Source organism: Hippichthys cyanospilos, chromosome 4, assembly GCF_059441005.1.
Source record: "Hippichthys cyanospilos isolate Australia breed blue-spotted pipefish chromosome 4, RoL_Hcya_1.0, whole genome shotgun sequence".
NCBI lineage: Eukaryota > Metazoa > Chordata > Actinopteri > Syngnathiformes > Syngnathidae > Hippichthys > Hippichthys cyanospilos.
In genome coordinates, this window is record NC_142372.1 from 21,334,528 (window position 1) to 21,452,027 (window position 117,500).

The following is a 117,500-nucleotide window of genomic DNA, read 5'->3' on the forward strand; positions in this document are numbered from 1 at the left end:
CCGCTAGTCAACCTCCGAAATCATTCAAAGATTTGTCGCAGCATTTTGTATTTTATTTTATTGACACCAAGAGCTTTTGACAATGAGCTATAGTGAGCGAGAGAGGGAGTCGTGGATCTAAAATTTGGGAGTTCAGAAAGCAATATCGCTGGTCTCTTATTTAGTCATTTTCTCCCAACGCGCAAATGAGTAGGAAGTGGGATTAAAGTGGCGTCTTCAAATTGTTTAAGTCTGTAATTGTAACAGAAAGTGAACATGCACGGTTATCATGTATATAATACACTGGTCACACCATACCAGAAACGATTGTCACAAATCACACAAAGGCTCGTAAGGCGTAGGAATAAGAGGGCTAGTTTGTTGAACTTGAGAGCCTGCTGACTGAATTGGTTTAACACCTAAAACTTTGAAATGTTTCTCTTTTTAGTTGAAAAATTGTTTACGCAAGATCCTGCTGTGCACTGTGGCAGAAGGTAAAATCTGGAGGACACCTTTCGGTGCGGTAAATAAAAAATCCTCACCTTATCTGCACCCCTAGCTAAGATGGCGAGAAAGTCAAACGAGTTCTGTTTGTTGCCTTGCGCGAGAGAGTGGGAGAGAGACTGGTTGAAAACTAACGACAGATGTGTTGATACACTGACGAGACGAGATGGCAGAAATTGGATTTAAAGCTAATTTATTGGCTAACTAAAATCGAGGGCCCTATTTTCGTACTCAAGCCCGGGTCTCGGGATCGGTGAGGCATAGACGTGGTCGGGTGTGGCCAGACCGAGATTTGGCAATTTAGTAGACAGGCGCAGCTTGGCGCGGATAGACGGAGGGGGTGCACGGCATGGGTGTGTCAAAGCAGCCTTCTCCTATCGTGCAATCAGAGCGGCCCCTCCCTGTCCCTTCAAATGTGTTCCACTTGACGAAAATCCCAAATATGGCGGAGAATGAGAGGATACCCAATTTCACCCGAAAAGAGTCTGCAAGTAGACCTCATTGGATGGACGATGTCAAATTAGCTTGGAGGACCTCACAGCTGTTGCGGATGAGTCCTGCTATGGCATACTTGAGAACCGCAGGCCCGGTTTAAGCCGTTCAATGCTCGTTAAACGCCGGACCACATGCAAACTAGCGCAGCTCCCTTCGTGCTGAGCAGCGGGCAACATTATTTCCTGTGATCACATATTATAAACAGTTCAAAGTTATTATGGAAAAAGGCCAGTGCAATAATGTTCAATCAAAAGCGTGTCATTGAATTTACTAAGTTAAAGCAAACATACACACACACACACACACACACACCTTTTGAAAGTGTATGTTAACAAAATAAATCAGATCTAATAAATTGTTTTGTTGTATTAATAAGTTGTTCAATTTCTTTTGTACAGCACATAATTTATATTCTTAAAAAATAAGATGTACTGAATATTTATTGTTCTATTATATATTAATTTCTACATGGAAGTTCCTAATTTATTTTTATTAATATGACAAAAATAAGGTGTAAAGATTATGCTTGTTGTGTATCTAGTAATTATTGCATATTTTTTAAACATTGTTTCCTTTTGGTCACGAAATGAAAAGATGTACTGATATTTTATTTTGATTTTGATGATATGTCTTTTGCGTAAAAGTTTTTATGATCAATAAATCAATCAAGTGTGTCATAAATCTTCCATTGGTTGGGTGGATGTGTATTAATTCAACTAGTCAACTACGTTTATTAATGGGCATTTGCTGAGACTCTACTTTAAATTTCAATCCTGGAAACAACTTTACTGATCACCAGCGGATTGCATCAACACCTTTTTTCCAGGCGACATTGAACACAACATCGTGTAGGTCTTGGAAACGTCCAAATTCTTTAACATGGCTGCCAGTGAATATGTTCAGTATGTTATGGCACTAGACACAATTCCGTAACGTGCGAACCGTGGAGCCACATTTCTAGCCGAGCTGAAAAATTCTGAAAAACCTTGCTACATACTTAAAACATTTGGCATCCCACTTATGTAACATGACACCGCAGGACATAGATATCTGGTCCCAAAACCCCATAAAACCAGCAAGCTATGCAGAGGGAGGTCTCAATGACTCGAGGATCCGTAACGACCCAGCAACAGGCGGCCGCCTACACTCATGACAACAAGGCCAGACAGTGACATCAGCTGTACATTGGACATGTCTGAGATGCCGTGACGACGCTACACGGACTTCACGGAACCCCTCCTCTTTCAGCAAACTTTCGCAAATCAGGCAAACGTGATCGAGTCGGTTCGTGGTTTGTTTGTTTTTTTTCCTAATACTACAACGGACCTCTCTGGCCAACCTTAGCACTTATACAAATAAAGCTCCGGTGTCATCATCTAGAGGGGGCTGTTTCCTGGCCAAGCGCAACCCTGAGCTGCCCCTTTCCACATATATACACACACAAATTCTACACCTAAGCCAGATCACAACCGCCAGGCTCCCCCGCCCCCAAAATACAAGTCTCTTTCCACTGCTCAATTGCAGAGAGGAATGGAGGGATTTGAGGGAAGAAAGAGGGGGATGGGCGCTTGGAAAAGCAAAAGGGATTGGGTGTATGCGTGGGGATCTTATTGCAACTTCATCCCAGTAAAATATTTGGCTGTGGTTAAGAGAGGAAAAGGGAGATGGGGAAAGGGGGTGTGGAAGGCTACTTTTGCAGCATCAGTGTAGTGAGAGACCCCAGACCCCACAAAGTCGCCCATGCCTCGCTGACAATAGACGCTTTATGCCGCAGGCTTTGGGTTATCTTAACAGCCTCCGAAAATAGGAAAGGAGGCACAACATTGCAACGTCGCCATAACTTATCACTCCACGCAGATGGGGGAGGAGGAGAACTCACACAAATCACACAGGCATATTTTCCGGCGGATGCTTTCAAATTCATTTACGTGACAGACACACACAAACAAATGCAAGTTCACAGCCATGACATAGTGGACAAACGTGAATAAATTCAATTAAAATTACTCTACCTGTGTAGTCGGTCCGTGTGATGAGAGGGGGCGGAGTTTCAGTGTAAGACAGTAGAGAGTCTGGAAAAGGTCAAAAAGGGAAAACAAATTACAAATGATTGTGTAGGAATACATTTAGAAACATTTTCCCATCAAGTTCATATAATTTTAAAAAAAAGTGCGGCGACATCTTCGGATCAATACAGTGCAATATAGTGAATCTTTAAACACAAATGATGTTGCGTATTTAGGATCGCCTTGATGCTTGAGGCAAAAAACTTTTCTCAAGCCGCACACAGCTTTGCATCACCGTTCTACAATTTGACACAAGTGGCAAAATCAATCCAAATGACATCACGTGTGCTCATGGCTCATTCTTAAAACGAGCCATTTTCTATAGCCGATGGGTCACTGGTTAAAGTTACTTTGTAACTAGAATATAGTTTTGTAGCCTTTCTAAAGACTGAGTGGAAAGATGTGATTATGCATCAGATTCATCTTGAGTCAAAGGTTATTTTTCAACCTGTAATTTCACTTCCAAGCCATGATGTCAACCACAGAAGGGAATGTGTCAGGCTGCTCTGGCTGAAAGATGACGACACCTGTCATTTACTGCTTTGACGTGTGACTGCTGCCAAACTCACCCAGTGGCTTGCGTTCATCTGTATGGGACACTGAGTATGGGGGAGGAGGTGACTCTGGAACAAAACACACCAACATTTAGAAGGTTAAAATGATCACATGATAACAGCGTTTTGCTTCATGGAGCAGTCCGTGTTTATCATAATCATTATTGAAATCAAATAGGAATATTGCCTCAGAGAAAACAGCACAACTCTTGCATATTTCAGGCTCGATCCCTTCAACACGCAACTGACAGAGAGTGTGTGGCCCCTTTAAGAGAACAGGCAGTAATTGCCGAGTCGTCTGTCAGATACCCAGCGAGTCAGTCTGGCGCCAGCTCTATGCAAACTGTATATTATCGGCACTCCTCACCTAAATAACGAGAAGACCTCCTTGTCAGAGGGAGGCAGAAAGGGAGAAAAAAACAGAACCTCTTTGCGACTGGAGACCGACCTTCAATCGGATCAAATTGCCAGCAAGTTTTTTTTAAGAGCCAAGTATAACAGTCTGAAACAGTTGTGTTTGCATGTTAGGAAGTAAAGTTCCTTTAGAAAAATAGAGACGTGGTTGTGTCTGGTAGTTTTGCAACAACATGCATTAATGAAAAAAACGCTTGTGTATGATAAGGGTTGAGCATTTATTCAATACTTTTTAGTTCCAATACAAAGTCCATCTATAAGTATGCATTTTGGTTTCACCAGTAAAACAATTTAGTGCACTAACAAAGCAACTGAGACTTACTAGTAATGTTTTCAACACTACTGCACTGTTAAAAAAAAATAGGTGACCTAAAAAAAATTTAAAGCAACAAATTCCCATAAATTTTGCTGTAAATTGGCTTTCCCGCATTTAACCTCGAATGAATAAGTTTCCAGAAGTCATTGTCCTTTACATTGTCCCCCAACATAAAGGTAAAAGTAAAAACAACTCAGAAAATTGCTTTGGAGCAAACTACTTGCTTGCTTTGTTGTACTGACTAAAATTGTGACCATAATCGTCAATCATGTTTTAAAGTTGGTTCAACATAAAGAATAGCATTTTTTTTCCAGTGCTTTTTTTTCCTGCACAAAGTAGAACAACTGCAATTTATAGAGATACGATGTGCATTTTGGTGCAACTAGTTGAATCTTGTGCATCATATTGATGTTTTCTTGAATACTAGTAATTCCAGTGTGACACTAGTATATGGACATTAAATACCAGGTAAATGATCAAGCGGCTTTCCAGAAGTGTGATGTCTTTCGCTAAACTCTACTGCTCCGGCATGTGTCATTGAAATTAGCTGTGGGGCTGACTACAAGGTTCACCAAATGGGGTCCCAAAAGGCCCGCTGGGACGTAGCCCGCATCAGACCCCCCTCTCCCTACCACCAAGATATGGTTTGACGTCAGATGGATGGATGGATGGATGGATGGATGGATAGATAGATAGATAGATAGATAGATAGATAGATAGATAGATAGATAGATAGATAGATAGATGGATGGATGGATGGATGGATGGATGGATGGATGGATGGATGGATGGATGGATGGATGGATGGATGGATGGATGGATGGATGGATGGATGGATGGATGGATGGATGGATGGATGGATGGATGGATGGATGGATGGACGGACGGACGGACGGACAGGCATTTACCTGGCCCACACAACCGGCTGTAGTGGTAAGGGTTGCAGCACACCGTTGCAGCGTCCCCCCCTTCAAAACTTTGGCAGTCTAGTAATACTTTGAGCCGGGCGGACGGCGGCAAGTCGCTCCAACGGTACATCCGAGCCAGGAGGTACTGAGGCGATACGTGATGGTCCCCGAAGCGCAGCTCAGTGCCGGGCACCATGACACACTCGCTCGGCAGCCCTCCTTTGGACTCCACAGCCTTGAGTAAAGAATCCAGACTTCGCTCCGGCAGTCTTTTGAGAAAAGCGTAGGCAATTTTCACGAGGTCACACTGACAGGGCGCCCTGTTGTGTTTTTGGGGGACCGCCTGGGCGCTCCGAGGTCTGAGATCCCACTCCCCAAACAAACAACACGTCACCGTCCTGTCCGCCTCCTGTCCGCGGCCAGAGCCCGCGGCACCCTGGTCGTCGTCTGACTGATGACTTTCCTCCCTGTCACCAGAGTCCGCCGCGGGGTCCCCCCCGGCGCGTGTCACCGGTCCCCGTTCCTTTCCGGGCTGCCCGGAGCCACACCGGCATCCTCCCTCAGATCGGCCGCTTCCATCGCCCTGGGTGAGCGCACGGCTTCTCCACAGTCGCCGTACGAGCCCGGAGCGTCTCGACCTGAACATACGACAACCTAGACCGCTCCGAATGCGTCGCGTCGGTCCCGTCCGGCACTCGGAGGGTGCCACATGGGCTTTTTATACTCGGCGCCCGAGACGTGCGGATGGAGCGCGGTGCGCCCAAACTGCGCATCTGGGGGTGGCCGTCCTCGGTCTCTCAAGCAACATTTGGGACTCTGGAGGGGAAGCGTTCACTTCGACATCTCAGAGCCACGTGAAACACTCACACTTTGAACGTTTAACAACTACACTCAATCAAGCCTGAACTCGTGGAGTTCCACGCACACTTCACCAACCATAGTTCCAGGTGCACTATCAATTCAATTGACGGCATATAACAGCATGAGTGCAGGATTACGTTCAAAAGGCTGTCAGGAGTTTGCCTCCCGCTTTGGAAACTCCGCCATCCGTAGAAAAGAAAACTTGCACTCCGACGTAAATCCCCAGTAGACCTGAATCACGTAATAATTCCGCTGCAAAATCCGCGGTCTTTTTGATAGATTCCTTTCTTTGAATACTGATTTGAAGTCGTTCCTCTAAAGCTCTTTGCATGCAAGTCCTCCCCGGGCACACGCGCACTCAAAACACCAGCATGCGTTGGAGACACGCAGCGTCAAGTCTACCATAGGAACAAGAGTCTAGATCCGCAGGTATTTTCAGAATAAAGGAAATTCCTTCCAACGAGCGAAATTTGATTTGGTGCGCAGTTTTATTGATTATGAATAACTTTAAATTAACAATGGCCTAAGTGTTATTAACCAATTGTATGACTTTTTGATTATGGAATGGATTACGTAGTAAAGCAGGAAAAGAGGGGAAAAAACTGCAAGTCGAGTTTTATTCAATCATTCGAACATTCTAAACATCCAAAAGCACAAAAAAACTCTTTGACCCGAAATTGTTTTCGACGCATAAAAAATTTGAGAATTACGTCCAAAACAATGCAAAATTGTTCAAAATACCTTGACTTTATGTGTGTTACTCTGTTCTTCGTCAGTACAACAATAAATAAACAAACAAACAAACAAATAAATAAGTACAATAATAAATATTACCCCAGGAAATACTGATGGTGGCTGCAGCACCCTAAGTAGTTGTTTAGTTCACTTTCCTGTATGACTTGGTTTACATTGGCGTTCCCTTCATTCTGCAGCAATGTGACCCAAACTCATCTAGAAATTAAAACACACCAGGTACAGCTCCAGGATTCTTCTCACCCAGAGCTAGAGGGAGCTTGACTGATACATTGGGGAAGCTGAGAAATTATTTTTTCAAATATATTTTCAAACAACAAGTTAAATGCTGGAGAGGATTAACTAGGACTGGTTTCTGGCAGGGCTATAGCACCCTCTGGCACCGGTATTGCCCAAACCCGGAATGCAGTGTATTACCAGCTACATCAAATGCAATGGCAAAGTAATTCATATTATACATATTTGTATGAAAAACAAGGACATTATAAAGGTGGTTAGCACCTCTGTCTTAAAGTTGAGAGAGAAGTTCAATTCCAGCCTGCTCTGGCCTTCCTGTGTGGAGTTTGCTTCTTCTCCCCATGCCCGGATGGGTTCTCTTTGAATACGCTGGTTTCTTCCCGCACTCCAAAAGCATGCATGGCAGGTGTATTGGACGCTCTAAATTGTTCTTAGGCGTGACCGAGTGCATGACTGGTTGTTCGCCCCTGTGTGCCCTGTGATTTTCTTGCAACCAGTTCAGGTTTGTGGTTAGGGTTCCCCGTCGACTAGGCGGCTCGGACTGCTAGGACAGGCACCAGCAAGCCTGAAATCCTTGCGAGGATAAGTGGCTATAGAAAATGGATGTGGATTAAAAAAATTAAAAAAAAAAAAAAAAATGCTCTGAGCATTCTGTTGCAATGGCACATGTTTTGTTGGTATGGAAATGTCGTAGGCCTACTTACATTTGTAGGACTCATTTATCTCTGCGGTAACTTGTTCCGACAAGACCTGCAGCATTGTTTACACGTAAGTAATGCTTTTATTTTGAAATCTTCTCGATTTCACTCGCTGCATGCTCTCATTTCTTATCGCTCTGTCTCTGTGTCTCTCTTTGTGTGTGTGTCTCTCTCTCCCTCTCTCTCTCTCTCTCTCTCGCTCTCTCTCTCTCTCTCTCTCTCTCTCTCTCTCTCTCTCTCTCTCTCCCTCCCTTGCTCTCTCCCTCCCTCCCTCTCGCTGCGTGGAGCCATTGGCTGATTCCCGTCATCATCTGCCAGTCTGGAGGCTTTGGCGGCGGGGAGACGGACTGACTAGTGGCGCCAAGGGTTTCAAGTTTCTCAACTCTTAAAAAGTCTTAACATCCTGCTTTGCTTCAAGGGGAAATAACATCACGGTAATCGCTGGAACCAAATCAACTAAAAGAAAAGAGAAAATACTTCCACAACGTGGCCATCTCATAAAGCGACCAAAGTATTAGAAACAACTTAAAATATCTATGTTATGTACAGCACATTACATTGCATTATATTACATTACATTGCATAGGATACCGACACTGTCCTGTATATTATGTAAGCTATATATTTTTACTTGACTCATAAATCTGATTCAGTTCATCATTCGCCTTGATCTTTCAATTTTTCGTGTCAATTAAAGATTTCGTGCTGTACCAAATACACATTCATATGGCCTATCCAATGCTGCAAATAGTACAACTGTTCTAATTTTGTGCATGAGTTAAAAAATGAACATTTACATGAAGAATTAAAGTTGCATAAAACATGTGAGCTACATTGTGACAAAATAGGATCTGTAGCACCATGAGCGGTACTCAAAACTCAAAGCTAAAAATATTATAATAATAATCCTCATCATATTACACAATTTAATAGCACATAACATAAAAACATGGGCAATAATACGAAAAGAATATCACAACATAAAACTGTGACATTCTGTATAAAACATACCTACATACATACATACATACATACATACATACATACATACATACATACATACATAAATACATACATACTTGTGCCTCTTTGTTTAAAGCAGATAAAGTTAAAAATGAGATTTAAAGTCTTCTTTCACTGGTAGATGAGAGATTTTCAAGATCGCTATGCATGGTGTCACATGTCTGCTACAATTGAGGTTTGAAAGTAAACAAGCAGCTGTCACGTTGGCCAACAAGTGACATACATACATGAAAAAGCAGTTTGATTCTCTGGTCCCAGAATGTCCAGAGAGTTAGATTCACTTCATTTTCAAGTGCCGATTCGAATTTTCAAATCTGAATCCACACTCCGTGCCAACGGTCCTCCTTTCTCATCCTCAGGTATCTATCCGTATCAATGCAGGCCGTTCAATAGCATCAACATCTCTGATGAACAAAGTGTAAGGCTGTAAAAAAAAAACAAAAAAACACTGCCCATTACAGACGCAAAAAAACACAAGCGTACCATGGCCATCAAGTGGAGACAGTCGAACAGCCTCCTTCCTGTGTGGAGTTTGTATGTTCTCCCCGTAGCTGTGTAGGTTTTCTCCGAGTACTCCAATTTCCTCCAACAATCCAAAATCAAGCATGGAATTCATTGATCTCTCTAAATTGTCCTTTGGTGTAATTGTGAGTGTGATTGGTTGTTTGTTTGTTTGTGCCCTGTGATTGGCTGGCAACCAGTTCAGAGTGTACCGCTCCTACTGCATGAAGACACCTGGGATAGGCTCCAGCATCCCCGCAACCCTCATGAGGATAAGCAGCATGGAGGAATGGATAATTAATTCATAACCTTGTCTGATGCACGCTGTTCTATTTATGAATTGAATTTGAAGATGACACCACCACACAGGTCTATCTACCCAATCTGTCTCATCAAATTCACCAAAAATCCATATACAATACTACTTGCACCAACAGTCGGCCATGATTCCAGCAGGTGTTGAGTTTAGTCTACTTTCAGCCACGAAAATGTCCAAGGCTTTTGGTATTCCATAATGCCTTGCGTCAGCACGAAAATCAAGATATGCTGGATTTTACACCCAAGTGCAATTTCTCTGTCTATGAATATAGAGCTCTTAATGTTACTGTCAGCAGCCTCATCATATGGCAGTGGCATGTTGGGTAGTGTGTGTGCGTCCTGTCGCCAGTGGACTCCGAATCTGCCTGAAGCCATGGGAGTCATGTTGCAGTGACTGACAGACCGGATCATTGAAGGAGCAAGCTTGGGGAGTAGCTGGCTTTTCTGGGCATCTATCCAAAATGTGTTTCCTTCTGTAAGTCAATCATAAGTAGATGTAGAGAGTGGTAAAGTAAGCACTGTCTGGTAGAAACACTTGCATCATACTCCAAGTCTAGTATCTTAAGGTTTTTGGACAGCCATGTATGTATCATGTATAACTGCCTATTTAGGCTATGAAAATGAACATGAAATAAAACAATAAAGATGTGATGTAAATGATATGGAGCATCCGTCTGAAAACATCTTGTCTACTCATTTAGTTGAGGGACATCAACGCTAATGTTGTCTTGTTAAAGACAAAACAATGATATTCTTTAATGGTCAACTCAGTGGCTTGACACCGACGAATGTGAGCAGAAAGACCCTTTAAAACACCCACAGTGGTGTCTGAATATAAACGTTGCCTTGCAGCAGTTTTTCTAAAATGCTCCACGTACTAATGCACTTCTTTTAAACCCGTTATTGCCATTAGCAAGGCATCTCCTCTGCATATGTTACGGCCGATCTGCGTGTTTTGCGTCCACTTTGAGTGAACTGACCCTTTAACAGAATCTTTGTCAGTCCAGTCGCCCAACGATAACATTGTTGCGTGAGTGGTAGTGATAAGGTGGTGTGTGTGTGTGTGTGTGTTTTGAGTGTGGGAAAAGATGGGTGGGGTGTATAGAGGCTAGCGGGAGTGTAGACAGTGAGTCCAGCACCAAACCGCCTCCCAAAATAAACGCCGTCCTTGCGTCTCCATGTCTGTCCGGGGGCAGACCCGCAGGCTCCCCAGTGCCCCTGCGGCAGCAGCGAGGAGTCTGGGGCCACAGGAACATCATGTCATCACCTTTATCACTACCCTAATGGCCCTCCTCAAGACCAGAGGCATGGCGGACTGTGTGTTGACCCACCAATGCGGCAGTTGACCCACACACATACGCACACCCTCACACGCCTGCATGCATATATAAACATGCACACACAAATACTCCCAGGCTCTTATAGGCTGGACTGGAAAGACTCAGGGGCCCTCTTATGAAAACATGGAGGGGTGCTAGCCAGAATGTCTTGCTAGACCTTTGGACCCATGCCAGCCTCCCGTCTACAAAGGTCGGTAACAATGGGAAGATAAAATATTAATGTTAAGAACTACTGTATGTATAGATCTCTAAAATAGTTATCTGGACACAGCCTGTCAGTGTCAGCAGTGCGAGCTCCTCTAACCTATCAAAAGCACAGAACTATATTTTGTCATTTCCTTTAAAAAAAAAATGGCCAAAGTAATATGTGGACCGAAAACAACAACGAAATCATTTAACATATCACAAAGATTGCATTCCATCTATGCATCCATTTTCTGTAGCTGCTTATCCTCTGTAGGGCTGCTGGCGTGCTGGTGCCTATCCCAGAACACCCTGAACCCTGAACTGGTTGCCAGCCAATCGCAGAGCATAAATAGACAAACCATTTATACTCACAATCACATTTAATGACAATTTAGAGTGGCCAATATATTTTCCATGCAAGTTTTTTTGGAAAGCCGGGGCGCCAAAAATATGATTTACACCATTTTAGTTCCATGGAGTCTCCCCAACAATGGTATCTTCATTTTGTGCCATTCCTTAATTTTCTTCAATTGTTGGTAGGAGTGCATCTATGTAGAATTATTTATGCAAATCCTGGAAAAATGTTCCAAAATATCAAATGGAACCAAACTGCATTTGAGTTTTTCTCAGTCACTGGTAAATCTTTCAGATGAAAACTGAAATTTACAGGAAGTAAAAAAGCTTATTACTTTCAAAGGTAAGCTCATATTTCAAATCATTCTGCACAAACAGCAGAACATCCTGTTTGCCCTGCATAAATGATCTTACTCAGAATTCACAGTACATATCTCAAAAGTAACTATTTGTGTCACAGAACATGTTGGTGTCATCCGAAGCGTTTGTGTCGTTGCATATGAATAACAAAGTCAATTTGCTTTCCCGATATAAAAGTGTATGCTGAATGGATGTTGTGATGTGCAGCTAAAGTTTTGCTGCCCGTTATTCTAAACTGAAAGTTGCACTTATATATATATATATATATGTGCATGTGTGTATACGCAAGCGTGACTGCAGGGTGTGTTGAAAAAGTCCAAAAATACTGCATTGCTTATTGTATTTTGCAGATGTCCTTGATGTAAGGCAAGTGTACCGTACTTCATTCATATACATTGCCACCTAATACAGTACATGCAGCAAAAACGTAATCTATTGTGCACATTTTTTTTTTTTTATTCCTCTCCTGGAAAGTTAGTTTGGAGGTAGACTTGTCCCGTATTTGTCTTTAGTGCACTGTGGACACCATTCTGAAAATGAACAATTCTAAATACCAGCTTCTAAACGTAAAGGTCATCATATTTGTATATTTAGTGTGTTGCTTTCACAGTATTGTTTTGTGTTTGGACTTCCACATGGGGGCATAGTATCTAAGAAAACGAGGAAGGAAACAGGATGAAAACAAAGGAAGAGGAAGGGAACCACAGTGTGATGGAGCCGGTCACTCTCACAAATCTCGGACAGGCGGGAGTCATGTGGACAGCGGCGCCACTGCAACGACTAATGGCTGTGGTTGCACATGCGTGACCTTTTATTTATTTGACTGAAAAAAAACCCCCAGCAAAAATCAGTAACGTTTAGGAGGGGGTGATGAAGCATAACTGAGTTGCTATGCTAACTAAACATCAGCATGTCAACATCCCAAATGTGTTGAACAGGTGCAAGTTCCAAGTAGCAAATCAAAGTCACCGAGCATAATGCCGATCAAAGTACAATTCAAAAAGACATAGAAAAGCCTATGTAACCATTCGCACCGAAAAAACTGTGAAGGGCGGAACGGAGCCAAAAGGAGAACATTGACTAAAACTGAAAGTAGCAACCAAAGCAGTTCACAAGCAAGATACGGGAATGCAAACTAACAACATAATAACGCACAGACTGAAAACTTAAGCATGCGAGAACTACAAATGTAGGCAAATTCACAGACATGGCGGTAGAATCCGGCAACCGCCTCCTGCTCCAGCTGCGCTTAAGTAGTCCGGTGATAGCAGATGGACTTCAGGTGTGCGGCTGGTGGCTCCGCCTCCCGTCAAGGAAACGTCTGCCTCTGGAATGACAGAAAGTGTGAGGGAGGCAGAGACAGAGTAGGAATGCGAGAGGTTTGAACAGTTGGATACCTTCGGTTATGAATATGGTTTGCGGTCTCTGCAAACGAGCCGTTTTACTACCTGGTTAGAAATATCAGTACCATAAAACACATACTTAATAAAAATGAAATCGCAAATGTGCCACACATAATTTACATGTGCATATTACTCTGTGGAAAGTATTTCAATATCATGTTACAACCCCTTTAAGGTTTCATGAATTGATTTCATACAATAACAAGGAAAATTGATTTACCGTAAATCCATTCATTATTATTTTTAAATCAGCCCTGTTGAATATGTACTGTTGACGACCATTCCCGTGCACATTAACACTTAAGGACAATTTAGAGGCTTCAATTAACCAAACATGCACGTGTCCGAATGGAATGAAAGCTGTACTATATGTCATTTCTTCCGTCTTTTACATCAGAAGCAAGATTCATATTTAACTGAGAAGTAAACTTAAGTTTGATGGCGTATTTTATTTTTATTTATTTTTGTCCCCCAAAGTATAGTTCTCATTGCGTTTTGCAGCAACTGATTATTCTGTAAAGAGTTTGGGTCCATGTGTTTCAAAGGAGTCGAGCCTGATGAAATTTTGAGCCAACACCCACATATTGCCAAACATGCTCTCAGCTCTGATTCTGTTTACATAGAGGGGGCGAAACGTTGAAGAGAACACACTCTGCACAGCTTGTAATTGCTTGTGATTCTCCCCCCTGACTTCAAAGACAAGGATCGCTGCAGTTCAAAGGTCAAAGGCTCCAGCGGTGCCCAAATGCACCCCAATTTCCTGTTATGTCTGGTGTGCCCATTCTAAAGGGCTCTCAAATGTGAAGGTCACTTTCTTTTGGGTTCTATTGAAGAAATAGCTCAACTTGTTCAACTCCTGCTTTATTTCACATTATACAGTACAGCTAGGCCCAAACGATAATAGTCATAATGTGTTTTTTATTAATTGTGTATCGACAGCAACAGTTGAGGCCACCTTGAGAAGGTTGCTTGCGAAAAATCTGTGGCAGGCTTTGTACTGTAAATGGAATGCATGTTCAACTCCCTTATTTCATCTTGTCAGGAGAAACTTTTTTACTGCCATCCACGGTGAATGAGGCTCTCCCTTTGCTCTTCTTTCCAGCTTCAAGCAGCAGCCAAGAAGGACTTCCAAAAGCTGTATATTATAACAGAATCTGTCTTAGTATTGCAGTACAACAGTACAAAATGAAAAACGGTTGGTTCGCCTGCATCTCTGCATCCTAGACACGTCATTCTGACGGCGACGCATACTTTCAAATCAACATGCGTCCATCGGACACCGCTTTTTGACATCAAAATAATAATCATCAATCTACTCATTTATTCAGCAAACTTGACCACTAACTTTTTGACAACTTTGTCCACCTTGTTTCGATCTCGCGGGTAAAGAATGTTGAGAAACACAATTTTGTTTACATTGAATGCTGGTGACGCCGTGTGAGGTAACGATGATCAAATAGATGACAACCCGATTGCTGTCGGGTCCTTGCTTCCGGAAGTAACTTCAGAATAAAATGCCATGCCTATGGCGTTCGTGTCATTTGTTTCATGCATTACTTTATAATACCACATTTTATTTTGAAGCATTGTCTGGCTTCCTTTACAACCAGCCACCTCGACAAACACATTTCACTGAGGCACATGCTACAATACTAATTTGCAGAGCCCCAGTAAAAACTTCAGCAATTAAAAACAAATTCCCTTCAGAGCGCACATGTGTACTACTTCATTGCTATTTGATTGCTACTGTATTAATTCCACAAAAAAACAATGCATGCATGGCTAATTAATATGATAATTTATTCACATGTAGTGGCTGATATTACTTCAGTGAGTAAATGAAGTCCTTGCTAGCTAAGCAACATAAATCCATCTTAAGTTCATGCTAAGTTAGCTAACGTTATTCCTTGTGTCAAGACAACCACATTAATTTGCTGTACGAGCTGTCAGGGGAATTTCTAGTGCTTTTCATCAGCATGAAATCTAATGCTGCTTATGGTCTGATGGCTTTGCGTTGATAATTTTGAGTAAGTTTGTGTTAGTCAAAACATAAAGCCTATGGATGCTGCAATGGTTCTCAAATGTTCCCCCTTAGAAAAATATTTTTCCCTTTCAAATTGCGGGCCAAATTTTTTAATCATTCAAATTTATCTCACAGAAAAATGCAGTGGACTTGTCCTTTTTTTTTTTTTACCTCCCTTTTAAAATGCCTTGTAAAAAAACGTGCCATCTTTAGGACCGAATCAAAGTAAAAGTCTTTTTTTTTCCTTTAGTAACAATGACGAGTCAAATAATACTCAATCGGGTAACAATGAGCCAGAAAGTAAAGTGGCAAAATCTAAACGCTTCGAAAGCTTGAGATGAGGAACAAAACATGTTAAAACTAAACAAAGAAGCAAAGTAATTTAGAAGTGGACTTTTTTACCAAAAAGGTTTTATCAGTGGTTGTGATATTAAGAAGATGATGATGGATGCTACAGGTATGCTCTGAAATGTATTAATATGCATTGTGTGTGTGTGTGTGTGTGTGTGTGTATATACATTATATAAATCTAAATCTATATATATATATATATATATATATATATATATATATATAGTGAGAAGGGTGTTCGGATAACCCATGTTAAATTACATTGAAACCTGGTCCCTCTCACAGGCCACATGAGGTATTGGCCCTGACAACTGGATGCAGTGCTGCCCTGATTTTGGTTACTTTGTTTACAACGCAATAGTAAAGGTGGTATAGGACCACACACTCGGACACAGACAAGGCAAAAGCAGCTAACCTAGAAAAGTCTCCAGAGAAGAATAACCTTCGCTAAAATTAGCTTGTTTGGATGACTGTATGGAATGGATTAACTTGAATTTTTTTTTCAATGCTATTTTTACTTTTTTGAAGTAACCGGCTTTCCAAACCAAGTGGAAGGACTGCAACTGGACGTAGTAGTTTGTTAAGTGGCTACATATGTAATTACAGAAGGAATCTAATTATATTTGCAGATAGATCCACATTTCTCCATCTTACTCCATGTATTTACATTAAGAGAGCAATCATAGACACAGTGTGTTTACACTTTTATACATTTGATAGGCTGACAGTTTAAAAGTGTGGTCATCACCTCATGCAAATACACCCATTATGCACAAGTGAGCAGGTGCACAGCCAGTGTTACACCTTGAGTTGTTGGGAATTTAATGTCCTTGTTCCAAGACCAATAAATTAATGGATTAAGTCATTGTTTAAAGCAAAAACCACATTATGAAGCTGGCTGAGAAAAGGTCAGGATGTCCAAAGCAGTCATCTCGGCAAACGTTTGCCAACGTTACAGTATCTAAATATATACACACACACACACGCACACACACACACACACACACACACACACACACACACACACACACAGTGGACCCCCGTTTTACAGCGTCCCCGGCTTACGTTATTTTCATGTTGCAATGTGGAATACTGAGTTTTTTCATACCCTTTTTACAGTATTTTCCCGGCTTTGCTACAAAAACAACTGTCATGACCCTTGAGGGGTGGCTGCATTTGTGTTGTTTCGTCTCATCTGCAGGCGTTTTTAGGTAATTGGACTTACATTCTGTTGCCTGTCATACTGGATCATGTCACTACAATTCTGGTCTGCTATTGGTCGGAGTCTGCTCACGGAGATCCTGGTCTGCTATTGGTCGGCCTCACTCATTTCAAAATGACAGAATGGTAAAGCTTTGTTCTATTGCGAGTGGTTATAAAACCGTATTTATAGTGCATTTTACTGCTTAACTCAAACTTGAATGGGTTAGCCATGGGTCCCAAGATTGCTAGTGATGTTAAAGAGAGAAGTAAGAAGATAATTTATATGGAAACGAAGCTGGAGATAATCAAAAAATACAAAACTAGCCTAGCCTAAGCTAGGCTACCCTTACTTAGGAATCTGGGCACAACAAGCACCACTCAAAAGGAAAATAAATCTTCTAGATTTTTTAATTATGTTTGTTATGCATGTCGATGCGCATTGTAGATGGCTTCGGTATCCATTTTAAAACCAGGGAAAATAAACATTTAACTGGAAGGTGGTTGTAGTACTGATATCTAGCATCTAAAAACATTTTCTTTAATGGTATGCCATGATTTTCATATTTACAATCCCGCTCTATAATTTAAGTGGAAGCACTCATTATAGAGGAAGCAGTCATTATTTTCCAAAGTCACCAAGAGCAGCAACAAACAAATGAAATAAGAGTCACGTGCGGCTCTGGAGTCAGTTGCAGACCCCTGCCTCATGTTAATAATAGAAACACCCAAAGTGGTCATAAGGATAACACGAAGCCGACAAAAGTGGTAGTAAATGAAAAATGTAATGACTTTTAACCAATCTTCGTCAGACATCATTCTTAAACCCCGGTCACAAAACAGGCTTTGTCAAAAATGATTTCACCCCGAGAATAGAAATAATTTGATCAATTTGGCGATGTTTAACCAAGGAGTGTCCATAGAGGCATCTTCAAATTTGTAATCAGTAAGTCACGCTATTTACAGTGACTGAGATCCACTGTGCGGTTTGGTGTGATGCTGTGTACTATATTGAATATAGACAAGAGGAAGCAAATGGGAAACTTGTCTGAAATTTGAAACACACTTTCAATACGGTAAGAATGTTTAACATAAAAATATATTTTTTAATTCGTTTTTACAGTTTGACTCAAGTTTTTTCCGTGACTGTTTTTCTTCCGTGAACAGAGATGAACTAACAATTATGTAAGCATGTGTAAATTGAATGTTACCCATTTTTGTATTCTACAAGAATAGTCCAGATCAGGGGTGCCCCAAGTCAAGTCCTTGAGAGGCCTTGTCCAGTCTGTTTTCCATGTAATCGTCCTCCAAAAGACCTGATTCAAATGATCGGGGTCAATATCGGGCTTCTGCTAAGCTGATAATTTGAATCAGGCGTGTGGTTGAGGGGTATGGAAAACAGGCAGGACAAGGGCTCTTGAGGATCAGACTTGAGTACCTCTGCCATGCTGTAAGTTACAAGGATTCTTTGGAATGGAGCAAACAATTGGCTTTCTTTTAAATTGTCAGATAACTTCAGATGTTTTGTTTGTGATCTTTTGAAACGTGTGCCCTTTTCAGCAGGTTTGCTCAAAACTTTCAGAGAACAAGACGACTCGAATCCAGAAATGAACTATGTGGTTGATGTGCTGACCACACATGCACTCCACTCTGCCACGTGGCCTTTGCAGGACATCAAACTAACAAAACAACATCAAACTATCTTCACTTACATTACCAACAGCACTTGAGTATTGCAACATTTTTTTTTTTTATTTAAAAAAAAAAAAAAAAAACAATCAAGGCAAAAACATCCCTGAAGCACTACAGATTGTTGAACTCAGTTCCCTGTGTAATGGGTTGGACATAAGACACGTAGTAAAAATAAGTGCAGAAAGGACGAACAATTAAACGAGGTCATAAACGGCAAGTCTCATTGAGAAAGTAAACTAGACTGCATGCGGGAAGAAAAACACGGAAGTAGGACTGGGTGATCAAGCGATATCAATATGCATCGTGGCGACACGTTATCATCGACGTCAGTCCAAAATGCCTTTCATGTAATGTTCGACTGTGTAATACATGCTATCATGAGTGTTTTTGCATATCTTAAAAAACTTGAAACTAAATATATCTTCAAAATATGGTTATCTAACTTTAATTTTAAACAGTTGGACTTTTTCATAGTTGCTTTGACCCCTTATTAACGCTTATATATAATTAATTACTTAAATTCAGGCTTTTAAAGGATTAAAAAAAAAAAAGGAATTTAATAATGATCAACAAATTTGGATTATTGATATTTTGATCCATTTTTTCAGGCATATCTCCCAGCCCTACATGGAACTAACATGATGTTAAGATCTGATTTGCGTTTAATTTAACAATATAACATCTTCTTTGTAATAATTTAGGACTGCTATAAATCCTGTGTGTGAAAAAATACTGTTTTGTTGGCTCTGCAGCATTAGAATCTTTTCATCTGTCGACGCTCTTGTCTTCTCTGCCTTTTCTCATTCACTTCTTCCGGTGCTGACTGGCTCTCGGCAGAAAACCAGGGGCCCAGAATGTTCACCCAAAGCAGTTGAGCGGCACGTGCTGGAGCCTGGCAAACAAACAACACACCACTATGTCTCGCTAAAAGAAAAAAAAAGAAATGAATCCTTGCACCTCAGCTCAGAGCCAATATAAAAGTCAAATAAAAAAATAAACATGTATGCGAAGCAGGCATGAACCGATAACCAGATTGGCAATATATAACGATTTTAAAAGTCTAAACTGCGCAAAAAGCGTTTTATGTAATATTAATTGGGGAAGGATGCGAGCAGTGTATGGAGCTGGAGTGTGGATAACAAGGCAAACAAATCGATCTCCCATCTACCAAACTACCATCACTCAATGGTAGTTTATCTCAAAATCAAAATATATTTTCTGTTAATATTGTTGCGCTGTACATATATACTTATATTTTTCAGATCAAATTGGATGTGTTCAACCAGAAAGAATTCATGTATACATTTATTGCGGAGACAAACGGGTTTTTCTCACTGAAGGCTTGTTTTGATTTAATCACTGTGATTTGCCATGGTAAATGTTTGTTATTGTGACAAATCAAATATTTTAGCGCTATAATTTCAATGCTGAGACACCACAATACAGTGATAATTTTGCTCAAGGTTATCATACCATCAGATTCCGATATCATCTCATGCCTAATCTGAAGCAAATTTTAGAACGGAAATTCTTACCAGCAACCAAAGATACCAAAAATACGAAGAGATGCAGCTGAGGACTTGGACGAACACTGTGAGCAGGATGACATCCTTCAGGTGTCTGGCAATAAGAGAATGCTTCTCAATGAAAATCTGCTAATATATTGCTTACACTTGTCTGATTACTCAAAAATGAGGCACATTTGCTTGTGCTATTAACTTTATCATTAGACACAATTGAATGTCAATTACGAGGTGGTTGCGTAATGTAATGCGAAAACTTACTCTGCCATTCCTTGCTCCATGTTTAAGTCTATTCCACCGTCAAGGAGACTCCCGTCATCAGAAAACACTGGTTTGGCCATGGTGGACATGGAGCGATAACTTCCAAAATACACAGCTAGGGCCAACGCTAATAACAACTGCATGAAGATGTAAATATCAAAACATTGACTCAAGAGAATGGTTTGCCCACAAATCCAACCAATTTTTGAATATAATACTCACCCATGTCCAAAAGGTAGATGAATTGTAGAAGATCAAAAGATTTACAGCAACATATATGGCCTGCATAACATTAATATTTCCGATTAGATAAGTGAGTGCACTATAGGGCACTTCAAAAAGGCCATCATTATGCATAAACCTGACATTCAATAAGTATAATATTCCTATTCACTGGCAGACAAATGCAGTATTCATGCTTACGTTAGCTCCCAGAATGACTCTGGTATAGAACTTGAGCGTTGCTTCATTCTCCTCGAAAATCTGCTTCTTTCCCTTGGTTCCAACTTTACCTTTGGGCTGCAAGAAAGGAAGGGGTTGTTTGAATGAATTCATATTACTCCAAACACTCTTTGCAGCAGTTGTGTAGTTTTAAGTAACTAATGTCCTAGTTTTGTCAAGAATGTTATTTAGTTAGTTTAGTTATAACGCATTGCATTCTGCGACTGGATTTGTTTAAATTATACATTAGATAGACAAGTGAATATCAATTGTGGAGTGAATGCCAAGCAACATAATAAAAACATCTTATCAACTATGCACAGCTAATGCTACAGTGATTACAGTTGATTTAGTCATAGAACGCCCCCCAAAAAGTGCATGCGTTTGAAATCTCACCGCCATTAGCTCTCAGTGGTCACTTCCACTATGTCCTTTATAAAACGATGTCCTCGAACCCACGGTCGCTACGTTTATGATACCGCATGGAAAACTTAAATCGCTCCAGTGTTAATTCTAGTAACACATCAGCGTTCAATGCCTCGTAGATCAGAATATCCGGCGCTTGAAATAAACGTCACAACCGGCCGGGTACCCTAAAATTGGTGTTAGTCCACCTCCTAGTGGTCATTTTTATCAACTACGTACTGCAATGTGACGCGATGCCAAAAGTAAAAAATAACACCACTTTAAAATTTAATTTGATCTGATGACTGAATTAGCTAGAATTAGCTATTTTTCGAAAGTGATGGGAATGCTTTAGTTCCCACCACTTACGAAAAATAGCTCATTGACATAAAGTTACCACCACATTGGAAGTGGCAATGTAGGGCATGAGGATGCCATCCATCCATCCATCCATCCATCCATCCATCCATCCATCCATCCATCCATCCATCCATCCATCCAACCAACCAACCAACCAACCAACCAACCAAACCAACCATCGGAAAATAAATATGGAGACACCAGTCTCAGAGAATATTTAGTCAGTTGTTGTTTCAGTCAAATCAGTCCCTTACTAAAAGCAATGGCAGAACAGAACAACTATTTAATACATTGAACGGCAAAATCGCAAGGTGAGTGAGTGAGTCTACAGTATGTGTGTCTAAAATCCCGACTAAAAACACATTTATACTCAAAAGCATTTCGTTAATTGAGCCTGTCTGCAGCTCTCTTCTTTTTTTCCTTTTTCCTGCCCCCTTCTTCCGGCTCGGAGAGGGGGCTAGCTAGATGGCGAAGGTTGACTTGACCGCCCCCATTTGGCCCTGCGCTGATCGACCATCGTAGGTTAGGAGATCGACCGTCTGCGGTCCAATTGGTTGGACCGTGGGAAGGTTCCTGCCCAATGGCTTAGCCTGCTGTCAAGTCATCATTGCACTATAAAGCACAATATGTTTTCTGTAATCTATATTGTTTACCTGTACTTGTCTGTAGTGTGTATCTATTTGTCTGTATTTGGTATATGCAGCATCCACTTCAACCTGTGGGCCTGGAAGGGGGCTCCTCCCACCTGTGGTCCCTTCTGGAAGTTTCTGATTTCCCCCTAATTGGGGTTTTTGAGTTTTTCCTTTCCCTTCTGGGAGCTTTGACAGGGGATGCTGTTGTGTACCTTACACTGAAAAGATGTCTCTGTACGACTTCTTTTTTTCGAAAGAGGTCTCCACATGACCTCTTTTCATCTGTGAAGCCCTTTGAGACTTCCGTGATTTAGGGCTATACAAATAAAATTTGATTGATTGATACTAGCAAATGTGTCTTGTTATGACTCTCTCAAAACATTTTCCCAAAATGGAAAATAAGAGCAATGGGCCTGAAGTCTTTTATTGAGTCTTTTTTTAAAGTGGCGCAATAAAAGACATTTTTCCAAAACTTTGGCATTGTTTAACTATTGAACAGGCACTGGAATATAATTATACCATTACTTGGTGTACAGGGCCACTAAACAAACTGGAGTAAGCACTTGATATCATCAAATTTAATGATAAAGCATGCTGCTAAGTTATGCATGTTAGTTTTCCCTACTTGCGTTATTATGTGGGTGTGGGGCGGGGGCGGGGGGTTGTGGGCAGGGAACAAATTTGAAGTAATAACTTTGTAGAGATCAAAAAAAAAAAAAGCTGCTTTACTATGTTCACTCCCTTAGCTCAGCGGGCCCCGACCCCCGGCCCGCGGACCGTATTATAAATTTAAAGCGTTGACCGGTCCGTGGTGAGAAAAAGGTTGGGAACAGATAGTTTAGCTCGCTTCTTCTTCGCTACTTTCGTTTAGAAGTAGAGCGAACACATTCAAAATGGCGGCGGCATGGTCGTATCTCAACACAGGACCAAACTCCCACGGCGTCATCTATGCAAACTTTGTGCTTGTCACATGATTTGCTCTATTGCCCTCTTTCTTGTAAGTCTTTTTCGACCTTTGTCGGCCACCGTAGAAAGAGCGAGTTTTTTTTTTCTCTCTGTGTTTGTGTTGTCGAGCAATACATATGTAGGTTCACAACTTGTTACTACCAGGTTCCGTAGGCCTTTCTCGGGCACTTGGTCACATTATGGATTTTTTGCTTCAAGTAAAAATCGGCGCCCTGGTGGGTTTGTTGCTTCTAACACTTTTTTTTGGCTTCATCCCTGCTCGACTGAAATGGTTCAGAAACACCAACGGCACAGGTAAGGCGACGTTTTAATTTGCTCTTACATGTTTGTAATTTTATCTTTATTTTTTAAATGGTTTTATGAAAACAAATAATCAATCTGTAATTATAACGGTTTTAGTAAGGAGGATTGATAACTCGTATGATTATTTTTCCCCACCCAGTCGAGAGTCACGTGTTCAGGTTAGATTAAGCGTCAGTGATTTTATCAACTGCGTGCGAATATAGCATCTGTTTTTATTTTGATGAGATCAAATAAAACATGGATTAAAAGCGGGAAATATACAAATCAAATATTCATTTTGGTCTATTTGAACTTAAATGGAATTATTACTACGGTGATATTTAATTTTATGAGTACGTCCTCATGCACTTCCCAACCAGATTTAAAAAATGGACAAAATACGTGCAAAATAAAGTTGTTAACACATTTTGCTGTACAATTTACAATGGTCAGTGTGTGCTCAAAAGATACACTATTTAACAACAGGGCTTGAAGCAAACAGGGGATGCTGTTGTGTACCTTACATTGAAAAGATGTCTCTGTATGACCTCTTTTCATTCTGTGAAGCCCTTTGAGACTTCGGTGATTTAGGGCTATATAAATAAAATTTGATTGATTGATTGATTGAAACAACTAAAAAAAAAAAACTGAAACATAGATATGCCCCCCTCCATGCAAATGGTAATTTCTTAACCATATATGCCATCTAGTTGTGAAAGGTCCTTTTACAATTTAAAACTATACAGCTGACCCAGTCCCTTCATCCCACACACACACACACACACAAACAGGCTTACTAACTGTTGACTCATATGTTCGATTGCACTGTTTTTTAGATACCAGTACACCAACTTATCTCCTAGGTAGTCACTGATATGCCGAACACGTTTGCAACATCCCCCCCAAAAGAAAAACAAGGACATATTTTTAAAGAACGTGAGTGCAGGTGGCCCTAACAGTCCACCACTAACATTTTTGGGACCTATGGCCAGTTTTACGTGGTCATTGTCAAATAAACGACAAAACTTACTTATCATCATCAATCTTCGGCGTCAGGTATAATCCTTGGACCTCCAAGATCATTCAATTTTGATGACAACCTCAATCATCGACATTTCATCGTCATAGAGAGCCCTTCGTTTTCAACATTCAATATTGATGAATAATTTGTAAAAATAACACTCATACATGGGGTCTGACAAATACTAGATTTAAAAAATATAGACTTAAAAAATATATAGTTGTGACGACGTCAGCGATGGTAAGTGCTGGTTCTGAAAGGGCCACCAAAATTAGGCGTAACATAGACACTTCTATATATTCCAATAAATCATGTTTCTTAAAAAAAAATCATGAATTTCTACTTGATAATTGTCAAATTGATCGTATTCAACTCTTGAGTGTACGTGATTATAAAATTGCTCCAAAGAAAAAAGCCATTTTTAGAATCGGCTGCTATCGCTAGTAGCGATACCTTTTCAATACCAGGTATCGTCCTGATTCGATTCCTGGTGTTGGTGCTTGCCCATCCTTATTTAATTCATAATAACTCAAGGTGGTACTCAAAGTAAACTTGTGCGAAAGTGGATCTAGACTAGTCAGTGTGGAAGTGAAAGTCTTCTCTCAGCAATAAAGAACTTTCTGTTTGGTTATCGAGCTTCCGATCCTCAAACCTTTTGTTTTACTCATAAAGCACATGTTTACCATCTGTTATTGGGATATGAATATAATTTAACATATACAGTATACTCCCATCTTTGCGTCAAGTTATGAAGTGTTGATCTAGTTGTTAAACTGCACGCAAACACATACAAACATTGCGCAAACAGTTGAAATCCCCACACGGTGTATAATTTCTTTCTCTTTTTATTATCTTTGCTTGTCCAGAGACTCACCGCACAGTCTTGAGTCTGATCAGCTGCTTTGCCGGTGGAGTCTTTCTGTCAGCATGTTTGCTGGATATCATCCCCGATTACCTGGCCGACATAAATGCTGTCTTGGAATCCAACATGATGGAGGTAAACCCACCTGGTGCGGGGATTCCTCCCTACCTCTCACCAGTTGATCAATTCTCATAATTAATTTGCTTGAAAACGACGTTTTTGGAGATACTACTTTAGTGATTCATTGAATTGCTTATGCTACGTAGACCGACTTCCCGCTTCCTGAGTTTATTATGGCTACTGGCTTCTTCATGGTCCTCACGTTGGAAAGGATTGTTCTGAACTGTCGGGAGGTGCGTGGGGCTGTGGATGAGAGGGCGCCGCTTATACAAGACAACAGGAATGGCCACGGGCACGGCCACGTCCACGGCTCCACCGTGAGTCCAGATCTGGAAAGCAGTGGCCACCATGTCCACGTCGACTTTCAGGCCCACTCACCTTTTCGCTCATTCATGCTCTTCCTGTCGTTGTCCCTGCACTCAGTTTTTGAGGGGCTTGCAATCGGCCTCCAGAATACTGACTCCAAGGTAAGAAAATTTTATCTGTTATCTAACACTGCATTATCCTAAGGTTACAGGCAATACTTTATATCAAGCGGCGTTTTCCTGATTTTGTTTTGTTACACTTTTGCATGATCTCAGAGGTGGCCAAGTCCTATCCTCAAGAGCCACAATCCAGCCTGTTTTCGATCTCTCCCTACAACCAAAACACCCGTTCAAATAACGACCTCATCGGCCTGCTTCACGGAATTCTGATAACGACCCTGATATGAGGCGTGTGTGTTGGTCGAAGGAAAACGTTGAAAACAGGCTGGATTGTGGCTCTTGAGGACCACCCCTGCATTATCTGAACTTACATCTATTGTTTATGAATTGTACTGCACACTACATTATGAGAAGTGCCAGTGCTGTATTACAATCTATTCATATTGAGAGCAAAGCAGTAATATAATCACAGCATGCAAATTTGCTCCAGCTTTTGTATCATACATTTGGACTAGTGAGTACATATATATTGAAAAGGGAGGATCCAGCCACATGGAACAGAATCATGCAGTCATGAGACCTAAATCTTGTCATGTGGTCTAAGGACCCTCAGTACAGCCTCAACATTCTTTGGGTGTTAGCTTCAGAACGTTTTACCTTCCAGGCTTCACTGTTAGTATCATAGGCTCATTCACAGACATGCATGTTTAGAGGCTATAGCTTGATTTCTTCACTATGTAGAACAGTTCCAAAGGGTCATGATAACTTGTCTGTGACCTGCCCAAAGATCAAGAATTTGAGTACACCCTATTGCTTGTTTTGCCTTCAGCCCACGCAAATGAGTAACTATATATTCATGTATACGGCTGGAATTTTTTACATTACATTTTTTGCGCCGACATCATTCTGTGTATTCAATTATTGAGTAATCGCTGATATTAAGTATCCAGTTGCACCAGTACATTTTGCTTATTCATATTCTTTCACATGAATTCCTCAGCGATTTTGACGATGCAGATTGTTTTTTTGTTTTTAAACAAAAATCAGACATGCAGCTATGATGCAATCCGCATGTTCCTTTGAGGGGCAGGCAAAATATCTATGTATTGATATCTATAAGGTCAACCGCTTGTTGGAAAACATAAATGAAAATGAAACAGCCGCGTAGTATTTCAAAATGTCTTGTTCAGCTTGGCTTCATATGTTGCTCTATTGACATTTAAAGTAACAACCAGGAAGAAAATGCTCATTAGTGTTTGCTTGTCTTCTTTATCTTCTCTGTAGGTGAATAAGGATGCGTTCTGAAATAGGTTTCGAGCGCGCATTGCTACACTGCGACCATGCTAAAACTCAAGTGTGTTACTGTCCAAAAATTCACAAGAAAGGAGTGTGCGTTGACACACTAAGAGACTCAGGGAGATTTAGCGGCTGCTTGCCATACTCTGGCGCACTGTATGTTGATGTTGTAAAAGAAAATAAAGTTTGTGCCTAAACAGGGACATATCCTTGTTCAGCCTCCATATTCCGGTTCGAACATCACTAGGCATGGGGAAGAAAGCTGGGCAAGGTTTTATTCAACACATTTCATGCACTTTACTTATGTACATACAACGTCCTTCAGGGGGCAAATCCAACTTTGCGGTATTACCTTATCGTAGAGGTTTTCCAGTCTGCATTAAGCGCAAAATGAAGGGAACACTGTATTATGAACAATTGTGCATATTCAAATGGATTCTCTCAAAATTTCCCCGTAACAATTAGGACTAATTACAAACACAATACAATCACAGCAGAAACGCAAACTTTACTCCCTTCACATCTCATTGGAAAAGGGGCTTAGCAAAAATACGCTATAAACACAAAATATCCATCCATCCATGTACTTATCTGCTCATCCACACTAGTTTTTCGGGCCTGCTGTTGTCTATCCCCACTGTGTCCAAAGTGATAGAGGGTGTGAAAAGTGTGATCATGTGAAATGAATCAAAAACAAATATTTTCCCTCCCAGGTGTTGGAAATCTGCATCGCCATACTGGTCCACAAGAGCATCATTGTGTTCAGCCTCTCAGTGAAGTTGGTCCAGAGCGCAGTCCGTCCCGTGTGGGTGGCCGCTTACATCGGGGTTTTCGCCGTCATGTCGCCTTTGGGCATCGCCGTCGGCATCAGCGTGATTGAGGCTCAGCTGCCGGCCGGCGCGCTCATTCAAGCCATCCTGGAGGGCCTGGCGGCGGGTACCTTCATATACATCACCTTCCTGGAAATCCTCCCGCATGAGCTTAACTCCCCGGGGAAGCAGATGCTCAAGGTGCTCTTTATCTTGCTGGGCTTCGCCGTCATGGCCGCACTCACGCTTATCGGCTGAGAAGACAACGCATTGTCAGGATGCTGGCTTTGCGTTTGGCGTCGTTTTTTGTTCCAAGCTATACTGATGACATTTTCTCCATCTACTTGTAACAGTGTCATCACCGCAGATCCTTGATGTTTCATATTCACCACTGGCACATTTTTAAAAAAAACATGGTAGCAATCATTGAATGTTTATCATTTTAAAGATGTTTCATGAATGATTTGTAAACATAACTTATTTTAATATTTACAAGTTTTACGTCACCCTGTTTAATGGCAATGGTTTAATGCATTTTGAACCTGACTGAAGAAACAGCTGGAGATGTCTACCTCGTGTACCATTATATGGTATTTTATCCAATCACGTCACATGATTAACAGCTCTGTTTGTTTTCATTTACATTTGATTCAAATGAGAAGTTTGTTTCCCTTACATGTGCTTCCATGTTTGTTTAAGTGTTTGTTTTTACAGTAAGGTATTTTTTGTTTGTCTTTGCTTCTATGTAGTCTATCACTGACCCCTCATCACATTTGATATGTTTTGATGTTTTATTGCACAACCTTTAGCTCATGTGTTGTCTCTTTTTTGTTTTTGCTCAAATGTTTCATAGTGAGATTTATTTGTGAGCTTTTATAAATGTAAACTCTTCCTGATGCCTTAAGTATTATGACCAAAAAAGAAAGCAATGAAGAAAAAAACATTATTTTTTGCACTTTTTAAAATAAAGCATCTGAAAAAGACTGTAACATGATGTACTATACTAAATTGAACACATATTCTTTAGAATTTAACAGAATTAATCACTTTAAGCAATATAGAAATTGTAACAGAAACTGTGAGCATGCCGTATGTCCAATCACTCATTTCAACATATATATATATATATATATATATATATATATATATATATATATATGATAAAGTGGAACAAATTGCTTATATGAAAAGTATAACAAATTATTTGCCTTTTGTGATAGAAAATGTTGCATTTATTCAACCAAAGAGCATTTTCATGTTAGTCATGTCAGTCATGTGACTGAGAACTGTGTCTGAGACTGCTACACAACAAATGCATGGTCCTGCGGTGAGTTCGCCATAGTCAAAAAGGTTTACGCCTATTATAACTGAACTGAAATGTTGTACTGTATTGCTCAAATTTTTTTTTTTTTAATGGGAGCTACATTTCTTTCACTTTTACTTCATAGATAAGATAAAATACAGTACTGCACATTAATATTTACTCTGCAAGCAACAGTGTGCTTTATTTGTATGATATAAATTGATAAATATATAATATATAATAATATAATTGGCAAATATATATTATAACAATATTTGCGATTCTGTCTTCATCCTGACAGAAGTTGGCATTCGGTCCTAGACAAATGCTGGTTAATGATCAAAAAATAAAATCGTTAGAAAATCTATGTAACGACAAATACGTGGGTCAGGGATGGCCATGGTGTACTGCCATCTTCTGGGTATTTTTATGTATTACAAGGCAAGTGGGCGAATGCATATTCACGTGTGTTTTGTTGACAGACATCACGAAATACAGTTACTAAAGTATGACGAGTAACGTTTTTGCTGACTTTCAATCAAATAATGTCCGGTTTTGTGGACACTTGCTCGTATGTTCTGCTATGTATCCTTTCATTTTAATATGCGCCAATCGGAGCAGCGCTCCCAAATTTCTTGTACTGTATACCTTACCTATGTAAAATAACAATAAAGACATTATATGCTAACAATTGTGTATATTAGGTGGCCAAAGGTAAACCGATGTAACATACACTCCAAATAATGAATCTTCATTTTCAGTATAAAACATACAGTAAGAACTACCTCTTCATCAAGCTCTCAGTCAGTCATTGTTTACATTCGCATTACCTTTGTCCAAACTGTGGAGCTTTAAGATTCACAAATGGTGCCAATTCCAATAAAGTTGAGATTTTATGTCAAATGAAAACAGAACACAACGATGCAAACGCAAATTGTAGTTCACTACAAGGGCAATTAAGATCATGTTCAAGATGATGAATGTTACTGGTTTTGTTTCCGTTTTTTTTTTTTAATTCCCAAATAATCTAGACATAATGACACTCACTTGTTTCCAATTAATCTCTTTGCCCCTGTAATTTTCCAAAACAGGTGCTTTTTGAAGAGTACAGGCATCAAACTCAAAATGAGAGGGGAAAAAAAAAATCAGTGAACGTTGACTAGTGTGTGTAATCCATTGAATATGGGCTGAGAAGTATTTGCAAATCTTTCTGTTTTTGTTTACGTACACGTACAATATCCCAAATTTATTGGAACTAGGATATGTCCTGCATACTCAGGAATGCTTTGTAATTGCTTGCAAAATGACATAACATCAACACTCTTGCCTGATGTTCTAAAGACAATGTTAACCCATTTTTTTCCTTCGCTGGAAAAGGGGCACATTCATCAAGCTCTGCTAATGAGAGATTCTGTTGAAGAACAATAGCAGAGAGTACAGTAAGTCTGCCAGCATAGAGGCCTCAGTGTGTATGGAGGAATTAGTGGCGCATTGAGCTGCGGTGCAAGATGAACTCTTCCAAGCGCTCATTACGTTTCTCTCTCATCTCAGGACAGTCACGTTTTTTGTTTTTGTTTTTTTTAATGAAAGTAGCACTCACAAATACTAAGCTTATCACAAGCATGCCCACATCATGACCTTTGTATTATTCTCCAAGTGCTCAGTGTTCAAAATGTGTTATTGTGATGAATTATTAAATAGTCATATTTCTGTATGTCGTTCGGTCATTTGTGGTGAGCGAAAAAACAAGCGGTCGCCTCCAAAGGAATGTACAGAGGAATGTGAGAGATGAAGTCAAGTGTGGTCGTTTTGCTCGGATGGCACTTCCATAGTCACGAGAATATGAGAGCAAACCCTACATTTCTTGTTGCATGCTATGCACATTTGGAACAAACTTTAATATGAGCTTGATTGTATGGGTCAATTCAGAATGTACATCATGTTTTAAGGGCAGGCTCAAGTTAATTGGAGAAAATGTCCCTTGTATATTTTGTTTTGCATTATACCATCATTTTTACCATATATTTTTTTTCATAAAAGGCAAGTTTTCTTGATCCTCGCAACTTGAAGGGCATCTGTTTAATCTCATGCCAGAAGGTGAAATTGATTGTATGGTATATACTTTAGAAGTGTTCCAATATATTTGAAAATTGTTGCGTTCAATGTATTGAAAAAGAGAAATGTTAAGAATATAATTTAGTATGGATGTATTAAATACGTCGAAAAAATACTCAACAGACAACCACTTTTGCAAATTCATTGACTTCACGCTTAAAAACATAGTTTTTATGTAATTTTACAATTTTTTTTAGTTGGTTGATTTGACCATAATTGTTCCGATTTGACCGAAATTGTTCACATGTAGTTGAAGTACAGTCACGCTAATGTAAGGGGAATGGAATTTGTTGGCAGGTACTTTTTGCTCTATACAAAATCATCCAACAATTTTGAATCAATATTCTTAACTGTGTTGACATGTATAAGATACTGAAAATAATCTTATTGTAATACTGTGCCATATACGTATATGACAAGCTGCTGTATGTTAAAATGTTAATTTAATTGTTTTCCTTCCTCACAGTCATACAAGCTCCACCTACATTTTGCAGTATGCAAATGAGCCAATTGGTGCCAAGTGAGTGATGCCTCCTCCCCTTCTGGTCTATTTTCCATCTGTGGTCTTCTCTTCCTCCTCCAGACTTCATTTAAACTCACCACACTGCACCTGCTGAAGGTAAGACTGACTATTTTAGCACTATGAGAGCCTTAAACAGAACACAGCTACAAAAATGTCCTTCAGGACACCATTTGTGTTGTCTCTTTGAAATCAGTGGTAAGAACAAACATGTATTTTGTTTGTATGTATATGGAACAATGTAATGTACAGTTGTACTCTAATGAAAACTATAATTACCATTTTAAGCATACAAAAGAAATAACTTCATCAAAGATAGCATCCAGGCATGGAAAAAGTGTAGAATTCACTCTTATGTACTTTTAGTGCATCTCTTTTCATCTTTTGCCCACAGTGTTGCTTCTGTGAGATACTACAAGCAAACATGGCCACTGTAAGTTAAATAAAAATATTGTGAGCTGTTTAAATTGTTGGGTCTGGGATGGATGCTTAAACTCTTTTCAAGACATGGCTTTACAGGTCCTTTTTTTTGAAGTCATGTGAAGTAGCTTAACCAGTGGCGGTGTAGCTACATTGGCTGGCTCACAAGCATGAGTGACATTCAAAGAAATCAAGTCATTTTTTTTTTCACAGTAATGTGCTCCATGCACGCCCACCGGTCACAACATTGTGAACAATATTGGGTTTGTGAGGCAGCTCCACTGCTATTTTAACCATCACAGCAGGTGACCATTTTGCCACTAGCTGTCAGGTAAAAATGACATCACAGTATTTTAGGGTTCGCCTTCCGAACGTCATGTGACCAAACCCAGTAAATGGTATTCGGATTGTCATTTTTAGTCGATAGCAAGTGGTAAAAGGGCCGTCCCCGGGATACGAAAAGTTCATGTTTAACTTGACTGGCGAAACCGAAAAGCGAATTTAGTTTTAGTTTACAGGTCTCATCTTTCAAGTACATTTACAGCTCATATCTTGTACTATACCTGTTGTTATGTCTCTATTCGTTTTTTCCAGTTTTTTTTTCTTTCCCCAAAACAAGTTCCTTGAATCTAAATTTAATGATAAAGTCTGTCAAGGGATTTAAGATGGATCTAATCAGCATACAGAAAGCATAAAGTTGGATATTAAAAACCCCTCAGCTTCACAGGTGTCAAACTTAAGGCCCGGGGGCCAGATCCAGCCCGCCACATCATTTTATTTGGCCCGTGAAATACTGATTGGACTTCAAGTTTCTGGCTAAATTGCCAAACTTGTCTTCAACTTTTAAAAACTTGGGAGGAAAAGAACAAACAAGTTTTTGTCCCCAATTTCTCTTTCGAAGTCTTTTTACCGACCTCTGATCTCACAACGTAGGGAAGTGTGTGATGAAAACACTTAAAATTTATTTGACTTTGCAGTCCTTTCAGGCCTCTGACAGAAACTAAGACTAGAATGTGGCCCACCCTAAAAATGAGTTTGACACCCCTGCTAAGGCAATATCTGCGCACATCATAACATACTTGTGGTTTGCCATATTTGTTGGCAAAATGGTCAATAAAAAAATCGTTTCCAAAACAAAACAAACATCACATCACAGATGTTCAAACATAAACTGACAATTTGATGATGTAGTAAGTCATTATTTATCTGCATAGCTGTCTGGTCTGTCACACAGACTGGATCTTTTCGCGTGGTGTCGGAGGACGAGCAGGCCATGAGATCCAAGCTGGAGCATTTGACAGTGAAGGATCACGGGCCCGTGTTTGGGCCGTGTCACAAAATGCCAGGCCACACCGCGCAAAAGGTAATACGGCTACAGTCGGGGATGGCCGACCGCCCGCCCGCCCGCGTGACTTGAAAAATTGCGGCGGCGCTGTCGCAGGCAAAAGACGAGCTGAACGAGACAGAGGAGAGAAGAGTGTCGTCTATCAAGGACCTGCGGGCAGTGATGAAGGAGAGGGCAGCCGATGGAGACGACCTGGCCAAACTGGTGCTGGAGCGTTTCGGAGACAAACCCGATGCCCTGCTGCTGCGCTTCCTCCGAGCCCGCAAGTTTGATGTTGTCAGGGCCCATGACCTCATGAAGGGTAACTGTCTTCAGCGTTGTCACGTATCATTATTTTAGCAGTTGTTCACATTCCCTTGATATTTACTGGGAGTTTGGGTAATTGAGGGGGAGGCCTCTTTTGTTCTCCGGTTTAGCATGAATATTGTCCATCACAGAGAAGGGGAGCCATGTGTTAATTGGAGGCTCTGATGAGCTTCTGACAAAGACCTCCTTTGTGTCCAACTGGGACAGGAAGGTTATTTTACTTCCGAACGGTGGGAAATTCACAACAGAGAACGGTGATTTACCCCGGTTGTACTGTTATCGTATCCAAACTTCTTTATTGATTTGTTGTCGTGAGCGAGACTGTGTCTGCAACCCTGCTACATTCTCTTTTCGGATGAGAACAAGATAAATCATTTTAAAACTTTAAAAGCTTTTCCCATTCATGTAAAGTATAACCTTATTGGGGGGAAAACGGGTTGAAACCATTTCCGCCTCCCCTCTAGTCCTTGATAATGCGGTGTTCAGTTGCTTTATTTGTTTGTTTGTTTTTAATTGAAAGCTATTCGAAAATGTTTTACTTTAGTTTTGACTCACTTCGTTATTAGTTTTAGTTTTCTTTTCACAGTCGGAGCAGAAAATTGTATGTAATGATAACGTTAACAAAGGTCGATATCAGGATTTGCAGAATCCTGAAAGCGAGGGTCGTTATCAGGATTCTGCAAAGCATGCTGACGAGCTAATCATTTGAATCAGGTGAAGGCTGAAGGCTTTGAAACAGGCTGGATTGTGGTTCTGGAAGACTGGACTTATAGTGTGCCTGCACTCATACAAATCACAATATCTCTAACTTGTTTTGAACTCGATATAAATATATCCTATATATTTGAGATGCATGCTGTATTCTTAGAATGTTGAGACTTATTGAGATGTTGTCAAAGTGACCATATTAAAATTATGTAAGACATTTATTATTTATTTCATGAACACTGGCTGCACATGTCAAGAATGATGCAGGCACACACGCATGTATGACCATTCTTTACTGAGATGTTGTGTCAATAGCCACCCTACAAAAAATCGTCCCAGTTTCAGTTTTTTGTTTTGTTATTACTATAATTCTTTTGTGGCAAAATATATAACATTTTATTTTTTCATTAGTTTGTTATCTCTATTAACCTCGTTGTAGACAATGGGAGTACAAAGAATGAGATGTGTGTTAAGAATTATTGTTACATAAAAAATACTAGTGAATTTTTTAAAAAGAAAAAACAAGCAGGAATTTCCCCTTTGGGCACGACCATAACTCACTGCACATACACGTTCAAATTAATTTCAATTTATTTTATACTTATGATGATGCAAAGTGTTTTGTGTGTGAATGAAATGTGGACTTTCCCCGTGAGTGAAAAATGAGCACATGCACACTCATGTGCCTGCATGTGCAACCCTAATTGGAGTCTGAGTACAAAAAGGGCATATATGTACATACAATGAAACAGTGGTGTCATTGTGTGTGATGCGCCATAAGCTTCCCTCTCTCACATGCACCCCCCCCCCCCCCCCCCACCCACTTGCACGCGCACATATGCGACGGGGGTTCTATCAGAGTGGGGACATCCCATTGACGTAATGCATTTCGTAGTCACTAAGCCTAACCATCTCAACAGTTACCTAAACCTAACCCTTTCACTAACCTTAACCAAAATCCAATTGAAACCTATGCTCTTAAAGCTAGTCTTGATGCTCAAACAAACAAACAAAAAAAGGTCTGAACTTGTCGGGTCCACCAAAATGGTCCCAGTGAGTGCAAGAGGTCCCCACAAAGACAGTGAAAACCTGGAATTTGGTCCCCAAGCTGCAGCAAAAACTAAGGACGCACACACACACCATCGCTTGTGACCCACAATGAAGTTTGTATAATGTCGCGGGTGTTTGTAGGTTACGTGCGCTTCAGGAAGGAGTATCCTGAGTTGTTTGAGAACCTGACGCCCGAGGCTGTCCGCAGCACCATTGAGGCGGGCTACCCGGTGGTTCTGCCCAGCAGGGACAAATACGGCCATGTAGTCCTGCTCTTCAATATTGAGAACTGGGATCTGGAGGAAATCACCTTTGATGAGGTTGGCAAAACATCTTTGATATGCCTTGCTGTACCACAAATAAAACAAAAAAAACGGCATTGCTTGTTACCTGTGGTCTTCATGAAACAAATCCACTGCGTGTTTGTTAGATTCTAAGAGCGTACTGTGTGATCCTGGAGAAGCTGCTTGAGAATGAAGAGACCCAGATCAATGGCTTTGTCCTGATTGAGAATTTTAAAGGCTTCACCATGCAGCATGCCTCAGGGATCAAGCCGGCTGAGCTCAAGAAGATGGTGGACATGCTTCAGGTCGGTCACACATGCAATCAACAGCTGACGGGTCAACACGGCAACGAACATTTTTCTATTGTAGCTTTGCTGTCTGTGCAGGATTCGTTCCCGGCCCGGTTCAAGGCGGTCCACGTCACCCACCAGCCATGGTACTTCACCACCACATACAATGTGGTCAAGCCTTTCATGAAGAGCAAGCTGCTGGAGAGGGTATCGGACAAAAAAAAGGGGGTGGGGGGTCATGCGCTTCTCTTCCTGGTCTGATTGACATGGAAACCTTTCCCCTTCAGGTGTTTATTCACGGGGAAGAGCTGGACAACTACTTGAAAGAATTTGACGCCGATATCCTGCCTGCAGATTTTGATGGGAAAGCTTGTGTGGCGGACTGCCAGGCCATCGCCACCAGGCTCTTTGGCTCTGAGGACACGGCTCTCTGAACCAAGACGTCCTACATCCCAGAAGATGATCATAGGCACTCGATTTTGAAGCTGTAGCGCAAACGTATCATTGTTGTTTTTGTTTGTAAGGCAGTGCTGAGCAGGAAAGTAATTAGATTTAGCAGAAGGTGCTAAAAAGGTAACAGTAGAAATGTTTTTTTGATATTGCATTAAGAATCATTAAGGATGTGCAGCTGATATTTGTATTACTGTTCAAACAGAGGTGGTATGTTTGCCGTTTGCCTTTAGAACTCACAGTCTGTGCCTACAAACCTGTCAAGTGGCTGTAACAGAAAATGGAGTTGTTAAAATGCAGAATTAATTCAGAGTGACGTGAGAACTGTTAGAAAGTGATTACAAGTATGCTTCAATACAGGTATAAAACGACACATTCTGTCCCCATGGACTTGTTACTCTTCAGATTATTAAATTGTATCAATTTCCTGAAGCACATCTGTAGTGGATTCATTTTTTTGGAAAATGCTTTTCTGGTTGTATTATTTCTTGGCAGGGAATTGCAAACACATGATTGTTGGTTTTAGGTACCCATCAGTCTTTGGCAGTTTATTAACGTTTTTGAGGAGGGGGGGGTGAAAACGTTTTCCTTTGACCAGTTTTATTTTTGAAATATAATAACCACAATTCCTTCAATGACTCTTGAAAAACAAAACAAGGAAATAAAAAAAAACAGTGTCCAAAATAAGAACATTATATGTACACCTTTCTTGTCATTCTGACATCCTTTTTATTTCAGCATCCATCTATTATTAACCTCTTAACCTCACGAGTGTCACGGAGGTGAAAATAAAAAAAACAAAAAAAAAACAAAAGTAAAGCTGTATATTTCCTGTGGCTTAATGGTACTGTGGCTTTCAATCACATTCCAAAAGAAGTTGCGCTCAACCAGATGAATGTTTTTGGAATACAGTATTGAATTCACTTTTCCCTCAAAAATAAAAAAAAATCCAGATTATAGATGCACTGGGCACAGATAAATACATTTCAAATCTCAACATAGTACATAACATTTCAGACCTCTCACCATGGTGTCATAATTACTGTACATTACACTGATCTTTAATCTCTTCTGATTGCTTATTGCCTTTATTCTCTTTTACCCCCCATCCCTGGGTTTTTAAATAGTTGAAGATAAATACATTTTTAAAACATTTCTTAAACTCTTTCATTTGCTAAAGTCCCTTGTTTTGGTTGTCGGATGTGACAACATGGCAAAGTACGTATGTCTCACTCACCAACACACAAAGGCGTACAGGTATTTAGAAATCAAAAATTGTACACAAAAAAAATGTCACAAAATAAAATGAATCAATTGCATCCCGTTAGGTAAGATGATGATTGGTGTTTCTGACAGAAGGTGGTAGCAGTGATTTTTGTATGAAGGCTTTGCTGCCAAAAAGAAATGCATCGGTAGTTGGTCATGGTTATATTTAATGGAGCTTTGTTTTTTTTTGGATCTGACCACCAAATTCAGAAATTAAGACACCACCAGGTTGCACCAAAATACATTGATGGTCACATAGGAATAAAAAATAACCGGAAAGAGAGAGCTATTCAAGAGGGAAATAACAGTGTTATCAATTTTGGGGTTGAGGGCAACTTATATTGTTGAAGAAACTAATAAACTGTGGAGAATTGAAGAAAAATAATATCACCAACTTCTTTGGTGACGCTATAAAAAAGGTCTTGCTTGGGAAAACGGGATATTCTGCATTCTTAAGAAAGAAATAGGAATTTAGGGAACTAATTTTTGCTTTCTTCTTTGTGCAAACTAACATTGTTTTGCTGTGAATAATTTATATTTTAAATGTGTTCCAACTTAATGTTTGAGCCCCCCCAAAAAATAAAACGTGTTTGTACACAGTGAAGCGGTTGTCTCAGTTGTGCATTGTACTCAGTATTTGTTTTCTAACAACCAAATAATAAAAAAAAAAAAATACTTGTGAGATCTAAATCAGGTTTCACGATGTGCTGACTGTCAATATACAGTGGTAACCACGTCATTTGCATTGCATCATCATTTTACCGGAAATTATTTCGTCCTGTCTCCGTGTTTATATTAAACTACAGTTGGACTCTGAAAATGAATGTTTCAGTAAGTTGATCAAGCTGAAGTTCAGCATTTTACTGTTTTGTTTGTTTTTCCAAGTAGCTGCACTCCAGGACCGAACACCACAATTTCTGACGCTCACAGTCACAAGAGAAAAGACACGGAAAAAAGACATCAACCCTTCCTGACTTCAAAATCTTTCATCACATGCACTGTTTTCACTGACTAATAACATGACAATCGCCAGCATTGTTCAAACAGTCCACAGAAACAAACATTTGGTTTATCATTTGGTAACTTGGCCTTTCAACTTGTGGTGCCTCACAGCTGAGATCATTTTAACCAAGCTCATACTGTAAGTGCGCTTGCTTGTTTCTGACCTCCGGGCACAGGCAGTAGGTTAGAATCTTCACTCTCGACTGACGGCTGCTGCTGGTCAAAAGCGAACAGAAGAGGAACGGGTCGCGATGATAGGGGGAAAGCCTGAATCATCTCAAATGTTATCACGCACCTAATGTTGTCCTCTCAATTAGCAGGGAGCAAAAAAAAAAAAAAACATGATTTGACAGGTGGAGTCATAAAGTGCAAAGAATCAGAATATTGAACGTGACGGTGGGAATGCGCATGGATCCCGTTTGGGGTTGATCCCTGGCCACAAGCGAATATGCTCTCTCCCTTTTCAAGTGTCATGGATACAATGCACCCTTGTTACAGTCGTGGTTTGGTTATTGATGCTTCACTTTTGCAGATTTTTCTTTTTCAGCTCTGCGTTGCTATTTATCTTGCAATTTTTGGTTGTTGGACGAGTACAAACAAAACAGCAATGTTATTTATTCAAAAAAATTTCAACCTTACTACATGGATTCTTTCATCACTTTATGCATTATAGGTCTACCTTGGTTTTTTTCATATTTTTGCTTACACACACAAAAAAATTGTTGTTGTGGATTTATTTATTTGACAAAAGGACCAAATTAAAAAAAGGGAAACAAAAGCAAAAAAAAAAAAACCCAAAACAAAACAAACAAAAACCGAAGTTCACTTTATACTTTTGCGGATTTTGGTTACTGCAGGCGTTTTTGGGAACGCTACCCCCACGACACACAAGGGAACACTGTAGAGTTGGGGAGTTGAGTTGGAGCAAGCACAGAAATCCTACCTAGAGATCAGATTTTTTTTTGAACTGCTAATTTTTATGAGCTAGAGCAGAGACCTTAGACTGGGCCTATCAATCATGTTATACATGCCCCCCCAAGTCTTGACCTCTCCACACAGATGCATCTGCTTTATTTATGAATGGTGTGGACAGTAAAAGGACGCTCTATTGCGTCAAAGAGCATACGAGGCTATAATGGCGGCAATACGCAGTGATCGGTAATGGGCACCAAGCGCAGCACTATACTACTCTTACGGCCTCGTTTTTGCGGTCCACATCTTATATTTGGTCAACGCCTTCCCTGTCAAAGGTCATCATTGGTCACATGTCATAAAACAATGTATTCCTGCGCTGAACTCCACAGAAGCAGACGTCTGTTTCTGCACCTGTGCTGAAGGCAAGGGGGTGTGTGGCAGGCGCAGCACCAAAGAAGAAGGCAGAAGGAGAGAGGGAGCACTTCCGTACAGCTCCTCGGTGCCGGGACAGTGGAGTCTTGTGTGGCGAGTGAGAAAAAGACATAGAAAGGTTTTAGGCTTTTTCCTCAGTGCAGGAACTCTCACTCAGGTGGTCACTCTGACACGGCGGTTTCTGCTTGTGCCACTGGCATATGGCGTTGGCGTAGCCCACAATCACTTTGTCCATCCAAGTGAGGGGTTTGGGGAAGAGCACGGCGCCCTTGAAGAAGCCAAGGTGGCCGCCGTGTAGCGTCAAGGCAAAGATGACGTTGGGCTTCTTCTCTACGGAGTGACAAAGCAGAGAGGTGTGAGACCTTTGGACTCTCAACACGATAAATGATATGGGTAGTGGTTTATACGGATAAAAGCATGACTCAGTGGCTTGATATTGTTTTGTCAGACAACAACGTTGACTGTTTACGGGCTCCTTGCTTTGCAACCTTCCATCACTGTCCTGTGCCAATATAGTCATAAAATGATTGTGGCATGTGACATGGCTTACTGCTTTTTAATCACTTAACTCTGCTGTTATGTCTTGGGTCAAAATGACCCATTTGAAAGTTCAAGTAAATGATCAATGTCTTTTTTTTTTTAGTACAAGACTTGCACCATTTAGCCATAAGCACCATTATTTTAGTCAATATTTAAATCATGATTATTCATCATGTCAAACTTGTCTCTTTATTGCCCTGTTTTTTAAACAAAAAGTATATAAATAAGACTTCAAGGCTTGATATTTACAAATAATAACAATAATATTACCATCATTATCATAACTATAATAATTATACTAACTATAATGAAAGCTAATTTCATTTTGAATTCATTTCATATATATTATATAATTTTTAATTTATAAAATTATTCTCCATATTCTCTTCCATGTTCTGTTCCATTTGGTTACACTCCTTGTAGTGTTGCAGTTTTAAATTGGACTTTTTAGCCAATTAGAATACAGATAATTTGTGTCGCCAGTAATCTGTAATCCGCCTGCCCCCCGAGGCGCTAGGGAAGCGGTACCCAACCTTTTTCTCATCACGGACCGGTCAACGCTTTGGATATATACTGCGGACCAGGCGTGTTGACAACATCCTTCTCACTATGTATGTAATATCAATAGCGGCCAGAAGCGGCGCCAAAAAAACAAAGATCAAGCACAAACGAACGAACTGTTAACGAATTATTTCCAAAACATTATTTCGGGTGAAGAATCGGGAGACATTGAAAAGGCTGATCGATTGTGATTGCCGTTTGTTTTGGTGAGTGAAAGCCTTTTCTTTATTTATTGTTTCATTTTAATATGTTTGTGTTATTTTATTTGGTTAGAAATAGTAACGAAATAAAATGATGTTCTTCTTACATTAAATTGCGATTTGTAAAATGACTTCATAACATTTTGTCGATATTTAATTTAAATTACTATTACATTTTTTAAAGTTTTGATAGCATCACATTTTTTTTATTCACAAACACACACACACACACACATGAAAAAAAGCATCCAAACACAGTCTTAAACATGATAAATGTGAGACTCAAAAGTCACCTAATACTGTTCTGTAAAATGGTATTTTGGCAGCACCTGGCTATTACATCATCTCTAGTCAGTGTAATAATGGGAAGCTGGCTGATTTCCACCCAGCATTACTCCAAGGAGAACACCGCCTCGTGTAAACCCAATAGCTAGAGTTTGTGGATTAAACTGGACAGTGTAGATCTGGCTTTAAAAAAAAAGATGACATACACAACTAGGACACCTCCCTGAAGCCAATCAATCATTCATCTTTATCCGATGGCCACGTGAACTTGCGCATGGTGCTGCTGCTGCTGCAGCTGTGCCCAAGCGGGGCGGAGTGGTCGGCTATAAAGGATTGGCCTGGATCTTTTCATTTTGCCCCTCTTATCTGGGTTAGTGGGAAACACTGATTCGGTTCAGTAATGATTAAGATCCCGCAGGGCTTTCAAGTGTGCCATGCGCCATGCATGGAAACTGCCTTGGTTGAGCGTTTGTCCGCACCCTACAAAGGCGTTTCATGAGGCACAGAAAGGTGGACTTGGCAACAGTGTCTCAAAGAAAAGCTCAAATTTTAACAGCTGTGGGTATTTTACATTTGCACGACGAGCGTTACGTCAATACCAGTGAAGTGCCCACCTCTGACTTTTAACATGAAAAAGATAAAAATAGTAATTATGATAGTAAGGGTGCACGGCAGTGTTAAGAGTTGGAGCACAAGAGTAGCAAAATGTCGGTCATGCCCTTTCCTGGTATGTCTGTGTCACTGCATTGCATTGTATTTTAAAACCAACAGCTGGTCACGGTGTTTCTTTAAAGTCACATCATTGAAAGTCTTGGGGGTAGGTGCATGCATACTCAAGGTCTCACACATGACGAACGTTTCTTTTTTCAAATAGCCTTGTTGTATCTAGCTGCCAGTCGGGTGCTATCAGGAGGACGAGAGCTCAAGTGTCAGATGATGGATTACACTACATGCTTGAGTGACACAATTTTAATTTTTTATTTTGCTGTTAACTCAGTTCCACAGATGAGGATTTTCATCATGTAAAATACTTGTTCAAAAATTTTATTACTCATACTCATGTTACACCCCGCAGCCGAATCTGTGAAGGAGATGTATATATTTAAAAACAAACAAACAAAAAAAAACCCACTATGCCAGTTGGGAACTCCTACAAACTGAGCAGTCACAATTACCTTTGGCAATACAAAAGGGGCTATTTTTCTTACCAATTACATAAGTACAAGTATCACTACTTATTTAATAGTTGGATAATATTCTTCCTGTTAGCTAGCTAGGTTTGTCATTTGAGCAAGAAGCTTCTGTAAACTCCCTTTACATTTTAAAATGAACACTTTCAATGTGATTACGCCACTGAGGTGGTTGCCATCAAAGGTTATTGCTTACCTGCTAATGTGCGGGGGATTTTGAGCAGCGAATCATGAACCAGAGGATCATCTGCAGCGTTCACCAGCAGCAGTGGTACGTTTACCTAGAAAAAAATATATATATATATACGTATATATATATATATATACATATATAAAATAAAGTTACAGTTCGCGAGACCAATAGCGCAAAAAAAATGTGGATTTGCAGGATATTAATGTAGCTTTCTTACATTGTGAATATAATGCACACAACTTTCTTTCTCATAATACTCTTTGAGAGAGCTGTGGCCATGGAATTTCCTGTTGGAAGACAAGAACGATGCAACTGATTCCTTTTAAGGGAATTTCCTGTACAATCATTTCTACATTTCTATCTCATGCTTAGAATCCCGGCTTTAGACAAAGGGGCAAGAATACAGACAAAAACACAGCTAGCGGCAGATAGCGCAAGATTGTATTGCATTTTATCACATGAAATGCATTCTCAGGCAAAGTTGTCAAACAGAAAAAAGCAGCATTAACATCAAATCGTGCAATAAAAGCAGCATTGTGCAAATATGTACTGTACATAACAAATATTATTGCCCTCAAATTAATGTACTTTTTTCAGTTCCTGAATCTAAATGAAAATTACATAAAATATGTTTTTGAGATCCAGGTTCAAGTAATTTGATTCCTATGAATCATTTGTTTATTTTGCCTGACAACCCCGCTAATGAATTCCTAATGAGTTCCAAATAAGCGATGACATTGAACACAAAAGTGCATTCCGGTTTTCAACTTTTCCAAAATCAAAATCCACATAATGAGATCTAAAACGTCTAAATGAAAATAAATATAACAAAATAATTTTCTATCTGTTCCTGCATTTACGAAGCACCTGAAACGACAACCTAACAACAATCGCCGTTCTATTTTATCATCTTTGTGCCTCATTTTCTGAGGCATTACAAATGGATTTTTGCTCAATCTGACTGTTACATTAAGGTAACAATTAGACTAAGTGTAAGTTGAATGGTTATGCCGGAAGAGTGGCTGAGTGACATTCAATGCCACATTAACATTGTATGAATAATGAAGAAGGTTTACATCACTTGCAAATACTCATTTATGGCACTGCTGAGGAGCACGAAATGTTAACAGCAGCATTGTATTGCAGAGGACAAAATAAGAGTATTGATCCATTGAAAACCGGGTACCTGATCATTTGAATAGTATTTGTCCTCTGGAAATTGGTGATGAACTGCATTCTTTATCATATTTTATCCATTTCATTGCTGTTCTGTATAAAAGGTTTTATAAATAAATGAAGCCAGCTATTGACTGGCAACCAGTTCAGTGTGTCCCCTGCCTATTATATTGTCACACGATATCAGGATACACATTGAAATAGATATAATATTTTGTCCAAAGTACACAACATTATGCAGAACAACATCTTGTATTATATAACGATGTATAATAATAAAAATCATAAAAATAGTATTATGCAGTATTCGATAGTATTATTCACTTCCTCATGCAATCAGTAAAAGAAAGGATAAGGAATAAAACAGATAAGCACTATCAGATAATCAAAATGGTCTTTTCTTTCTATGTGCGATTTAAAGATCAGAACTGGAATTCTTATCGTACCTCATGATGTTGTCGTCGATCTGCATGAGTGAGGTCGCTGTGTATAGCCGACCAAGATCTCCAGCTATCAGCTGAACAGAGTTTCCTCCAAAGAGACTGTGCCTGCAGTGTGGAAAAAACAAAACAAAATTAAAAAAAAAAAAGAGAGCTACACATTATAATACAAAAGTGTTGTGTTTTTGGACCTTTTTGAACATTAAGAGCTATTCCTAGGAAAATGTTCTCGTGCAATGCGACGAGTTGAAGCTTAATGCTTTGAAATCCTATGAAACTAAATTGCTATTTGAATTAAAAAAAAAAGCAAAACATAATTAACAGATGGTTTGCAATCAGCGCTACATTAATTTTAAATTCAAATCAAATCATTATTGAGGTATATCACAGAGAAAGCTACTAAGCAAGTGTTACCTATGTGAGAGGATTATTTTTTTCATGTTGTCAGCCATGAGGAAATTATAGAAGCGCCTGAACTGATCCCATTGCAGGAATGTTTCCTGGGCCCTGAAAGACAAGCAGGCAGGAAGTCAGCTTAGTGCTCACAGTGCCACTCAGCATTCCTAACAACGCAATGTCGTATGTAATCCATGAGATAACAGGCATTAACAAAGAGACATTGAGATTCGAGTAATTAGTGAACAGGGGGAAACAGCGTCATATTACAATGACAATTGCGAATATACGTAGGTTTACACGTGAAAAGAAGAACGTCTGCAGCTTGTATCTGAACTAGCAGTCTTTCTTGCTCCCTATGAGCTGTGGGAGAAGTTGAAGCAAATTACAACATTCGCTGTCCTTGGTACAATCTCACCGGTGTGCCACTATCAAACATGTTATTGCACCTGGTAGGTCAACACTTCTGATTTACAACAGCAATGTGATAGTTGCTCTACGGCATATAAAAGCCAGGAAGAAAACAAAAATTCAAGAGATTTTATACGCTGGCTCCATGTATTGCAATTACGTTTAATAAAAAAGTAAGACAAATGGGTTATCGCAGAATGATGAGTGATTAAGCGATGAGCCATCCACCCACCTGAGAGCACTGTAACCTTGACAGACGCTGACACAGCAAAGCACTCGCTCCTGATTGGACATGTTCTCACCCAGGAACTTGCAGACAATGTTTCCTCCCAGACTGAAGCCTACCACTATCAACTTGCTCTGAGGATATGCCCGCTTGATATAACCCACCATGGCGGCAAACTCCCATGTGCATCCTGGGAGGAAAGAAATGACTGAGTTACAGATCAGTACAAGATCCTTCCCGTTTCTCTAGTTCTAGACAAATACATATTTCATGCTTTACCGTAAGTAAACATGCGTGGCGACGTGAGCTCAATGTTGGGTAGCGCGCCGAGGTGGTTCAGCACAGCACAGCGGTAGCCGTCTTTCTGGGCGTAATCCACAAAGGTTCGGATATAATGCTTCTCACTGTGGTTACCGATACCGGGGCATATCACCATGGTGATGTCATCTGGTCAAAAATGCAGAGATATTTCAGCATTAAAAGATTATGGATTATGTTACAGCTTTTCATCAGATCGAAAGTCAAGGTGAGGGTCCAAAGGATTATCCGGTTTTGTTTATTTAAAGCTAAAGCAAAAAAAAAAAAAGACAGAGTAAACACGTTTTCATATGAATACCACATTGCTTCAAATTGTTTTCTTTTCTGTGTGATGGAACACTTGATTTCAGTCACACCATTAGATTTTTACATGGCAATGTATTTTATGTATTTTTGCCTCCCATCCCTCAGGAAACTGCAGATTTCCAGTTAAATTTAAACCTCGGCTCTATCCAGGTGACTCTACAACTTAAATTTTCACCAGAACTTTTTTTTTTTTTTAAATAAGGGTATGCTTAGCTACATTTTCAAACGGAAAGACACAAAACCTCATCAATTTGGGCTTTTTAGCAGACAGCATAAGGGTTATGGATTAAAATTAGAACAATATTTGAAAGTGGAATCATTGATGTGCGAGTGAATTTCCACAGGCCAGCGAAGCTCTTAAAGGTCCAGTATCAAGCACCCCTCTCTGTTTCTTAAAGGGGCAGTAGCATAAATTTTTATTGGGCAGTGAGTCACCATAACCAACAATCTGTCCAGCTCTTGGCCACACAATAACAGAAATTTAAATTCACTCTGTTCAGGGAATCATAAAAAATAAATTATTCCAAATACTGTGAATTGTCACCTACAAACCGGGCTCTTAACTTATCAAAAGTTAAAAGTTGCATCTGAAGAAAGCAAGCCTTAATTTGAAAGAAAAGCATTGATTACTGGATAATTTGGGCAAAGAAAAAAAATCCTAGGGGGTTTAACATTCATATAAAATTTACCTCTGGATGAGAAATGATTTCTTTCAATTTAATCTAATCAAATTATGAGAATTTGTCTTGTGGTCAGATGAAATTGACATTTCACTTTTGGGCAATATTCACACATAACCTTAGATTCTAAAACGCTAATTACATTCCTTTCCATCAAAAAATATCACAAAAATGTTGCTTTGGCGTATACTTTTCATTTTTATGAGTTGCATCACCTCCTGTCCGATGGTCCCCCAGTGGTTCAAAGAGGTCAAAGGTTGCAGTGGCCCCATCTGGCATGGGCAAGTACTTCCTGATCCCGCTGGGATGAGGCGCACTCACCCGACCGAGTTTCCCGTATAAGGCCGTCTGGAGGTGACCGCTCTTTCCCCACAGTAATGGCGGGATGTACCTGCGTAGCAAAGATTTCGTCAACAACTTCTTTCCAAAACAGAAATGACTTTTTCTGTTCCTGAGTAGAACAAGATGCTGAATTTGTATTGTAAGTAACAGTACACAAAGCGCACTTGATTTGCATTGGCGGTTTATGGAAGGCAAACATCTATGTTCATCATTTACATACAAGGCCATACGGTCGCCTTTTTGGCGCAGCCCTGAAAAATTATACAACGGCAACTGAAGTACCATCAATGTTTAACAGTGTTATTACACCGTGTTTTGCAAGTTAATCAGTGGACATGCTTGCATTCCAGTGACACCTACGATGAACCTAAGTCTTGAGTTATGAAATATGTTGCTACTACTACAGCTTCTGTGGCACTTAAGTCAGACAATATGACCATGGCAAAATATTAGAAAATTCTACAGTATTAATGATAATAATAATAATAATACCACACTACTTTCCACAAATATTGTTGGCTGGTTGGGGTTTTAGGTGAAAACATAATAACCAGCACAAAACAATAAAAGTGTCACATTACAGCCATGTTTTCTTAGATTAGAAGGCAGGCCATTAATCAGAGTGATTACATGTTCTGCATACCTTCAAGCAGACACGTTTCTGTGTATACAGTTCATGCTGCGTCACATATTACACAAGTCGCTTAAACTTGTCTCTGTGCTTTCTCATCTCTGGCTCCAACATTTAGTGCACCTTGAAAAAACACTGTTACATAAGAGCGCAATTTGGTAATGTGATCACCTCTATCGTTTGTTGTAAGCACACGTGGAGCTTAACAGCACGTTTGCGGAAGGCGCAAAGCAGCTTTAATCCAACAAAAGAGGTGGATCATCACATTGTTGTTGTAATGTGGATATGCAGACAGATACTAGTTGATGGTGAAAGTGTCATTCGTCAAGCAAGAACAAAAACTTAATTCCACAAAACGGCTAAACAGACCAAAAGCCCCAGGGTGCACTTGAAAATATTTGTTGATTGCGCAACACTCCAAATTGTACGCACGTTCCCAAACACAACCCAGTGGTGTTGTTGACCCCGCGAACTTCTCAGCCCTTCACAGACTTCAGATCTAACTGATGTCTTGAAGTAACTAATTCAATATCATAACCCACATTAGCTATCTGCCCAGACATTAAATTAACTCTGATGAACATTCAGCAGGGTCAAAGTTGAAGGGCTCAATATAATTGGCTACAGAAGCAGACAGTTGTGGTTAAATCTTCAAGAGTCCTGCTAAAGATCTAAGGTTTCCTCTGGAACAATAGAGGAGGATGTTTGGTTCATAAAAGTTCAGGATGTGTTTATTTTTTCACAAATGCGGTCAACAAAGTCTTACATTTTTTTCAACGTATACATATTTCTTGCCTTTCTTCGCATTTGTAACATATGCGATAAATTCTACTGTACAGACTGGTTTGATTCATGTTCCACGACAAAGCCTAATAGAGAAGTGCGGCGCACAAAGGACCACTGACGACAGATGGGCTCATCATCAGATAAACTGTTACATTGGCAAAATTACATTTCCATGGAAACACCATCACTGACAGAAAACTCACTCTTTGGTCAGCTGAGAACAGGACTTGAGAAGGAAGTGGTTGAGGGGTGTGTCTTGATAGGTGAGGTCTGGGGGTGCGGTGGGGCTCTTGAGATTTAGACAGCGTACAATGATGTAGAGGACTGTCGCCACCGCCGCCAACTTCATGCCATCAAACATTGCGGGAAGCTCCGGAGCGATTGTGTCCACATCCGAATCATGGGAATTCATGATTGCTCTGTCGTAAGATTTTTCAAGGGTGTATTGTTAAACATAATTAGAGCTTTACACAAACAAGCTAAGCCATTTCAGACATATTTATGATAAAGAAAAGGGAGAAGATCATCATGAAATTGTCATTTGGACTTAGACAATGCAAAAACAGGAACAGAACGGATCATGGAAAAGCCACACTGTTACTGTAATGAAGGGGAAGTAGAGTGCATAAGTTCACACAACATTCTGCAAAAACATTATGTAACCACTTGTTTTCATGACTCTTCTTACACCATTAACATTTCAGTAAACAGGGGGGGAGATGCAAGCTCTTCGCAATGACTTCATATGGTTGGGCAAATGATTTAGCAAACCGCTTGTTACCTTAACTTTATACATAGTTTCTTACACAATTGTTAACTTGGCTGTGTACTTTCTGAGGAATGCTTCTTCGGGGCAGCTGTCTTTTGTGAACATTTTATTTATGTCAAGGTAACGTACTTGTTTTTGTGTTGGTTGCAGGAAACAATTACTTCCAAACGTGGAAAAATGCGATGGTCGAAGTCACAGTGATGTGGTCAGACCTAAAGAGCAATAACGAGATATATTAGAAGAAACATGCTTGCTATAATAAACGAAAGGACCCCAAGGATGACATTGAACACTGTGGATTGTTCTACATCCCTTTTGATCAATTAAGTTAACGTCGTAGCTCAAAAGACTGCAACTACGCACAACTGACAATTTAGTGACAGCGTCTGTTTTCACCTCAAGTGCCACCCACCCAAACCCCAGATGAATGAAATGGAAACATAAGTAATTGTCGCGTCTGAATCTCCACCCAACTTTAATAAGATCGTCTATGATCGCATCGAAACAAGAAAATAATGACCCTAGACAGCAACGTCAACAAAATTGCCCCAAATGATTTAATTGTTTTTGTTCGCCAGTATATGAACATTCCGGTTAGACAAGCGAGTCTGCTCATGTTGCCTTGTTCTTTGTCACGACTCGCTGGCATATGCGCCCGCTGCCACAAGGACACATAACTGGGCTTTACGGTTCTGGCAATAACTGCGTGAAAGGAAAAGCGAAAAGGACACACGCGGTAAAGGCGAATACAATTCAATGAGGGAAAAAATAAGGCTCATTTGGTGGTCGTGTAAAATGTCAACGAGCCACCATTTGATTTCGCTCCCGTTACTATGCCAGAATACGAGCAACAAATCGTTTTGATAAAGATTAGATCTGGCCAAGCGGATCCGTGTAGTTTTTATTCGACATACAGTGCATCCCTATCATTTATTTTCGTTGTGTCTAGGCTAGTCACATTTAACACCGTACGCGGGCTCGCACGTTAAACGCTGTATTGTACGTAGAGCCGACGAGGGCTAGACCGCCAGTCCGAGCAGCATCTTTAGCATAGGCGTTACTTACCACAGTCGAAGGAAAAAAATCAGCCGCTGATTTCCTCCAAACGTCCAAATCTTATTTAGACCCGTGGCAGTTCATTTGTTTCTGGGTTTTGTCTTAAGTCATGTCTGTTTGCTGTGGAGCGCTATCGCAGATCATGCAAAGCACACCAAGTACTGTAATGTAGCCAGCCAGAAGCCACCACACTGACAGCTCGATTCCGCTTCCGAGAGGATTCTGCTTATTTGCATAAAGGGGCTATAATTGGTTGAAACGGTAATGACGTCACAAACAACTGACTCATATCGTGGCATCTTCATCCCGGCGCTGAGCAGTCCCTTCATGAGGACTTTACCCGACTGTTGTTTTAACGAAAACATTGGGGATTTTTTCCTTTAAAATCTTTTTTTTTTTCACATTTGAAATAGTGGGACTGAACGTCAATAAAATTGCTTCAAAATAACGCACAGTACTTGATAATTTTCAATATTTTGTGTAATTATTATCAAATAACAAGGACCATGTTCTAAGTGCATTTACACAGTACATACAATACTTTATTCATTTAAAAAACAAAAGCATTATTATTATTTTAATACAGTATATAACAGAAAGAATGTTGTGTGAACAACAAAAATGTGACTCCAGAACTATTAGAGAATATTACACATTTTCCCCAAATTTCTGAATTGCACATGCTTGACAATCCTGTCAAGGTTGCGATCCCCTTTTCTATTCACGTTTTCCACTTCCTCTTAACTTCTTGTACACCATGTGTAGTATTTTGACCATTTCGGGGTCGTTTTCTTCCACATTATTCTCACAATATTTTAGCCAAGGAACAGCTGAATCCTTGTAGTGTGATAACTTAGTGGTTGTGCCATGTTCAACTTTTAACATGTAGTCCCCAACCGGGTGCAATTTCATTTCCCTACTTTCATTTTGAAGGGTAGGAAATGCCTTCGATGTAAAAATGAAACGATTTGACAAGATACCGCACAAGGGTTGTTAACATTATCAGTGTCATCGCAAAAATAAATATAATTAGTAACATGATCGAGGGTTATTTGATCAAACATTTTATTTCAGAAGAATATGTTGAACTGGTAGCTCTTATGTAAATCAGGACCCAAGAAGCAGCTGTCGGTTTTGTAAAGTATGACTTGTACATTTTACATGTCCAGGTCCATATATTGAGATTACGGAGTGTCCACATGAGGGCGTCAGAGTTTACCAAATATTAGCTCAGTCAAGCGTCTCATTGACTAACATGTCTAACATTCACTTTGGTATTTTACTATCTTACTATTTATTTATTTAGCTTACTATTTATTTATTTATTTATTTATTTATTTATTTATTTATTGTTTTACTGGAACATCACAGGATCATTTGATTAAATACATTCACAGGTCGTTTCAATTTCACGTTTTGCATAACATGGTGTCAAACATACAGATGTATTTTATAAGCACAACAAGAAAAAAAGAGTTCAGTTATGAATAGTGATTCAAGACTACCGTATTACTGTTAAATTCAGTGGCAAAGTCTCCGCCCCTAGATTACGTCACGTTCCCTTGGGATTAACCGCTTCTTCTTTCCTCTCTCTCCCTCAGAATTCTTACTTTTTACCGTGAACGTTGATGCAGTAACAACGAGTTTCTGCTCCATTCGGAACCGCGTTGACCTAATAAAGCGTAACAAAGTATGACATCTTCCAGAAATGCAAGAGAAGTAAACCTGACAGCGATTATATTTCTTCTTTGCCTGTCGTTGGTTAAGGGTAAGTTTATTTGTCATGCATGAAACATGAAATGTACTTTTTGACAATTGTAGATTCCACATGATGTTGCAGTGATTAAAGATAGCAAATTGGAACCATTGCGAACCATGCAATTATTATTATTACTATTGTTATTATTATTATTATTGTTATAAGTATTATTCATTTTCTGAGCTAACGAAAGCAATTTTTTGGCCTTTTCTTTTAATTATGTTCTTGGAATTGAGAACAATTTGAATTAGAAGTCAAAAATTAACTTGAATGATGGCATTATGTTGCACTGTTGCTATGTGCAAAATCCTTAATAGTATTCCTACCTATACCAGTTATTTATGAGTTTCACCTGCTCTTAGGATATACATTTTCTCTTTTAAAGGGTAACACATTTGCATTTTGTTATTCCAGAGTGATTAATTTGTGACCAAATACTGTAATTAGGCTCCTTGTATTGCAAGGGGCAATTTTCTTCCCCTCTGATTATATTAACTGTGAGATAATTACCACACTTCATATTAACATTTCTTGGTTGTGCTTGTGTATTTTCATTATAATCGTTTTTATTAGTGGGCATGCTAGTGGTTAAACATTATAAGGTGGTACAGATGGAGAAAAAATAGCGCCATATGTGCTTGTGTCTGGAGCCACCATAAAGCAGCTGTCTGTTCACCTGACCTAAGACAAACCTGGAGCTGTCCTGCCAACTTCCTGCACCTGCACACACATCATCTGCCTAAAATAGTAACCAAACATGTCAGGGCCGCCCAGAATGCCATTGGCTGGTGCTTGTCTTCTGTCATGACGGCATGTTTACATCCAGCACCTGTTGCGCACACATTGACAGCAAACATCCTGAGCATTTTGTCAGTGCATCATCATGTTGTCTACGTTCTCATTCCCGGCAGACCAAGAGCTGTATGCTTCTTTCTTGCACCTGGCTAATCCTACAATCTCTTAATCCTAACCACACAGACACGTTTTGTTGACCGTGCTGTTGGCCTAAAATTGTAACTATTGTACAACCCTAATTCCAATGACGTTTGGTCGTTGTGTTCAACAACAAGAAATACAATTTCCAAATCATTTTCAACCTACATTTATTTAAACCCGACAAAGACAATATATTTTATGTTGAAGTGATAAATTATTGTTTTTTCACAGATGTGTAAGTAGGCACTAACACAAACTGCCCCATATGTCACAGATGTTGGCTTTGAAACACTATGTCCATAACAGTCTGGATGGTTCTTTTCCGCAGAACACGGTTTCACGTTGCATCAGTCCATCTATTATGAATTTGAACTCAGGCCGGAGGAATTTCTGGGCATTGTTGATAAATGGCTTTTGCTTTGCATAGTAGAGCTGTAAATTGCACTTATGGATGGTTCCAAACTATATTTACTGAAAATGTTTTTCTGATGATTGAGCCCAAGTTGTGATATCCATTGCATATCAGTGTCAGTTTTTGATGCAGTGCCGCCTGAAGGATCAAAGATCATGGGCATTCAATGTTGGTTCGTGGCCTTGCCTCTTACATGGAGGTATTTCTCCAGATTATCTGAACAATTTGAACAATATTATGTTTTTTATTTTTATGATGAAATCACATTCTCATTAAATTGTTCAATTATTTTTTCACAAACTCTTTCCCAAATGGGTAAACATTGCCTCATTTTTTCTTAAGAATCACTGAGCACTTTAGGAAAGCTCTTTATATACACAAACATGGTACCTACATGCTCCCTACTTGCCTGTTAACCTGTTTCATTTTCCAGATTTTTGATTAGCATTCCCAAAAGTTTTTAGTCTTTTTTACCTTCTGCCACAACTTTTTTAGAACATGTTGCAAGCATTACATTTCAGATGAGCTAGTACTTAAACTAACAAAGGATTTGCAAATAATTGTATTGTGTTTTTATTTATGATTTATAAATGGTCTCAATTTCTTTGGATTTGAGTTTGTAATGTTGTTTGCAACATCAAACTGATAGGAACAGAGGAAATGGAAAAGGTCATAGTCACATGTTTAGTATGGTTTAGGGTATAACAGTCATCGAACCACAGTTTGGAAAGAGACTGGGTCAGAATATGTGTCCCAAGCTCCCTCATTGGCAGATTGTAAGTCCCAGGCTTGAGCTCTGTGCAGGAGCTGTGAGTTTTAAAAACAAGCTTATTCTAGAACTGCCGAGGATAGTTTGCAAAACCAAGAAAACTAAACAGTGGGTTCAAGAAGGCCCAGGCAGAAACCACTCAACGACAGTACGAAGACGTTTTCAAATTCTCCATGCCAATAGCACTGATTTATCTTATAAAGGGATATCAAACTCACTAACCCTCTCCAACACATTTATGTCAAAGCCACCTGATGTTGCTGAGGGAAGGAGTAATGACCCCAAATAGCATCATATGAGTAAACACACAGTCAGATTATGACTCATAAATCTCATAAATCTGTGCCCTGCCACTCCCACTGTGCTTTTCTGCCTGATCTTCTGGAGCCGTCCAAGAAATATGACTCAGTTCTCTAGCACTCTATATTCCACACCAAAACACCACAGACGTATTCAAAATACTTGTTTTTCATTCTGTTGCTTTCTCTTGAGTGGTGTGACTTTTTCTACTTTATTCATCAAATTAATAGTTGTAAAACAAGAAGTCATCGTTTGTAGTGGAGTTTTTTTGCAAATAGTGTTTGTTTTAGTTCTCTGTTGATGTCCCAAATTTTTCACTTTTTTTTTTTTTTTGCAAATTTCAGAAAATGCTCAGATAAGATGCAGCTAAATTTATAACTGATGAGAAGCCCGCACAAAATCTTCACAAAAAAAAAAAAAAATCACAGGATCAAAATGAACCTAATATTTGACGCAGCACATTGAGGCATATGTTTGTCATACAATTATTATTTTTTTAAATCAATGAATGAATAAATACATTTGGGCGGCATGGTGGCACATCAGCTTCACAGTGTGAAGGTTGTGGGTTTGCTTCAGGCTCCAGCCTCCCTGTGTAAAGTTTGCATGTTGCATGTTCTCCCTGTGCATAAAAAATGGATGCGAGAAAAAATAGATTTTGAGCACAGAAAACAAAAGTAATGAGCGCGCAATGATTACAGTTTGAGCGAGCGTCGATGGATTTTGAGCACGGAAAAACCTTTTTCTCACTCAAAATCTCCCATCGCGCTCACGATAGCGCTCCCTCCCTCACTCAACATCTTGCTCTCCCCTCGCTCGAGTTGTGTACTCTACACACGCTCAGTGTGGCATGCACGTTAGGAATGTGTCCCTGTGGAATGTGTTGAAATTGTCCCTAAGTATGTTTGAGAGAATGATACTGTCATGAACACTGTCATGGGAAAACAAAAAACAACAACAAAAAAATGAATGCTTTTTTCACGTCTTTGTGTGCCATGCAATTGGCTGGCAACCAGTTCAGGGTGTAACCTGCCTACTGCTCGACGATAACTAGCACAGGCTTCAGCATCCTCGTGAGGATAAGCTGTTCAAATGATGGATGGATGGATAAATAAATTTGTTACCCACATTTTGTCAGAAAAAAATGTGTGTTATCACCATAGCATGATATGTTCAGTAGAAAAAAACAATCAGAAAAAATCGAGTTAGTCAAAGAGCTCAACATGTGGGCCCTTCAATTGAAATTAAAAATTGTTTGACATGTAATTTCTGGATTATTAATTTCACACTGTTTCCCTCAATACCCTTTACTAGGTGACTATTGCGAAGTGAATAATTGCCATAATGGAGCAACGTGTGTGACTGGGGTAGGAGAGGAACCCTTCATCTGCATCTGCGCAGATGGCTTTGCTGGAGACACGTGCAACCTTACAGAGACAGGTAGCAAACACAAGTCATCCTCTAAGTATCATTGAAATCAACACTTGTTTTGAAATTATCCACCTTGTTTCACTCAGGACCTTGCAGTCCCAACCCTTGTAAGAATGATGCTTCTTGCCAAGTAATCGCTCCCACCAGAAGGGGAGATGTTTTCAACGAGTACATCTGCAATTGCAGGGCAGGCTTTGAGGGTGCTCATTGCCAGATCAGTAAGTGGTTTCCTGTACAATCCCTTTTTGACACTCTGATGTTCACTCCACAAAATGTCCAGAAAATGTGGCACTGTTGTTAAACATTAAGAGCAAATTTTCACAATTGAGCTCAATGCTGTCATTGCCTCCCAGTATATGGGATGTGGAGCCCCTGCTCTAGTGTCATGAAAGAGCCTCTTTCACAGAGGATATTCTGTTTGGCTAATTAGTGAGAAAATCTCCCCTCCAAGACTCTTAGCATTCAGATGCCACCCACATAGGTTCTCACAGTCTTGTGCTGTGGGTGCAAATATCTTATTGACTACATTTAAATCCCCCGAGTGTTACAACAAGATAGCATTTTTTTTTCATAGCAGTGGTTGTTAAAACGAAAGAGATCTTAAAGTAATTTAACACTAACGCCTTGACAATATTATTAAAGAGGCATTTATTTTGAATGAAAAGCTCACCCCGTCCCATAGCCCACAGGCTGACCACCAATTGTAGAGTTTCTTGAGTTTACTCCCTGCTCCAGTTCTATTTCTGTGTCAGACGCCATTGGCTGAAATGGTCTAGTGGTTTGGGGTGGGACCAATTCATAGAGTGAAAGTCAGCAAGCTTTAGTTAAGTCTTAAACTAATAATCTGGTAGTAATGAAACAGTACATTTCAGGTAACTACTGGTATGCATATTATTTGTGTGAAAACTAAATATTGTTAACGAAATTGAGTGCCTAGTTGAGTCCACGTTCTGCAGTGCTGGATTAAGATGAAATCAGTCAGAATATTTTGCACCCGTTCTCGGTAGGATCAAGTGTTCCTCATCCGTTTCATTTGTGTTGTCACAGCAATACTGGTATTTGTTTCTAAGTTTTGACCAATCCTCTTAGCGGAGCAAGAATCCAAGTGGCATTACGTCAACCTGTCGTCTGCTTTAGCAGAGCCTTTTAGGCCATGTGACACGAGGTAGCACAACATATTTATTGTTTATCATTGTTATGGGAAATTGTTTCATTTATACAAATGAACAAAATTAAGTTAAGTACTTACTTGTACTTTTAAATATAATCTCCACTAGTTAATATGGTGCATTTTTATCGTCATTAAATCAAAATAAAATAATGTTAATATACATGAAGCCACCTAAGGACGCTGAAAAAGATCATATTTTTTTTTTGGGGGGGGGGCTGGGGTAGTAAGTAATGAATGTTTGTTGCTTTAAACGTATTGACCATGTGAAGTTCAGAGCTTGGTGGTGCCACACTTTGGTGGTTTGACTCCATAACATGGACCTTGTTGAAAGGGACTAGTCAAGAAAAGTGCTTTGTTGCCATGGGTAAGGAAAAAATACAGCAAAAAGAAACAGAAACCATATGCGGTCATACAAATATACTCTATGATCGACAAAGAGTCTATTATGGTCAGAACCACTTTATTTTGTGTTCTTGGCTTTGGTGATTTCAAATGCGCAGAAAATAATAACATTGTCTTTATTTACAGATGTGAATGACTGTGCAAACCGGCCTTGTAGAAATGGAGGCATATGCAGAGATCTCGATGGTGATTACGCCTGTCAATGCCCGTCGCCCTATGTTGGGAAGCAGTGCCATCTACGTACGTGTACTCAGTAAAATATCGGCTCATTTATTCTCATACATTTATGTGTTCATTTTAGCATGATGTACAGTGCCAATCAAAAGTTTGGGAATACCGTCTACGTCAGTCTTTTCTCATCCTTTAAAAAATTCTAGAATACTAGATTAAGCCCTACTTTAAGTTGGTGACGCTAAAAATATATATATATATATATATATATATATATATATATATATATATATATATATATATATATATATATATATATACTTTTAGAATTATTTGGAAAAGAAAAACAATGTTAATCAAAACCGTAATGTTTTATACTTTGGATTATTGAAAGCTGACCTTTTGACCAGTCTGAGTCAGCTTTACAATGAGAACGATGCTTTATTACTTGAATGACTTTCAGATCACAGCTATGATTTTTTTTTGTGTTTGAAATCATGTGTTGTTGAAGATGTTTGGGAAATTTGGACTTTTACTGTATACTAGCATTTCAAGTAAGGATGATCCTTTGGGAAGTCTAACCTTGGATTCAGGAGGAGCAATTTGGTTTTCATGTGGGATTTCTACCAAGTAGTCTCCATGTGCTTTGGGACTAGGAAATGTGTTTTACTGTGTCGCTCAAGGTGTCTGGTGGGGGGCACTCAACGAGTGTACAGCCGATTGCAGTGTTTCCAATGAAGGTTGGACTCTGTCAGAGCTTGTCTTGTGTCACAGATTCTTTTCATGAATGTTCTTGGAAAGAATTTGAAATGAAGGTGCTTTACTTCTCTGCTAGCTCTACCAGCACTCTAGCGGTGCTTTGGCAGATCCTTCAGACACTGGATTTCTTTCTTTTCAATAAGAGTTTTATATTCAATACAGAGTAGCGCTTGATTGACTACAAAATTATTGTGTTTATATTAGCTTATCTGCTTGGGAAGTAGTCCTCTTTTTTTCAGAAACAATTCAAACAGTCTCGTGGGTGTGACTTTTCTTTGTCTTCAGGCTGTTAAGCCATAAAACCTCTGTCTGTGTCTAATTTAATGTGTGTCATGATTTCATTTGTGAAGTGCCATTGTAAAATGGTGTTGAAGGTCAAGTTGTTGTTTTTTTTGTTATAAGTGCATCAGACTAATAGATTGATATGGTTTTGTACTTTTCATAATATTGTTCCCTACAAATTTAAAATGTAAAAGTATTTCCATTTTTGTATCTCAGGTTGTATCTCTCTTCTGGGGATGGAGGGAGGAGCAATTGCAGAGTCCCAGCTTTCAGCTTCTTCTGTGTACTATGGTATTCTTGGTCTCCAGCGTTGGGGCCCGGAGTTGGCTCGGCTCAACAATCAAGGCATCGTCAATGCCTGGACATCAGCTGCTAATGACAAGAATCCTTGGATAGAGGTGAGAAAGGTCATTCTCGGTAGGGAACTGGAGAGCTTCAACAATAATAACACATCATCATTTCTTGATACCAGATCGACATGCAGAAGAAGATGCGTCTAACAGGAATAATAACGCAAGGCGCCAGTCGCATGGGCACAGCAGAATACATAAAGGCCTTCAAGGTGTCTAGTAGCTTTGATGGGAAGACTTATACCACATACAGAATGGATGGACAACGAAGAGACAAGGTTAAACTTTATCGCGCATGATTAAACACAGCACTAATCTCTAATTAGGGCTTCTTGTACGGTCAATAATGATCTGCAATAATTTGCATTTCAGATCTTGGTGGGCAACATCGACAACGACAGCACAAAGACCAATCTTTTCGACCCACCCATTGTGGCCCAATACATTCGCATAATTCCTGTGGTTTGCCGTAAGGCGTGCACACTGCGCATGGAGTTGGTGGGATGCGAACTCAATGGTAAATAAAACATCAGGTTGTAACCGAATCCTCATGGTGAATCATAATACAACATGTCATGACAATAGGTTGATATTATACAGAGATGCCAAGTGTGTTCCAACTTGGTCACGTTGTATTTTCTTATGGGCAGTTGCCATGTGTTCCGCTGGAAGTTGAAAAAGTTCCGGAGAGCACGGAACGACATAGATCTACTTGGTGTTTAAAAGTGAGTCTTTAAGTCCCGCAGTGATTGTGATTGGCTGACATAAGATTTGGGCCCTACCAGCTACTGTAACCAACTTTGTTAACGTCTGTTGATGTCATTGCATCTTCCCCGAACTACAAAAGTAGCTTGTCAAAACATTTTGTCTAGGGTGCCACATCTCTAAGTGTCTGCCCTGGAAGAACAAGTAGCATTTGTCAGGAAAATAAATGCTGAGACAAACCATGTTAAACTGCTACTGTGTTATTGTCAAATGTAGTCACAAAATGCCCAAATAAATATTGGATTCTACAGTCTTGCTGCACCAGATGCTCCAATGATCCTGAGAGGTGATGATAGGAGTTGGCATCTCTGCTTTATACTGTTATTATCTTCATTGTACTGTTGTTATTTTCCCTCTCTCTCTCTCTCTCTCTCTCTCTCTCTCTCTCTCTCTCTCTCTCTCTCTCTCTCTCTCCTCTCTCTCTCTAGTGCTGTAAAAAAAGACAGGAAAAACTCCCTGTGTTTTCTGCATATTCATCTCTTGTAGCACACCGAGACAACCTAGGGATGTATAAAATACAGTTTCAAATTGATTTTATTTACAAAAATGATCTGACCCTATGTAAAAAGGTAATTGCCCACTAAACCTAGTAGTGACTTGTTTGGCTGCAATCACTGAAATCAAATGGTTGCAAGTGGTTTCAACTGCCAATTGGGAGGGATTTCTAGCAGGAGCTGCCTGTTAAAGGTCACACCACAGCATCCTAATTTAATTTAAACCCAGACCTTGGGCACTCCAAAACCTTATTTTTGTTTGTATTTTTGAGTCATTCCGAGCTGGACTTGCTGGTGTGTTTTGGGTGATTGTCCTGCTGCATGATCCAAGAACTCTTTAGTTGGAGGGCACAAAATGATGGATGTTCTCCCTCAAGATCTTCTGGTAAACTCTAAGTTCATTTCTTTTCTGTCAATCACTGCAGGTTGTCCTGGTCCTGTGAAAACTGGACAACCCCAAACCATCACATTTCCACCACAATGCTTTACTGTTGGAATCATGTTCTTTTTATCAAATGGGGCTTACTCATCTCTTCACAAAATGTTTCTTCAAATGTTTTAAGGATCATCAAGATGTTTTTTGACAAATGTGAGATGTTCCTATGTGTTCTTACCCTGCCTTTGCGACAGAAGTGGTTTTCACCAGGTTACCCTCCCATAGATGTAATTTTTTGGCTACTGTCTTTCTTATAGTGGCGTGGTGAACCTTGATCTTAACTCAGGCTTGCAGTTCTTTGGAAGGTTTTCCAGGTTCTTTTATATCTGCTGGATAAGTCGCACTCTTGAAGTAATCTTTTGGCGAGATTTAACGTTGTTCCCAGTTTTCTCCATTTGTGAATAATGGCTTTGAGAGTGGTTTGCTAGAGCCCCCACAGCCTTTGAAATGGTGTTGAATTATTTTCCAGACTGATAGATTTCAATCACTTTTCATTCCTCATTTCTTCAGGAATTTCTTTGAACGGTGGCATTATTTGTTCTTGGAATTTTGTAGCCTACTTCACTCTTTCTCACAGATTCTATTTAAGTGATTTCTTGATTCAACAAATATGGTAACAATCAGATTTAGGTGTGGCCTGTGAAATTGAAATTGGCTTCCCCAAAACTGGTTAGTAAGTTGTTTTATGATTTGATTAGGAGGGCAAATACTTTTTCACATAGGGTTAGATTGTTTTGTATTTTTTTCACAATCATCATTTAAAAACGGCCTAAACTTAAAAAAATTGTTTCGATTAAACAAAGCCTTTGCAGGTAATGAATATGCAAAAAAAAAAAAAAATCTAGGATGGGGGAATATGTTTTCACAGGACTCATTATGCTTTTTTTATATATATATATATATATATATATATATATATATATATATATATATATATATATATATATATATATATATATATATATATATGATTCATTGCAAATGTCAGCAAAATCTTTGCGCTGCGCACTTTCTTGCTTGCTCGTCACTGTTCCTTGTGCCTTATTCCTCAGTACCCATTCTGGCATTGGTTAGAATTGGAAATTATTTGGAGCTGTTCCATTATATCTTTCAGTTTTTCTGGTGGAGGACATTAATTAATCTCATCTCTGTTTTAATTTATTCATCTTTTCTGATTTCTTGTCTTGGTTTTTCCATTCCTCCCTTCTGTCTGCTGTTTTATTCACAGTTTATTCAAACACAACAGGGTGCTCAGAGCCAATGGGAATGAAGTCACGACTGATCTCAGATGGCCAACTTTCTGCCTCCAGTTCCTTTCGCACATGGGGCATTGATTCCTTCACATGGCTCCCTCAGTTTGCCCGTCTGGATAAGCAGGGGAAAACTAATGCGTGGTCCCCTTCCCAAAACAACCGTTCTGAGTGGATCCAGGTGACGTGCGGTGCACATGTGTTAATGTCTACACTGTATTAGCAATGTTTCAGGAATATGAATTGTTAATCTTTCTTGCTTAGGTGGATTTTGAGAAGACAAAGCGTGTGACGGGTATTATTACTCAGGGCGCCAAAGACTTTGGGGTGGTACAATATGTGTCTGTATTCAAAGTGGCTTACAGTAATGATGAAGAGACTTGGAGTATGGTGAAGGACACTAACACAGACAAAGATCAGGTCAGTTCTATAAATTCAAAACATTTCTCTTAATTTATTTATTTTATGCATTTCATCATCTACAATTTCCGTGTTACAATCTTATTGTTTCACTACCAGGTTGCAGTTTAACAAAAATATATCAATTCTTTCGGGACATAAGCACTCAGATTTCAGACAGTATAGGAATTTCTTCCAATAGGACAAACTGTGTCAAAGGTGGAGAGACTCTTATGTTCTTTGACACCCCACTCATACAATCATGCATTTCTAAATGGTTCTCAAACTCCAGCCCCTGAGGGCCACAATTCTGCATGTTTGGGATGCTGCTCTCTCAAACACACCTATTTTTAATGATTAGAATCATTTTCAAGCTCCCGCAGTGCTTGCTGATGAACTAAAAGTTTGAACCGGGTGTGTTTAAAACAAGCATCAAAAACATGCAGGGTTGCAGCCCTTGAGGACTGGAGTTTGAGACCTATGGATTTCTTGAACTTGCTTTATGCTCTCAGACAAAACATAATGGTACTGTATTAGAAAGGTGATTTTGTCCATGTGACCTACATTGTCACTATTCAGAGTAGGGTAAATGTTTGAACCATTTGACCATGCTTGAGCACAGCAGAACCTGACGTTCTAACATCATTGTTTCCTCCTATGAGAGAATATATTTAATTCAGTTGACAACATTGTTTATGTATCATTTCAGTCACTAAGTCATATTACCTTCCTTGCAGCTTTTCCAAGGCAACATTGACAACAACAGTCATGTGAAGAATGTATTTGAGCCACCGTTCTATGCCCGATATGTCCGAGTGGTTCCCTGGGAGTGGCACGAGCGCATCACCCTACGCATGGAGCTGCTTGGCTGCGATGACTAGACGCCAATCACTTTGACTTTGTCCTGTCCTCCTATGACAGAGTTTACATCTTACTGTATAACTACTAGATGGATGGAAGATCGTGTTGGCGAAATAGATGGGACTTAAACATTCTTTCTTTTTTTATGACTTGACATATTTCTACGGTGTATCCTTGCTCTAAATTTTTCATGTTTTAAAAACCTTATACCGAAAACCAATCGGCTGTCTTTGCTTATTTTCACATGTACAAGCATCCATGCTAATACGGGTGCTGTCGGGTCTGAACACATTTTCTGTCCTTTTAATGGTCTTTATAAAGGATAAATGCAATTCTAACAAAAAAAGTATCCCTCTCAAGGCTAACTAGGGGAGCACAATGTAGCATTATGAAGCATAGTTAGTGCAATATGGGTTTTGGTACGCTGTGAGTAGATAAGGTACTTTTGTTTACACATTTCGGATGTATTTTTCATTCCTGTTTAAAAAAAATGATATAACAGATTTATAGCACTTAACATGTAGAAAGATAAAAATGAAATATTTTTTAAAATGTATTGTTGAGCTACAATGAAGGTCATTAATTAAAGATGAAGACATAATATTGTCTCTTGTCATGGATTATTGGGTTTAGAGTTGGTAATATACAGTTAGTTTTCTTACCCACAGCTCAGTGAGACTTGGCTGTGGGTTTCAAACATGTGCAGACTTGTCAGTGAAATCATATGCTAAAAAGTTATCTGTGAGTGACTGAAGCATGAAAAGCAATCTGTAAGAAAAACTACATAAAACAGGTCTAAGATCACTGTCACTGGCCAACTCAGGGACACCTACAAACACTGGTATGAAACAAAGATTGATGTCTAAAATAAATGAAGGGTGAGAAAGTCACAATTACTGATAATATTCAAAATAATAACAGTCTTGCATGGCTTCTGGGAAGACCTTTCATCTCTTGAATGAGTTGGATGGAAAGCACTGCCTTTACCGCAATATATAGTTGGTTTCCCCATAAAAGAGTTTCGGGGAAAATAAAAATACAAAGGGGCTTACTGGTGGGGTGTGAAATAACCATAAAATAATTCAAGGTCTGTCTATGGCAGTGCTTCTCAATTATATATTGCCAAGCCCCCCCAAGAAAGGGAACCCCCCCACACTCGACGCGCTGACTACAAATGCAATTATTATCTATAAAACTTGTATGAATATACCCAAGCCTGTATCCTTTCTAACATTAACAAAAGAAAAAAACGCATGATTTGTAATCTACTCCCGCCTGGAAGTTGTATCTACACTCGCAATCAGTAGTCTCCCTGTCATAAAGAAACACTGTCCACCTCTAAAAACAACGAGAACAGTAAGCGAGAGACATGACAGAAGTGGGACACAGGAGGCACGCATTAGTAAATTCAAATTGCCAAGAAAAGGAATGGCTGTACGGGTGTCTCGTGGCACAGTGATTAGCATGTCTGTCTCACAATTCGGGGATCCCAGTTCAAATCCAGCTAGTGCCAACTGTGTGGACTTTGCATGCTCTGACCGAGTTCCCATGGGTTCCCTTTGGGCTTCCCCCCACACTCCAAAAACATGCATTGCAAGAGTATTGAACATACTAAATTATACTTAGGTGTGATTGGGTTATTCGGCTCTGTGCGCCCTGCGATTGGCTGGCAACCAGTTAAGGATGTCTCCCGCATACAGCCTGAAGTCAGCTGAAATGGGCATCAGCAAGCCTGCGACTCTTGTGGCTCTAGAAAATGGACGGATGGAATGGCTAACCAAATTTGCCCAAAATTCAAAGGAAGTGTTCAAGGAAACTAACAAAGTACTGTTTTCTGCGTGCATCTGCACACAGTAGGGCCTGAGCTGATATTTGAACATGCCAAGAAATGCTGCCCTTGTTGAAAACTAAAAACTACATTTCTAATGTAAAAATGTCACCAGTTTAAAACCTGGTCTAAAAATCCTCAGGTGTGCTGTTTACATACAGTATAAGCATCCTCATGGACTTCACCATTTGAGCTTCCCTGAGGCTCGGCAGTTGCGTGAGCAGCAGGATGCCACTTTGGCCACCTTCAGTCAGTTCTTCCTTTGCTAGGAAGATGGCCTGAACCGGTGCAATGCGGGCTGGCTTGCCGATAGGACCGTCCAATACCCCATCACCCAGCCCGGAGCACCTTCTGGAGCCCCCTGGCTCGCCGCAGGCATTCCGAACTACAGCAGGCGTCGTCTGACTCGCAATCACTATGATGCTTTCTGTTTTGCTTCTTTAATACAAGGTGGGCTAGGACTGACTTAATGATAATTGGTATGAAGGTTGGATTCCACGTAAACCCTTTAGACACAAATGCAAAATGATGACACTATCTGTAAAAATGAACAATATGTGTCAAAAACATTTCTGTTGTTTTGTAACACATTACATATGAGGAATTGTCTTGTACTGAAAAGTTCCTTCCACCAAATAGTTTGAAATCGACTATTGCATTGAGTTGAATGCAGTGGTCAAACTTAAAGGGCCTGTATCATGGAAATTCAACTTCCGGGAGATTTTAATGTTTTAATGTTACAATGTTCATTTCCAACAGTAAACATTTCTAAGTAAGCATTTCTAAGAATTACTTGTTTGTTCTGCGCTCTTAGCACCAGATGGCGTTTATAGCCCCTTGTAGCGCCTCGGTACCGCCTGTGCAATAATAAATACACGCTCGCGTTATCCAAGGAGATGTTCATATTTTTTACTTCCGTTTCCATTCCGGAGTTGGGGAGGAGAGATTTTACACTGAGTCGGCCAAGTAAACAGCAATATTTCTTTTAGTAGTTACAAAGTCTTATAGTACAAAATAGCGAAATTGTGTATTCGGGACCATACAGTATGACATTCAACGTTGTAGTACATGATTCGCGCACGGAAATGTTGTTATGAGTGGTGGTTTCCCAAGGGGCCAGATTTGATCGGAGGAACGGATCCTAACACGTCTTTTGCTTTGTTTTGGCACTCCAGTTCATTTTGATGTCGGGAAAACACATGTTATTGTCTTCTTCATTCACTCTGACTCCCGTTACTGCATTAGTTTTTTCATTGTTTCTGTTCCTTCGTGGCCAGTCGGGTTTCAAACGACATCATGAAGGGGGCGTGGCAGCAACACGGTGCAAGGCACCGCTTCAGTCCACAGGATGTTCCACTCCTTGGTTAGAAATGTTGATACCAAAAAGACCTTGCAGTTAATAAGAAATTAAGTTGCTAATGTGCCAAATGTAATTTATATGCACATATTTAACTATGCAACATGAGATGGGCCTTTAAAAGCCATGCATGTAATTAACACAAGCTCAGCAGGCCTGTGAAGAAGACCAATGCACAGATTGCTAAAGTTGGACAGTTCTATGCCGCATGGAAATTGACAGGTTTGGATCAGTGCAATGCCCGATGGTTGGCCGATGGAAGTGTTTGGTATCCCATCACCAGGCCTGGAACATGCTGTGGTCCTTCTGACTCAGGAGTGGGAAACTTCGGTTTCCCTCCTCCACAGGTTGTGTGGAATTTACTGCTACAAATCAGAAGAGTGATGTATAGTAAAGCCACCTCCACTCTTCTCTTAACATTCATTTTCTATGAAGTTCTAAAGATTTGCTCAGTTATATTAATTTTAATGCACTCCAGTTTTGATTACAAATTCTCTTTCTGTAGTTGACTTTAGAACAAAGCAAGTGTTTTAAGCAATGTGAGAACTTGAATTTTGCTTGCACTAAATTATTGATATGAAGCAGACTATTAATGTTTTTTGTCATACAGGTCTACTGTCAACCCATTAAATTGTTTCGCTTCATCATGTGAGTATTAAAAAAATATTCATGACCTAACCTGGTTATCCTTCAGTCCCTCAAAAACAGAAAACAGTACAGACATCATACTCTCAAAACAAAAACGACAAACTGGACTCTCTCAACAAACTCGCCTATCTCTTGAGTTCATCGATTAAGAAAACAAAACTAGGCTTTTTTTCTGTCAGGGTGCATGAAGATAAAAATATTAACTAGTCCAGTGTTCTGGCTGCAACAAGGTATGGGGTAAAGAATGATTCTGGAGTTTTCATACCAAACCTATAGACCAGGGCTCACCAAGAGGTAGCCCGCGAGGATCAAAGGAGTAGCTCGCAGGCCTGTTCTGCAAATGGCTCACAAGTGATAGAACTGTGATTTTTGAGGAATGTTACAATTATACATATATTACACAAACACAACTTATTTCACTTGATTTACATGTTTACTGTTCCTTAATTATTGTGAGAAATCATTAGCATGTTCGATGTCTTCGCATAAACTGGTGCCCTTAGTAATAGTCAGTACCAAAGAAGTAGCTCTCACTTTCAAAAAGGTTGGTGACCCCTGCTATAGACTGTGAGGTGAAAGTTATTTATAACTTGCTTCATGATATCAGGGTGGGAATCAGTATTATGCAAGATACGTGATACATTCAAATTGCTGTAACCTTGCCAATTTTTTTAGGTTAGATCTCAATGCAGGTTACAGAGAACAGATTCTTATTTGCAAAGCCAAACTGGCAGCAGGCTAAACCAAAACTAAATAAAAGCAAATACAGCAAAAACAATGCAGTGTATATTTGTACAACGTACTACGTGTTTGCCTTAGTTTTTGCCTTTGTTTTACGTGTTCATTTGTATGCGTATGCGCAAGTGTGTTTTGATGATGACTGGTTTCGTCACCGCGCCACGTACTATGTGTAGTGCAACCAAACTGTTGGTTGCTTTGATCGACGTGCAAACTGACCAATGACAAAGAAATACTACGACTCGACTCTTCCTCGAGTTGACTCACAAGCTACTTGCCGACAGGTCGCCTGCTTGAGAGGAGGCGGCGGAGATTTATTCAAGCAATTTGTTTTACAGCCACAGTAACGTGAGTATTCACTTAAGTCAACTTGTGTCGCTTTTAATATCCATGTTACACCATGGTTGTATTGTAGACACTAACAGAATCACATCAGAATTAGGTCATTTTTACTTGCTTGGGGGATCCCTTAGCTAAAACTGTCAGTGCCAGTGCTAAGGCTAACGTCAACAGTTCATTGGCGACTCAAACAAATGCCGTATTGACATTGCGAGCCGTATGACATGGAAGTTCATTAAGGTTTAAAATAAGTGAATGTTAAAGCTCTATTCTTGTGTCCACAATGTCAAGATGTGGTGGTGTCGTGTCCTGCTAGTCAGCTGGGTTCTGGTGCTGGTGCAGCTCTTCACTTTGGAGGCAGTTCCCATCAGTAAGGACAAGACTAAAGTTGAGGATCCAAAGGTTAAAATTGAAGATGCTCCTGCAAGTGTGGTATGTGTTTTTATTCATTTTATTTTTTACCTTTTATTATTTAGATGTTGACACTTTAGCCTTGTGAAATCACTCTTGGATTTAAAAATAAAACTTGCGTGGATTAGTTCTGTCAAACATTTTTTTTTTAATCTATTATGGAACACATTAATGTTTTCCCTAAAATGGCTATTAGTCCTGTGAAAATTTAATATTTTTTTTAACCTGTCTGGATTAAAGCAAAGCCATTTAATAAAGCCATTCTCTAAGGTTACATTCACACTGTGTGAAGTGACTCAATTCGATTTTTTTCCCCCTATGTGACATGTATCTGATCTTTCAATGGCGAGGTGAATGACTAGATCAGATTTTTTTTTCAAATGCAGCCCATGCTGTTTAAGTATGTGATTATGAAACTTTAGCCATGTGACTTCAGTCTGAACATCCAGGTCGCATTCATCGGATTCGTATTTGACAAACAAGCATCGACTGTAACAATTCTCGGCTCATTAAGGCAGAAAGCAGGTTGGAAAAACCGAAACCATAATGGCGGACAAGGCGAAAAACCCGACCTTTGTCATCCTCAATTTCCTTCTTAAATGTAACCTTCTTAAATGTTAAATGTAATATAATTGAAAATGTTTTGACTCCGGTATGACAGACATTTGAACATTGCCGTGTACTCCATTTGCCCATCCATTGTAGTACTTCTTTCAAGACTAACGTTAAAGCACACGCCGCTCTGTGTGGTGTCACGGTATCCTAAATGTGCATGCAGGACAGATTTGGGCCGTTTGTAGTTCACTCATGGTCACAGTTATTTAGAAATATGAACGACGTCACAACAAATCTGAAATGAGCTTTATGCCCTGCTGTGTGAACATAGCAAAATAAGCAGCATAGTTCATCGTAAAATAAATGACTTGCAAAGCCATTTTATATTGGGTTAAGCCCTTTAAATACTTTGTACGTATATAATAGGACAATTTTGCCAAACTGGAAAAGACACATATTTCAGCGACGTGGGAGACTATGTTCAAACAGCCATTTATGCTCAGAAGAGATTTAGTGGGAGGGAGATGCTTGCAGGAATTGATTTAAAGTGACAATATGTAAAATTTAGACCCTTTTTTATTGTAAATGAACAAATTATTATACATTTCAAAAACTTGCTAATAAATGTGTTTTTAATGACCAACAGTATGTTTTAAATATAATCATAGGTCTAGTTATCATTAAGTTATATTACATGGGGGTTGGCACTCCTCCAGATGTCGCCATGTCTGTTATAGCTACGGACATCTGCATTTACTGTAATGCCCCTGAAGCGCCCACAGATGCATGCGAAAAATTACATGGCATACTCCCTTTAAATCCTAAATTTTAAGATTTTAATCTTACACAGTGTAACTTAAAAAAAAATAGTGCAATTTTTGCACAGATTTTCTGCCTAAAATCAAAAGAAAAAACTCTTCAGCAAGACATGTAGTTTTCTTGTTGGGTCAAACAATTGATTGTGGACCAGATCTGCCTGTTGGACAAATGTGGTGTAGACATCTAGTCAGCTTGATTTTTAAGATTTTTCACAAAGGATTTTAGGGTTTGGAATACCAATTAAAAAAAAAAAATGAGCGAGATAATAATTTATTAAAATAAGGCCCTCCTCCCACACACTGCTCAGACAATCTTATTAGATGTACTGTAACTTAATAAAACACACGTTTGTACTTTTGTCATGTTTGTACTCAAAATAAGTTTTCTGATTCTCAGCTACATTATTTGTGGTTTCGAGTTGAAGTTTGATGTAAAACCGTCAGATTGAAGTATTTAAAAGTTATACAGTACAACTACAGTATTTGTTTAATGTGTATTGTGTATTATTAATACTGTTAGTCATTTTTATTTTTTTAATTGTTTCTTCTAAAGGACACCGGTCTCCACTATGACCGCTACCTCAGAGAAGTCATCGATTTTCTCGAAAAAGATGAACATTTCCGAGAAAAACTTCATAATACAGACATGGAAGATATTAAGGTAAAACCTTTTCAGTTCTTTCATTTACAACTAGGGGCATGAATTGTGTAGAGGTATGTGGCAAAACTTTGAATATTGAGGGCAAGTCTTTTTTTTGTAAGTAAAAAAAATGAAACTGCACGCAAAGTGAAAAATGTCAAGACTTTGATTCAGTTTTGATGAATATGGCAGTTTGTGTGAGAACTAATAGAACACGTAAGTTATAGTTTTAAAAACTCAAAAATTGTTATAGGCTTTCCCTTGATGTTCTAACTTTTTGGAATGTATATCAGTATAAAGAAAATAGATGACGGTAATCGCTTCCTCTTCTTTGAACTAATTTTATATGGTAACTTAAATGCGTAATGCTTTACTGTTAAATTCCGAAATCTGCATTCCAATCCACTGTTTTAGCTTCTGTTGGATTTAGGCATTTTAACCTTTCCACTTTTCAATAAATTCATATAAAAAAGGAAATGTTACCTTTAGGACATTGGCTATTTAATTCCAAAATATGAAGTTATTAGGTAGCGACAGTTCTAACCAAAATGTGAAAAGGTCTTATTTGTCTGAAACCGCACCTCTTACCATGGGCTTCCGCGCTCCTTTTATGACATCATTCTAAAGTTGCCACAAAACAAAAACAAAGAAAAAAGTCAAACATAACCTTGGGGTATGCAAACCTACTGTATGTGCGCAACTGTGATTTTACAACATCAAGAAACTCAAAAGTAAATGTAAACAGTACTTCACATCGAGAAATGTAAAATGTAGCAAAAGAATTATGCATGCCCCATCAAAGTCGTTTCTATACAAGCGTGACCATCCTGTGTAAATTGATCCAATAGACATGGTTCTTTTCTGTGCAACAAAGCTAACAAGGGCTATGGCCTCTCCATCGGGTGCAATTGTGAGAATTGCACCAGCTTTCATTTATAATTTTTGAGGCAAATCCACTGTTGTATTAGCAAAGGTCCACGCTGCATTCGTCAGTGAAATGATGACGATCACAAAGGCCTGCTGGTTGTCTGGCTGTGTTCTACAAAACACATTTTTGCCACTTTGTCTACAGTAAGATTTATAACTAATAAATAAAATGCATTGTTGGTTACTTGGCTGGCTCTGTACCCCAACTCCGGAATGAACATGAAAGGGCTCCTCGGATAATATGACATGGGAATGGAAAATAAAATAACATCAAATAACACTTTGGGGGTGTCAAGTGAGAAATGACCATTGTAACATGGTTAAAAGCTCCAAAAAGTGAAATCTTCACGCAAAAGTGAACGGGTAGATGGACAGATGAACCAGTGCAGGCTCGCAGTGTGCAATTTTAAAACTTACCATGCAAACACATTTACATATACTTAATACACCATGCTGCTGTAATTAAAAACAACATGAGTATCTGGATATGCAAATCACCAATCATCAGTTTTGACCTACAGCAAGGTAAACTCGCCAAAGAGCTGGACTTTGTCAGCCACCATGTCAGAACCAAACTGGACGAGTTGAAGAGGCAGGAGGTCAATCGACTCAGAACCCTCATCAAGGCTCGGCATGACCTCGAAGGTGGAAATGGTAGGGTAACCATCAGCATTGAATCTGCAATGATGTAGCGAGAAGTTGTCGTAACTTGACATGTCACCTCAATAGATATCGCAGTGGACCACCAGGTTCTGCTGAAACAGTTTGAATACTTGAACCATATGAACCCACATACATTTGAAGTGGACGACCTGGATCGCCTCATTAAATCGGTAAATCCCACCGCCATCGGAACGTTTGCACGCTCGCTCTGTAATTCTTAAGGCCCTGCTTTGTGACTGATTTGAGCGCACTGTGAGGAATATCTAAACTGCTTTGTTTGTCAACAGCAATATACTTGTTGATTTGTTAAGTCTAATCTTGGATCAATATAAGAATTGCTTGATTTACATGCTTTCTCCTTGTTTTAGCGAGGCCTTCAAAAAACATGTTCACGCGTCGACGATACAAAAAGTAATTGTTGTGCTAACTTAACTACACAAACCTGCCAAGAAAATTTGACCAATGTGCGCGTCCGCTCTTCCCATATCGAGGCCACAAATGATCTGGAGAACTTCGACAAAGAGCGCCACGAGGAGTTCAAACGTTACGAAATGATGAAGGAGCACGACAGGCGGGAGCATCTGAAGGCGCTGGATGAAGATGAGCGAAAGCGAGAGGAGGAGCACTATGAAGAGTTGAGGAAAAAACACGCTGACCACCCCAAAGTCAACCACCCGGTAAGTGTGACTAGAGCTCCATTCACACGCACATCATTCATTGGTTCACTTAGAACAACCTCTGGTGCGAACGCTGAATATTCCCTAACTCTGTAGTTAGTTCTTCAACCTACAAGCTCTTTCACTGTTCTGCGGTGACTTTCGGTGGCTTTGGAATGAATGCATACTTCAAAAAAATATTGAAATGACAATAATTTGTCGGTTTTCTAATGGTAATTGATGACTTTCAGTTCACAGCGAGACAATAACTTGGATTTTTTTAGTGGCGCAATTCATTTGAGAGCAGTGGAATTTGAAGGCGATTCCAAACTTTTGCCTGGTACTTTCAATACTTTGATTTGCTTTTATTTTGAAAATATTTTATATTAAGTGAAACAGTCCTCAACTCAACATGACTGCACATTCCACCACATGCGATACAATGACAAGAGAAATTTTTCGTTTGCAATTTTGGTGGCTGCTAGGCATGGGGCGACATCAGATTCTGACAGTATGATAACCTCCACTATATCACTCTTATTGCTAGATAACCATTTTCCTACACAAGAAAAAAAAACGTTTTATTTTTGAATGAACTATGTATTTGTTACAATAACAAAAATTTACCATGGAAATCAAATCAAATTAAACCTTTACTGAGTAAAACACCAATAAATGTATATACATTCTGATGAACACATCTAATTCAAACTGAAAAATGGGCGCTTCGTATAAAATTATACATCTCCAGCACATCAGTATGAAAAAAAAAAAGATTTATTTGAAAAAAACAAAACATCAAGTGATGGTAGTTTATTTCAAATCATTGATTCAACTACTAAACCATTTTCCAAAATGACATTTAATCTTCCCGCCATGCGTGTATCCAGCCACCATCATAGCCGCTTGATTTGGAGGGCTGCTGGAGCCTATCCCGGTTGTCGTCAGGCCGTCAGCGGGGTACCCCTTGATTGGTTGCCAACCAATCACAGGGCACAAAAAGGCAAACTACTACTCACACTCACAAACACTCGTAAGGGCAATTTGGAGTGTCCAATTCAACTTCCATCCGTGGATTTGAAATGTGGGAGGAAACCGGAGTGAGTAACTGAAGAAAAGAAACGTAGGCACAGTGAGAACACGGTGAGGAAGGCAGGAGCCCGAAGCGAATCTCTCAACTCTGAGGTGGACATGCTAACCACGTTCACATTTTGTTACTGTATTTTGAAATTATTTTTTCTATGTGTAGTATTTCCCTCACATTGACTGTCAGAAGGGTTGTGTAGCTTGCTCCCAGTGTTTGTTTTCCCCGTGGTCGACCCCTGCCCTATTTTTTGCAAGGAGTGTTTGTAAGGGGAAACAACTCACCATCATTTTGATATATATTTAGCATTGAAATGATTCTTCATCTTGTAGGGTAGCAAGAATCAGCTTAAGGAAGTGTGGGAAGATACTGATGGCTTAGACCCGGCGGATTTTGACCCCAAAACTTTCTTTAATTTGCACGGTAAGTCTTTTTTTCCTTCCTCTCAGAGACGTTCATACTGTACTTACAACCTGTACGCACACTTTGGGCATTGCCTTTTTCCGATGCAGACACCAACGGAGACGGCTTTTTCGATGAACAGGAACTGGAATCGCTGTTCACCAAAGAGGTGAGAAGTCAGGTCCTGTTTGCATTTGGACCTAATAGTCCTTGACTGTTGCTCGCTGATATTTCAGCTGGAAAAACTCTATGACCCCGCCAATGAGGAAGATGACATGGTAGAAATGGAGGAGGAGAGGCTACGCATGAGAGAGCATGTCATGAACGAGGTGAAAATTCAACTTGACCGGCCACAACATTATCATTTTGGAGAGGTGGGCATTTTGTCGCTACCGAGGGACGTTTTGCCGACGGCCCGCTCAATGACGAAAACGTTTTAAGAACCACGGGCGAAAGCCGACGGAGAGGTCATTGTAATCATCACCGTCTGTGTCAACAGTCACTTTCAATAATGGTTTGTCACCTCACCCCGTTAAATCTTCCTCTCAGGAATAAGTACCAGGAACAGAGTATTATAGACAGGTGACATGTGGGCAAATGGGAATTTTGTTTTGTGTCACTTAAAATGTTTTTTCAAAAGGGTAAGATGGGTCGATGGACAGACTGCAGAGGTTAGACACTGCTTCTAGCGCAATTACGCTTCTTAGTGCAAGTGATTGGTAATTGCAGTCTAGATCTTATGTCATCATTGAGCATACCTGCCGCTTTGATGTGTACGCCCTCTATTGGACATGGTTGCTTGTTGCAGTCTAGTGCCGCATATTGAATATGTATTATGCTTGTCTATTTAATTTTGGATGATTGAAGTGAAGAGTGTAAGGGGACTCCTCCCACCTGCGGTCCCTTCTGGAGGTTTCTCATTTTTCCCACAGATGGGATTTTTTCCTTCAGAGTTTTTCCTTCCTCCTCTGGGCGCTTTGGGGATTCACCTGCGAAGCCCTTTGAGACTGTGCTGATTCAGCGCGGTACAAATAAACTTGACTTAAAAGGTTTAACGTCCGCTTCTCATGTAAGACCAAGCCATGGAGAGTCCTGGTTAATGTCGGGGGCGGGGCATTGACGAATGACAGAGCAGCAAAAAAATATTAGATGCCCACCTCTGTCATTTAATTTTTTTTAAAAGTATGGTTGCATATTTTGTTCTACAACTTTCATTATTATGCATTGTGGTTGAATGTGGCCTGTCACCTTGTATTAAAGTTGTATCATCAACGGCCCATTTATTCACACTGAACACTCGCAGGTGGATTCCAACAAGGACAGGCTGGTGTCTTTAGATGAGTTCATGACCGCTACTAATAAAAAAGAGTTCTTGGAGCCAGATAGCTGGGAGGTAAGACAAAATAACTCAAGAAACATTATTGTCACATCAGTGTGAAATGGAGCTGGGCTCTCGCTGCGTTTGCAGACTTTGGAGCAGAACCAGGCCTACACGGACGAGGAGATGAGAGAGTTTGAGGAGCACCTCGCTCGCCAAGAGCAGGAGCTTCACCAGAAATCCGCTGACCTTCAGAAGCAGAGAGAGGAGCTGGATAGACAACAGGAGCAGCTGAATGCGCAGAAAGTCGAGTTGCAACAGGTAGATTGCGCGCTCGTTGGCGCTCGGCAATGAGCTTCGTGGTTTAACGGTTCTGGATGACAGAGTCGTTTCACTGGATATTAGTTTCACCTTACCGAAATCAAACTTCTCACTCGGATCGCCTGTCTTCTTTCCAGGCCGTTGATCACATGGAACGACTCAAAGCTGAAAAACAAGAGCCCCCTGCCGAGGTCCACGGTGGGTTGGGATTTCATTTTTTCAATGGTTTCCTTGCGCTCGGCCGCTTGCGTGACGACGCTGTCGGTCGTTTGTCCGTCGCAGCGGAAGGGGACGCCATCCGCGCAGTCGACGATCAACAGCAAGGCGAGCAGGAGGCGCTCGTCCAAGAGCGTCAACCTGCGGACGGCGTCCGTCGAGACACCGCTCCGGACCGGAACGAGGGGATGGGCGAGCAGCCGCGCCAGGATCTGCCTCCGGCTCACCGAGACAGCCCGCAAATTGACAAGCACCTGCCTTAGAGCCTTCACAGCTGGAACTTTGCAACCTCGTCTCATCCAAGAGTGGCTGGCCTATCCCACCGTTAATGCTATTGGTGCTTTGGAATACACTCAGGAGGGCAAAGAATACAAGATGAACAATGCCAGTTTTGGGTGCCCGACCTATGAATTACATGATTGGATTATCAGGAGCATTTTGTCAACAGAACGACAGGAAAGGGACATTTGTGGAATAACGATGCTTTTAGTTTCAAAGCCCGAGGAAAGAGCCAGTTCCAATTGAACAGGATGATTAGGTGAAAATTTGAAGTGTTTTTAGACCACCAGTTAAGACTTTGATTGAAAATCCTCTTTTATTTTGTATCATTTTCATAAGCCAAATCCCCTTGAGGAACACAGTTTTGGCGTGTTCACCTTTTGACACAGATGCCACACATTTTTGCAAGTACGCTGCTTTACCTGCCACCATCGACAATGCTGTGAAAATGTATTTGCCCCCTTCTCCCGATTTTGTGTTTTGCGTACTGTCCGTTCTGAGGTGGACTTCCCGTTGTGTTTTGGATCGGTGTCCTGTTGCATGATCCAAAAGTGCTTGGGTTTGGGCCCTCGTGTCCTCCATCAGCGATCTCCTGGTAGAACGGCAGAATTCATTGTCTCGGCAGGTTCTTTTTCCACTTGCCCGCTTTGGTAAATGGTAAAAAAAAAATTGAAACCGCATTTTGGATATTCCTGGGTTTTCTCGGTGTGATAATTGTGAAAACTGGTTTGAACAAATGAATCCTTCACAAGTGAAAATTATGCAAAAAACACAGAAATCAGAAAGGAGGCAAATACTTTTTCACAGCATTGTATGACCTAAACTTATACATGCGATCTGTCAAAATCAGCTATAGCACTGATGTGCCAAAACTGAAGTCATATTTTGGGGAATTCTTTTAATTAGGCATAAAACTAACTCTTTTGACAAAGTGGATCACAAGTTAGTTTTTTTTATGGATCTGCATTTGTCAGAGTTGGTGGTTGTTTACATTTTTAAGGCTTGCTTTTGCTTGTATAAACAATTGTTTAACCTGTTTTATTTGATCATTACTTAATATTTTGAAAATTTAATGGCAAAATACTTTTTTTTGCATTTCTTTTTGACTACTGAAAAAGGGCAAAAATAGAGGCCATACAAGTGGGGTCTTAGTGCATTCAGCACATCCTACAGCATGCGATATGTCTGAAGTGACCTAATTTGAAGGATGTCACTTGACATGCCATGTAGTGTTTTGTTTTCTGTTCATTTTTTTTTTGCATCTGCAAAACAGCACGTTTTCTTGATTTTAGCTCCTCCCCCCAAATACAAACATGGTTCCCAGCTCTTTTTTGGTGCCAAGAAGATTTGTTTGTGAAAATACTGCATAATAGTTTGCACAGTACATACACGTGGTTGTGTCATTGCTTGCTGCTGGATTTGTCAGTGTATGTTGCCTTTGTATGCCTCTGTTTAAGACAATAAAATGACATCTGTTCAGTGGGCGCAACTGATCACACTGGGTTCGGTTTTAAGTGCCGCACAACACTTTTTGGGACCAAGCCACTAAACCGTACACATAATGGAGCTTCAGAGTAGCATAAGCAAATGACTTGTAATAGAACACAGCTTTATTGAAATAGTCTTGACTCATATCAACATACAAAGAGGTGATGGCGATACATCAAAAAATAAATTGTCATGTCTACAAGATGAGAAGGAAATGTGACAGACAAAAGCACATGCCAGATGAAAATCTCCTGGGAATCATTTTGACAATGGCAGGATATTTTTTGCATTTCTTTTGTACAAAAAATAAATTAATGCAACCTTTCAAGTTTACAGGAATAATCTAGTTGTTTAATATCACACATACTTGCTGTTAATCCTACATGGAGTTATGAGACAGCATTTTGTGTTAGAACATGGGCAGAAAAAAAGCAGTCTGACTCAGATAAACAGGCCCGGGGAGAAAAAGTGTTAATAAGAAATGAGACATTACAAAAGTTTAAGAGTGGGAGAGCACATTCAAAAATCCTGAATGTTCAACTCTGAGCGACGAGCCAGTCATTAGGATCGCATTGTCTGAGCACTACCTCGAGACAAACCTCGAGGCCCCTGGGCAGCGCCGCGTTTGTATCCTTGTTGGTAGCCCTCCTGAAACGCACAAGAATCTACATCACTGAACAGAACGCTCCTTTACACATACAAAGTTCACAACTGGACTGCTGAAGTCAATTCGTCCCCGTGATGAAAAGAACGTATCTTTTTTCACCTGGAAATGATATAATAATCGTACCCTCTGGTAGTTGTTACTTGAGTAGTCCCGGGACCCCGAGTTGAATTGGTTTTGACCATAACCACTGCTGGGAGGGTTAGAAAAAGCAGGGCGGTAACCTTCATATCCCCCTAGGGACAACAAGAATAAAACCAATTGCAGATGATTCCGTAAAAGAAGGGTCCCGAGCAACGCCCGCGGCCCCGCCCACAAGTAGGCCCGCACACCTCTAAATCCGTTGGAGGAGCCCCGGTAGCCGTTGACGGCGCCCCTGCTGTTCCTCGCGCCGCCCCGGGGCACGGCCCTGCTATTGTAGAAGGACTGGCCCGACTGTCCGAAGGCCGCGCTGCCTGATGTATCTTCATGCGCCGCCTGCGGAGGCATGACCTGGGCCGGGGGCTGGAACCCACCAACAACTGGGGGGGCCAAGCGCCGCTTAATACATTTAAATACTACACAGAGCATTTATTTCACGGAGTATTTAAAAACTTCAGAAAAGCATTGCTTATTGACCGGATTGTAACGTCTCCCGCGGGATGTCAGGCCGGTCGGCGGCAGTCTCCGACTGACCGCTAAAACTCTGCCCGTAGCCCCCGGGAAAGTGCGTCGGCTTCCGATGGTCCGCTTGGCCGCTAGCCGGTGGCGTAGGTGCGCTCATATTAAACACCTACAAAACAGAATCGCCATTTCGACGTCACGGGCCAAATCAAACAAATAGAACCCGCTCGAAGTGTCCGGGGATGGTCAAAAAGTTGAGAAGACGTTCGATGGAGGGATCCACGTCACTACTCGGTGGAAGGGAACTCAATGGTAGGACATGCGCACGTTAGCTGTGCTTGTTTTTTGCGGAAGCGGGCACGGATGCGAAGCATTACCGCTTGCACTGACTGGAAGGGTGCGGCGTTGACATTTATGCCTCCGGTACGGGTGGCTTTGGAAGCAGGTGGGAAGGCGGAGGAGAGGGAACAAGAGGAAGACGACTGCTCGGGGGACAGAGACAGCGCAGCCTGGAGTGGAGGCTTTGGAAAAAGGGAGGGAGGGGGGTGTGGAGAGGTGAACTCGGGAGAAATTCTGGTTGACCAGCCTTGGAGCAGGAATATGGACTCACTGACTCATTGATTTTTGTGTAAAAAAAGAAAAAATATATATTTAGGCCAGGTTTTAAAAACACATTTCATACACTTTATTTATGTATGTAAAATGTCAGTCGGTGGGCAAATCCTCCTTCGAAGAACCGACTTGATCGCGGGGGTTTTCCACGTCCCATTAACCACAAAAAACGAGAGAACACTGTACTCTATCAACCATAAATGACCGACTTTAGTCCCTGTCCATGTTGATCATTATTTTAATGACTACAGAATAGTCGCCGTGAGACATTTTTTGCACTTGCCATTGTTCTCTGTCTGCTACTTACATGTGAGGGCTCTTTTGGTCCTGTCACCGCACTCATTGGAGGAAGTCGGGACTCCGGGTGAGCTGTTGTGAGGGTAGCGTGAAAAATGGGGGACAATTAAAAGGTCGGAAAAAAAAAATAGAGTCACAAGTCAGTTCGCCCATTGCCTTTTTAACCCTCTCCCTAGTTATCTTAGCATGGGGTCTTTTCTCGTCGACCCTTCCCAGTTTTGCTCTTCACTATGAATTAAGCATGCGCGTCATTTGCATTCTTACTTGCAAAGTAAGTAGGTTTTTACAGAGTATCCCGTACGCACACTGCGCATACTGTGATGAATTTGCATTGTGAATTAATATGTAGTGCTTGTCTTTGTTTTTCCACTTAATATTAGGGCCCCCATTTGCTTTCCATTGCGCATTTGTAGCGTTCATAGACCGGAAACCTGTGCAAGCTGCTGCCGCCTACTACAAGGAAAAACATCCAGATTTGCCTATCGATGAGTCTACGCGATGGCTCAGCCTCCAGGAGCTAATACAACTGCGGCCATGGCGTCTCCAACAGAAAGTTTCGTGAGCTCTCATCAATCCGCTCTAATGAAGCCAGTGTAACTAAAATAAAATTGGACGGCATTTTCCTTGATGGGCCAGATATATTTTTCCTTCCGAACGCTGGAGGTCCACTTTAAGGCTTTTAAAGAGCACATTTTGCACTCGCTGTACTGTACTTTAATTTAATCCCACTTGAAATTTGAGGCGCAAAGTTGATATTTGTGGCAATAGTAAAACTTCATCCATGCAGACGACTGACTGCACTGGCAATACAAATTGATATTCTGAGCCCATGCGCCTAGGACCATATTTGTTTCCGAAAAATCCGCGGGGCTTGATGGGTTCTTTTATTTTATTTATTTTTTTTTGTGAGCGTCACTCTAGTTTGTGCTATTTGCGCATGTGGTTCACTTCCCTGATGTGTTGTTCTCATATGAGAAGTGACATTTGCTTTGGTAATGTGAACAAGTACATAACAGGATCAGATTTGGCAGTCGTCTGAAACATTTCCAAATCCAGAAAACAGCTGAGCCGGAACTGGGCGTTGAATCAGATATGACAGTGGATGGACAGACCTCAGTGTACACCAAGTGCAATACCGTAGTGTAGAGTGAGCCAATGAGGGTGCGTGTCAGTGTACTCACATGACGCACAGGCTAAGTGTTGGAGATCCACGGTCTGCATAGGCTTCATGGGCCGGGCCGACACAATGGCCGGGTCGAGAGCCTGGCCATCAAAATCCAATACAGAATCCTTGTAGGACAAAAGAAGGGTGACACACAGGCTAGGAGATGTGACTTTATCCATTTTTTTTTCTATGCATTTCCTTACTGTGGCAACCGGTGTCTCAAATTGTTTGCCGAGTGCTGCAAAGCCAAGACTAATCACCTGCATAAAGTTATAGGTCCCTTGCATCTGGGCCATGAGGTCCTGCACCACCCGCTTTCTGATCACCGGGTCGGTCGACGAAGACGGACCGACGCGATTGACGGCAGGGCTCGGTTCTGGTGGCGGCGGGGCGGGGCCTTGGTGCTGAAGGGAATTCACCATCTGGGTGTAAAGATACACGTTAACAGAATCACATGAACTGTGAGTGCTCACTTTGTAAAGAAGCAAATCTTACCTGAATGTCCACTGACCACTCCTCCACATGTTCCGCGTCTGTACTGCTGTAAGTGCTTTCCGGAATAAACTGTCTATTTACAAACTGCAAGAAGAAAAAATAACAACAAATTAGCCCCGAAACAGAAATCTCATTTCTGCTTGGGTGAGGGGGTACAATGGGCATGGAGATGGTACCTACCTCTGTGGTTTCCAGTTGCACTGGCTGAGGATGATTCTCAGTAACGGTTGCTTCTTAAAAAGAAATAACAATAAGCTTGCAGGTTCTTGCTGCACATTTCAAAAAGCATCATTATTTTTTAATTGTGCTAAAACCTACCAGGTTCAGATGGTTGCTCCCCTACTTCAGAATCAGCCACCGCCGTTTGCTTTTCCTGTTTCTCCTCTTCCTCATCCTCCCCTTCCTCTTCACACGTTCCATTTCGACCACTTTGCGGTTTGTCAAAGTAGCCGCTGTGTAGCAACTTATCCATGATCTCCTTCAGTGACTTGTCTGAAACAAGAAAATACATTGGCATTGTAAAGAGGTAGCAGCTTGATCCTCTAAACAGAACTTGTTCATTGAATCCCCCTTGTGCCAAGGCCATATGCAAACATATGCATACCTGCAGTTAAGTGCAGAAAACCCCACAATACGGGCCCTTTACCGGTTTTATGACATTTTAACCGCTGCTTTAAATGGATTGAAGTGAGCAAACAAAGAAGTGCCAGAAACACTCAGCAAACATTAACTTGAGAGAACTCAACATAGTTGCATGAGTCCTAAAAACGCTTACATGACGTTCCCGCCACGGCCTTGTCCTTGCCCTCGAGAAGTTCCCAAAAGTGCATTGAGGCTTCTGCATATTGGTCAGTCAACCTGGAAATCAATGAGTCAACAGGGTACACAGATCACTCAGTATATTGCGAAATCATCACTGTGGCAGGACATATTCCATACACGTGAATACAGCTTATGTTTTGTCGGGCAATAATGACTCACCTGACGTCAAAGTTCCGATCAGGTCCGACGAGTTTGTAGAACTCATCAAGAGACGCGAGATCGGCGTCCGTGAGCAAGCAGGCGCCGGAAGCGTCGGGCTGCTTCAGATCCCGACGAACATTGTCGTCTCCCAACTGGTCCAATAAAAACTGCAGCTCCAAAACAGTCTTCAGTCGCCGTTGCTCCATTTCCTCTCGCTGCAGTTGTTGGCGCCTTGCAGCTTTCTTCAACGTCTTCTGAATCTAAAACACACATCTTTACTGTTGTAGCTCAAATCACGAATCCTCAAGTGTTACAAGCCACAAATCAAAACTTGAGTAATGCTGGATGCCCTCTATCAACGACTGGGGTTTACAGAGTCACGTTTGTTTCTCTTTAGTCCGCTTATGTGCTGGGATGAGGCCAAATTGCTGTTACCATCCTGCCTACACATATCGTAGAGCAGGGGTGCCGAAACTTTTTTTGCCCTAAGATCGACATTTCCAGCAGCCAACCTCCTATGAGCTACAATTTGCAAGCGTGTGGTCCCTTACGCCTATACTTGTGAGATCCACTTTTGAGTTTTCTACAGACACTCTGAAAACATTTTGAAGACGCGAAAGTATTTTTGACGGTCCTTACTTGTTCGGACCTCTTTTTTAAGGGTCAAGATTTGCCTTTAGTATAGATTTGACTTGGGTTACGGTTGAAGCTACGGTAAGGGATAGGATTAGCCAATCATTTGGTTATGCTTAAGGGCTAGGAAATGAATGCACTGTCAATGGATGTCCTCACAAGTGTAGTCGTACAAACGTGTGTGTGTGTGTGTGTTGGGGGTGGGAAGGAGGGGGGGGGGGGGGGGGGGGTCTTAGTTGACATATTTACCTATTAATATTGTAATGGAAAAACTCAATATTTATAACGTAAATTGTTTGTAAATATAATGATTAAGGTAAATTTGGGGACTTCTTGCAACATCTTGCAAAAATCCGGTCTGACTAAATGCCTATTGGCCTGCCTGTTCTTTTTTTTTTTTTAACGCTGTTATTGAAGCTGTTTAGATAACCCTGTTGACTGTGCAATAAACCACAATATTTTTGTTTTTAGATGATACAAACTATAAATAGTGACTGTATTTGCTTGCATCGGAAAAAGTCTGTCACTCAGACTTGAATGTCTGTATGTAATCTATAGTTATTTCCTTTAGTGAGAGCTATAGAATTGGGAATCAGGTGAATTTTCTGTATTTTATTATTCATTACTAGTTTTATATTGCATGGTGTGTGAGAAATGTGAGCAATGTCAATATACCTACTGTAAGTTTTGAAGCTTATACAAACACAGAAGTAACATATATAGAACCTTAATAATGATTACTTGACCAGAGATCCTGATTTGAAAATGTGTGCAAAATGACTGATGTGAATCGACTTTGTAAAGCATATCTCGTGAAAACATAGAAATATAACGCACAGCAAAATTGGAACATGGGCAATTTATTTGGACCAGGGATCACCAACCTTTTTGAAACTGAGAGCTACCTCATTGGTATTGCGTAATACGAAGGGCTACCATTTAAGTGAAGACACCAATCATGTTCATGATTTTTCACAATGATTAAGGAACAGCCCTAGTAAAAAGGTAAATCAAGTGCAATAGGTAATATAAATGTAATACACAGTATGTATATTTTTTCGTAAAATTCTAAGAAAAATCACTTTCAAGCAATATGCAGAATAGGCCTGCGGGATACTCATATGACCCTTGACTCATATACCGTATACCCGTGGGCACCACGTTGGTAACACAAGAATTTTCGACTCACTTCATGTCCAAGTGTGTTGAAGTTCTTCTGCAGTTCTCGAGCAAACTCAATATTGGTGAGGATATCCTGGTACTTTGACAAAGCCTCCTTCAAACACAAAGAAGAAAAGTTAATTGGATTTGAGAGGATTAAAACAAATAAGAAGCAGCAGCAAATTAAAAAAAAAACTGTACAGTAGGGATGCACCAAATTTTTGGCCACACATTTCAAAGTTGGCTAGCTTGAATTGTCGGGACTCCAATTAAATTACTGTTACTAGCGATGTTACGAAATGTGCTGAGGAATCGAAGCGTATCAAGCAAAGGTGGTTGAAGTACATGTTATGGACTGCTTGATGGCGCCATAGTGGAAATGAATCGGAAGGAAGTGTCAGTACATGTGCTGCTAGCTGACTAAAAGCATCACTACTCACCATATCACTGAGCTACCAAATCAACAAACTACCCAAAAAATATATATAAATATCAATATCAATTGCTGACTAAAGACACTAAGAAACTGTTGATCATTTACGCCGTTATTGTATTATACGGCATCCGGGATTAGCGCAAGCCCCTAAGTGTGAAGGCAGTGCATGTGGTGGACTCAAACATTTTAAACTTCGACAAAAAAAGACCGGCAGAGCATCAAACATTAATAACTACAAATGTCTGACTAATGTGGGCTGCTTATTAATCTATATAATATGATATATAGTAAAGAAGAATAATGGGTGTGAAATTACTTTGATATCTTACAATAAATGGTGAATCGAGTCACTTATGTTTTCAGTGCAGCTAATCAATTAACTTGGCTTCACTCTTCTATTCTAGAAGAATCAAAATAAAGACTAAAACTGTCTTTGTCATAAAACATTGCCCACAAAAAAACTGGAGCACATTGAAAAATAAAACGAATCCCCTTAAAACCACCTGTGATAAACCACAGAAAAGAATGATATTCAGAACCATGGTATGCATTTAGATTTCATTTTCATCAAATATTCACAGATCTGTGCAGTACGCTTTTAACGATTTTAAAGTCGGTTCCTGAAATCGATTGCCGCCGCAAAGTGATGCGCAGAGAAACAAAAGACAAACAAACAATAAACAACAATAAAAATAAAAATGGTTCCGGTTTTCAAACAAGCGGTTGTCACTCTCGATTTGCATTTTCAGCTAAACATTTTCACATTGGTGCATCTCTACTGTATATTAAAAAACAACCAGACACCGTGCACATACCAGCTGATCCTGATTCAGGCTTTCACCTCTGCTCTTTTTTGCATGGTAGTCATCCAATTTGGTCTGGTAGAGGGGGACAAAAAATGTGTGAAGGTGGACTAAAATGTAAAATGACAAATTTCAAGGAAAATAAACACATTCTGAGAAATTAGAAACACCCTTTATTCCAGAAATGGGTACAAAAGTGAAAATAGCTGGAGTACAAAACATTGAGTACTTGGACTCTTAATCAAAACTTAAAAGTAACTCAGAAAAACATTTTCAGCACACATTTGAGACAATCAACTAGTAGGGGGAAAAGGTGTTTGAGTAGTTGTATTGGAGTCAAATGTAAACAAAGGGATTATTAAATTCGTTGACTGTAAAAATGTTTAAAAACAACACTAAAAAAAAGGATGCTATGAAAAACCAAAGCAGTTTCCTCAAATATTTTTTGGGAGCTTACTCACAGGGAAGAAATTACAACTTTCCTTCAGTACGATCCAGTGCAGTGTTACACCAGTGGCAATGTTTAAGTGTTAATCAAAATTGAGAAATAGTGTGTCTTTTTCTTCCCCTACCTTTTTTTTCTCCATGTTGCGAAGCTTCTTGTCGAGCACGCCAAGAAACTGCTTGATGGGCTCTGACTGATTTCTATTTCCAGCCTCTGGAATGGCAGACTGGACAGCATTGTTGCCAACCATCGCTGAAGGCATCTAAATTGAGTTGAGCGAGACAGAGAAGAGGCAGTAAGTTATTTGCAGATGTGGGCAGTTCGCTGATATTTGTTCGTTGATTCGCCAGTCACAGCTCTCAACTGAAGCCGCGCAGTCCTTCCTCATTACAAAATGTCATATCAACAGTGGCCAGAGGTGGCGCCAAAAAACTAAGATCAAGCCAAACAAAGAGCAAATGAATGAACTGTTTAAGGATAAACCAAATCAGTTCCATAATTATTCAGGTGCAAGTTGATCCACGGACCGGCGGTTGGAGACCTCTGCTGTATGTCCCCGACAGCAAACATTGAGTGTACATGTTGCTTGATTCGGATGCCCGCTAGTGGTCATGATTACATTTTGCGGTCTAGCGCCGAGAGAACACGCTAGGCATTGTGGTGTATGATTAGTTGAAAATTGTCTAGTTAGTTTGAATGGCTGAAGTGAAGACGATATATAAAGTTATGCTTTTGCTTTTTGTTTAAGGCTAGGCCGCAGAGAATACTGTTTAATATTGTTTTGTTTTTTTCCCCAAGAAATTTAATTATTTTGATTTCCTTAGTAGGATGGCGGAGGTTTAATTTTTTGGTGGGGCGATGAGGAACCGGTATAATTTTTGGAGGGGTGGCTGGGGCGATGATGATGATGGGAATTGTAATGGAATGACCATTACAATTTTCAGCATTAAAAAAAAAAAGCAGACGGACAATGATGAGGCGGGGCAGCAAAATTATGTGAAATGCCTACCTCTAGTTATTTGTGAATTTCTTAAACCTACCTCTAGTTATTTGTGAATTTGTTAAAACTAATAGATTTTGCTGGAAATGAACACGTCTCACTTAAATGGCAGAACGTGGGAAACCTTTCATTGTGTGGGAGTCAGTGTACTTCATATATAATGTATTTGGAATCACTGTGTGTTCCGTCCAGAAAACTTCGGTAACAAAATGCGGGCTAGCCAATGACCCCATGGGCTAAAAAGGAGTCTGCTGGCTTTTTTTTATTCGCGCACCAGCGCACTGGAATGCCCTACCTATGTAAGTTTGAGTAGTCACCTCAGTAGAAATCTTAAAGTCCGAACTAAAAACATATTGGAATGTAGTTAAAGGGTCTGTTTGACTGTATTTTTATTCTTTTCCTACTTGCCCTCTTCTTCCGGTGTGGAGAGGGGACGAGCTCGTGAGAAACACATTGAACACTGCTGTGCGGACTTGCGCCGATCGACTGGTGCGGGTTTTGACCACCTACACTGAGGCGCTTTTGTTGGGATTGACCCACTTGGCCGTATTGTGAGCAGGATCTTCACATTGGACACTAACCGCTTAATGTGACACAATTTGCTTTTTGTTTTTTTTGGCATCCGGCATCTAGTGGAACCCCAAGATCCTGGGAGGGGGCTCCTCTCAGTTGCGATCCCTTCTGAGGGTTTCATAATTTCCCCAAATGGTGTTTTAGAGTTCTTTTCCTTTCTCTCCAGGGAGCTTTTTTAAAAGGGGACGCCATTGTATATTTGTAATGCTATCTGTGATTTCTTTTTCACCTGTGAAGCACTTTGAGACTGTGGTGATTCAGGGCTATACAAATAAACTTGACCTGAGTTAGCTACTGTGGAAACGCTTACAACACTTTTTTGTACCTTTGCAGTCATCGTGCGTTGCAAAAATGGTATGTTCACAACCGAAATGAAAACCAACTACAACAACTGCGAAACAAATTTTTTTGTTACACAAAAATGAAAACAGAGGCGAAATTGGTTACTTTTTTAAGAGGCTCAAAATGTTACGTAACGAAAGCTAGGTGAACAAGTTGAACACTTTCCTTACTTTTTCTTAGCGTTCCAGAGTTGCGACAGCGTCTATGCGGGAAACGAAACCAACCACGGTCATGTCGAATTCAACATCGCTTTATTTAATAGAGCTCAATTGGTCGCAGTCGTCAAGTCCCATTGTTAGCCTGCAAGCTAACCCCCATTGACGCTATGCGTCAATAATTCACCAGATTTCTCCGCTGTCACTAACTAATCGCAACAAATTGCAATGTATGACGTTAACAAACGGGGTTTTCAGTGGTCATAAGTGCGGATGAGCAAACGGGATCAGTGGGTGTTGCGACAGATCGATCGTTCGTTGTGTGGAATCGTCTCGACTGAACATGACAAAAGATCAAGGAATTTGTACTTACTGCCATTGCGTGATTATTGCACAAATATCATACCTTTATACTCTTTGTCTTCAAAGAGATTTAAGTCGACTGGATTAACAACAGTTTTGCAGGGGTTCGCGGAATCTTTGCTTTTCTGTTGTATTTTCCCAGAAAAGATGCCCAGGATGACGAAGAAACCGTCTGAGGAAGGAATTGCTGCTCTATGGCCGCTCTCTGCTCCTGATGCTCAGCCAGGCAAGGCTACAAGGACCCCTCTCTCAGGTGCCCTTAATGTTGCCTGATTGAAAACATTAGAACAGGCACACACGCTGTACTGTACCTAACCCCCCCCCCCCCCCCACACACACACACACACACTGAACTTACTTTTGGGCCCTCTTCTGCCAATAATATTCATTATTGATCATTCATACAAAGAGCAGCGATATGTAAATCGGTCATCTACAAGGAGGGATAAGAGAAAAGGCCACAATAGAGGAATAAGGATAATATTTTGAATAATACGTTTGATTAGATCGTAAGATTGAATATGTTTGACTCATTTCAAATACAACCACTAACTATAATTCACGGAAGAAATGTACGGTTTTTGAGATACCTTTTTTGTTGTTTTTGTGAAGCGGTGGGGGACAGGCAGAAATGCCATCCAATTCCGAAATGACCCTTTTACCCTTTATGATCAGTTTTGTTTCGATATGTGCATTGAGTAGTGAGAATTACAATGCACTAAATAATGTGCCTTAAATTGACTATTTAAAAGACGTGCATAGTACTAAACGAACTTGAGCTCTTTGATGTATTTGCAAAACGCTAACAGAGGAGGGCGTTCACAACACATAAATTGGAATGTATGCAAACCAAGTATCTACGTATTCTACTTTCAAAAACACAGGGCTTTTGTTACTTCTGCGGAACCACGAATAATTTTCTTATATGAGCCGAACCTTCCACGAGTTACATCTTCGGTTGAGTCATTTTGAAATCTAAACGCATTTGATTATCAGAAGGTTAGAAAGCGCAAAGATTTTTATTCAAACATTCTTTGTAATACACAACACTTTAAAATGGCCAAACGCACACGTACATTGCAAGGGTAAACATGAAAATAGTTTCAGTCGACTGGTTATCATCCTCATAACAAATTTAGATATTGTGTGTGTGCAAAAAGTCGGCATTGCTATGGGCGCTAACAGTATAATAATTCTGTCCGTGTGTTTTCTTTGTATGTAAATTTATATAACTACACAGTAATAACCAACTTTGATTAACAGACTATATCATAATTCAACTTAAATATACAAATGTTTTACCCTTTATCAAAGACAATGTAAGTGGAATTGAACAAATAGCACATCATTGAAGGTAACAATAGTGAACCATGTCAAAAACAAAACAAATCTGTCTTCTTTCCATTTCTAGTGTTTTACAAGTACAACTGTGAAATTACTTGAGTGTGACGCACATTAAACTTCATAATAAAATTCTGTGACACCTTCAAAAAGCACACTGAGAAGACAAAATGTCAATGTTAAGGTTTTTATTTTTTATATTATGAAAGGTATCAAAACGTGTGTCATGTCACTGCAGTATTTAGAGCTATTTTTGTTTGTTTGTTTGTTTGTTTGTTTTTCCACAAAAGTGTACAAAGTGTTAAGAATGTACAGTGTCTACAACTGCTCACAGTGATGTAGGTTTTTGCATGATGGCCATACATCCCTCATTGGTTCAAAACAGCGCCACATCGGAATGGATTAAATATGTGCTGATGATTTATTGGCAAAACCCCACAAGAGACCCACAAACACTTGAACCTCAGACCATTTGTTGTGTGGCTGAGTCTAGCACAAAAATCCATCTGCAAACCCTTTTGTGCCTCCGCCTTTTCCCACTCTCTCTTTCAAAATCAGTATCTTTACATTCTGTCATGCACCAGCTCCTGTCCCAAGTCAAACATGCAAAACCAAAATTCCCAAACTCCTTATTTTGTCCTATGTCTGGGCGCTAAATTACGGTAGTTGGCAACATTGGTCATCCGTGGAACACATACATGACAGTCAGACTATAAGCGTCTTCATTTGAAATAATATTGTCATCTTTATTGCAGATTTCTCATGCAAAGTCTGAGGTTTATTTGTGGAAGGTGATCTCAGAAGTTTTTTATAAACAATGATAATTGCGATCTAATTCCTGTAAAAATAAAAAAAAAAAAACAAAATGCAAAGTTTTTTTTGTAACATCAGCAGTGCATTTCTACACGTTTTCATAATCCCCCGATGGCATTTTCAAAGACTGATTTATTATGTGTTATACCACAGAGTGGCTGGAAAAGTGCACCACATTCTTTGCAACATTCACTGAGGGTATGGACAGCAGGAACGTGGTTGTGTGATCATGCTTGGTGTTTGGTACTAACTGGCTTTTGCATACACTATCTTGTCTTTATACTAAATACTAAGATGATCAAGATGGTCCTGAAGGTATTGACAAGCAATACAAATCCAACCATGTTTACTCTGGCCCAGCTTTGCTTGTTATTTGGCCTCTCATTCACTCCAAGAAAGCTTTGCGCCATCATTTTCTGCTTTTACTTTTCGGTCGTTATTTTAGTCTTTGTGTTTGCAGTAACTGACATTTGTTTTTGTTTTGCTTGGAAATTTTTTAATTACTTTTGTCATTTGACATGCAATTGGGTTGCAAATTTTTACACCAAACACAGTGGCCAGAAAAGAAACTTATTTCTCAGCCACCAGTCCCATCATTAAGGCTTAGTAATTACATATACATGAACCAGTTTCACCACAGCATTTTCATCAATTCATTTTCTATACCACTTATCCTTATTAGAGTCTGAACGGTAAAGTGCCATTTAGACCAAACCAAAAAAAAAATCAAAATTCCGTTTATTTTTTGAATTATTTATTTTTTAAATGGACCAGAAGCAATTACAAATCTCAGAACACTTGCAAAAACAAAAACACACAGAGTGAAAAAGAACTGTGAGATAAAAATGCTGCAAGTTGTCCTCACAACAGGTTAGGGTTATTTGGGGACGAATGGCTGATGGAGCAACAGCCTGACGATTAAAATTTTTGGCTTAAGTAAATGGCGGACCGACGGTGACGAGAAGGGGCGGGGTGTCAATGAGGACTGATGGACGAGCAAAATAAATAAATACATAAGATGCTCAACTCTGCCTCGCTTTTGAGATGTTTTCATCATGTCTCTTGCAATAAAGAAGAATGGATGTAACCAATCAAAGTATGTAAAATTGGGAGGCCTGTGGCAGGCCCTTCATAGATGTGACCTCAGTCTGTGAGTCATACTGCACATAATTAATTCTACACTTGTCTGTGGTAAAAAAAAAAAAAAAAAAAAACTGAACAATGAATTCATTTTTAAAGTTATATACCTTTATTTATGGTATTTACTGTTTATAATAAGTGATTGACAAAGCTGGGAATTTATTTTTCCTGAATTTAAATTTGACTGCCAAGTCTAACCCGTTCTGTAGGTTTTAGACGGGAATCAAACATCTGAACTATTTTTATCTCCGTGAGATCATACAAAAACAATCATACAAAAAACATTGTGAATTAACACAAATTGTGCTGTTGCTCTTTATTCATCTCTGGGTCTCAGTATAGATGAACAAAAATTCCTTGGGCCCTTTACTAGGTTTGCCTTCTCAGACTAAAGGTATCTTTTCAAGATTGGTATCAAAAATGTTTTTATGTTTTTAATATCGGCGTCTGAAGTCAACACAGTGTTACTGCTCAGTTTTCTGTATGATTCGTTGCAGTACTGCACGACTACACACAGCAACTACAGTAATAAAAATGTTCTAAATTAATAGTTATCTAGTAATTTTCCTTCAAATAGAATTTTCTACTCTATGTGTAATCTTAACAACTACTGTAACTATAACTCATTAGATTAATGTCCAGGTGTGACAGTGTGTCATCTGGTGGGCACATCTGCTTCACGGTCAAGAAGATCTGGGTTTGAATCTCCGCTTGGGCTATTCTGTGTGGAGCTTGCGTGTTTTTTTTCAAGGATACTTTAAGCTCCCGTCTCTTTCTAGAAAAACGCACGTCAAGTTAATGAAAGACTCTTATGTTGTTAATTGTTGAGCATGTGAACGGTACTTTGTCTTTTCAGGTTTCAGTCCTCACTCTGCTCTGATCTGACTACTTTTGGGAAAGAACTTGAGTGGGTTGTGTTGTTTTGCGACGTTTTGAGAAATGCGCAATTCAAGGGGGCATAAGGATTATGTTTCACCCAAGCTAGTCCAACAAGAAACATATTCGATCATATCCATCCTGCAAGTGAACTGTGAGTGACCACCAAACATCTCTCAAAACATTTGCTCAGATCACATGTTTTCGTTGTAAAATCTTGCAGCAGAACAGTGTTCGTAGTGGTCACAGGTAGAAGATGCGCCAACATGTTCCCAAACACCGTCATCCTATGACGACTTCTACAGCGAATTTCACATTCACCACATGTTGGTTCAGACTGTAACGAACATGCGCAGGCATGGACGGTGACAAATTCAAGACATTTTTTAATGAGTGTGCACTGACATATGCATGATTTTAGCCTTCATGCCAAATCCGGACACACAAGGAGTTGACATCTGGTTAACATCCTTGGAGAAATTCTCTGTCATGACAACCCCGTATCCCAGAATTCACTGGTAAGATGTTTTCACAAAAACAGAGCGTGCCTGGACCCTGTCACAGTTTTGACAAATACCTCAATTATACAGACTACCTTAATTAAATCTGCTTTGACTGCCATTTCAAATGACTGGAATAGCGCGGAGCAGTGTATATGTCTTCCCCACCCATCGCTGTCTGTCTTATTGCTATGTACATTTTGTTGTCCAGTAGGTTTGTCATGTCTGAATGTGGCGAGTGACCGAGGGCGTCTGCAGATCATCTGGGGCCAGCGTCTAGATTGAGGCTGAAGCGCTTTTCGGCAAATGCTGTTTCCTGACATCATCCAGTGTATGCATCGGACCGCTGGGCCAGCAGGAGCAAACCCCACCTAAATCTATGCACTCACGTACACAAAAAGAGTGACATGCGGCCGGAAGGAGTGCCAGAGGCACGGGAAGTTTATACCAGTAGAAACCAGAGTTGTTCTTTTTTTAACCATGCAAAGGCCCACAACAGGTCTGTGTGTGTGTGTGTGTGTGTGTGTGTGTGTGTGTACATAATGTGTGAGTGCTGTTTGCTCTTTTCCCATCTTTGCATGTCTGTGTGTATGTGTGTTTGTATATTCCATTGCAGGCCCTATTTTACAATGTGGTCTAGGTATCATGAATAAAAAATAAATGTGTATTGGTATATGATAGTTTCAATGTTGAAAACAAGTGAGAACTCTTGAAGTAAAAAAAAAAATATATACATATATTTAACAGAATTATAAAAACCTGAATGTCTAAATACGTTCATACTTTCCGTATGACTGACTACAACACCGTGAATCAATTGTACTTCAAGTAGAGGTTTTGTGGAGCGAGAGAAAAAGTGTGTGCTCTGCAATTGAGGCAATTCAGTAAATTATGTAGTAAAAGCTCCAGATCAAGTAGTGCTTGAGGTGGTGTGAGTGTGAGCATGCATTCATTATGAAGCAACATCATGTTTTTTGGAGACCTCAACAACACAATGGTGAAAGCACAACATGTCTCCTTTTCTTGGTTACATTCTCCATTGCAGATTTGAAATTGCAAAAATAGACTTCCAACACAGAGTGGCATGGCGACTCTAAATTAAGTTCAGTAACGAGTCTAAGTGGGTCATATGAGCGCTACTTCTTGGCTGACAATAAGTGAAAATGACTAGGTTAGCATAATTGAAATGACTAATTTGACAGATTGGCAATGGTAAAAATGGTAAGCTATTTTAAAATCTGCACAAGGTTTGTCCCTACACCCTGATAAAATTCTTTGACTCCAGTTAACTTAATGTGTCACACTAAAATGTATCATTTTAATATTTTGAGGGGAGGAAAAGTACAAAATTACATCAGTCAACCCACATTTTACTATGTGCAACTGAAATGTAATTCCTTTTTTTTAGTGTTGAATTTGAACTTGAATTGCTGCTTTTTGAACTGCTTTTCATACCTGAAAATGTAACACAAAGTATTTCACGTCACTCAAAACCATCCCACCCAAAAGCACCATTTGTTCAAAAGCATGCAAAACCACACTCAAACACACACATTCCGTAATGAAAAAATACTGGAGCAATGGCCTAAAGATCTGAAGCTGAGTACAGAGTATCCAGGTGAGCAAAAAGCAACTCGCAGAGTCATCAGGAACAGATCGCAGGCAATGCTCACAGGCCACCAGCATTGAGTCCACCAGTCCAGCAATGCTTTCTAAAATTTAGCTTTTCAGGATTGTTGTCACGGATTGGCTAACAAAACCCAAGCAGTGCACATGTTGCTCACCATTTCCCTACCCATCTTCATGCAAATTTTAGGAAATGAAAATTTTAGTAAATGAATTAATCAGTTATATATATAGTTATATATAATCAGTTATCAGTTTTATATATATATATATATATATATATATATATATATATATATATATATATATATATATATATATATATATATATATATATATATATATATATATATATATATATATATATATATATATATATGTAAAACATAAAACATGAGCATCTTTTGTCTTCGCAGAAGTATTCCCATTGACAATGTGAAATCATGGAAAACCTCTTTCAAATGATTAAAAAAATATATTAAAATCCACTGAGAAATGTCAACTAATCACGCAGAACTCAGCATAATGTAGCTTACGTTAGTTCGCGAAAGCATATTTGGCCAAAGCAAAATGTCATTTATAATTAACGTGGACAAAATTGTGTATCAGTGCACTCCAGGACAAAAAGCCCACAGGACCGAATAATTAGAATGACCTTGCTGATGCAATCAAGAGCTCCGTGTCCTCCAGCAGTTCACTTGCCTTTGTTCCACAAGATCATCTTAAGCTTTTGTCTTTGCAGCTTGTTCCACAAGCCAAACAAAGAAAAGCAAAGTTGGAGCGGTTGATTAGAAAAATCAACAAATCCTCAACAAGACATGAGCACATGAGTCTCCAGACCTCCTGGCCTTGGATTAGCTTTTTTGGAAAGGGTGAGTCAAAAGGTTTGACGAACCACGTGAATGTTTGATATGGAATGTACAACAAAGTGATCTGCCTTTGTCAAAATCAGCTTCTCTCAAGTCATTTGATCACGCCTGTAATGGCAAATTCACTTCTGCTTTCTTTTAACTTTTGGACCATTCTTTGCACACTCATGCAAAACAATTTCTAGGTGTAAATTCAACGGATCCAGATAGCTAGATGAAAGAGTATGTTAGTTCAAATTATTTGTGATTGTTGACAGAGGCTGATAGTAGCAATTTTAGGCAAAATGGTGACATGACATCTGAAAAACTGAACCAAAACGGCAGACTGCTAGGCACGCTGGATCAGGAGCAGGTCACTGTAGGAATACGGGATGTCTGTGCTGATTGCTGAGACCGATATGATAAAATGCAACTCCCGATGCCATACGACTCATTCGATTGTGTACAGAGTACCAGTCAAAAGTTTAGAAATACCTTCAAATTCAAATGTTTTCAAACATTATTAGGTCACGGTCATGACATTAACTCTCGAAATCGCATAGCTGTGATCTGAAGTCCAGGTCATACAGCATAATCCGCATCACAAAGCAAACTAAGAAAGTACCAAGATGTGCAAACCTCTAAATAAAGGATGTATTTGAAGAAACGACATAATAATAATGTCTGTTTTGAATATCATATTTTGTTTAGCAAATAATTCTGTCATGTATTTCCTCAGTGACGTCAGCGTTAATCCGCAATTCAAGATTGTTTTTTAAACAATTTTCAAACTTTTGACTTATATCAAAGATAAACACTGAGAAGCCAAAAATATATGTTTTGATACAAACAAAGAAATTAAAATGCGTTGTTTCTCTTGGCAGAGGATGTTTCATTTCATATAAGACAGTGTACTGAATTATGAAAATGTACTGACAAGTACCCCCCCCCCCCCCCCCCCCCCCCCCCATCCCCAGAACACATATGACACTAGCAAAATGTCATAGAGTGCCTTGAAGAACAGCTGGTTCTCACATTTGAATAAAGAGTAGAAATAAATAAATGTATTACATTACCTAACCCAGAAGTGAAAATGGGTTTACGGTTTTGTTTTTATTACCTAATTTCCCGCACTAATGCTTCACATGGGATGGAAGTACATTGTTATGAAATCATATTCCCTTTCTCGGTGCGAAGCTTGCTTCTGTAATGTTGCCCGTTTTCAAAATGTGAGCCATGTTTCCTTGTCTCTTTTCATTTGAAGCGGACGGGTGACGGATGCGTAAGTGCCACGGCTCGGCACACCCGTACATGCCTCTGCCTAATTGCGATTCCCTTCCCACGCATCGCGCGCTTCTGCTCAGATCGGACAAAGTGTGCACCGCAGACACACGGAGACTTCACACATATGTGTGAAACACTTTCAGAGCTGTTTAAAGTTTCACTGTCAACCGCTTAAAGATGTGTGTAACTGTACAGATGACGCTGAGGCTGAACGGAGACGGCACTCACATATCAAAAGAGAGTCATGATGATCTTAGCAGCGTATTAGTAACCCGGCAAATGGTGCTTGAAGTTTTCAAGGTAACATTACAGTTGTTAAATTGTGGTGACAGGCTTTTCAGAATTGTTTTGAATGATATTCCCTTATAGGCCCTTAAACCCTCCAAAGTCAGAGCAAAATCTACTGAGGTGTTCGGTGGAAGGGAACAATTTATTTGACAAATCTAAAAGCAAACCAAACAGCAGTGTTTTAAGAGAAATCAATACAGTTTTAAAGGCGAACAGAGCAATTACATGCAATTGATATATGCTCAGGGGCCTACTTGCCAAAATGAAAACGGTACAGGAGTCCTTGAATGAGTTTCCAACCATAATAGCATGTGTGAAAAAGAAGAGCACGGCCCTCTCATTTTGAAAATAATGACTAGATCTGCAAATTGTCTAATATGAAAAATAAATCTTACAGACTTAACTTCTGAGAGACTCAAAGAGACATTTGAACATAATTTTAGTCATTTGCAGTAGACCGTGGCAATTTCCAGCCATTTTAGCCCGCTTTTCTAAAACTGCCAGACACTCCACGCAGCCATTTTCTGTCTGGGCTTAGTTTGAAATGTAACTACAATCAACCGCAACACGGTTTCTGAGGCCTAGCGTTCATCCCCTCGAAATCCCACCAAACGTGTGTCGTTTAAGGAATTCCGGAGCACCGTGCCAACTGTGAAGCCTCCTCTTCTCTCACAAGCACTGCAAGGAGGGCAATTTTCCTCCATTTGAACTTTGCAAAGCTGCATCACCTGGAACCAATCAGTAACACAATCGAAGGGTCTTGACTTGAAAGCCCATTCCTTCTCTTTGATAGTCTCTTCTTCTTGCTAGTCTGCACGGAGCTGGAAAAAAAGGCCTTTTGTAATCTGCACATATGAGAGAACCGGGGATTGAGACAAGTCTTCACCCATCAAAATGAATTATGCAAATAATAGGGAAACAAAGCTCAGATACACTGTTTTCTTTGGCGCTCCTATTCTGGGATGAGCATGGAAATTGGGCTGGTGTTTGGAAATTTTAACCGCTGGTGCCACCTTGCCACGCTCAACTTTCCTACCAGTGCTCTTAGATTTTCTCTTGATGTCACAACATCTGAGGTCATCTGAAATATTTTCCTCAATTTGGTTCCTCTATCATTAAACTAACCTTTGAGCAACAGGTGGAAGCTCCCATTCAAAGTCCCTCTTTTCCATTCGAGCTCATACTTACCCCGCCCAGCATTCTCATGGGATCAAAAGCGGCAGAGAAAGCACTTTGTATTTAACAATTAATTTATCCGACTGTAATACCTTCCTTCCTTGACTTTATAAGGCACAACTTCAAGCGCTGTCTAAACTCAGCAAGGCAAGATAGGTGCAACAGAGTCAAGTAGGTCATTTTTCTGTGTTCTGTATTAAGTTGGAACTAGCCATTTTGTATAGCGCTTATCCTCAATGGGGTCATGTGTGAGCTAGAGCATACCACAGCTGGCTTTGGTACTCAGACAAATAACCACGTATACCTATGGACAATTTAGAGCCAATAGAGAGCCTATGGGCACCAGGTATCCCCTAACCAAATATATAGCCTTGTGGGCCTGGTCTAATCAGAGTTGAGCAAGTCACTTCAAAACTTTAATGCATTATTTGTTTGTTTATTACTGTCATTTCAAAACAATTAGTTACATTACAATATGACTGCAATTGAAATGTAAGGCATTACACTACTATTGCATTACTTTTATATTACTCTCACCAACTTACCTGGAAATATGGATTTTCCATTTTAAAAGTAGCTCATTATGCTCATCACACATCTAGTGGAAGGTTGGTTTAAGCATAAAAATAATTCAAATCATTTCATCTGTACTGCATTGTATTGTAAACCTTTAAAGACAAGGTACAAAATCTTTTTTTGTATTTTAATTCCTTTATCCCCTACTGTAGCTTCACAGCATAGTGATGCATTGTTTATGCTTTAGGCAGAAAAAAATTAATGCATTCCACAATTGCAATGTTAATATTCAAATTCAAGTTCAGTTGGCTAGGTTAGGGACTGACGTTTCAAACATAGATGATTTTGGTGGGGCTAACGTTGGCTGCTAGCCAACATCATCGTTATTGTGTTTAACATGCTATTTAATAAGAGTTTTTGTGACCAAATGACATATTGACCAACACTTTTTATAGACCATTATTAACAGCAATTAACAGTGAAAATTATTGTTAGCTTACCTTGTCATTATTGATAGTTGCAACAGGACTCTCACTTACAATGTTTCCAAATGTTGGCGAATCCATAGTGGAAAGTGGCAGCATACAGTATCTTCTAGGTTTGACATACACTGCCACGAGTCTCCTAACCTCTTGAGGTGGCATCCCTGACCAAGAGAACGATCATTTTGCCTGCCTTGTTTTATCCCCACTCTCAATCGTCTACGTGTTGTCTTTTCACTAACTTCATGCTACTATGGCTCTGCTCTAAATGGTTTGTCAAATTACTGGTGCTATTTGGTGAAGTAGACAGCTCTTTAGCTGTCGCACATAAAGTGCACATAAATATTATATTTTTGTCTTTATCTCTGATTAACTGAAAGTAATGGGCATATGTCCATCTTGTTGACGTATTGTCCATCTTCAGCCTGTCGTCTGTTGCTGCCACACTCATTTCAACCTGTCGTCTGCTGCTTCTGCACTATCTAGCGTCTGGTAGGTACTAATAACAGAAAGTAAACATTTGGCTCCGGACCTTTCTCACAACACTGGTTGTAATAACAGCTTAACATTGACAGGACATGAAGATTTCTTAGGGATTTTTTTAGAAGTGACCATTTGTGAATATAAACACATCCCGGACACACCCCTAAAAAAATGCAGGAAATATTCAGACCCAAAGCATCAGAACTATGAAGATAACATACGGACAACTCCAGCTCAACTTTTATCAAGTTACAAAGGCGACACAAATAAACATTCTGTGAAATATTTTGATGCCTTTCTATTGGATTAGCAAACTCAGTGGTACACAATACTTGATAAAAAGCTGCTGTAGATGGGCTAATCTGAAAGATGTATGATAAACTGGTAGAAAAAAAGGAAAAGAAAAAGACCCACTTTGTTGTCTGAAACACCAAAAAAGAAGAAAAGCGTATTTTTGTGCAGTTTTGTTAACTAGATTATTTTCTTGTCCCTGTGATTTCAATTGATCAATTCGCACAAATTGGATTAGCAGCAGATGACCACATCTTGAATTTTTTGCATGAACTGAAAAGGGCATTTGTTCTCAGAACTGCTCAACTACAAATGAATACACCACACCAAACAGCCAAGTCCATCACTCCCCTATCGAGTAACAATCAAAGGTTTAGAAACAGCTTAAAATACACATGGTCTCAAACGCATTAGCGTCAAGGTCAAGGGTCAAGAAATTTGAGCTTTTAACTCTTGAAAATGCAAACCTGTGACATGAAAGGTAATAAAGCATGTTTCACATTATGAAAAGGTGTTTATATGTGTAGATATTGTGATGCGTTTTCACAAAATCAGGCTTATGAGAATTGAAATGTTCATATATTCTAATTTTATGCTCAATTCCATTCAAAATGATATAGAATACATGGAGGTAGCTCAAAAATGGAGAAAGTAACACGTCAACAACGTTTCGGATGTTGCCAAGTTGAAATCCCTCTTGCGAGAAAAACACATTTAAAAATTTGGCACATACATCTTTTAAATGCCCCTGGCAACCAGTACCTTAGGAAAAAGATATTGACCCGAAACCTTCAGAATTGTTGAATGACCACTCCAAAGTACATTTCAGTAGCAGATGAGATCAAATCACATCATCTTTTCAACTTCAAGTGTCATAAAAGACGGTGAATTACATTTGGATTATTCACGGTATGCCGAGTTGGTATTTCTCATGGGTGTACGTTTGTCTGGCTTCTGTTCAATTTCGTGCTGTAGTGTCCCATCATTGTGTTTTTTTACATTTATTGGTTGTTATGTCCATTTATAGAAATTATTTGTGAACGACGTTCAAGGCGAGCGTCTCCATCTTATTTGTTGACAAATTTACTGGGATGTGGTATACCTAGCTAATCAGATAAAAACATTCTAGCAATGATGCACATCATTGCTGCCCAATATTTACGAACACTTTGTTTACAATATTTGGATTTTGGCTGCTGAGAAATGAAAGTTAAGATCCTAAGGAGGTTGTTTTTTGGTAGAAATCTTCAACTTGATATTTCTGTCCAAAAGAAGTATTTTTTTTCAAAGCTAATCCCTGTGACATATGCTTGAGTTTGCTCTTCCCAATTTTCCCGTGCCTGTGTGGGTTTTCTCTGGGTGCATCGGTTTCCGCCCGCATTCCAAAAAACATTCAAGGTGTGTGTGTTTATGAGTATGAATGAAATGTTTGTCATAGTGTACCCTATGATTGCTTGGCATCCAGTTTGGGGCGTACCCTGCCCACTTTTGGGGTGAGCTGAGATGTTGATGATGTTAAGTCTGTTAAGTCCGTTCACAGAGAGCATTCGATAAGCTGACAAAATCTATTTTTGTTGTTGTTTAAGCAAATGTCCCAATCTGTCATTTGCCTGTTTGGTGAACAGTCTGGTATTTTAAAGAAAACTTCTCCATTTCTGTATTTAGTGTTACTTCTGGAGGTATTCTGGACAACATGATCAAAGATATTCTCTTATCCTGAAGATCAGACTCCTTCATGATTGTCATGACCTCGGACAAAGTAAACAATACTGAAAGCTTTAATTGAAATCACTTGGTCTTCTGAATCGGGATAAACGGGCCTTCTGTTTGTTAAAGTGGTTTGGAGAACACGTACGTACCGTATGCATGCCCACACAAACGCACACCTACAAAACGATCAGATGCCTCTCTGACAGGGTCGATCACACAGCACAATTGTCTGAACAGCTAGCAGTTTAGCTTTCTTTATACTAAAGTATTGTAAATGAGCCCGATTGATTACCTTATATTTTATCCCTCTAGTAGTCTTTCTATGACAGGGAGGCTGAATCAAAGAAAGGTCATCAGTGAGAATGTCTTCTCAAATTAAATGAACATGACTCTGATTACAATCCTTTAAAAGGACTTTTCACCCCCTCCTTGCAATTGCCGGGACATTCCAAGATATTAGACTGGTAAGGGATTTCTCTGTTTTGCTTTGCCATTGACCTTTGCTAACAGGTCATTGGCGCCAAGTTGGGATGCTTGGTGTCTTTGCAGCTCATTATTCTGTCACTGTATATCTAATCACTGAAAGCTCAAATGTATTTATCATTTCCATTGCCCTAATACTAATGAAAACATTGTGATGACTTAGTTATTTCATACGCTTAAGGAGCAATTGTTCCTTTTATTTACAATGACAAGAGTGCAATTAAAAAAATAATGTAAATCTTGACTAATCCTGTTTATCTGGGGTGGGAACCTCAGTATCAAAATCGCTCTGCATTGCTTTGCCACAGAGATCTTCTTGGGGCTTCTGTAAACCATTTCCAAGCCAACTTAGTTGAGACAGTGCTATCATTTGACAAACTACTCTCAGTTCTATTTGAAGCCTCAATTCCTTCGAGACGTCATGGTTTCTCATTCTACTTCTTCCTAGTGCTCTATACTACTGTTCTGGATTACAAACAAAGTGATTTGTGGTGGTTTTGAATCGTTGTTGTCTGAAAAACGCACCCAGTCAGCAGTTAGTAAAAGATCACTTTAGTAAATGCAAGGCAGCAATTAATCAAACAATGTTTTGCCACTGTGTTGGCTGCATGTTTTAGTTCTTACAGCACAGTGGGTATTTCTTGACATCTGTGCACATGTTCAGAAGCAGCCCTGCCCTTTGACCCCTCCCTGAACATCCCACATGCTGCTGTGTCCTTCTTCTATGGAACCTCGAGGATGTCCAGCCATCCGGGTTCATAGGTCACAGCGATGACAGCGAGCACCTTGCTGAGGGGAATCTGCCCACCAAAATAAACACAGAAGGAGATCCAAATCCGGCCCTCCCACTGTCCGATATGTCCCTGCTCTACCACTGACTGAAAGGCAGAGATTTAATGCCATCAGCTTGGGTTGCATCAACAGATTTTTTTTTTTTTTAATATAGTGTATATTAATGAGACATGAAGAGCATGTAGCTTTATATTAGCCAAGGGTGAAACATTAGCTTTTGTCCATATGCCTGAGTTCTTTTTTAGGGAGACCACTAATAAAAGCGTTAAGTCAAAATTGATCTTTAAATAAAATATTCTACATGGCCCCTATTGTCAAAAGATGGCATTCTGATTAATATTGTGTGCTATATATTGGTAAAATGGCGAACATTTTTCCACTGTTCATTGAAATGGCACCACAGTTGTTTAGGACTCAGATAGTGACCAAACACAACACACCTGTCTTTTTTTCTGGAATGTAAGATAAATTATGATTGGTTTTTATGTGAGCACCGATCAACAGCCATTTTCAGTCGACCGCCAGTGGGATAGTTGCCTCCCCTGCGATGGATTAAAAAAAAAAAAAAAAAAACTTTGGGATTTTGCTGCTTTTACTGCACAAAAGCATTTTGGGTGGCACAGAACATTTTTGTAAACAACATTTTTGACTTGACACAATGAGACTGTGATTAACAAAGGGCCCTCCAAGGTTGTTGACCCAAAATGCAGGGAAAAAAACACTGTTATAATATGAAGATAGCAAAAGGAAAACAAGGTTGACCAAAGCTCATAAATACATTTACTACCAAAATACTTGAAAAATTGACTCGAAGGAACACTAAAAGTCACGAAACTCATCAACAGAACAATCCCACATCAACAACAACAACATTATCAGCGAGACTTTGACAATGACCCGGCAAGAACTTAAAGTAAACAGGAAACTAAATACTGTCAAAACTAAAGTGATCAACAAGGAAGACCTGGGATGACACAATAGGAGCAGAGAGCTGATTGGCAGACACAAGGAAAGTGGGTAAATGAAGACAGGGGAATGCAATCACACTGCCGGGAATAATTAAGAACATGAACAAAAGACCAAATTCAACAAAACCCAGAACAGAAAGGAAGAGAAAACATGACAATACTAAATGCAGAAATCATGTCGACAAAACAACGATCAAAATAAACAAAAATGTACAATGACAGGTACTGTGGATACTATATTTGTATTTCTACCAGGAGCTAAACTAGGAGTACAGTTCTCGCCACAAACTCCATTCACTTCTCGGTTTGTATAGTACAGTAACTTGGCAATATCACAGACAGAAAAACCTGCAAAACCATGCCAAATACATTATGGTTTTATATTTGCTATCATTTTGGAGTATTATGGCAGGCAAATGAAATTCTAGTAACCAGATTGAGGCAAATATGGGGCGCTGGTGATTTTGATAATGTCTCACTGTCGCTCAAAAGAGCGTACAGTGTTTGTAAATGAAAGAGAGAGGCCTTATTGGCTGCCAATGAATATCAATCTTCTTCTAAAAGAATGAGTAGACCTTCAAATGTTGGCAGAAACATTCCTTCAGTGGCTTACCAGATCTTCACAGAACACATTCCAAATGACAGTCACTTACACACAACTGTGACACAACTGTCAGCCTTGTAGACGTTAGTATATCTTGGCAGTCAAGCATCTTCTTTTTGTTACTGTTGGCGAACAGGCTAGGGTGTACCATGCCTATTGCCCCAAGTCAGCTGGCATGGTGCACAGCTTACCAGTGAGTCGGAAAACCATTAACTACAAGAATTGCATAGTTACCCAACTTCTGCATGAGAGCAAATCATCGCTTCAGCATTGCTTTGACGGAGTCCTCAGCACATTAGAGACTAATGAAGTATGAGAAGTGGCATGGTTTATCCCTCTTCTTGCTTCAAACCTGTCTCAGACAAAATGACATATTCTATGTAGCCTGATCCCGTTAAGAAGTGAGAGCAAGCGGTTCTATGCCATAATTGTTAACCACAACATTTCAAACCCTCCATTCCTGTATATACCTTTTGACAACTACTACATCGAGAATAGTTTGCCAGTGCAGTACTATGCTTCTTGAAAATCTTCTGTTTGGAGCTGTCCTACTCAAAACTTTGCATTTCCTTTTCCCCAAATTCTGTTGTCATACCATTAGCTAAGAAGAATTTCTTTAGGCCTTGTGTAAGGAACTCCAAGTACTTTGCAACAGTTGCCTCATTTCCTAACAAACGTGACCCGCTTTGGCAAAATGGTCCGCATATTGTTAGATAAAGTTTATTGTTCAAATTCAGATCTTGGAGATGAAACTGCAGATTTGGAGAATTCACCAAAAACACCCATCCTCGAGGTCTGTATTTAAATTTCCCAGCAGTCAAAATATTAAAATTATAATCAAACTGTCTGAAAAATGGAATTAGAAGACGAATTGCATTGTTGATTGCATGTTTTCATCTTAATAGCTAGCTTGCGCATCACGGTAACGCTCTCAACAAATAAGACAGAGAAGCTCGGCTCAAACAATATTTCAAATGCACAAAGCAACGAATAAAATTAAAAAATGCACTATATTGTTACCCTCTGGCACGAAATCACACTGAAATCTGACTTTCTTGTTGTGTTGTTTACATTGTTGACGTCACGGGATCTGGACACCGGCAAATGTAATCCATTATTCAAACCGCTTGCACAAATTATAGTTAAACGTCAGAATCGTCTTTCTACTTTCAATTCGGTGTATTTGAGGCAAACACAAGGGCTACTCTCCTTTATTGTGTTTACATGCAAGCAGACAACCTCTCATTGAAGGAGACAATAGGCAGTGTATTATTAGATAAAGTCAATAATGTCATGTAATAATGTAGTGTAAATAATGTAATGGGGCTTCACGCTAGACGCCTGATTAGTATGTTCACCTAACATGCAGATGTCATGGGTTTGCCTCTGGTTCCAGTATTCCTGTGTGGAGTTTGCATGTTCTCCCTGTGCCCACGTAGTTTTCATCTGGAAATTCTATTTCTACCTGCACTTCAGAAACATGAAAGGTAGGTGTATGAGTACAAATTATTTTTATGTGCCCTGCAATTTGCTAGCAACAAGTTCAGCGAGTACTTCGCCCCGGCTGGGATAGGCTCCAGCGCACCCGCAACCTTCGTGAGTATAAGCGGTTAAGATAATGAATAGATGTAAATAAACAATGTTTTGATCGCCTCTCAATGTAGTAGTTTCAAGTCATGACAACAACCACATCTGTGACTTTGTGCTGTATTCTGGGATGAAAATGAAATCTAATATAAAAAACTTTTGAACTTGAAGATAAAAAAATCATTACAATTTGTCCTAATTTCTTGTTCCTTTTGCATAACATTGAATTCAATTATATTTTTAAATTATGAACCATGAAAATATTTTAAACTATCAATAAATGTTCTTGTTACAAGCCACAGCATACGTCAGACAGTCTTGTGACACAAAATTATTCAATCAAATTTTCCATTGGCGAAATTTGACCTCGTTAAAAACATATACATAAAAAAATGAAAATATAAATAAACATGCAAGTAGAAATGATAAAATAAGCCAAATTTGGCATATGATGCCTCAAAGGATAAAATATAAGGGTTTATGAAATCCCCAAAGATGTTTTGAAGTTGAGGCCAAATCACCAATTTTTTATCATTTCAGCTGTTGAGAGGTCATACCTCCTCAGCTTTTATAGGCTTTAAACACTAGATAATGTTCTTTCATTCCATTAGAATTTACTTTCCAGCGGTCTTTCAACACTTCCCAAAAGTTTGTGTTCAATATCTTTTTCCCAAGGTTTTAATTGCTATAAATCTTTTAAAGATGTTTCCACTCAAATTTTAAATGCATTTTTCTCAAAACTAGCGACTATCCAACCATTTTCTTGAGCCGCTTATCCTCACAAGGGTCGCAGGCTTACCTATCCAAGCTGACTTTGGGCAGTAGGCGGGAGAAACCCTGGACTGGTTTCCAGCCATTTGCAGGGCACACAGAGACAAACAGCTATCCACGCACCCAATCACACCTAAGGACAATTTAGTATGTCCAATACACTTGCAATGCATGTTTTTGGTGTGTCGGAGGAAGCCGGAGTACTCGAAGAGAACCCATGCAGGCTCGGGGAGAACATGCAAACTCCACACAGGAAAGACATAGCCGGCTGATTCTAAATCAGGTCCCTTAACTGTAAGGCAGACATGTTAACCAGTGATCGACCGAGCCGCCCACTAGCAGCTAACCTAGCAAATTGCTGTCCATTTTTGAGCTACCTCCATGTAGTATAAATCATCCATCCACATCTATTTTCGATCACTCGCAGGCTTGCTGGGCAGTTGGCGTGGGACACCCTCAACTGGTTTCCAGCCAATTGCAGGGCACACCGAGACAATAAACAGCCACACTCACAACCACATCTAAGGGCAATCTGAAGTATCCGATTCGCCTATCATGATTTTGTAATGTGAGAGGAAGCCAGAGTGCCCGGAGAGAACCCACAAACTCCACACAGGTAGGCTGGATCCAGAATCGAACCCGAGAAGCCCTCTTGGAGGCTTACACATGCAATTAAGTGTTATCCAAGTAAACTTTCCACAATCGAACCTTGGTTTGTTTCCGGAAGTGTAGAAATATTTTCCTTTTTCACAAGGAGTGTGTTTCGCGACGGCAGCGTGGCGGAACGGAGACGCAAGCAGTGGCTGCAGTTGTGCGGAGTCGTTGCGAAAGCGCACCGCAGGGAAACGGAGTCGCAATGCCGTATGTGGAATCCCCAGGCAAGCTGGACGTGCTAACCACTCTGCCACCAAGCTGCAGTATAAATCATATTGAAGGGAATTAAGTGTAGAATTAAAAAAAAATGAACACAGATAATGGGAGATGGATGTATACAGGGGGTACAATGTACACTTGTGCTCTGACCACCATTATGTTATACATAATGCAGAGTGCTTTAGTGGTGAAATCAGTGTGCAAATACAAGCTCATAATTTCTTACAGTGTAGTTTGAGAGTTATTACTTTAGCGTGTGTCTGACTTCTTTGTTCATGCTCTCTATCCAAGGACACGGCACCCAGCAAGTACCCCCTAGTTTGTCTTCAGCCTTGGGCACCTAACATACCGTATGTCAATTATATTTTATTACTGTAGGTATGAATGAGCCAAAAATCATGAATGCTCAAGCAAGACACCAGGAAAATTTATTCAAACAATTTAGTTGATCTGCATCTAAAATCTGAATTAGGTGTTGACATTTTCTTCAGATCAGATCATAATTTTTGTTGACTGATATTTATTATGTTGCATGGAAAAGGAGATGGGGTACACTGTGCTGTAAGAATACATTGAAATATATTTTCAGGTTTTTAGTCAACAGTAAGTTTTCCACTCCATTTTGGACCAATTCCAACAATTTCCCCCACTCATTATTCATTTAAAAAAAAAATACAGTCATGGAGCTGGGTCTGACTTCTCTTTGAAGTAATTGGACCTTTACAAATACAGGGTGGTAGGGAGGGAGACAACAAATGACTGGACTTTTTGTGTAATTTATTCCAAATACACTACCCTGGAGATTGCAGCCTGCAACCTATTTACACTGCAAATTCCCTTAGAAGTGGTTGGAGCTGGCTGAGTTGCCAGTGGCTCTGGAGTCTTTTCATAGCAATGTACACAGTGGAATAGTATCCCACACTACTTTGCTTACCACACAGGGATCCTTAAACATGTAAACATCTCAGTTTTATTGACAGTGCAATTTTTTTAACTTGAGAAGAACTTTGAGCAGTTCATGTAAATGCAAACGCTACTGACATGAAACATTACACCGACATGTTTAAAATATTTAATCGAGAATAATTATAGGTCACTGACTTTTAATACAGGCGTTGTGGGTTTAATTCCCACCCCTTCCAGCAGGGGTCACCAACCTTTATGAAACTGAGAGCTTCTTCTTTGGTACTGAGTAATACAAAGGGCTGCCAATTTATGTGAAGACACCGATCATGTCAATGATTCCTCTCAATAATTAAGGAACACCTGCAGCAACGAACCAAATCAAGTGCGATATGTAATGTGAATGTAATACCGTATGAGTATAGTTGTTAATAAAATTCCTAGAGAATCACAACGTTCTATCACTTGTGAGCTATTTGTAGATCAGGCCTGCGGACTACTCGTGTGGTCAGCGGGCACAACGTCGATGACCCCTACCTTACAGAGTGAATGTAATCGTTAATGTTGTTGCTGTTGGCACCTTTCAGCGCAGTGCATCTCCCACTCGTCCGCTCATTACAGACTCGCCATTCAAGCTTCTTTATACGATATCCTACTTGTACACTGAAATGTGCATAGCTGGGATTTTTCATTACTTGTTTAAGTTGAGGCAAAACTGCGCATGGCATTATTGAATTCTGCTGGTTAATATCTAGTCACGACTTGGTCTAGTGCAGAAAATGAATGAATCAGGATTGATTGCATTATAATGTTAAAGTTCAATGTTAACTTTGAAAATGAATTAGAATTTTATAAAAAGTAAAAAAAAAAAAAGAATTTGTTTAACTATGTTTTATTTGCAGTCTGCATAAACTGTATAAGCTGTGTTGAAAATGGATGGATGAAAGATCTGTTCAGGAGTACGTCACAATAAAAAGTCTTCTTTTTCTTCTTTTTTGACGTATGTAAATGTGAGACAACATTCCCAAAATGGCAAGCCATGTTTTTTGCTTACATTTGCTGGAATGCTTTGAGGTTGGATTTCATTAGCTTCAAGTGGGACGGTTATTCCCTACTTACGTAGCATCATTCTGGGGCGCAAAATAATTTAAGAACTTGTCACCATGAAAATATGCCCCCTAGGGACTTAATGTAAGTTGGGATAACATCAGAGGATTCTTAGAGAATATTTTATTCGTGCCTGAACTTCTGGCAAAGTCTGACAACGGTAATGTGCACTGCTTTTCCGTGCATGATCTCATCTCTGATCTCCTAGTGGAAAAAGTCCAATATTTCAGAATCAATAAGTGTTGGGAGTTTAAGAAACAATGGCTTCCTGAACAACCCTTTGTTAATCCAAATCCACATGTATTTTTTTTTTTATAGTATATAAAACATTGTGCAAATATTCGATTCTCCGTTGTGTAGATATTTCTTTTAACTTGCAATGTGGTTTCCAGTTGTGCTTACAGCTCACTGTAAATTGCTGAAATGTTATATTCTGCAACAAGTGATGGTCCTTTCTTTGTTATTGTATGCACCCTCCAAGGCCGTTGAACTCTCAGAGAGCGGTGAAGACGGGATCAGATTTTGATGACTGCATCATTTTGAGCGGCGTACGAGCTGGGAAGTGATGTGAATATGATGAAGAAGCAGAATGTTTGCGACTGATCATATCAGTGAAGGAGCAATCCCGCCGACACCCGCAGACTACAGGCTAGAGATGGTCACATATGGGAAACATTTTTCAAATCCTAATAAACTTTCATCTTTGAAACTGTGTGTGTGTTGAGAGGTGGGATGGGCTTGGCACCAACGCTTCCAAAACTTCTGCTCTGTGTGACTCAGGAGTAGTCATGGAGACACCAAAGGCAGATGGAGAATAACCCTGAACTTAGTCCAAACGATTGTACTATTCTGAAGGCGCTCTTGTATAAAGTTATAGTAATACAGCGGGCCCCCGTGATACGAGATGAATCCGTTCGCGGTCGGGCTCGCAAGGCGAATTCACCGTATGGCGGGCAATCCAAACCTATGTTAAATAGCTAATGCGTTTACAACCCCAGGTAAAAACATCAAGGGCACAAAAAGGGCACTTATGATTGGTGTAAATTATTATTTTTTGTATTGTTTCAGCAAACATTTGCATTGGGAGTCCTTGGAAAATTTGATTTCCCAAAAGGGCTCCCTGACTCCAAAATTTCGAGAAGCCCTGCTTCAGGATGTATGAGGGTTTGGCTGAAGAATTCGTCAACATGCTAAACTAGATTTGACCCGGAATGAAAATTAAGATTTAACGAATTTAAGTCATCAATGGTTACCATGAGCTCATTCTGTATTTGTGAGGGTACCTGCTATCATTGTTTGCTGCTACACTAGATAAGGGCAGTGGCATTAGTCCGGTCATTTTTGATGACAGTATTCTTTGCATTAGAACTTGAATTAGAAGAACACCGGACCATTAAGAGTAACATCACAGTTCAATGAAAATCATTGACACATAAAATGGAAAGATACAAAAGAATTGTTTACTTTTCCTTTCATAGATCATGGCAATGAGCTGCAACATGATGGAATTGTCAGGAGTTGAAAATGTGTGAGAAATACAGCGGATGCATGCTTGTGGTGGAGATCAAACACCACAGTTGAACCCACTGAAATTGTGAAATATTTACTAAAGTTTCTGCTGCGTGAGGATATGACCGGCACCGTGCCCGGTAAGTCTTTTGTTTTGGCTATGAAATAGTTATTTTTGTATTGTCTGTTTTTTAATTTAACAGCCTTTAGTGCGTTCTCTTTTTTTAGAGTCCTTGATGAAAGGATTTCGTTGTCAATTGGAGCATCTCAAGTTTTTTTTTTCTTTTTTTTTGGGGGGGGGGGGTGGTAGTAATGAAATAACATCAGTTTGATGGACTTCTCTCCTTCCTCTTCCTCCTCTCCATTTCTGAACAAAAACCATCTGGTCATGGTGTATTAATGCCCATCAAAGGCCTCAATCAGCTTGTTTTGCCACAGGCCAAAATCAAAACAAAGGCTAATGTTTAATGTCGTTTTCATGAGGATGTGGGTTGGCAGCTACATATCAGTATCCTCGTGTTTTCTTTTGGACCCCTTCATTCACAAATATCTTGCTAATTTGGCTAGAAGACGGATGTGAATAGAATATGCATTAAAGGCCATGTGAAGGCCACTGGCTGTGCCAACAGGCTCACTCATTGTGCCCTTAGGACAAAGGCTTTGTGTATCTCCCTGAAAAGGCAGAACATTTCATTAAATAAAAAATAATGATACTGGCGTAGGCTTCCTAAAACATTGGTCACGGCTGCGTGTTAATAGAATTGTACAGATCAGATAAAAAAAAAAATGTGAATATATAGACAGTATTTTCTCAAAGCTTGCATTCATGTATCCATAACTTTTCTCATTTTTTTGTCGTTAAATGTCATAATTATTTTTAGAGGTGACCACATTTTTTTTAAATGCATCGCTTTTATTTATATATTTCTTCATGAGGTTACAGTGATGTGATCATTGGAAAGAGATTTACACCACGTGTCTCCCAATCAGGGAACAATACCTTGAAAAATGATTCTTCACTCATCACTTCTGTTGTTATATTAGAGCATTTGGCTCATTTGATGGAAGAAAAATGAAGCTAATGAGAAGAAGTATAGAAAATGACTAGATACATGAGGAACAAAATACAAAGCTTGATTGCACCAACCTCTTTTATTCATTAGAGGGGGACATGAGTTTCAATGTTTTTTTGTTTTTTTTCACATTAAAAGATTGTCTCCAAAGTCATCTGGATGGCATTGTGAAGGATTGTGCTTCACTGAAACCTTAAAAATAGGCCCAATGCAAATGCATTGCTTTTTTTTTCTCCAATACTGTAAGGTGTTGAGCAACAAAGGACACAAACTGATGTTGCACTTTACTTGAGTGTGACTTTATATCAACGGTGTCAAACTCATTTTTGTAGCGGGCCATTTTGTAGCTACAGCTTGCTTCATAGGGCCGATATGATGAATAAACCGAGTCAATTTTAAATTGTTTCAAAATATTATTACTGAATACAAGAAAATGATAGCTTGGCATGGAGATTCACAATCTTGACTAGAAATAAAGCTTTTAAACATAAGTACGTTGCTTGTAAGATGAAGAAGAATGATTCCTGAAGCGCCCACTGATTATAAATATAAAACATATTCATCCTTTGTAAACGTTGGAGCTGCTGGACAGATTCCACAATATTCAGGGTTATCATGTTAGCACTGAAGTGTTTTACTGCTTTGAGTCGTGCTGCTGACATGTGGAGAGTAACTCAATATCTGTTTGACTGCAATGGATGAAACTCTATGTTGTAAAGTTACCCTTTTCATCTTCATCAGTGAGACAAAGCTGAATTTTTGAAACCATTTCGTCATTGTCTGCACATTACAGGATGATGAAAGTGAATGGAAATTAGTTCATACTGGAAATTTTATTTTTACACTGCATTATATTAAGATATATCCGAATTGATTTTTGTGGGATTTAATAGAGTTTACTGGGATATTGGCAGTAATCTGTAATTAACGAATAACTGGAATTGAAACTGACACTTTAGTGATCAGAGTATCATGAATCCATTTCACTTTGGATGGATATTTAGGGTCAAGTGAGATTAGGCAGGAAATGTGAAAGGATACCAGCAGTTGCCGCTTCTTGGTTGGTCTGTTGATTTTATTATTGTACGTAATAACCCATCCTTGAACATATTACTTAAGTACTCGTTATATTTATTTGCTTCAGTCTGTTTTGTTGTCAGTCTAATATTTGCATGGGTTGTAAATCTTGGACCAAAGCCATTAAGGGAAAGATGTGTGAATGTTTGAATGACATAATTAAATTAGCCTTTAATGCAGGCGGTTTGTATCAGTGCGTTGAAAAGTTATTCAGTTGGATAGTGATGTACATACAGTACAGCATACATACAGTGCCAGCCACAAGTTTTGAAGGAAATTCAAAGGGTCTCAAACACATCAAGAGGTCAAGAAATTCAAGCTATTAAATCTTGATAGTATACAGCTGTGAAGTAAAAGACTTTCCAGCTCATAAAGCATCATCAACATCATGAGACTGACTGAGAGAGAACGTAATGCCAGCCACTCTTACATGTTATTTTATAAAGTCAATACAGCTCAGGTTTTTTTTTTTTTGTCCCCAGAGCAGAATAATAATAAGATCATTCAAATGGGTCAAGTGACAAATTGTTGTGCATCAGAGTAAAAATTTATTTTGAACATTTTTGCTCATTGCAATGTGGCAATATTGCAGTGCTAATTACGAATTTTTTTTAAATGCTTTTTTCAAAACCATTGACACCGAGGTTCAACTCTACGTCTCAATAGTACGGAAATAAATCTTTTGCAAGGATGATGCTGAATGCAAATGATAATGAATGAAGTCATTGAATCCACGTGGTGCAGACGTTTGTGGGGCCCGATGTCGAGGGGCCCGTGGCCCTTAATGCATTGCGGATGAAGCATGAAATCGTGTTCCTCCCGCCATCACTCACGGGATGTGTTTGTCTCGCCACTCAATCGATGTCACGTGTCACGCCCATTTGAACCCCACCCCCTACCCCCCCCCCCCCTCCCATCACCAGCAGTTTGCACTAATAAGGGCCCTAGCTCACCCTTGTCAACGGCACTTGGCATAAGGCTGTCGAGGTGGAAGGTCATTCTCATCCTCATTCTTCTCCTCCTCGTCCTCAGACCTGAAGGGGGTGTTTGCTCAACGACACTGTTCCTGGAAAAGTTCTCAATGGTTTTATAACCAAAGCCAGCTGCTGTAGGCCCACGCGTGAATGTGTGCGTGTGAGCTATAGAGGGGCGTGTGTGTGTGTGCACGCACGTGTGCGCGCGTCTGTGTGCAGCTTCCATTTCCAAAGAGAGAGAGAGAGGGAGCGAGAGAGAGTTTTTCCCCATTTTTTTTAGGCATGAGCGCCGGGACCTGCAGCACATATAGTGATATGACCTCCATGGATGCATTTTATAGTCAACCTCGGGACCGACAAACGGAGCACTTGAGGACGTTCCCTGCATCCCCCGACCCCAAATACAGTCCCACTGCGTTCGCGCAGGCCAGCAAAGGTCACGCGTACGGAGACGAGCCGCGGAGGCCTTTCCAGCAGGACTGTCACACGTCATCGGACGCCGGTCACGGTGCTTTCAGCAAATTCAGCCTCTTCACACACAGGTCCTCCTGTAAAACACCTCCAGAGGACGGTGAAGGCGGACGCTGCACAGAGATCCTCCCCTGCTATGGTGAGTGCATGGTCCGACTTTACTGCTCAGCAAAAGCGCGTTCCATTCGAAAGAAGAAAACTGGAGGATGCTGCAGGCGTCTCGCTGAAAAATTGTCTCAATGCATCCTGAAGCTTCCCAAATTTTTTTGCGATTGTTCAGGAAATGATGGTCGTATTTTTGCCCCGTATCACGTTACCTTCATTGCATACGCGCTCATTACATTCGATAATCTGCATCATTATCTCTAATTAGATCGAACCGGGATCTCCCAATTGAATTAGCACGTTTTGGGTAACTTGGTGGTGTTATTGTTATCGGCCCTATTGGCCCCACTTAGATTTAATTGCACCAAAATGGGCCGCTGACTAGTGAATAAAACTTTGACCCTCGTTTGGGGATGAACAGCGAGGAGCAACAGTAAAAAGGCGAATCGTGTTACAGGAAGAAAAACCTCAAATATAAAAGTGACAATTATATGGAAAAATAAATCGCAATGATTTAATCGGAAATATTTAAAATTGTTGCACCTTTTAAAGAAAGCCGCAGAGGTTCGAATTGAGGAGGCAAAAACGCGTTGTTGTACATCCCGTTATTAATTTAAATATTTGTTTAAAAATTTAATTTGATTGCAGGGATGGAAGAAGTCGGATTTAAAGAGATGGGACCTTTTACAAGTCCCCATAGAAGGACACTCTTTCACAAATGCGTAAAAATGTCACCTCTCCTTTCCTTTTAATTTGTCGGTTAAATATAAAGCCTAAGATTATTATTTTCCCCGTAAGACCAACCAAAATGTCAGCAATCAAACAAGAATTAGAAATGTAGATTTCATGGAATGTTCATAAAACTAAACGTACAACAATCAATATCCATTTGCCATTCTTAATTCACATCGACAGCGATGTGATATTTGTTTTTTTGTTCTAGAACTGTACCTATTTAATATTTGTTTATTAATCCGCGATTTACCTACATTCCATCGACGGAGGCCTTTTAATTCGAAAAAACAAAAATAAGATTGGTATTATTTTATTATTCTAACGACGTACAGATTGATATGATTAATATGTGTTTTTAATTTGGATCATAACCGTACCGTTTTGCTTGATAGTTAAAGTTTTGAGTGAATAACGTAACTGCAAATTTTCATAACACTGTGTTGACTGTTTCACGTTTTAAAGTTAAAGTTCAAAGTAATTCAGACTAACCGTTCCATATGTTATTTTATTTGAATTATTTATTCATGTATTTAGAGAGCCTCGTAAAGCATCAACAAACCCTGGTGAAATAGTTAAACTATAAACACATTTAGGCCACAAAATCTGCAGAATTTACAATCGGAAACCCCATAAAAACAATCCGTTGTTCAAAATGTTTTTTTTTTCTATAAAATGTTCTCTTCCCCCCCCTTGGGTTACACTTGAGAATAAGGTTTCAAGGAAGGGGTGAAAAAAGTGTCAAAGTGATGAAGGCTCAACTGCACTGGGAAAGCATTGGCTCAAATACCCATCATGCAGTTTTCCAACGCAACTCTCTGTCATTACCAGCATCGCAATGATGAAGGGGAAAAAAAGACCAGGTTCACCCTTCCACCCCAAAAAAAAAAAAAGTTTTATT

At 39.8% G+C, this 117,500-nt stretch overlaps 9 protein-coding genes and 1 pseudogene across 16 annotated transcripts in view; 6 read left to right on the forward strand and 4 right to left on the reverse strand.

Moving 5' to 3' along the window:
* The window catches only part of LOC148424984 (SMAD family member 6-like), a 21,011-nt gene extending 14,562 nt beyond the window's left edge, over positions 1-6,449 (reverse strand). The window contains exons 1-3 of the mRNA XM_088414050.1: positions 5,237-6,449; positions 3,614-3,667; positions 2,991-3,050 (exon numbers count right to left, since the gene is read on the reverse strand). Coding sequence (XP_088270176.1) covers positions 2,991-3,050; positions 3,614-3,667; positions 5,237-5,882 — 760 coding nt within the window. The 5' untranslated portion in view covers positions 5,883-6,449. The remainder of the gene's footprint in view (positions 1-2,990; positions 3,051-3,613; positions 3,668-5,236) is intronic.
* Positions 6,450-18,570: 12,121 nt separating this feature from the next.
* On the reverse strand, positions 18,571-21,308 carry tmem208 (transmembrane protein 208). The gene is made up of 6 exons (XM_088412180.1): positions 21,158-21,308; positions 20,744-20,839; positions 20,543-20,602; positions 20,321-20,457; positions 20,072-20,156; positions 18,571-19,428 (listed from the first exon to the last, which is right to left on the reverse strand). The coding sequence occupies exons 1-6, from the start codon at positions 21,161-21,163 to the stop codon at positions 19,291-19,293; spliced, it is 522 nt and encodes a 173-aa protein (XP_088268306.1). The 5' UTR covers positions 21,164-21,308; the 3' UTR covers positions 18,571-19,290.
* A 1,756-nt stretch (positions 21,309-23,064) lies between these two features.
* Positions 23,065-29,056, forward strand: slc39a1 (solute carrier family 39 member 1). Its single transcript, XM_088414135.1, has 4 exons — positions 23,065-23,418; positions 25,294-25,424; positions 25,556-25,876; positions 27,844-29,056. Exons 1-4 carry the CDS (start codon positions 23,304-23,306, stop codon positions 28,195-28,197), a joined length of 921 nt encoding a protein of 306 aa, XP_088270261.1. The 5' UTR covers positions 23,065-23,303; the 3' UTR covers positions 28,198-29,056.
* A 2,814-nt stretch (positions 29,057-31,870) lies between these two features.
* Positions 31,871-37,165, forward strand: LOC148424987 (retinaldehyde-binding protein 1-like). The gene is made up of 8 exons (XM_088413261.1): positions 31,871-31,976; positions 32,272-32,310; positions 33,532-33,660; positions 33,739-33,943; positions 35,848-36,026; positions 36,137-36,295; positions 36,377-36,487; positions 36,568-37,165. Exons 2-8 carry the CDS (start codon positions 32,302-32,304, stop codon positions 36,712-36,714), a joined length of 939 nt encoding a protein of 312 aa, XP_088269387.1. The 5' UTR covers positions 31,871-31,976; positions 32,272-32,301; the 3' UTR covers positions 36,715-37,165.
* Positions 37,166-37,313: 148 nt separating this feature from the next.
* Positions 37,314-51,054, reverse strand: LOC148424988 (monoacylglycerol lipase ABHD2). Of its 2 annotated transcripts, XR_015865384.1 has the most exons (12): positions 50,861-51,054; positions 49,925-50,007; positions 49,230-49,445; positions 47,483-47,658; positions 46,243-46,410; positions 45,970-46,153; positions 45,345-45,437; positions 44,937-45,038; positions 43,532-43,601; positions 43,318-43,402; positions 37,953-40,675; positions 37,314-37,486 (listed from the first exon to the last, which is right to left on the reverse strand). XR_015865384.1 is itself a non-coding variant. In XM_088413260.1 (11 exons), the coding sequence occupies exons 3-11, from the start codon at positions 49,436-49,438 to the stop codon at positions 40,467-40,469; spliced, it is 1,296 nt and encodes a 431-aa protein (XP_088269386.1). In that variant the 5' UTR covers positions 49,439-49,445; positions 49,925-50,007; positions 50,861-51,054; the 3' UTR covers positions 37,629-40,466. The 2 variants fall into 2 exon arrangements, 1 of the variants encoding a protein (XP_088269386.1); XM_088413260.1 differs by lacking the exon at positions 37,314-37,486 and having other exon boundaries at positions 37,629-40,675.
* Positions 51,055-52,445: 1,391 nt separating this feature from the next.
* LOC148424989 (lactadherin-like) lies at positions 52,446-64,399 on the forward strand. 2 transcript variants are annotated; one of them, XM_088414091.1, is made up of 10 exons: positions 52,446-52,619; positions 56,342-56,467; positions 56,545-56,676; positions 58,158-58,271; positions 59,460-59,641; positions 59,716-59,871; positions 59,966-60,110; positions 62,535-62,719; positions 62,803-62,958; positions 63,675-64,399. In XM_088414091.1, exons 1-10 carry the CDS (start codon positions 52,544-52,546, stop codon positions 63,816-63,818), a joined length of 1,416 nt encoding a protein of 471 aa, XP_088270217.1. In that variant the 5' UTR covers positions 52,446-52,543; the 3' UTR covers positions 63,819-64,399. The 2 variants fall into 2 exon arrangements, with proteins under 2 accessions (XP_088270217.1, XP_088270216.1); XM_088414090.1 differs by having other exon boundaries at positions 52,448-52,619; positions 62,517-62,719.
* Positions 64,400-65,481: 1,082 nt separating this feature from the next.
* On the forward strand, positions 65,482-67,367 carry LOC148424990 (hyaluronan and proteoglycan link protein 3-like; annotated as a pseudogene).
* A 1,259-nt stretch (positions 67,368-68,626) lies between these two features.
* LOC148424991 (nucleobindin-2-like) lies at positions 68,627-78,491 on the forward strand. Its single transcript, XM_088412553.1, has 13 exons — positions 68,627-68,717; positions 69,000-69,140; positions 71,046-71,153; positions 72,581-72,713; positions 72,789-72,892; positions 73,214-73,399; positions 74,795-74,885; positions 74,975-75,033; positions 75,101-75,193; positions 76,168-76,257; positions 76,333-76,503; positions 76,641-76,701; positions 76,786-78,491. Exons 2-13 carry the CDS (start codon positions 69,000-69,002, stop codon positions 76,980-76,982), a joined length of 1,434 nt encoding a protein of 477 aa, XP_088268679.1. The 5' UTR covers positions 68,627-68,717; the 3' UTR covers positions 76,983-78,491.
* Positions 78,492-78,586: 95 nt separating this feature from the next.
* LOC148424992 (caprin-1-like) lies at positions 78,587-89,476 on the reverse strand. 6 transcript variants are annotated; one of them, XM_088412548.1, is made up of 17 exons: positions 89,240-89,476; positions 86,891-87,025; positions 86,331-86,393; positions 85,108-85,194; positions 83,304-83,545; positions 83,098-83,180; positions 82,641-82,814; positions 82,503-82,552; positions 82,323-82,406; positions 82,088-82,249; positions 81,844-81,952; positions 80,673-80,734; positions 80,131-80,274; positions 79,769-79,922; positions 79,483-79,671; positions 79,277-79,386; positions 78,587-79,134 (listed from the first exon to the last, which is right to left on the reverse strand). In XM_088412548.1, exons 2-17 carry the CDS (start codon positions 87,023-87,025, stop codon positions 79,048-79,050), a joined length of 1,935 nt encoding a protein of 644 aa, XP_088268674.1. In that variant the 5' UTR covers positions 89,240-89,476; the 3' UTR covers positions 78,587-79,047. The 6 variants fall into 6 exon arrangements, with proteins under 6 accessions (XP_088268674.1, XP_088268675.1, XP_088268672.1 ...); XM_088412549.1 differs by having other exon boundaries at positions 79,826-79,922; positions 82,503-82,555; positions 89,240-89,475; XM_088412546.1 differs by having other exon boundaries at positions 82,503-82,555; positions 89,240-89,472.
* A 26,097-nt stretch (positions 89,477-115,573) lies between these two features.
* The window catches only part of LOC148424993 (homeobox protein aristaless-like 4), a 26,379-nt gene continuing 24,452 nt past the window's right edge, over positions 115,574-117,500 (forward strand). The window contains exon 1 of the mRNA XM_088413514.1: positions 115,574-115,901. Within this exon, the coding sequence (XP_088269640.1) occupies positions 115,574-115,901 (328 nt within the window). The remainder of the gene's footprint in view (positions 115,902-117,500) is intronic.

Bases quoted from the DNA above. Each gene is read 5' to 3' on its own strand.
- tmem208 (XM_088412180.1), bottom strand. The intron at 20,603-20,743 runs GTAAGCATGAAT...AATGTTATGCAG, and splicing joins GAGTCATTCTGGGAGCTAAC to GCCATATATGTTGCTGTAAA. The intron at 20,458-20,542 runs GTGAGTATTATA...ATCTTCATGCAG, and splicing joins CATCTACCTTTTGGACATGG to TTGTTATTAGCGTTGGCCCT.
- slc39a1 (XM_088414135.1), top strand. From the start codon at position 23,304: ATGGATTTTTTGCTTCAAGTAAAAATCGGCGCCCTGGTGGGTTTGTTG. The intron at 23,419-25,293 runs GTAAGGCGACGT...TTGCTTGTCCAG, and splicing joins CAGAAACACCAACGGCACAG to AGACTCACCGCACAGTCTTG. The intron at 25,425-25,555 runs GTAAACCCACCT...TATGCTACGTAG, and splicing joins TGGAATCCAACATGATGGAG to ACCGACTTCCCGCTTCCTGA.
- LOC148424987 (XM_088413261.1), top strand. The intron at 33,661-33,738 runs GTAATACGGCTA...GCGCTGTCGCAG, and splicing joins CAGGCCACACCGCGCAAAAG to GCAAAAGACGAGCTGAACGA. The intron at 36,296-36,376 runs GTCGGTCACACA...CTGTCTGTGCAG, and splicing joins AGATGGTGGACATGCTTCAG to GATTCGTTCCCGGCCCGGTT.
- LOC148424988 (XM_088413260.1), bottom strand. From the start codon at position 49,438: ATGAATTCCCATGATTCGGATGTGGACACAATCGCTCCGGAGCTTCCC. The intron at 45,438-45,969 runs GTGGGTGGATGG...CTTGTCTTTCAG, and splicing joins CAAGGTTACAGTGCTCTCAG to GGCCCAGGAAACATTCCTGC. The intron at 43,602-44,936 runs GTACGATAAGAA...GTCTTCCAACAG, and splicing joins ATCGACGACAACATCATGAG to GAAATTCCATGGCCACAGCT.
- LOC148424989 (XM_088414090.1), top strand. From the start codon at position 52,544: ATGACATCTTCCAGAAATGCAAGAGAAGTAAACCTGACAGCGATTATA. The intron at 52,620-56,341 runs GTAAGTTTATTT...ACCCTTTACTAG, and splicing joins TTGCCTGTCGTTGGTTAAGG to GTGACTATTGCGAAGTGAAT. The intron at 56,677-58,157 runs GTAAGTGGTTTC...CTTTATTTACAG, and splicing joins GGGTGCTCATTGCCAGATCA to ATGTGAATGACTGTGCAAAC.
- LOC148424991 (XM_088412553.1), top strand. From the start codon at position 69,000: ATGTGGTGGTGTCGTGTCCTGCTAGTCAGCTGGGTTCTGGTGCTGGTG. The intron at 74,886-74,974 runs GTAAGTCTTTTT...TTTCCGATGCAG, and splicing joins AACTTTCTTTAATTTGCACG to ACACCAACGGAGACGGCTTT. The intron at 75,194-76,167 runs GTGAAAATTCAA...GAACACTCGCAG, and splicing joins GAGAGCATGTCATGAACGAG to GTGGATTCCAACAAGGACAG.
- LOC148424992 (XM_088412546.1), bottom strand. From the start codon at position 87,025: ATGCCTTCAGCGATGGTTGGCAACAATGCTGTCCAGTCTGCCATTCCA. The intron at 83,181-83,303 runs GTGAGTCATTAT...ATTGATTTCCAG, and splicing joins GATCGGAACTTTGACGTCAG to GTTGACTGACCAATATGCAG. The intron at 80,735-81,843 runs GTGAGTACACTG...CCCTCACAACAG, and splicing joins ACACTTAGCCTGTGCGTCAT to CTCACCCGGAGTCCCGACTT.